General features: G+C 44.9%; 1 protein-coding gene and 1 long non-coding RNA gene across 6 annotated transcripts; one reads left to right on the plus strand and one right to left on the minus strand.

The window, feature by feature from the left end:
* Positions 1–1,588: 1,588 nt before the first annotated feature.
* On the minus strand, positions 1,589–117,554 carry MMP2 (matrix metallopeptidase 2). 5 transcript variants are annotated; one of them, XM_030796923.1, is made up of 14 exons: positions 117,219–117,554; positions 43,129–43,402; positions 24,968–25,194; positions 23,944–24,092; positions 22,681–22,809; positions 22,331–22,504; positions 19,418–19,591; positions 18,250–18,423; positions 15,848–16,003; positions 14,540–14,675; positions 10,772–10,908; positions 9,376–9,535; positions 4,968–5,077; positions 1,589–2,490 (listed from the first exon to the last, which is right to left on the minus strand). In XM_030796923.1, exons 2-14 carry the CDS (start codon positions 43,201–43,203, stop codon positions 2,387–2,389), a joined length of 1,905 nt encoding a protein of 634 aa, XP_030652783.1. In that variant the 5' UTR covers positions 43,204–43,402; positions 117,219–117,554; the 3' UTR covers positions 1,589–2,386. The 5 variants fall into 5 exon arrangements, with proteins under 5 accessions (XP_030652783.1, XP_003263105.2, XP_030652801.1 ...); XM_003263057.4 differs by lacking the exons at positions 43,129–43,402; positions 117,219–117,554 and adding an exon at positions 28,462–28,911; XM_030796941.1 differs by lacking the exons at positions 43,129–43,402; positions 117,219–117,554 and adding an exon at positions 28,042–28,099.
* LOC115830954 lies at positions 45,638–81,017 on the plus strand. Its single transcript, XR_004026502.1, has 7 exons — positions 45,638–45,760; positions 55,124–55,212; positions 60,627–60,711; positions 63,365–63,473; positions 78,365–78,484; positions 80,230–80,313; positions 80,844–81,017. It is a non-coding gene; the product is annotated as an uncharacterized LOC115830954 (long non-coding RNA).
* Positions 117,555–144,179: the final 26,625 nt, after the last annotated feature.

Here is a 144,179-nt window from a genome sequence, read left to right on the forward strand (position 1 = left end):
GAGCTATGATCGTGCCATTGCACTCTGGCCTGGGTGACAGGGCAAGACACTATCTCAAAAAAGAAAAAAAGAAAGAAGAAGAAGAAGAAGAAGAAGAAGAAGAAGAAGAAGAAGAAGAAGAAGAAGAAGAAGAAGAAGAAGAAGAGGAGGAGGAGGAGGAAGAGAAGGAGAAGGAGAAGGAGGAGGAGGAGAAGAAGGAGGAGAAGGAGAAGAAGAAGAAAGAAGAAGAAGAAGAAGAAGAAGAAGAAGAAGAAGAAGAAGAAGAAGAAGAAGAAGAAGAAGAAGAAGAAGAAGAAGAAGAAGAAGAAACAAAAAGAATCAGAGCCAAGGGGACAGGCCATGGGAGGATAGAAGATAGAAAAGATGGGGCTGGGAGTGGTGGCTCACACCATTAATTCTAGCACTTTGGGAGGCCACAGCGGGTGGATTGCCTGATCTCAGGAGTTCGGGACCAGCCTGGGCAACACGGTGATACCTGTCTCTACTAAAACACAAAAAAAAATTAACCGGGTGTGGTGGCGTGCACCTGTAACCCCAGCTACTTGGGAGGCTGAGGCAGGAGAATCACTTAAACCTGGGAGGCAGAGGTTACAGTGAGCCGAGATTGCACCACTGCATCCAGCCTGGGCGACAGTGAGACTCCGTCTCAAAAACAGAAAAAAGAGACAGAAACAATGACATCAGGCTCACTGAGGAGGTCACCTGTAGAGTTCATTCCTTACGCACCTTCCTCACCAGCCCCATCATAAGAGGCCAGAAGCAATATACTATCAATGAGACTATCGGAGCCAGAAAGGGCCTCAGAAAAACCCCAGGCCTTCAATTTCTGTACAGCAGTAGCTCCAAAATTTCTATGTAGGAGATTAGGGGTGGGTAGACTGGTAGCAAGGAGTAAGGAGCTTATCCATTAATACCAGCTGTGTTTAGAAGCAAGCACAGTGTTTCTCCCCTAGCTGTGTTTATCCAGCGTGGTTTTGGGGGTGGTGGAGGGTAGCAGGAGTGGTTTTGGGGGTGGTGGAGGGTGGTGAGATTCTGGTTTGAGGGCTAAAGCTCCTCTGCTAGGCTATCCTTTGGCCTTGTAGGTCCCTAATAGCTATGGGACCCTGGAAAAATCACTTCTCTTGAGCCATCAGTCTCTTCATCAATAAGATTCAACTGATAATAGCCTCTTTCTATTTATGTGGTTGGAAAGGTTAAATTAAGTGACACATGAAAAGCGCCTTGCACACAGAAAGCACTCTATTAATTGAGGGGAATATTATCGTTGCTGTTCATTGTTAGCAGTAGCATTAAAACTGATATGATTGCTAATGAAGAAACTGAGACTTAAAGAGGAAGCAAACCTTCAACAGATGCCACAATAAAGCAACAAAATTGCTGTTTCTTCAGGGCTCTTTCTACAGGGCAGAGGGACTAGAGCTTACTCTCCCTGAGGTTCTCTTGCTGTTTACTTTGGAAGCTCTGACCTTTCCAGCAGACACCAACACCTGTGCCCTGCAGGGAGCAGAGATTTGGACTTCTTAAGTTTCCGCTTCTGGCTGGGTCTGTGGCCCTTGTCTAGGCTCTGCTAAAACAGATGGCAAACACAGCCACTCAATAGGTGTCTTTATTCATACTTGTTGACATTTCCCATGGGGAACGGTTGAAGGGAGGGGCAGGGTGGGCTGAGCGGGAAGCCACGGCTTGGTTTTCCTCCATCCAGTGGAGAAGAGACTCGGTAGGGACATGCTAAATAGAGTGAACAAGGGAACCATCACTATGTGGGCTGAGATGCACTGTGCAGTGACTTCAGACAACCTGAGTCCTTCTGTCAGGAAATGCAATTTCTAAGTGGAAAAAAAAAAACAAGACCCAAAGAAAAAAACAAAGTGCATACAAGCAAACTGCTAATGTAAGAAAGGTTCTAAGGCAGCCAGCAGTGAAAAGCCAGGGGTTTGGAGTGGCCACCTGGCCATGCCCCTATCCCACTGCCCTATGCCAGGCTGTCGGGCCACCAGTGCCCTCTTGAGATAGTCTCCATTGGCTCCAAGGGTGCTGTGAGCCACAGAAGCTTGTGAAGGGAGAAGAGTCTGAAGTGTGGCAGCACCAGGGCAGCCCAAAGCAGGGCTGCATTGAAAATATCAAAGTATCTCTTTAGGGGTGGCTCTGAGGGTTGGTGGGATTGGAGGGGGAAGGGGCGCCTGGGAGGAGTACAGTCAGCATCTATTCTTGGGCACAGGGAGGAGCCACTCTCTGGAATCTTAAATTACCAGGTAGGAGTGAGAATGCTGATTAGCTGTAGAGCTGAAGGCATGGCTGCCAGGCCCTTCCGGGTCCTTCTCTAGTGCTCCAGGCCCGGTGTATGGAAGGCAGTGGAGAGGAAGGGCCTGTGGGAGCCAGGGCCAGCTCAGCAGCCTAGCCAGTCGGATTTGATGCTTCCGAACTTCACGCTCTTCAGACTTTGGTTCTCCAGCTTCAGGTAATAAGCACCCTTGAAGAAGTAGCTGTGACCTGGGATAGAGAAAGAAGAGACTGTGACCCCCTTATCCTGACATTCTGGCACACAGAAGGTTCCTGGGAACTTTGAATTTCTGCCTGGCATAGGGAAGAAGCTTTTAAACCAGAAGAGAGCTTTGAAAGGCTGAGGCAGGAGGATTGCTTGAGCCCAGGAGTTCGAGACCAGCTTGGGCAGCATAGAGAGACCCCCGTCTCTACAAAAAAAATTTAAAATTAGCTGGGTATAGTGGTGCATTCCTTTAGTCCAAGCTACTTAGGAGGCTGACATGGGAGGGTTGCTTAAGCCCAGGAGTTCGAGGCTGCAGTGAGCTATGATTGTGCCTCTAGCCTGCGTGATAGAGCAAGACTTTGTCCCCCACCCAAAAAAAAACTCAATTATGGCCGGGTGGGGTGGCTCACGCCTGTAATCTCAGCAGTTTGAGAGGCCGAGACGGGCGGATCATGAGGTCAGGAGATCGAGACCATCCTGGCTAACATGGGGAAACCTCCTCTCTACTAAAAATACAAAAAATTAGCCGGGCATGGTGGCAGGCGCCTGTAGTCCCAGCTACTCGGGAGGCTCAGGCAGGAGAACGGTGTGAACCCGGGAGGTGGAACTTGCAGTGAGCCAAGATCATGCCACTGCACTCCAGCCTGGGTGACAGAGGGAGACTCTGTCTCAAAAAAAAAAAAAAAAAAAAAAAAAAAAAAAAAAACAAAAAAAAAATTCAATTGTTTCAACCTGAGCTGACTGAAGAAAAGAAAACAAAAACAAAAACAAAACACAACAAAAGCCCAGAAGAGCCCCCTCTGGGAGTGGAAGAAGGGAAATGGCTGTGAAATAAGCTCTCTTATTCCCTGTTTGCTCATCTGTAAGATGAGCATAAAGATATCAACCTTCTAGGGCTTGCAGTGAGCAATAAGTCAGATAACACATCCTATTACTAAAAACAATAATCCCACTTAACACAAGCATCAAACTAAGCACATTGCAGGTACCAGAGGTGGCGAAACAGGATACATCCAGTCCTATCAGGCCCACAGATGGGTTTTATTTGACTCTCACAAGTTTGTTTTGTTTTGTCTTTAAATCTGAATAACTTGCCAACATGTAAACATCCAGAAAAGTCACACAGAAGTACAGATTTCTGGCTTCTTTTAAAAAAACTAGAATATCTAATATAGAATATCTAACAACACCAGGCCCCATTCTTTTCTTTGAGACCGGGTCTCACTCTGTCACTCAGCCTGGAATGCAGTGGCATGAACACAGCTCACTGCAGCCTCAAACTCCTGGGCTCAAGCGATCCTCTCTGCTCACCCTCCCCAGTAGTTGGGACTACAGGTATGTGCCGTCATGTGTAGCTAATGTTTTTTTAAATTTTTTTTTTAGAGATAGAGTCTCACTATGTTGCCCAGGCTGGTCTCAAACTCCTGGGCTCAAGCAGTCCTCCTGCCTTGGCCTCCCAGAGTGCTGGGATTACAGGTGTGAACCATGGCAGCTGGCCTAGGCCCCTAATCTTGCCTGCCAATAATTATCTGAAGGTGAGAAGGAAGCGTCTCCTGTAAATGAGGCACATGCTCTCTGATTCCGCGCAGACTCCACAATTCCCCACTGTCTGCCCCTGCCTGCTTTACTCATTTGTGCTACCTGCCTGACCCACGGAGCTGTTGGAGTTTGTGATTCCTGACATACATAATCTCATTTACTATTAATATGCTAGCATGTACTAGGTGCTCAATAGATGTTTATTCTTGAAGATAACCCCTAATCTAGCATCTGATTGTACACTGCTTTTTCTTGGACATGTAAGACCTTCAGCTACTGGAGGTGAGGGCCTGTGCTTGGCATACAGTAGGCGCTCAAAAAAAAAAAAATCTGTGGAATTTAGTTAAAATCTCCTCTAAAAAAGCCAAACTGGACCCATTTCCAGGACCCTAGAGAGCTCACAGATGCCTCCTCAAGAGTATGATTTTCAAACTCCAAATTCTATCCCTCACTGCTACTGGTTGTGTTTTAATCAGCAGGGGGCCAGGGGCAAACTGGTTGAGTGGAGGATCTTTGCCACATGAGCAACAGAGCATGACAAAGTTTGCCTTGTCTCAAATGGAGTCATCCTGCTGCTAATGGGAGGTGGTCACAGGCCTCCTGCAAAACCCAAAAGGCCTGGGATCAAACCCCAGAATGAATCCACAGCACAGAGCCCATGTTCCTTCTCCCCCAGCCCAGGCCTTCCACCCTCCCCTTCCCTGGCTCCAAGCCCTGCAGCTGTGAGAAGTCTTTCTGGGTCTTACTGCCTGGAGCCAGGCCAAGGAGCAGAGGTCAGGGATCTGGAAACCTTCCCAGCACTGGGATGAAGGAGTTGATTTGTTTTCCCGGGCGCTGCCTGCCTGCCTGCCCTGCACAATGAAGAAGTGTGTGTTTGCAAGGAGCTGGGCCCTGGCTAGGGGCGGGTAGTCCTAGAAAGCGGAGACAGTCCTAGGCGGCTCACCGCTGCCCTGCAGGTCCACGACGGCATCCAGGTTATCGGGGATGGCATTCCAGGCATCTGCGATGAGCTTGGGGAAGCCAGGATCCATTTTCTTCTTCACCTCATTGTATCTGTAAAGAAACAGACACAGTGAACCAGCAGGGCCTCTCTAAAGGACAGTTGCCCCCTGGCCTGGATGGGAGCACCCAGTTGATGGCTCCTGGGTAGGCCTCGGAAACTGGACCTAGCCCTTCAGGGAAGCAGCCAGCTGCAGTGGAAGGAAGGGCATGGAATCAGACCTGAGTCTGAGCCTCAGATCTACAACTTTTAATTATATGACTTTGGATAACCCCATAAAAACAATCTCATGATTACTGCTAACACTTACAAAGCACTTACCACATGCCAAACAGTGTGTTAACCACTTTCCACACAGCCTCTGTTTTACCAGCTGTAAAATGGGGTTGTGTCTAATTTAGTGTATTTAATTTAATGCATGCATTAAATAAAACAGCACATGCCAAGCCTCTATCTCCATGTCTCATAAATGTTTAGTAAGTACTTAAGAAATGTTAGCTCCCTTACAAACAAATCCCTGCTATAATCCGAGGAGTGCTAAACTAGAAGCCCAGAGATGGGAATCTGCCCCACCATTCTTTCACTTCATGGCTTGGAAAAATTGCTGCTTCTTCATCTGCCACAGGGAGATGACAGTCCCTGCCCTGGGAGATGATCATGGCTGGGGCAGTGAGGTTACAATGCAAGGTGGAAGGTACGTGTGAGTCCAAGGCCTGTTAGTCGCAGGGTGGGCCACATGCCACTTCAGTTCCAGCGGCAGCAATCCTGGGCCCCGCCTTTAATTCAGGTAAATACTTTGGGCATCAGTTGGTATGTTCTTCTCCCTGGCCAGCAACTCTTCTGTCTTTTAAGATTTTTGGAGAACTTTTTAAATGCTGCTGTCATGTTGATTCCTTTGCTTCTCCGCTTCATTATTCCGTAAATATTTACTGAGCTCCCACTGTGGGAGCTAGGTATATCCTAGTAAACAAGATCAAGTCTTGCCCAAGTGGAGCTGTTTCTAGATGAATCTGTGTTTGCATCCCATCCTGGTAGCAGCCACCCTTTGCTCCACAGTGCCTCCTAGTGGGCTGTCTTCCTCTCTGCAGCCAGCCTTGACCACCTCCACCCTGGACCCCAACAGCAGCTTTCCCTATATGCTCCCTTCTAGAGGGGACTTCTCCCTCAGCCATCACCCCGAAGAACTAAAGCCTTCCCTTAATCCAAGCTGCAGCATAAGACTCGTTCTTACAAAACCTGGCATGCTTCCTCATGCCCTGGGTCACCAAAACCAAGTTCCGTAGCTCAAAATCCCGACACTCCCATCCAAGGCACCTCCACTGAGCCCTCAAACTACATTCCCTAGCGTTAGGATGGTTTGGAGATGTGTGTCCCACACTTGAACTGGCCCTCATTTCTTTCTCATTCTACCCACAGAAGATGGGGATGGCAGAAGTCAAGCCCATTTTACAGATGAGGAAACTGAGGCTCAGATAAGAGAATTATTTTGCTTCCAAGTTATTTTCATCCAGAAAGAATACAAGCACTGTGGTGTCAGAAGATGTGGTACTTCTCTGCAGCTGTAGAAGTTGCCATGTATAGCAGATGTTAAGAACACAGATATTTGTGTCCCAGCTTTTTCTTGAGCCACTTTAGCCTCAGTTTCCACATGGGAAAAGGAGCTAACAGTATTTACCTCAACTGAGAAATATAGGTGACATGCATAGCCTCAGGCTGGGCTATGATAGAGGCCCCATACTGAGAGCCATCATTATCTGATTCAAATGTGTTTACATAATTTTCCCTCATTCTACTAGAAACTACAAGAGGGAAGGCTGTGATGATTTCTTGACCCCCGTCTCTCCAGCAGCTAGCTAAGTGCCTGGCACACAGCAGATGTGGAACATATATTTGTGGCTTACTGAAAGCTTCTACAAGCAGGGCCTGAGCTCTTCTGGCATGCTGAGGACAGCTGCTCAGCCTCTGTCACTCTGGGGTCTCTCTCCTTCTCCAGCAAAGATGCCTCTGGGGCCTCTGCAGACTCCACGGCAGGGCCAGTGTCACAAGCTCATTCACCACTTCTCTTGGAATAGAGATCCGTCTCCTTTGAAAGCCAGCCCAGAGCTTCTGATAGGCCCTTCAGCTCTGCCCCTTTTCAGGAAGTCTCAGGGTGGTTCCTCTGCAGAGTAGGCTGTCTGTCCTGGCTCTGGCTTTGGGAGGTGGGCTTGTGTGGAAAAGGACTGGGAGGCAAATAACTCTGCCTGGAAATCCAGCAAGGCACTGCCACAACCTCCATGCCTGTGTGTGTGTGTGTGTGTGTGTGCGTGTGTGTGCATGTGCGCACACGATCATGTTCCTACATGCTAGGAACAGGTCTGTTTTTACATGTTTACATAGATACAGTGCATGGGAAAGTGATTTAAAAAGTCCTTCCAACACCATAATTTGAAAACATCAGGGCTTTAGGATTCTAAGATTCACGTTTCTGTGGGTCTGTGCCGCTCACCAGCCACAATTCTAAGACTTGGAGATTCAGGGCTCCCACAATGCTGTGATGCCATTTGCAGTGTGTGTGTGTGTGCGTGTGTGTGTGTGCACACTGTCTGGGGCTAGTGTCTGGAGCCTGCGGGTGGAAAGCCTGCTCTGTGGTTTCCTGCCTGACTGTTTTCTTTCTTGAGGCTTGAGATATCAATCAGCTTAGGTTGCTAAGTGTCTTAGCAATATGTCTGGAATTCCACCCTGACATGGGCAGGCCTGGGATATAAAGTTTCTGAATGCAGGGCAGCTGGGGGGCAGAGTAGTGGGGAGGAGGGAAGGGGGAGAAGACAGAGGCTTTAGGAAGTAAGCAGGATTGTTTTGGGGATGGCAGACAAAGGCCTCAGGAAGTGCCCTCTAAAATTCTTGGGTAGGGCTCAGATGCAGTGGCAGCCATGGAAAGAATGTGGGGATACCAGGAGGGAGGGGATGGAAAGACACACCACAAGTCTTTGTGCCCCAACTACTCTTTCCTCACTAATCAAATGGACTGGCAGATATAGTAGAGGGGGTACTCGGTTAGAATACAAGATAAGTAGCTATAATCCTGGCTTTGGGCAGACACACATCTCTCAATAGCTTGGACAAGTTATTTAATTTGTTTGGACCTCTATTTCCTTTTCTAAAGAGTGTGAAGAATTACAGTCAAACTCTTGAGGTTTGGGCTACCTCTCATCAGCCACTCCTGGATATTAGGTTCCCTGGTCATGACTATAGCCCCTCAGAACTGGACCCTTTCCTGTAGATAACCTGGAGCACAGAACCACCTGCTTCCAAACTGTTCCCCTGCCAACCTGCACCCACAGCCATGGGCCTGCTGTGGGCATGACACAGGGCACCTGCTCCTTCCAAGGGGTCTGATTTGGATGCTGGCTTCTATGGATGACTGGTGCATCCATCTCTAAGTCTTCTTCATATTTTGTCCTCTGCCTTCATGTTCCCCCATCTCTTGGAACCCCCATTCCACCATCTCAGGTACAGAATAGTAGTGAAGAGTGAAGACTAACATGTTTTCCCAGGAGACAGAATGCCAGGGTTCAAATCCCAACCTGTCCCTACCTGGCTATGTGACTCCAAGCTGGTTACTTAACCTTTCTTTCTTTTTTTTTTTTTTTTTTGAGATGGAGTCTCGCTCTGTTGCCCAGGCTGGAGTGCAGTGGTGTGATCTCAGCTCACTGAAACTTCTGTCTTCTGGGTTTAAGTGATTCCCCTGCCTCAGCCTCCCTAGTAGCTGGGATTGCAGGCATGCACCACCATGCCCAGCTAATTTTTTTGCATTTTTAGTAGAGATGGGGTTTCACCATGTGGCCAGGCTGATCTGGAACTCCTGATCTCAAGTGATCCTCCCATCTTGGCCTCCCAAAGTGCTGGGATTACAGGCGTGAGCCACTGTGCCCAACCACGGTTACCTAACCTTCCTGAACCCAAATTTCCTCATCTGTAAAATGGGAGGAATAATAATTCCTATCCCGTAGAGCCCTTGGGACAGTCTCTGGCACATAGTGTCAGTAGGAGCAGTTATTATCTTTATTTTTATTACCCCCTTCTTCAGTGAGTCATTTCAAAATGTGGGGGTCCAGACCAGACATGGGCCAATCAAAAGAATTCTGCAAAGAGAAAGGATATTCCAACCAGAATTATATCAGCAATGTGTACAAGAATGGTTCACCTTTGGCAACATCTCAGAGGTGCTAGAGACCAGAGGTTAGAGACCAGAGAGAGGGCATCCAGAGCCCACCGACCTCTGAACTCAACCCAGGAGGCTTGGAGCCTCAGGGCAGCTTCTCTGTCTCTCGCAGCCAACTGTGCTGCTGTCCTACCCACCGCCCTCCCTTACCTCCAGAATTTGTCTCCAGCAAAGATGTATGTCTTCTTGTTTTTGCTCCAGTTAAAGGCAGCATCCACTCGCTGGACATCAGGGGGCAGTCCCAGGCTGGTCAGTGGCTTGGGGTACCCTCGCTCCAGGGTGCTGGCTGAGTAGATCCAGTATTCATTCCCTGGGGTGGAAGCAAAGGGTGTGTTGGCTGGTACTGACATGCCCTAGGCCAGCCTGTTCCTCCCATCATCTGTCTGTCCACGGGCCCCACTGCAGCCATTCCCAACAGAGTGCAACTTCCTGCTCACTCCTGGTTGCAGTGGCTAGAATCAGGGCTCACACAGAGGGCTTTAGAAGTCAATTACAGAAGGTGCCTGGTCAACGTGAGTTGGGGGATAAATCCAGCTCACACTCTGCTCACCAAGTCGTGCACTCTAAGGGCCTTGCTGCCGTGAAGAGGCACCTTCTGCTAATTTGCCAAAAGGTGCCCTAGGAGCCAGCAGTTGCCCTGGCCGGGACCCATGATTATGGTGGATTGGGGGAGATGGGAGCCAGGTGGTGGAGACAATAAGTACCCACAGTCTTGGCTGAGCCTTTATCTTCTCTAGGATCCCACCTCAGACCAGGGCAGTGAGGACCTCCTAAGTCCTTCTTTATCCCTCATAACAGCCCAGCTGTCTGTCTCCCTGAGTAGTTTGTGAGCAATGTGAGGGCAGAGCTTGTATCCCCAGGGTCTGGCAAAGCCCAGCACATGGAAATGCTCCAATAAATGCTAAATGAGCAAACCTGAGCCATACAGACCTCACCTTGATGATTTCTACCACTTCTAGGGGCTCCTTGTACTGTTATTTACTTAACATTCTGCTTTCAGTGAATTCATTTTGAAATCTTTAAAAACAGATTTATTAAAAAATGTTTTTTCGCTGTCAAAATATCAGTTACTGAATAATCCGTTTCTGTCCTGATTTGAAACTCCACCCTATTGTAACTAACTACCTCTGTTAAAACCAATTTATGTTTAAAAGTAAAAATGAAAACAAGTATTCTTTAAAACATTCAAACTAAAACTGTTACCTGCCAAAGACTGTATCACTACAAAGGCGTTAGGGACACACCAGCACTAAACTGAGACTTTTTTTCTTCTAGAAAAGAAATGAGATGGATTGAAAAGAATTAAGAAAATGAAATGTGTACACTGAGGGTTAATGCCGTCTGATGTTGGGTGTCGGAACCAGTCTCCCAGAGGAGTTGCGCACTTTGGGAAATAATGTTGAAAGAATGAATCCTTAAAGGAGAGGGAGCACCCATGGGTGCATAGGAACTGTGGTTTGGGAGGGAGAGTGAGCCTGGGACACCCAGGAGCCCTGGTGCAGAGCCCTGTGGAGCTGAGGGCCAAGGAAGGGTACTTCCCACACACCTGCAAAGAACACAGCCTTCTCCTCCTGTGGGGCCTCGTATACCGCATCAATCTTTTCCGGGAGCTCAGGCCAGAATGTGGCCACCAGCAGGGGCCCCATGGGCTTGTCACGTGGCGTCACGGTCCGCCAAATGAACCTGGCAGGAAGCAAGGAGGCACAGGAGACCACATCTTCAGTCACCCTGCAGCTCGAACAACATGCACCCCCCAAACCCGCCCAGAAACATCCCAGAGATGATTCCATGATGGGAGTGGGAGGCAAGATCAAAGGAAGGTTAGAGAAGGACTGGAGAACTGGCAGAGCTCCTGTCTGCAATCTGCTGAGCTGAGAAACATCCTCCTACCCTGTTATCTCCCTCTACCTCCTCCAGGAAGCCTTCCCTGACTACCTCTGTCCATATTGTGTTTTCCCTCTCTAAGCCTCTCAAAATCATCAACTCTGAGTGCCTGAAACAGTAGTGTCTGTTTGTCTTAACTCTTCTATTTGATTAGAGGCCAACTGGGGCAGCAGCTGATGACACTCAAGTATTTCCTGAATTAAAATGAAATGAATTTGTGTACTTTGTCAAGAGTAAGAGTTATCATTTATTGAGGTCCTACTAAATGCCATGCGCTTTATGTGCCTTGTAATTTAATCCTCACAATCTTTTAAGACAGCATGCACTCTGGATGGTCTACCTGGCATTAATTATCTATTTCCCCACCATCCTTTTTCACAAAACTCCACATTTATGATCCAGCCTTCACCTCCTCAGACCCTGTGTCCCCAGCCCCCATTCTAGGGGTAGATACTGATTGGTCTAAGCCACTGGTTCTCAAAGTGCAGTTTCCTGACCAGCAGCATCTGCGTCACCTGAGAACTCATTAGAAATGCAAATGATTGGGTCCCTCCAGAGATCTACAGATAAGAATCTCTGGGCTTGGGGCCCAGAATCTGTGTTTTAACAAGCCTTCCAGATGATTCTAATGCATGCCAAGGTTTGAGAACCACCAGTCTAAGCCAATCAGAGTTTAGCATTCCCCAGCACTGTTACTGATTCAGCAGTTGCCATATGACTTACAGTGGTTTAAAGACAGAACACACAGACTTGTATTTCACATCTGGGGGTCTGTGTGTGTGTATCTGTGCGTGTCTCTTTCTCTCTCGCTTCCTGGGAGAGGGCAGGGATTAGAGCCCCAATTGCCACTGGTAGCCTTCTTGTGACCATGAGGGAGAACCAGCCTTAGGATGAAGTCAGTGCAGAGGCTAGCAGTGGACAAAGACATCAAGCCACTGACCCTCTCTCTGCCCCTGTAGGCAGCTCTACCCCTGGACTTTGTACCATATGAAAGCAATTTCTCTCTACTGTTTAGGCTGGATTGAGTTTGCAGAGGGATGGTCTCTGTTATTTGCAGAAAAACATCCTAGCATAGGAAGGTGTCACAATTTTTATTTAGCAAATGAAGCTCAAAGAGGTTAAGATTCAAATTACTTAGTTATTACTACATCAATGACTAAGTAAATTAGTTATTACCAAGATTCAAATCCAGATCTGACTCCAAAGTCTGAGTTTAATCACCCTGCGATACTGTCCTTCATGACCCCCACCCTCACCAGTGCCTAGCAGCAATTTTTGCTCGTGGTTGAAGTTTAATATTTACTGGTTAACCAAATAAGTCCATTAAACACTCATCAAGTTCCTTTCGAAAGAAAACTGTGATGTGGTAGGCCAGGGATGGCTCCAGCCTGGGTCCGGGCTCTGCATCCTTTCCTAGGCCCCACACATCTGAGATCTGCATGTGTGGTCAGGGCTTTCTTAGTGGGAGGAGCTCCAGATGAAGGACATTGCCAGATCATTACAATGGGGACTGCAGAGCAGTGCTGACATCTGCTGTCATATATCCTGATTTGGGCATTTGAGGCCTGATGGGACCTGATTTCTCACTACATTCTAAGTCTTATCTCTCACTGCATTCTTGCCATTTCCCCACTGGCTAGCAGACCCTACGAAGGGCAAGGCATCTGCACCCCAGAATCTGGCCCAGTGCCTAGAGTAGAGGAAACTTCCTGAAAGTTTATGGAACATCTTCTAGCCTCACCAGATTCTCGCTGGCTAATCCAGAAACTTTCCCATCACTATGGCTTGGCTCTGCAGGTCCCTCTGTCTCAAAGAACCTCCTAACTTGTCACCCCCATCAGATTCTTGCTTCTCCTTTAAAGGCTCTGCTCAAATGCTGCTGCATCTGTGAAGCCTTCCTTGACTGGGACGTGCTCACAAAAGCACCTAATGCCTCTGCGATCACTTTTCTTTCATCCTGCCATGTCAGTTCTCTATGCCTATTTCTCAAACTGCACTTGTGATGCACAAACTTTAATGTGCATCAGAATCACTGGGAGAATTTGCTAAAATGCAGATTCCTGGGGCCTAGCCCCAGAGTTCCAGTCAGGAGGGTCTGAAGCTGGGGAAGAAAACCACCTTTTAATACTCACACTCTAGGTGGTTCTGTTATAGGAGGCCCATGCGCCTGTCTTTGAGAACACGGATCTAGCAGCCCCCCACCCCACTGTCCCGAGAACATCACTCTTTCGCCTCCAGCTACTAAAGCCTAGCAAAGTATTTGGCACAGTAGATGCCAAACAATTATTTGTCAGTAACAATAGCTAATATGAATACACTTACTCTGTGTCAGGCATTGTTTTTGTTCTCAGCACTAAGTTCATCTAATCCTTACAACAGCCCTAGGAGATAGGTTGGAATATTAGCCCATTTTATAAATGAGGAAACCAAGGTAAAAAGAAGATACTTAATTAACTTGCCTATGATTATATAACCAGTAAGTAGCAGTTACAGAATTCTAACCCAGAGAATCTGGCTTCAGAGTCCATTTTCTCAACTACTACACTCTATGAATGAATAAATGGATGAATAATGAATATTGGATGGCTGGATCATAAATAATGGATAATAGATGGCTGGCTGGCTGGATGGATGATGGATGGAAAGATATAGGTATGGATGGATGGAAGGATGGGTAGATGGATGGATGATAGAAGAATGGAAGGACAGACCCTTTAATGAGGTCCTAGATACTGCCTGCCATTCTCCAGGGAACTAGGGCATTAGAGTAAACCTCAGCCTTTAGTCAACTGAATGGTGATCTTTATCTATAGCATGAAGAATACCATCTCTTTCTACTCTGCAGCCACTCACCACCCATACACAGAGTAATTTGGCCGTTTGAAGGCAATGCCATTCTAGAAGAAGGCCTGTGGTAGACTGAATTATGGTTCCCAATTCTTCCCTCCATTTCGATTTTAGGATTATGCATTCATATGCATTTCCATGTGACTTTGCAGTACCACCCTCTAGGGTAGGTGTTGGGATTGGCCATGTGACTTATTTCAGGCAGTGGAATATTCTAAGACAAGATGTGAGTGGAGGCTTTAAATGAGCTTGTATAGTTCAGTTTGGCCTCTTGCACCCTGTCATCTGCCAAGAGTAGCTGCTAATCCCATGAGAACAATAGGCAGAGCATACCTGAACCCAAACTGTAGCTGAAAGCCGAGATAACTAGTAGACCCACAGACTATGAGAAAGCAAACAAAATGCTTGGGTGCAAATCTACTGAAACCTGGAGGTTGTTTGATACACAGCAGAAACTGCCTAATACAGATCATTCTGAGAAGCACTTGGTGGAGTCTTCAGCAAAGAGTGAGGAAAAAGAATAATGGCATTAAGAGCAGAAGACAGGAGACAAGGAGGACAAGAAGTAAGCTCCTGCACTCACCGGTCCTTGAAGAAGAAGATCTCACCACGGATCTGAGAGATGCCATCAAAGACAATGTCCTGTTTGCAGATCTCAGGAGTGACAGGGCCCAGTGTGGGGGTGGGGCCGGTGCCAAGGTCAATGTCAGGAGAGGCCCCTGGGGGAGAACACCTGACCTTAGACTCTCTGTAGCTCCAGAGGTTCTCCCCACCAGGCTGAGCCCCCCGGGGTGCCCACCCGACCAGCTAAGAGTCAGAACAAATTACCTTCTGGCCTTAGTGTAGGCTCCGTAAGATAACAAGAAGATGCCTGGACTTGGGGAGTCCCGAGGCCCTTTGTACTTTATATATGCTTTTTACTGACATCACCCAAATCAGTCCTCTCTATAGCCCTGGGAGTGGGGTATCATTATTGCACCATTTCACAGGTGAGGAAACTGAGGCCCAGAAAAGTTGAGTGACTTGCCGAAGGAGTCAAACCCAAAGCTCAGATTCTTATACCCACAAGAGTAAGGGCAGTCAGGGGGCCACTGGTGTGTCCAGCACTGAGAGTGTGGCACTTTTCACGATAAGCAATTATTTTAGAGATGAGGAAACTGAGTCCAAAGAGGTATAAAGACTTACACAATATCTTGCAGCTAGTGAGGGGCAGAGGCCACATTTGAGCCCAGCACCTCTCACGGCAGACCTTGGGCTTTTTCCTGAGTCTAGCAGTCCCCAAACTTCATCACTCAAACAGCATTTTCACTATTTTGGCCTGGCTCAGATATCACTAGGACCATTAAATATTTTTTTAAAATGAACTGACTTTTTAAACTCTAGCCTCACTGTAAGCACCAACAATAAATAAATAAATAATAATTGGCTTAAGGCACTGGTTGTTCTGTTTCTATTACATACTAAAATCAAAGCTTATTATGAAAACTAGAAACTTCCGCCCCCGTATTGTTAAGGTCATTCCACATTATGGAAAATTCTGTCCTGTACTTGGCTATTCTCCTGGATTCTAAACTCCACTGGGTTGCTCAAACCTGTGTCACCTTGCACCAGGTGACCTTACTCACCTAGAAAATGGGAGAAACCCAGAAATGGAGCATTAAGAGTGACATGGATATTAGCATTGTTCGGATAGGGAAGAGTTATCCAAGTATCCCCTTGGAGAGCTGCTCTGCCTTCCCAGGACCAGGTCAACACTCCCATTTCCTGCCCTCGTCTCCTGCACTCCTGGCTGGATGAGATCTTGCTGGTCCCACCCCCTGGGCCTCCATCCCAGGCTACATGACCTCCCCCCTCCCCACCCTCCACCCCCACCCCCCACCCGGAGGTTTACCATAGAGCTCCTGAATGCCCTTGATGTCATCCTGGGACAGACGGAAGTTCTTGGTGTAGGTGTAAATGGGCGCCATCAGGGCCCCAGGGTCCTGGGAGTGCTCCAGCCCCATGGCGTGGCCAAACTCGTGGGCTGCCACGAGGAACAGGCTGTACCCTGAGGGTTGCAGGGAGGAGAAAGGGTTGAAAGGCAGGAAGAGAGATGAGAGAGAAGTCAGGACCTGACCCAGTGAGGCAGACTTTTGAGGACAGCCCCACAGTAAGGCTGAGAACCCTGGAAGCGGCATATATTGATTTTTCTTTCTTTTCCTGAGAATTCTGGGATCAACACACAATTACGGCATTAGTGCCTATTGTTTCCTAGTGGGGTCAGCCAAAGTCCTCTTGTCTCTTTCCAAGTCAGTATCAGCACAGGTGTGCTATAAAGGAACAGGACAAGCAGTATCTGAGAATTTTCTATTTAAAACCCCATTCATTTTAAAATCCTGCTTCCTGGCTTTTTGTGTCTCTCTATAAAAGATGAGCTCTACAAACCCAGCTCCTCAGGCTCTCTGAAGAGGTCAGAGAGTGGGGATAGGCTGGCCCCATGTTGCCACCATTTCTGCCCAGGTGAAAGCAGTAAAAACCACTCCCACTTAGCGTGGTTGCACAGGCTGAGCCACAGCTAGCGAGCAAAACCCGTGTCACACCCTGTTGTGGTTAAATGCGTCCCTCCAAAAAAGATTTGCCCAAGTCTTAACCCTAGGGACCTATGAATGTGATCTTATTTGGAAATAGGATCTTTGCACATGTAATTAAGATGCAAGTTAAAATGAGGTCACATTGGACCAGAGTGGGCCCTTAATCCAATATGGCTTGTGACCTTATAAGAAGAGGAGAGAGGCCAGGCATGGTGGCTCACACCTGTAATCTCAGCACTTTGGGAGGCGGAGGCAAGTGGATCACCTGAGGTCAGGAGTTCGAGACCAGCCTGACCAACATGGAGAAAATACAAAATTAGCCAGGTGTGGTGGGGCATGCCTGTAATCCCAGGTACTCAGGAGGCTGAGGCAGGAGAATCACTTGAACCCAAGAGGCAGAGGTTGCAGTGAGCTGAGATCATGCCACTGCACTCCAGCTGGGCAAGAGCAAGACTCCATCTCAAAAAAAAAAAAAAAGAGGAGAGGCAGGCAGAGGGGGAAGAAGGCCATCCATGTCATGACAGAGGCATAGACTGGAGTGACACATACTTCAGAGGGAACATGGCCTTACTGACACTGTGATTTTAGACTTCCAGCCTCCAGAAGCATGAAAGAATACATGGGGTTTGTTTGAAGCCATCAGTTTGTGGCACTTTGTCATGGCAGCCCTAGGGGACTATGATATTCACCCTGGGTGAGCCACTGAGCTCTGGATCCTTGAACCACTCAGGAAGATGGAGAATCCTACCTTTAGGCTGGTAAAATCAGACTTTGTCCTAGCAAGGAATTTAGCAGGGGATAAGAAAACCTCCTTTGGCCACCCTGTATCCACTGACATCTGCCAAGTTCCATCTCATGACGATTAAAAAGAATGAAAGTAACATAAAGACAGGCTTGCCTAATTCTGACAGGCCCTGGACCTGCCCTCTGACCTGGCCCTTATGGGCCACCAGGGAGCTTTAAGCAACCCTGTAACCCTGGGCCCTGTAGCCTAGAGCGGGCACAGGGCCCCAAGCACCCTGCTCACTACACTGAGCACATAGTAAGGTCACAAGCTGTGTCCTGGTCACTCTCTCCCCTGAGCTTGTGAGTCCTGGGGGGCAGAGAGCTGTCCCAGCCAGCTCCATCCTCAGCACCCAGGACTGACGAGGACCCACCATTTATACCCTGGTAACAGATGGTGCTGACTGATGGGGGAGGGAGGGCTCTGGGGGCTCCCCTAGGGCTGCGTGGACCATGGGGTCAGATCAAGCATGAGGCTGTTCCTTTTTTCCTTTCTTTTGCTGCCTACGAGCTCCTTAAAGGCACCTCTTTGTGCAGTGGGAATGTCTCTTAGGAGAATTGTCTCTCTGGTAACCTGTGCTCAGAACTCAGCCAATTTTGGTAGTCACAAGCCCACCTGGAGGGTGGCTGAAGGGAAAGGCAAGAGCAGTGACCCCTCAGGAAGGCCAGTTCTTACCCAGGAGGCAGGTAGCTGCATCTGGTCTACCAGGGTCTGATTTTGGAGGCTGTGCCTCCACCTGGATGGGCAGGATCTAAGCAGGGATCTTGGCTCCACCAGAGATGGGCATTGTCTCAGCCCAGGTGGGCGGGTCTGGGTAGGTGGGTGTCTGGGGGGCAATGTCTATGCTTGAAGTGGGTGAGGTCTCAGGAAGGTTTTTGGAGCAAGTTTAGGGGCAAGGGCAGTGTCCAGGGTCTCTGTCCAATGACCAGGGCCTCGTACCTTGGTCAGGGCAGAAGCCCCACTTGCGGTCGTCATCGTAGTTGGCTGTGGTCGCACACCACATCTTTCCATCACTGCGGCCGGCGCTGGTGCAGCTCTCATATTTGTTGCCCAGGAAAGTGAAGGGGAAGACACAGGGGGCACCTTCTGAGTTCCCACCAACAGTGGACATGGCTGTGGGGTTAGGGATACGGGTCAAAGCGCAGCAAAGAGTCTGAGGCTACCACCAGGAGCAATGACATGACGCTGACCTTAACAAACCACACCTAAGTTAGACTCAGTCCCAGCCACTGTATCTTTAGACTCATCTCACCCACCCCTGACAACAGCCTTGTGCAGGAGGGACTGAATAGCACCACGTTTCATGGATGGGAAACAGATCAGAGAGATGATGAAATTTCCCTAAGCCAACACTGCTAGGAAGTATCAGAGCTGCAATTCAAACCCAGGAAGCCAGATTCCAGAGTTCTAATGAGCCTCCCATGGAAGGGGGCAGAGGGGCTAGGGGCAAAGGGAGTTGGATGAAGCTGATGGCACCAGCACAAGCCCCTCAACTGTGAGCCCCCTTGGGCAGGGCTTTGCAGAGACCAACCTCTGTGTCTGCTGCACAAAGCAGGCGCTCAGTAAATTCCTGTTGGAGGAAGGGAAGAAGGAAAGGAGGGAGGGACAGAGAGAAGGAGGGCAGGAGGGAGACAGGGAGGAAAGCAGGGAGCTCTTAATAAAAAACAGACTAAAAGGTGGAGATACAGACCAGGAAAGGCAGGGAAGAGAGACTGCAGGGTCGGAGAGGAGGAGAGAGAAGTATCTGTCAGAGAGCCTAAGAGAAAAGGGATGCAGGTCGGTCAGAGGATCCTGAGCAGACCTGACATTTAGGTGTCACCAATTCAACTGTTGATGCCCAATGTCTGTTCTGATTTCAGTGCCCAGGCCATACCAGGTGACAAGTATCCTGTCTGATTTCAGTGCCCAGGCCATACCAGGTGACAAGTATCCTGACTAGCTACACGGACATACATCTTGGGCGTGGATGTCATTTGCACGATGTCTTAGCACCCCTGTCTTGGGGAAAGGAGGTGGGCACAGGGAGTCCTATGGGTTTTTTGTTTTTTTTTTTTTTATCAGACAGCAGGTGCTGGGCCCTGAGGGAGGGAGAGGCAGTGGCACCCACCGGTTTCGGGGCAGAAGCCATACTTCTTGTCGCGGTCGTAGTCCTCAGTGGTGCCGCACCAGCGGTAGCCATCCGTGCGGCCCTCAGTGGTGCAGCTGTCATAGGATGTGCCCTGGAAGCGGAATGGGAACTTGCAGGGCTGTCCTTCAGCGTTGCCACCCATGGTGAACAGGGCTAGGGGTGGGGGAGAGAGGGAAGGATGTGAATGAGACATGCTTCCATGGGCATAGAGTTGGCTGGCTGCCCACCTGCCGGTTCACACCAGTGAAGTTGATGCATTGTTAAAATATTAAGAAAACATCTCTACTGGTTGGTAAGGAGCTGCTTCTCTGAGCTCCCAGAGAGAACCCCTGCTTCCCTGGTTATCCCAATCCCTCCCCTGAGACCTTGTGGACTACCCAACAACAAGATGGTTGACACCTGGCACACAGCAAGGGCTTCTAGAACCCTGCCTCAGCCACAAGGGCACTGTCCATTCTGCCTGGTCCACGCCTGTACCATGAAAATTTCTTGTAATAGTGATGTATGACATGAATATATCAGTCATGGCAGGCAGGACCGTGAGAATCTCTCTCCATTTGATAGGTGGAGAAATCAAGGCTAGGACAAAGCTGGTTCTCAAACTGCTCATGGTCACAGAAATGAAAGAAGTGAATGAAGGTTGTAACTAAAAACTACAAAACACACAAATCTCAATCTCTCTTGCTCAGTCTGTCACTCTCATACATGTATGTGTGTGTGTGCACACGCATACACAGAAAGCTTGCTTTACCTCCTGTCAACCCCAGGCCCCTTCCTGGATGGCATTGTTGCAGTCTCTGTAGGAAGGAGAGAAAGAGAGAAGAGGAGGAGGGAGGGAGAAGGAGGTGGTGCCTTCAGGTCCCTTTTACTAAACCCTCTGGGCTCCTACTTTGACATCTTCAAGACAGGGGCCATAAATGGAGAGCTGGAGGAGGGAGTGGGGTTCAGAGCCTGGCCTGTCTGTCTTGGATTCTCCCCGTCCTCCCCTCATCCACCCAAAGCTAAAAAATGGTGTGTCTCTGGAATTGCCAACCAGCAAAACCACAAGTCCATAACAAGGACCATCTGTGCACAACGGCGCCAGAGGTGACCTCACCAGCCCCCGTTAACTCCACCATAGCCGGAATGGAGCACAGTCCCTGGCCTCCCACCACAGAACTCGAGGCCCTGTATCCTCACCGCTCCCCTCTCTACCAAAAGACCTTGTCTTGCAATGCCAGAAACAATGGCACCTAGAGAAAAAGCAAGACTGAGTCCAGATACCTTAGTGGCCTCAGAGTTGAGAAAGGCAAAGTGTTAACTTCGACCGATGCCAGCCCCCTGCCTCTGACCTCCCATTTCTACCACCCAGGAAGCCCCTGTCTCCTCCCAAATTCCCCTGACAAGGATGGCAAGAATCAGACACTGACTCAGCGGTCAGCAGGGGCTGAGTAACAAGAATCTCTGCCTCGAGACCCAGACACGTGTGTGTTGTGCGTACTTGCATCTGGCTAAGCACAAAGTAAATGGCTAATGTCCAATGCAGGCAATAACCCTCCCCAAATTTATGAAGTACAACTGTTTCCACATCTATCTATCACCAAAGCATTCTGTTCCTATCAGAGGGGTGACATAGGGAAAGGTTAACGCCACATGTAATCCCTACCGGGAAACGCAAGATACAAAAAATATTTTTATTTCAAAATTTCTGACTTATTAATGGTGAATGGCTTAAACTGTTACTTAATATAAAGTTTAGCTCTGGTAATAAAAGTGTAAACAGGAAGGGAATTAACTAGCTATTTGTTTCTTTCGTTCTGTCAAGATGGTTGGTGCTTAGTCTTCAGTTACAATGGGGTTAGGGAGATTCACAGACATAAAATTACAGACAAAAAGACGGTCTTTAGTCTACGTAGATTAAAGGGTCTCTGTGAGATGGGAAAGAAGATAGTGTCAAAAATTTTTAGACTTTTTTCCATTTTCCCCAGGTTTTCTGGGCTTTCAATCTGCAGAATTATCAAATATGATGACTTCATAGAGTATGAAGTTACATACACTGTCTTTTTGTGATTTATGACTATTAAGTGTGTCAAGGATATTTTTAAAAAGGATTGAGTGTATATGTCAATATCTGTACCCCATTTTAAAAGATTTCCCCCATGTGGCTTCAAAATCTCTGAAATGTTGCGTCTCAGGCACTGACAAGCACACAAACACAAATACTGAGTCAAGCCTAAAGTCTTTATCAAGACACAGAGATGCAGACACAAGCTAGACAGGAGGCAGAAAAAGACAGCACCCAAGAGAGGCAGATAGTATAGCCCCCGTGCCCAGACACACACACACACACACACACACACACACACACGCATTAGCAGAGGCAGCATCAGGACCAAGGCAGGAGCAATAGCTGAAATTCCTCAGCTGGAGTCCACAAACCAGGTTGAGTCCAGCCCTGGTCTGAGTCCTGCATCCCTATCACACTGCTAGGTTTCCAGCTACCAGCAAGCCTTTCCTCATGCCCTTGAAGTATCAATCTTGACTGAAGTGTAAAGACTGGTTCTAGAGAGAACCACTGGGCATTGCAATAGTTCTAAGTTCACTCCAATATATGTGAGAAATAAATAATTAGCAAATCAAATCTGTGACTTCCTAAATGATTGCTAATGGTGAAACTTAAAAAAAATCGACTTGATTTAATTAAGGTACTAAGTTCATCATGGTACTGGTGGGAGAGAAACAGCAATGGCTCAGATCAGGATGGGGGGGATCTGAGTGAAGGATGTTGGAGGGATGCTCATTGACTGGCAGTGCCAGCCAGTCCTGGAGAGTGTGGAGGGCAGAGCACAGTGGGGACCCTGGGAAGCTGGAGGCTTGGGGTGGAAAGTCTTGAGGACTAGAGTGGATGCTTACCTTCGTGGGGACAGAAGCCGTACTTGCCATCCTTCTCAAAGTTGTAGGTGGTGGAGCACCAGAGGAAGCCATCGCTGCGGCCAGTGTCAGTGCAGCTGTTGTACTCCTTGCCATTGAACAAGAAGGGGAACTTGCAGTACTCCCCATCGGCGTTCCCGTACTTCACACGGACCACTAAAGGGTGACATGGAAGGGGGAGGATGGACTTCTCCAGGCCTTCTTTGGAGACCAAGATTCTGACTCACCCAGATGTGTGACTTTCCTCCCCTCCCACCTCTCTGGTCCAAGCAGATGGAGTGGAGAGAGGACAGGAGAGAAGGTCTGGGGCATGCAGAGGGCCCCTTTCTCACCTTGGCCTTCTCCCAAGGTCCATAGCTCATCATCATCAAAGTGGGAGTCTCCCCCAACACCAGTGCCTGGGGCGAAGGCATGAGCCAGGAGTCCGTCCTTACCATCAAAGGGGTATCCATCGCCATGCTCTGAAACACACACTGGGTCTTAGCTTCTAGCTGTGCCACCTAGACCCTGAAACCCCTCCACACTCCATCTACATGTGGAGCCTGTCAGCCCACCCAGCATCTGTCCCCTTCCCTTGTCCCAGTGGGGTTATCCAGGACTGTGAACAGGAGCTCAGTAGAGATCTGCTGACCTGGTTGTTACCATCCTATCGTCTACACTGCTCTCCCAGGTTTACATGACTCCCAGTATCCATACCCTCTACCTTCATTGTCTACTCTACCACCATGACACTATATCTACCACATACCCACATTGTCACACTAGTGTCCTCACCCCTATCTTCATCATCCCCAGTGTCTATGCCATCCTCCATCCTGTCCACACTGCCCTCTTAACCACAATCCTGCCTTCACGTCACACTATCACCAATATCCGCAACACGAATCCTCATGCCCACCTTGTCACCAAGGCCTGTACCACCCACCCACTTGTCTACATTGTTTCCATGCTCTTTACCTTCATCACTTACCACTCAGTGTCTATACCACCTACCTTTATGTCTGTGCTACTGGCAGTGTTCACACCATAAACTCACATGGCCCCCTGGCCCCAGGTTTTATGACCCTTCCTCTCATGTCTACACTGCTCCATTGTTTCCAAACCACTCTCATATATCTACAGTTCCTCAGTGTCTACCAGCATCATCCAAAAGAGCTTTCTGTGATAAGAGGAATATTCTGTGTCTGTGCTGTCCAAAATCAATAGTCACTAGCCTCCTGTGTCTTTTGAGCACTTGAAATGTGCCCAGTGTGATCAGGAAACTGATTTTAAATTTTTAACTAATTTAAATGTAAATAGCCATGTATATTCTACCTAATGGCTGCCATATTGGACAGCACAGTAGACCACTTGCTTCGGGTTTAGACGGCCTCCAGGTTACACCACAGCACACCATCTGCCCCCATGTCAACGTGGCTCTCCAGTGTCTACTCCATGTTGTGCTGCCCCCATCTAAACCACCCCCAGGGCCCACACCATCTACTGTCCTATCTAAGCCACCCTCAGGATCCCCACACCCCTCTAATGTCCATCTCATCCCCTCGTCTCAACATTGATCCCTGCTGGCCCCTCTTCTGCCCCCATCTTCTGCCTACCCCAGCGGCCAAAGTTGATCATGATGTCTGCCTCTCCATCATGGATTCGAGAAAACCGCAGTGGGGTCACATCACTCCAGACTTGGAAGGCACGAGCAAAGGCATCATCCACCGTCTCTGGGTCCAGATCAGGCGTGTAGCCAACGATCCTGGAGGTGGTAGAAATGCATGTCAGTGTGTACGCATGTGCATAAGTGTGTGTATATGCAATATGTGTGTGTGCACAGATATATGAAAAAGTTTGAGTGTGTGTGTGTATGTGAACACACAAGTATATGCACAAGCATGGGAAGGGTGCACAGGTATGCGTATGTATATGTGAGCATGTGCCTGCGTGTATGTGTGTGTAGGCTGGGCAGGGCTCACTGCCAAGGACAACCTTCCCAGAATGCCTTGAAGACCCAGGGAGTCCCAGGCCAGCCAACATTTTTAGGCCCCAGCTCAGGAGTTCCATCTGTCACTTCTGGCTGGTGGGGGAGGGCCATAAGTAGTGCATTATGGGGCATAGGGTAAAGATCTCACTATTTGAACCCAGCACCACCCATACAGAGCACAGCTCTTGGCCCAATTAGCAACCAATTATAACCCAATTGGGCTGCTAAACCCAATTAGCTACCAATCATCACGTTCCTTCTGCCCATCCCAATGACCTCATCTAAAAACAGTAACAGTGACTATCATTACTACACTCTTGCTCTGTGTCAAAAATCATAGAAGCCGTTTGTATTAGTTCAATCTAGCTTAGTTCCCCAACCAACCACATAAGGGCATTTTTTAAGCCCCATTTTGTAGATTGGAAAGCCAACATTCACAGCACTGAAAAGTAACCCAATGTCTCATGGCTAGCAAGTATGAAACTCAAGGCTGACTTCATTTTCTAAGAACTGTGTATTGAAACTCCCTAAGATGCCAAGCCTTCACAAAAGACACCTCATGGATCCCCTGAGTGGAGCGAATGCATGGGTCAAGGAGACTCGTGTCCCTCAGCCCAATGGCCCTGTCTCCCCAAGCCCTGCCCCGGCACCTGTATGTGATCTGGTTCTTGTCCCACTTGGGCTTGCGAGGGAAGAAGTTGTAGTTGGCCACATCTGGGTTGCCGCAGCGTGGCTTCCGCATGGTCTCGATGGTATTCTGGTCAAGATCACCTGTCTGAGGCAGTCCAAAGAACTTCTGCATCTTCTTTAGTGTGTCCTTCAGCACAAACAGGTTGCAGCTTTCCTTGGGGCAGCCATAAAAGGTGTTCAGGTATTGCTGAAAGAAATGCACAACCCCAAGGCAAGCAGCCACATTAGGATGGCACAGTATTGACCAAAGCAGACTGTAGCAATCAGCCCCCCAACCCAGTGCCATAGTCCAGACAAGATATAAGCCAGGGGTCCCAGAGCTCTGAGTGGAGTACTGGGTTCCCAAACCAGCACTGTCACCCATTAGTTGAGCAGCAGGACATACAGCTATAGAGAGCATGGCTACCACTAGTTGGTGCTGGGTGCTGACTATATGTCCAGGCACTAAAGTCAGAATATGTTAACTCATTTAATGCTCAAAACTCTATAATGTAGATATACTAACTCTATTATACAGAGGAGGAAACTGAAGCACAGAGAGGTTAAGAAACTTGCTTACGATCACACAGTTCACAAATGGTAGATGTGGATTTGGGACAAAGCAATCTGGCTCCAGAGGCTGTGATATGGAAACGTGATACTCCAGCATCTCTCCTTTACCTCTATCCACTCATTTATCTACCTTGCAGCTGGTGACTTGGGGACTTTTTTCCTCCTTTTTTCTTCTAAAGAGATTCAAGGACTATGTGCATGGGCTCTGGCAGCAGACAGACCTGGGTTCAAATCCTGAAGCAGCCATTTGCAAAAAGAAAGTAGTCCTGTCCTTCGGGAGCCATACAACTGGCCCTGCCCAAACTGAGGCCAAAACTGAGCAGGTCCCTGCAGAGGTTCAGGGAGCAACCGACTCATTTATTTATTCAACAAATACTTTTTAATACCTACCATGTACCAAGCAGTGCTACTGCTGAGGAAAAATTGGTGAACAAGATAGACAACTCTGTCTCTAAGGTTCAAATCCTAGCAGGGAGGCTGATAGATCACAAATAAAACAAAATGAAGTATGTGACAAGTACTGTGTTAGAATGGTGAAAGGAGCCAGGAGATCTTCTGACAATGGTCCTAGCCTTGTTGCATGTAGTTAGGAAAGGGGAAATGGAGGACATAACAATAATAATAATAGAATAGAATAATGGCTACTGCTTATTGAGTACTTACCATGTGCTAGGTAAGCGCCTAAGAGTACCTCTCTTTTAACCCTGAGATAGGAAATTTCCCAGTTTGCAGATGAAGAAACTGAGAAGTCACTTGCCCAAGATCATCACTAGGCCAGCTGGTTGGTTCATGCACTCTTTGATTTGAAGCCAAGCATCTAAGTCCAGAGCTATCTTCTTAAGCCCCCACTGCATTGCCTCTGGACAACCCAGACTTCCATTTGTCAGAGGTGTTCAAACCAGGCACCTCTATCTTGAGTAGGGGCTGGGTAAGATGAGGCTGAGACCTGCTGTGCTGCATTCCCAGGAGGGCAGGCATTCTTAGTCACAGAATGAGACAGGAGGTTGGTGGGACTGATTTCACAATATACAGGTCAGGTCACAAAGACCCCTATGATAAAACAGGATGCAGTAAAGAAGCTGGAGAAAGCCCACCCAAACCAAGACGGCAATGAGAGTGACCTCTAGTCGTCCTCACTGCTCATTATATGCTAATTATAATGTATTAGCGTGTTAAATACATTAGACACTCCCACCAGCACTGTGACAGTTTATAAATGCCATAGCAACATGGAGAAGTTACCCTATATGGTCTAAGAGGGAGAGGAACCCTCCGTTCCAGGAACTCCCCACCCTTTTTCTGGAAAACTCTTAAATAATCCACCACTTGTGTAGCATATAATCAAGAAATAACCATATGTGTACTCAGTCAAGCAGCCCATTCCCTGCTCTGCCTATGGAATAATCACCCTTCTATTCCTTTACCTTCTTAATAAATTTGTTTTCACTTTACTCTGTTGGCTTGCTCTTGAATTCCTTCCTGTGCAAGCCAAGAACCCATGTGGCCCCCAGGCTGAACCCCACTTTAGGGGTTCATCCTGCGACCCATTGGCTGGAAAAGGTGTAGGAACCCAAGTAGCTTTGTCATTGTCCCAAAGCTCCACTCTCACCCCCACCCAACAGCCGCATCTTTATGCCGGCCAGCTCCAGACCCTTGAAAAAAGTAGCCCTCTAAAAACGTATGGAGGTTTCCCAACCCATCTATCCAGAGGGGGCTGAGACCTAGCTGCTTGGAAAGGGTGAGAGTTGGGAGAGGGTAGGTGTCACCTCCTGAAGGAGTTCCTAGGGTGACCAGAGGGCATGGGCGTCTTCTCCCGGACAGGTTGAGGGGGAGGCTGGAGGGCAGGGTGGCTGAGGCAACAAGGGAGCAGATATCCCCTGGACTGGAAAGGACATCTTGATGGGTCCCTGGCCTGCCTCTCTCCTCAGGCCCTACTTACGCAACACTGCGGCCAGGCTCAGTGCCCCTCCAGCCAGGCGCGCGCACGCTCACAAGACAACATCTGAACAGCGGTTTGGGAGCCCAGCCAGGAAAGAGGGCTCTCTGGCCGCTCTCCGACCCGAGCAGAGCGCAGTCCGCCCCCGCCCCACGCGCCAGGCCCTCCAGCGCCTGCCCCACTCCTCCTCCCTCCTGCCGGGCCAGCTCTCTCCTTCTTTTCTCCGACCCTTTGGAGAAGTTCGAGGAAACTTTCCGAAGCCCAGCCCTTGACTAATTTGTCCATTAAGCCAGGAGAAAAAAGATGCGCTCTCTGCTTCCCTCCTGCCACAATCACTTCCCAAATGGCCCCCTCGAGCTGTTTATTTAAAGGTCCTTCTCCGGATCTGTGCCGAAGGTTCCTAGAAGTTTGCTAAGCCCGGCTTTGGCCAAGCTCCCTCCCATCCTTATGCACACATTGAGTTTACCCAAATTGTGTGCCAGAGCCCCGTTCCCAAAGTCCTACATTAGCAAAAACGACCCCTTTAGCTGTTTGCCAAAGGCCTACCTAGACGCTTGGCGAGAGCCCTTAGCAACTGCCCAGATGTGTCCAAAAGTTGTTTACAAAGACCGCCCCCTCCTTGCCAAATGTCCCAGATACTAGAGGAGGTCCCCGCTATTTACATAAGAGTCCCTTTCCAGTAGTTTGCCAGGTCATCCCTCTCCCAATCTCTGGCTTGTTTTTCGCCCCACTGCTGTATGCTGAAGGTTGCCAAATTGTTTAACAAAGGTTTTCTTTGCTTACAAAAGATCCCCCACCGTTTGCAAGAAATCACTCCAATAGCTTGCCAAAGACCCCCCAAGTTGTTTACCGAAGACCCTCCCCCACGCTGTGTGCCCACCGCCGAGGGCAGGGGGAGAGACACCCCATCCTTTGCCTCCGAAGTTTGTCTAAACGTGGTTCCTTGAGGCCAACGCAGCAACTCACCACTGCCAACTCTTTGTCCGTTTTGGGGGCTACATCGCCGGGGAACTTGATGATGGGCGACGGCGCGGCGGCGGCTTGGCTCAGCAGGCAGCCCAGGAGGCAGAGCGCCCTCAGGGCACCAGTGAGCGCGCCCCGGGCCATTAGCGCCTCCATCGTAGCGCTCCCGGGCCCCGCGCGTCGCCCGGGGGTCGCTGGCTCGGTGCGTGTGGCCGCGTCGCCGCCTGGTTGGAGCCTGCTCTGCGGCGCAAAGCTGCGCTCCGAGGGTCCGCTGGCTCGGTGGCCTGGGCTTTGCCTGGCTCAGCGGCTCATGGTCCGGCCCCCGCTCCCCAGCCCCCGCCGCCGCCGCCGCCGCCGCCGCAGGTCCTGGCAATCCCTTTGTATGTTTAAAGCCCCAGATGCGCGGCCTCCAGCCACCGCCTGAGGAAGTCTGGATGCAGCGGAAACAAGGGAGGGCAGCCGCCAGATGTAGCCGGCTGGGCTGGGAGGGAGCTGGCAGAGCGGGGCTGGGGGCGGGGGGCGCACTCGGGCCCGCCCCTCTCTGCCCCACCCCCTACTCGCCCTCCTCCACTTTTCTCCTCTTTTTTCCTTTCTCCACCTCTTTTCCCCGGCCGCCTGCTACTCCTGGCCTCTGCGTCCACCCTCAGTGCACGACCTCGTCACCCCACTTCCCTCTCTCGCGATCTGGGCCCACAGCCTCAGAACCCCCTGCTGGGAAACATCTGGCGCTGTCGCTCTAGGCCCTTGACGTCCTGAGGTTAGAGAGCGGTACTACTTGGAGGGACGCCGGCTGGGCCAGGACACCCTGCACTCCCTGGGGTCAGGAACGGGAAAGAATGGTCAGAAACAGATGATCAGCCACATTGATAGATGGTCAGAGACAGAAATTTCCGATATTTAGAGATAGGGACAGAGAGGAATGGGATGAACAGAGATGGAAAGAGAGAGATGGAAACAGAGACAGTGGAAGGTCTCAGGTTCCTTCCTTACCTCTTTCCTTCTGCAAATGTGTAAGCCTTAACTTGGCCTCGCATAGTGCGAGATGCTAGATACACCTTGGGAAATAGAGCAGTCACGGGCCCCGCGTTAGAAACGTTAGAACAAGAGCGACTCCATCTTGAACAGGGGGCTGGGTAAAATGAGGCTGAGACCCGCTGGGCTGCACTCCCAGGAGGGTCCACATTCTCAGTCACAGGATGACATAGAAATTGGGCAAGACTGGTTTAATAAGATAGAGGTCACAAAGACCCCACTGATAAAACAGTATGCAGTGAAGAAGCCAGTCAAAACCAAGATGGCAAAGAAAGCGACCTCTGGTCATCCTCACTGCTCATTTTACGCTAATTATAATGCATTAGCATGTTAAAGGAAGCACCCACAAGTGCCATGGCAGTTTATAAATGCCATGGCAATGTGGGGAGGTTTACCCTATATGGTCTAAAAAGGGGAGGAGCCCTCAGTTCCACGAATTCCCCACTCACTCTTGAATCCTTTCCTGCGCCAAGCCAAGAATCCATGCGGCCTCTCAGGTTCAATCCCAATTTTGAAGTTCTCCCCGTGACAACCGTCTCTGAGGAATGTCTTCTCCCTCTCTCAAGAAAGACAGTTGAGAGATAAGCTGTGATGGGAAACTCCAGCAGGCTGTTGGGAACGCCTGACTTCAGCCCCTAAACTAGTAAAGACAATCAAGGAAGGCTTCCTGGAAGAAGTGACTTCTGAGCTGAGACCTGAAGAGCTAAAGAGGTGGAGTGCTGGGTGGGGAATATGGGAAATGTTTTAGGGAACATTGACAATGGCCCAGAGATGGAAAACAGCAAGAGGCACTGGAGAAGGAAGTTTTTTCTATCTGAAAAAGGTGGGGCACAGGGTGAGGGGATGCAGCTGGAGGGGTCAGTAAGAACCAGCCTAGGAATGGGGCAGATAGGACTGGGGGTCAGCAGGGAACAGTTTGAGAAGTAAGGTCAGGGGCTGAAAGAATCAGGAGCAACATGCTTGTGGGGGGCATTGGAGGTCATGATTATGTCTTGATCATTACGGCTGGAAAAATCTCTGCGGCTTGGGTCTCAGTGGGCTTCAGACAAGTTCAGGCTTGTCTGGTGGGTGTGTGCTGCTGACTTTCCAGAGTCAGTTTTAAAGGAGCCTCTTGGGAGGGATCTTGCCCCGCAGGAGGGAGCCAGGCCCTTCAGCCTGACCCAGTGAGAAACCTTGGCTGTTTTGGAGAGGGCGAGACTGAGGTCAGTTGGGAAGGGGGATTGCCTCCTGGCCCAGCCCCACTGGGCTCATGTCCACGTCCTGTGGATAGCCAGAGAGCCAAGTTGGAGAGCTGAGAGTGAAAATGGAAAAAGTTGTCTCACTAAAGCAGGGGCTGCAAACCCATGGCCTGTGGGCTGAATCCAGCCTGAACAGCATTTTGAAATTTGGGAAACTTCATGTAAAAATCTGACTTTCTGGTTTTCTTTTTTAAAAAATTTCCCAAAGATCTGGCAGTACTAGATGCCAGTTTCCATATGGCAATAATTTGCTGAAGCTGAGTAGTGGCTGCTCCCTTTAGATGAGGCACATACTTTGGTTTGCCACAGTCCTCACCACTCTCTATTGTATTGCCTTGTATGTGACTCCCCTCACTAGGTGTTCCTCATTTACACTTGCCCAATTTGAGTTTTAACCTTTTCAGAAAATCTCTGGAGTCTGCATAACATGCTTTGGGGCTCCTCTGGCAGAGGGCAGCTTTGACTGTACCTCTTCACGGCCTCTGTGGTTTTGGCCTACCAAGGGCCAGTTTTCCAGTGTGGGGCTTGGTGCCCATTCAGAGATGGCAGTGGCTGCAGAAGCAGCACTCAGTGAGAGAGAGGCTTCTGGGCCCAGCAGTGACTATGTCAGAGGCACTGGAACCAGAGCACCTCCATCTTGAATAGGGGTTAGGCTAAGACCTGCAGGCCTGCACTGCCAGTAAGTTAAGGCATTCCTAATCATGAAATGAGATAGGAGGCTGGCACAAGATACAGGTCACAAAGACCCTGCTGATAAAACAGGTGGCAGTAAACAAGCTGGCCAAGACCCACCAAAACCAAGATGATGATGAGAAAAACCTCTGGTCAGCCTTACTGCCACACTCCCACCAGCGCCACGACAGTTTACATATGCCATGGCAACGTCAGGAAGTTATCCTATATGGCCTAAAAGGCAGAAGCATGAATAATTTGCCCCTTGTTTAGCGTATAATCAAGAAATGGCCATAAAAATGGGCAACCAGCAGCTCTTGGGGCTGATCTGCCGCTGAAATAGCCATTCTTTTATTCCCTTACTTTCTTAATAAACTCCCTTTCACTTTATGGACTCGCCTCAAATTCCTTCTTGTGTGAGATCCAAGAACCCTCACTTGGGGCCTAGAATGGCCCAGGGGACGAGGAGAGAACAGGCAGTATCTGATGATAATGGGCTTGTTGGTGAGCACATGCAATATGCTCCAGGGCCCCTGTGCACTCCTGTATATCTCTCTTCCCCTGCCATGGTAACCCTGGGAGCCCTCTGTTGATCTGGCAAAGTCATAAAATGAAAGCAACCAGACCCACTACAGACTTCGTAAGTGAAAAACAAACTCTTACGCAACGAACAATGGAGCTTTTGGTATATGTTTGTTACTGCAGCATCTTTTAGTCATTCTTAATATAGATGCAAAAATGCTGTTTAGTGGATATAATTTTGTTCCCAAAAAGATATGTTCAAGTCCTAATGCCTGTGACTGTGCCCTCACATAGAAATAGAGTCTTTGCAGATACAATCAAGTTAAGATGAGTGGGCTCTAATCCAAAGCCTGTTGTCATGATAAGAAGACAAAAATGTGGACACAGAGACACACAGCAAGAAGAACTCCATGTGACCATGGAGGCAGAAATTGGAGCAATGCCTGCAAGACAAGGGGTTGCCTACAACCCAGAAGCTAGAAGAGACAAGAAGGAATTCTTCCCCCAGAGGCTTCAGAGGGAGCATGGCCCTGCTGACATGTTGGTTTTGGACTTCTAGTCTCCAGAGCTCTGAAAGAACAAATTTCTGTCTTAAGCCACCCAGTCTGTAGTGTAGTGCTTTTTTACAGCAGCCCCAGAAAACTATGCAAGCTGTGATTAGAAGACATCGAGATACGACATGAATTCCGTCATTTATTCGGGAAGTTTTTGATGAACACTGTTTTTGGTGCTGGGGTACAGTGGCATTAAGGTAGTGTTTTATTGATGAAGAGCAGAAATTACAATGCGGGACACTAAGCAGGGGACAGAGCATTGAGGGAGGTAGTGGCCATCTGCCATGTAAGCCTTCTAAGCCTTCCCAAGACCCTGTCCTCCTACTTTTAGTAGCTGCCCCTTAGTTTCCCACTGGGAAGCCCCTTCTCCCCAACTCTAGCTCTGAGTTCAGCAGATGTGACCCACCTCCTGGCTCCACAGTGGCGATGTGACCCAAGCTGGGCTAAAAGGCAGATCCAGGCATCTTGGCGAGGTGATGATTCAGATACCGGCTTGTGAATCCATTGGAGCCAAGGAAAGTTAATTCTGGGACTTTAGCTGGAGGTACAGGTTACCTCATTTTATTCACACTTTGCCCTACTATGCTGTGCAGAGATAGCAATTTTGCAAATTGAAGGTTTGTGGCTACCCTGCGTCAAGCGAGTTTATCGATGTCATTTTTCCAATAGCATGTGCTCACTTCCTGTCTCCGTGTCACATTTTGGTAATTCTTGCCATGTTTCAAAATTTTTCATTATTATTATATCTGTTATAGTGATCTGTGATCAGTGATCTCTGATCTTACTATTTAATTGTTTTGAAGTGTCACAAATGTCAGGCCTCCGAGCCCAAGCTAAGATACCATATCCCCTGTGACCTGCACGTATACATCCAGATGGCCTGTTCCTGCCTTAACTGATGACATTCCACCACAAAAGAAGTGAAAATGGCCGGTCCCTGCCTTAACCGATGACATTACCTTGTGAAATTCCTTCTCCTGGCTCATCCTGGCTCAAAAGCTCCCCTGCTGAGCACCTTGTGACCCCCACCCCTGCCCCCAGAGAACAACTCCCCTTTGACTGTAATTTTCCTTTACCTACCCAAATCCGATAAAACGGCCCCACCTCTATCTCCCTTCACTGACTCTCTTTTTGGACTCAACCCGCCTGCACCCAGGTGAAATAAACAGCCTTGTTGCTCAGAGAAAGCCTGTTTGGTGGTCTCTTCAGATGGACGCGAGTGAAAACAAACTGTGTCCACATACAAGGGTGAATTAAATCACCCTTGTAAATGTGTGTGTTCTGACTGCTTTACCAACTGACTGGCCATTCCTCATTTCTCTCCCTTTCTGTGGGCCTCCTTAGACCCTGCAATCAACAATATCAAAATGAGGCCAGTTAATAACTCTACAATGGCCGCTAAGTGTTCAGGTGAAAGGGATGGTTGCACGTTTCTCATTTTACATCAAAAGCTAGAAATGTTTAAGCTTAGTGAGAAAGGCATGTCAACAGCCCAGAGAGACCAAAAACTAGGCCTTTTGCACCAGCTAGCCAAGTTGTGAATGCAAAGGAAAGCTCTTAAGGAAAATTCAAAGTGCTATCCCCCCACAGTCAACACACGAATTATAAGAAAGTGAAACAGCCTTATTGTTGATACTGACAAAGTTTGAGTGGTCTGGATAGAAGAACAAAACAACCATAACATTCCCTTAAGATAAAGCTTAGTCCAGAGCAAGGCTCTAACTCTCTTCAATTCTATGAAGGCTGAGAGAGGTGAGGAAGCTGCAGAAGAAAAGTTTAAAGCTAGCAGAGGTTGGTTCATGAGGTTTAAGAAAAGAAGCCATCTCCATAAAAGTGCAAGGTAAGCAGTAAGTGCTGATGGAGAAGCTGCGGCAAGTTATCCAGAAGGTCTAGCTAGGACCACTGATGAAGGTCACTACACTAAACAACAGATTTTCAATGTAGATGAAACAGCCTTCTATTGAAAGAAGATCCCATGAAACAGCCTTCTATTGAAAGAAGATCCCATCTAGGACTTTTATATCTAGAGATGAGAAGTCAATGCCTGCTTCAAAGGACAGGCTGACTCTCTTGTCAGGGGTTAATGCAGCTAGTGGCTTTAAGTTGAAGCCAATGCTTGCCTGCTAATTCAAAAATATTGGGCCTTTACGAAAATTTCTTTCAAACTACTACTGCTTATTGAGAAGGCACCTGGCCACCCAAGAGCTCTGGTTGAGATGTATGAGATTAATGTTTTCATGCCTGCTAACACAACATCGGTTTTGCAGCCCATGGATCAAAGAGTAATTCTGACTTTAAAGTCTTATTATTTAAGAAACGTATTTCATGAGGCTATAGCTGTCATACATAGTGATTCCTCTGATGGATCTGGGCAAAGTAAATTGAAAATCTTCTGAAAAGGATTCATCATTTCAGATGCCCTTAAAAACATTCATGATTTCGTGGGAGGAGGTCAAAATATCAACATTAGCAGGAGTTTGGAAGAAGTCAATTGCAACTCTCATGGATGACTTTCAGGGGTTCAAGACTTCAGTGGAGGAAGTAACTGCAGATGTGACAGAAAGAACAAGAGAATTAGCATTAGAAGTGGAGCCTAAAGATGTGACTGAATTGCTGTAATCTCATGATCAAACTTGAATGGATAAGGAGCTGCTTATGGATGAGCAAAGAAAGTGGTTTCTTGAGACAAAAACCTACTCTTGGTGAAGATGCTGTGAACATTGTTGAAATGACAACAAAGGATTTAGAATATTCCATAAACTTAGTTGATAAAGGAGTGGTGGCAGGGTTCGGGAGGATTTACTCAAATTTTAAAAGAAGTTCTAGTGTAGATAAATGCTATCAAGCAGCATTGCATGCTGCAGAGAAATCTTTTGTGAAAAGAAGGGTCAATCAATGCAGCAAACTTTATTGTTGTCTTATTTTAGGCAATTGCCACAGCCACCCCAGCCTTCAGCAACCACCACCCTGATCAGTCAGCAGCCATCAACAATGAGGCAACACTCTTTGCCAGTAAAAAGACTGTGACTCACTGAAGGCTCAGATGATTGTTCTCATTTTTTTTTTTTTTTTTTTTAGCAATCAAGTGTTTTTAAATTAGACTATGTACCTTTTTTTAAACATAATGCTATTACACACTTAATAGACTACAATATAATGTAAACATAACTTTTTTTTTTAAATCAGGGTCTTACTGTGTCACCCAGGCTGGAGTGCAGTGATACAATCATGGCTCACTGCAGCTTCTATCTCCTGGGCTCAAGTGATACTCCCACATCTGCCTTCTGAGTAGCTGGGACCACAGGTATGCACTACAATGCCCAGCTAATTTTTTTGATTTTTTTGTGGAGACAGAGTCTCATTATGTTGCCCAGGCTGGTCTCAAATTCCTGGGCTTAAGCAATGCTCCCCCCTCAGCTTTCCAAATTGCTGGGATTACAAGTATGAGCCACTATGCCTTGCCCATAACTTTTACATGTATTGGGAAACCAAAAACTGTGTGTGACTTGCTTTGTTGCAATATTTGCTTCGTGGTGGCTGCCTGGAACTGAACTTGCAACCTCTAGGAGTCATGCCTATATTTGGGATGCACCTACACTTTCACCTGTAAATGGAGTTGGTCTGACCTAAGGGTGGAGCCACCTTTAAGGTTAGATAGAGGCTTCCGGAGGTTGAAGCTTCACCAATGGGAACAGAGCCAAAAAATCAGTGGAAACCCTGGACCCAGCCCTGCCTGTAGCCAGAAGTATCCTTCACTTTTTAGTTTGTGAGCCAATAAATGTCCTCCTCTCAACTTTGAGTTTTGTTTTGTTTTTTTGCTTAAAGCTGCCTGTGTTGAGTTTCTGTCACTTGTAACCTGAAGGTCTTGAATGAAACAGTGAAAGACTTTAGCTGAGAAACCTCTTAGCTGAGAAACCTCCCATCTTAGAGATAAGAAACTGCAAAGCTTCTCATCTTTAAGGTCTCAGCTCCAGTGCTGCCTCCTCAGTGAAGCCTAGCTTGACTAATCATCCCCTAAAATGAGTCACCTCTGTGTTATTTCATTTCTGGAAGCTACTGCTGTCTTGAAACAATCTTGTTACTTTAATTTCTGACTTCTTTATTGACTTCTGAACTAGAATGTCAGTTGTGTTTCCAGTACTTAGAACAGGGTTTTGCACACAGTAGGTACTCAATAAATATCTGTTGAACAAATAAATGGTTGAAGAAATGAATGATTCTTCCATACATATGGGCAGATGGAAGGGCAGGCTCAGTAAACAGAGTTAGGGCTGGTGGGGTGGTCCCCAGGGTAGAAGGAAAGGCCAGAAAGAGCATGACGGCTACAGAGACCCTCTGCCTGAGGTCCCTGCCCTCCTTTGTTTTGTCACAGGTCCCAGGTACATCTGAGAAGTATTCAAGGGCCCAAAAGTGGGCTGGGACACAGAGCCCTTAAGGAGCAGAGGCAGGGCGTTCCCCAGGGCCAAGGCATCCCAGAAGATTTATGTTCTCTCTGGGCTCCTCAATCCCAGGCTCATGGATTCCAAGCTCCAGAGGCTCAGAAGTCTTGGTTACTGTTCTTAAAACCCTTTGCCAACTTTGACTCACTCTTAAAATAAAACCACAACTCCTTGCCACAGCCTGCAGAACCCTCCACACCCTACCATGACCTCTCTGCAGCAATTGGGATCCCAGGAGGGAGCAGATGGCCCTCCCGGATAAGGATAATTCGAGGAGAGCTTACTGACGACGGATTAATTCCGAAGCACAGAGGTAGGGTATAAGGGAAGCCAAGGGGTGGCACGCAGGGACCTGAGCCAGAAGTACCAGGCCCAGAGGGCTGACCAGAGGGAGCAGTTCCTGGAACCCAAAAGGAGGGAAAATTGCACACAGCAGAGGCCATGAATGAAGCAGCCAGCCCCAGGCGACCTCCCAGGAGGAATCCGGAAATAAACACACTGACTGTATTCTCCTCTCTGCTTCTGATCTTTTGCCATGCTCCCCATTGGGAGAACCCAGTCCAGCCCAGGGAGCACAGGAGCTGGGCAATGCAGTCCGAGGGTGGGAGGTGCAGAGCCACCTGGGGAGGCAAAGAGGAGGGCCCAGCTCTGGCTTCTATCTTCGCATTCTTTCCCTTGATCTTTCAGCCTGGGCCACGCTAGCCATCTCTCTATTACTGAAAGATAGCAACCCTGTGGTGAGGGCCGTAAAGGTGGCTGCTGGGGTCCTCTTTTAAGAAAGAACTTGCAGGCCGGGCTCAGTGGCTAACGCCTGTAATCCCAACGCTTTGGGAGGCCGAGGCAGGTGGATCGTTTGAGGTCAGGAGTTCGAGACCAGCCTGACCAACATAGTGAAACCCTATCTCCGTTAAAAATACAAAAATTAGCCAGGAGTGGTGGCGCCTGCCTGTAGTCCCAGCTATTCAGGAGGCTGAGGTGAGAGGATTGCTTGAACCCTGGAGGTGGAGGTTGCAGTGAGCCAAGATTGCGCCACTGAACTCCAGCCTGGGAGACAGAACAAGATCCTGTCTCAAAAAAAAAAAAAAAAAAAAAAAAGAAAAAGAAAAAGAAAGAACTTGCCAGTCAGCAGCAGAATGCAGTGAAATGACAGCCTCAGCCTTTAAGCCTAAGCCCTCCTCCTTTCAGTCAAGCCCCAGCTAATGGTTAAGCATGGCAGGGGGCTAGAGCCTGGTGTATCTGCTTAAATGTGGGACTCCTATCCTTTCTCCAGAGCTTCCCATTGGGTGGGTTGATACTTTTCAGAGCTGTCTGGAGGTCTGAGATTCTCTCTTTTCAAATATGCCTTATCCCCCTTTTTCTTTTCATAGTCCCCCAAACTTACAGCTTCATCTCAGACTCTGATTCCTGGAGGACCCAACTGACACATCTGTTCCCACTGGATTTTGCATTCAATGTTCCCTTGAACTGCAAAGCTTCTCATCTTTAAGGTCTCAGCTCCAGTGCCACCTCCTCAGCAAAGCCTTCCTTGACTAACCATCCCCTAAAACCAGTCACTCCTGTGTTATTTCATTTCTGGCAGCTACTGCTGTCTTGAAACAATCTTGTTATTTTAATTTCTGACTTTTTAAAATTGACTCCTGCACTTGAATGTCAGCTGCATCTCCAGTACTCAGAACAGGGTTTTGCACATGGTGGGTGCTCAATAAACATCTGTTGAATAAATAAATGTTTGAAGAAATGAATGATACTTCCCTAGATATGGGGAGATGGAAAGGCAGGCCCGGTAACTGGAGTTGGGGATGGTGGGGTGGTCCCCAGGGTAGAAAGAAAGGCTAAACAGAGCACTGGGGGCTCTGCCCTGGGCTGCTCAGGAGTCATTTGGCTGACTCAAAACTCTAGGGATTTTCTTGTCTTACAAAGGCACAGGTTCCATCCTAGAGCTTCCCTTTCTGCCATGTGGAGGTAAGGTAATGATAGACCACTTTAGACTTGGGAGTCTGAAGGTAGAATTGTTTATTTGTAACCAACAGCAGGAGAAATTTAGGGTAGGCTCTAGGTGGGACTTCCCAACAGCAAATAAAAAGAATGAGGATTTAAAGGGTTCATAAGGTAGGTCCACTTCCCTGAGGGACCTTAGCAAGACAGAGGACTGGTGAGACCCTCTTTGGCCTAGCCTGGACTCATGGGTGGACTCCAGGACCTTAAGACAGCTTAAAGATTCTGGCTGGGCTGGGAAGGACAAGCGGACAGTTGGCCTCCTTCCTTGCCACCCCCACCTTGCTCATTGCTTACCCCACCCAATTTTCTCTCCACCACCCCCACTTGGGGTCTCTGAGTCCCTGAGTCACTGTGTCCTCCAAGACTCTGCCCCGGCCTACTTCCCCATCTCTCCCTGCTGTGTTCTTAGCCACAGCCTCTGACTTCGGTTTTGTCCAAATGTGTGGCCTCTGGCTGGGATGGTCAGGACAGGTTAGGATGTGGCTCTGGGGCAGCTGTTGCTTGTGCCTGCTCACCCTCACTCTCTGTTCTTCTACTTACAGCACCCTAGGCTGTCCTTGAGAAAGCAGGTGTCCCTACCAGCCATGTGCCCCAGGCCAGTGGGAGAATTGATCCCTCAGGGACATGATGCTAACTTCAGGAATGGGCATAGGAGACTGTTGAACGTGTCTGTCTGGGGCAAGGGGCTCCTCAGAGAGGAGCAGGGGAGCAGAAAACATGGCCTTGTGATGCTGTTTGAGATCCTGGATACAGCTATACCTGAAACCAATCTAGTCTTGGATTTTTCAGTCTAGTGAGCCCTTTTTATACTTAGTCCAATTTCAGTAACGTTTCTATTATTTGTACCTAAAAGCTCCTGGGCAATAGAAGTGTTACCTTGGAAAGGCCACCACTAAGCTTCTCCCCAGCAGGACTCATCCCCCAGGGAAGGAGTCTTAAGCGGATAAGGCTAGTGAATTGCCATAGGTCCTGGTGTGAGTCTGTCTGTCTGCGGGTCACTAAGCCAGGCAGAGACCTTGCCATTTCCTGTGCTCCTAGGGGTTGGGTTTTCCCCTTTTGGCACCATGGGGTGGAAGAGATCAGAGTAGAGATCTGGCCCCCATGGAGCACCAGGACATCAGTGAGGAAGGGGCCACATTCCTGCTGCTGTTTGAGCAACCCCGGGAAGCCCAGGTTATGGGGAGCTAGTTGGAAACCAAGCAGTGAGCTCCCTGTGCTGTACGCGAATGTGCTCAGACCAGCTTGGGCTCCTCTACTGGGGGAGGCTGCAGAGAGGATTCTACCCACCCAGATCTGCCTCTGATTGGAGGACCTATGCCCAGCTGCTAGTATGAGGCTGCCCTGGCAGAAGAGACCAGCCTCCCTGAAGGTCACGTCTTTTCCTGGAGCAAGGCATACAAGGCTGGTTGGTGCCCAGTTACAAAGGCTCCACTCCCTCCTTTTCCCAATTTGGAACACTTCTTTTTTTTCTTTTTTCTTTTTTTTTTTTTTTTTAAGACAGAGTCTCACGCTGTCACCCAGGCTGGAGTGCAGTGGTGATCTCAGCTCACTACAACCTCTGCCTCCCAGGTATAAGTGATTCTCCTGTCTCAGGCTCCTGAGTAGCTGGGATTACAGGTGTTTGCTACCATGCCTGGCTAATTTTTGTATTTTTAGTAGAGACTGGGTTTCACCATGTTGGCCGGGGGGAGTCTCAAACTCCTGACCTCAAGCGATCCGCCCGCGTTGGTCTCTCAAAATGCTGAGATTACAGGTGTGAGCCACCGCTCCCAGCCCAATTTAGAACACTTCTGAAGTGCCGTTCAGTTCTAGAGCTTCCCTGTGAGGTGGGATGAGGCCTCTGTGGAGACTGCACAGCAGCCCACCTTCTTACCTGCCCCATTCCACTTTCTTCCTTCCCCTTCTGAGGGTGGTGACCCCGAGAGCACTCCCTGATAAATCTCCTGCTCACTCTTTGTCTCAAAGTCTGGGCCTCCTAGGCAGTCCGTCCTGTGAAAATCCCCCATAGCACCATGGGTTCCTCATGGACACTTGTTCTTTTGGGTTAAGGCACTGTCCCTCAGGTGGGGTGGGGTTGGGGACAATACTTTTCCAGAGGAGAGGGAACATGGTAGCCACACATTTGTTACTGGTAGGCTTTCCAGGCCTGCCTTCCTGTAGAATGGAAGACCACAAATGGTCGGAGAAAGGAGAGGCCCAGGTCGGGGCGTAGCCAGAAGTGGGGTCCTTGGGCAGTTAGGGGCTGCTAACCGAAGACCAGCATGTCAGATCTGCACAACTCCCAGAGATGATCCAATTCAATTTCCCTGTTTAATGACAGCCAATGCTGGGGAGGACAACCAGCAATCCCCTGGGCTCACTTTGAGCCAGGAACTATGCCAGCCATTTTCACACAGGTTGTTGTACTCAGTCCTCCCAGTAAATTCAGGGGTGACTAGGCTATGAATATGATGGGAAAAGTGAGCCCAGAGAAGTTAAGGAATTTGACCAAGGACACGCAGCAAGTAAGCACAGTGCTGGAACCCGAATTGTTGATTCTTTCCTCTGCAGCTGCTGCTACCTCTCCCACTGCTGGGTTCTCTATCTGCCCAGCTCCCCACTCTGCTGTCTGGTGCCCCTTTGTGGCATCCCTGCAGCCAACATCCCTCTGCCCCTCCACCACCCTCAGCTCACTGGTTCTCGGTTCTCCCTAGTTTAGGGATGTTCTCCAAATGCCCTCCCTTTGACCCATCCGCAACTCTACCCTACTTTGAAAGGCAGCTCAAAACTCCTTGCCTCCAGGAAGTCCTCCTTGATTCTGAGCCCTTCATCTGCAGCCATGTTTGGGTACTGAATATGGCTTCCAGATCGTGCGACCCCAGGTGACAACCTCATAGAGCCTCACTCCCTTTATTTGTCCAATAATTGTAGCAACCCTCTCTCAGGGCTGTGGCAAGGAATTGTTGGTGTTTACAGTGCCTGCAATGCATGCAGTAGATGTCTAATAATTGATCATTATCTTTATAATAATGTGTTCCCTACAGTGTTCACCAAGCAGGCCTATGTGTATGTGTATGTGTGTGTGTGTACAGGTGTGTGTGTGTGTGTGTGGATATATGTGTATATGTGTAGATATATGTATGTGTATATATATGTATATGTGTGTGTTGTATATATGTGTGTATGTATGTGTATATATGTGTGCGTGGATGTGTGTGTATGTGTATGTGTACACCTGTGTATATATGTGTGTATGTAGATATGTGTGTATATATGCACATGTGTGTTTGTGTGTATGTGTAGATATGTGTATGTGTATGCATGTGTGTATATGTGTGTATGTTTATGTGTGTGCATGTGTGTATGTGTGTGTGGATATGTATGTGTGTATGTGTATAGTGTGTGTATGTATGTTTATATATGCGTGTGTGTGTGTGTGTGTGTGTGTGTATCTGTCCAAATCAAAAGATCAAAAGTCTTTGGTGAGTACCTACTGAGTGCAAGGTTTTTATGCTGGGAGGAGGCACCCAGACCATTGGCCGATGAGGCTCTGATGAGGATGGGGTTGGATGCTCATTACCCTAAAATAGAACTGGGCCTCCCTGGCCGCCGAGCTCCTCCTTGGGCTTAGAACTACCTGGGCAGGGAAGGATCTGTGCATCTCTCAGACCACAGGTTCGCTAAGGCGGGATGACTCCAGCCCCGATCCCACATTTCTAAGGCGCGCTTCCTTCTGCAGATAGGCTGCGCCATCTGGTGGCCACTTTTGGAGACGCAGCCACAGGGTTCAGAGCTTCCTGGATCAGCCCATTCTCTGGGCTCATGGCACCATCTACTGGCTTTAATGCACAATCACGGTCCATTAGCTTCAGCCTCAGCATCACCTGAGGATGAGGTTCTTTAAAAAATTCTGGGACTCCATCTTAGAGCTACATAATCAGAATTTGGGGGAATGCATGCATAGAATTTATATTTTAAACAAAACAAGATTCCCATGCGATTCTTAACTCTGGAAAATTTTGAGAATCATGACCTTGCAAATACTTCTGCTGAAGTATTTGCACCTGCTCCTCACCTGTTTGGTAATAAAATCAGCATCCACTTTACGTCTCAGAAAGCTCATTTACTATTTGTTGGCACTACTTATCCTCTTAAGAGGGAGACCGGGCAGACTGAGGTTCTTGTTTGCAATTTAAAGATGAGGAAATGGGGACCCAGAGAGTCACATGTACTCACCCAAGACCACACAGTGAGCCAACAGATACCTTCCCTCCTCGCTCTTGGCACGTAGGGGGCAGAAAGAAGGAGCATTTGCCATCAGGAGGCCTGGGTTCCCCTAGCTGCACTTTGCGAGCAAGAGCTCTGCAAAAGTAAGATGGTGCCACTGGGGTGAGACTTGCTGGCCCCTGGGTCATATGATGCTCCTGTTTGTCTGTCTGTCGATTACTGTAGCTATCTGGCTTGCCCGTTCTTCATCCTGGTTGGGTTGAGGATGGGGTTGGGCACTGACCTGTCAATCAGAAATAACGACATGGAAGGCTTCCAATCATAATAGCTTGCACTTGTCGACAATGTTACAATATTGTTAGGCCCTGTTCTAAGTACTTTACATATATTAGTTCATGTGATCCTTATCACAGCCCCTGAGAATGCATTATTATTATGGTCATCTCTTTATGCATGAGGATACTAAGGCATAGAGAAGTTAAGAAACTCACTCAAGGTTACACAGAGAGTGAGTGTTGACCCAGGCAATCTGCTCTGGTGCCCACACTCTTAGGCTGGTGCCATCCAGTGCCCCTGGAGCAGGCAACATTTGGCTTCTGCACCCTCAGTGACATCAGTATTTTCTCTGGTCATCCTTGGCCAAAGCACCCTCCCTCTGGGGCTCTCTGTCTGTATATGTTTATTTGCCTGGTAAATGTTTATTAAGCCCTGTGCTAAGTGCTGGATATATAGCAGCAATTAACCACAGTCATTGCTCTTGTGGTGTTTGCATTCCAGTGGGGAGACAGGAAATACAGAGCAAACAGACTCATAAACAAGGTAATTTTAGATGGCTGGGAGACCTGGGAGAGATGAGGTCAAGATTATCTGATGGGGGCAACTTGAGAATGGGTGGTCAGGGAAGGCCTCTTGGAGGCCCTTGTTAGGTCTGAGTCCTGAAGGAGGAAAATGAAGCAGCCACATGCAGAACAAGGGGAAGAGTGTTCCAGGTAGAGCAGATGGCAAGTGCAAAGGCCCTGGGGTGGGAACAAGCTTATTGTATTTGAGGAACAGAAAGAAGGCCACCGTGGCTGGAGCAGAATGACAGGCACAATGAGCTTTTGTGGGTTTGGTTGGAGAACATGTCTCCCCACCTCCTTGGGAGTTGTCCCTCCTCCCCACTGAGGACAGTGTTGCTGGGAAGGTGGATTGGGTTACTGTCCTGCCCTCTTCAGAAGCCAAGACAGTTCTAAGCCTTCCTCCTACTACCCTGCCAGGGTGGGGCTGTGATCTAGGCTGAGCCAATGGGATACTCATATGTTTTTTTTTGAGACAGAGTTTCACTCTTGTCGCCTAGGCTGGAGTGCAATGGCATGACCTCGACTCACTGCAACCTCTGCCTCCTGGGTTCAAGCAATTCTCCTGCCTCAGCTTCCCGAGTAGCTGGGATTACAGATGCCCACCACCAGGCTTGGTTAATTTTCATATTTTTGGTAGAGACGGGGTTTCACCATGTTGGCCAGGCTGGTCTCGAACTCCTGACCTCAGGTGATCCACCCCAAAGTGCTGGGATGACAGGCGTGAGCCACCGTGCCTGGCCCACTCATATGACCTTGCGTGACATAGATATAGATGGAACAATGGCAGCCCAGGCACAGCAGCTGTGGGACCCTGAGGCCTGGTGTCCCCACCTTGATGTCTGCTCCAGTTGTCTGGCTCCCTTATCCTATTCTAACAAATCCCCCTTTGCTTATGTTGGCCAGAGTTTACTTCTGTGGCCTATACCCAAATGACCCTACTGATGCAGTGGAGGAATGAAGGGAGATGAAGTTGGGTCCAGATGCGCTAGGCCTGATTGGCTAAGCCAAGGAATTGGGTTGTGTTCCAAGGAAAATGAGGTCCCTGGGGATTTTTCTGGCACTGCCCTTCTGAGATGCTGTGATTCTGTGTGGGTGGCTTCCCAACTATGGGCATGACCTTAATCCACCAGCCCCTGTCCGGAAGCTCTCCCCTGCCTACCCAGGCCCAGGTCCCCACCACACTCTACCACTAGTGCACAATTGCCCTCCATAGGCACCCAGGCAAGGTGAGCTTGGGATTACTTGTCTATTTCCCATGCACCACTCATAGGGTCTCTCTATGGCTCAGATAAACATCTCTAAGATTTTATCCCTACCACACACTCCACCAAATGAAGAGTAAAATAAGAAGGGAGGAGAAATAGACAATCAGAACATCTTATATGTTGTGGGGCCCAGAAAGGGGGCTGAGGAGGGGTCAGGGAGCCAAGATTCAGCCAGTGCCCCAAATGCCTCCTGCCCTTGAATTCCAAAGCATCAGGAATCAGTCACGGTAACAACAGCCAGCTGGTGACCCCAATCCCTCTGCACAGCAACAAGCCCTGGCTCTTGTTTTTCTAAGAATCCAGTCAATCCTCTTTCCTGTAAGTTGCAACCCAGTCCTCCCCCCAGGCTGGGCTGAGGACAGAGCTTGTCTTCCCGATGGTGTCACCTGGAACTCGGGTTCCCCTGCTCCCTTTCTCTTCAAATAGGAAAATTGGCACAGCTTGACTTTCTTCCACTGCCCTCCCAGCCACAGCTCAGACACCTACAAACTCCCACCGCAGGCTGGAGTGCCCTGGAGCCCTAACTGTGATACCCAAGTCAGTTTCCAAATCCGGACCTTTCTGCATCTCCTGTTCCCACTCTCAGGGAACTCAGCTGGTTCCTACCCTTCCTCCCCAGTGACCAGCCCTGAGGAATTGACAGCTAGGCCACAGCCTCCTCCTCCTCCAGCTTGACCCTAATTGGAATAAGTACCTCCATCATGGAATCCCAGAGGGACTTACAGTGGGGTTGTAGGCAGTGAGCCATGATTGCACTACTGCACTCCAGCCTGGGCAACAGAGTGAGACCTTCCAAGAGAGAAAGAGAGAAAGAGAGAAAGAGGGAAAGAGAGAGACAGAACAGAAACAGAGGAAAGAGAAAGAAAGAAAGAGAGAGAAAAGAAAAGAAAGAAAGCCAGTCATTTAAAGTTTACATTGAACAAGGGCTTACAATATGCCCAATATGCTAAGTGTTTTACAAGTATTGATTAATTGATTCAAAAGACATTTATTGAGGGGTGTAAAATGACTATCTCTATTTTATAGATGAAGAAACTGAGGCACACAGAGGTGAAATAGCTTGCACAAATGTTGCTTAGTTGGTAAGTGGATTACTCATGGCAAAGCTAAGCTAGGCAGCCTGCCTTCTTTTTTTTTTTTTTTTCCATGATGGAGTCTTGCTTTGTTGTCCAGTCTGGAGTGCAGTGGCGTGATCTTGGCTCACTGCAACCTCCGCCTCCCAGGTTCAAGCGATTCTCCTGCCTCAGCTTCCCAAGTAACTGGGATTACAGGCATACGCTTTTTTTTTTTTTTTTTTTTTTTGTATTTTTAGCAGAGACAGGGTTTTGCCATGTTGGCCAAACTGGTCTCAAACTCCTGACCTTGTGATCTGCCCACCTCAGCCTCCCAAAGTGCTGGGATTACAGGTGTGAGCCACCATGCCCGGCCCTCATAGTCTTAATAACTGAAAGACAACAGCTTCTAGAAGGATTTTGTAGCTGTCAGCATTGCCTGCCATGTCTGTACGGGGCAAGGCCTTCCCTGGGCAATTTCCTTTCCCATGACAGAAAAAGGGTGGGGCCCCTTTATCCTGGTGTTGTGTGATCAGCTATCTGGCTGTGGGTGCAAAAAGGATGCACTGAGACCAGGTTTTGAAGGCATTCACAGACACATGGAGCTCTTGGAAGGCTCCTCAGCCTCGCCTGTCCTCTGGGGCGGTTCTCAGAGGTGGATGATGCCGCAGAAGCAGCAATGCTGCAGGTTCTCACCTGGAATCTTCCATTCCAGGCCAGGCCTGGAGGAGCAGCCATCCCAGGAGGAGCAGCCATCCCAGGCAGGAATTGCTGGAAAGGCTGCAATCCTTAGAGAGATCTGGAAATGAAGCTATCTTAGTGAGGCAGCAGTTGGGAGCAAGAAACAGAAGCCCCCTAAGACTAACTAAGGAGAAGGGAATCGGAGTATGATTACAAGAACACTGGGAGGCCAGCTGGGGGTCTTGAAAATCACGGGCTCAGGCTGCTCTCAGCTCTTTCTCGCTGTGGTCTCTCTCTGTTTCCCAAGCTCCCCTCTCTGCAGTCACCCTGGGCAGCTCACTCTCCCTGTCCCCTGACCCCTCACGGTGGCCCCACGTGGTCTCTCGGTCCACTCAGCTGTCCTTCCAGGTCCCTGTGGAGAATCCCTGAGATAGGAATATAGAAGGTGTGGGGGCCAGAGGGGGTGCAGAAGGTGAGGCACCATTTCATCCGTAACAGCCATGACCAGAAATGCTAGTAAATGCTTTTTGAGGCTTGTTTCATCGTGAGATTCTGCTTCAGAGGCCAGTTGGCCATTTTTCAGCCCTGGCCTCTTTGGCTGCCGGAAATAAGACCCCACTCTAGCAAAGAGAGGTTCTTTTTTCTTCTTTTACAATTCCACATCGTTCCAAGGGTGATATTCAGTAAGCCCACCTCAGATGGTGTCTGAGAGTGTTAGATTCTGCTCATCTGATGCTGAGAATTGTGTCTGAAACAGTCAGTGCTGAGTAGCTGTTGTGAGCAGGAGCGGATGGCTTCCTGCGTATCCCAGTGAAATCAGCCTGGGGGCTGCAGGGTGCTTTTCGGAAGGGCCACTCCCCAGGGGAGTGAGGATTGTGGGGATCCTGGTCAGTCCTGCCTCCCTGAATTCAGCCAGCTGCTGTTCCGAGCTCCCAAACAAGGCCATTTTTTCAGCATCTATTACGTTGGTGCAAAAGTAAATGTGGTTTTGCATTACTCTCAATGGCAAAACCGCAATTACCTTTGCACCAACCTAATAGGGTTCCAAGACCTTGGGTGTCACAGGCCCAGACAAATGAAGCTGAGGGCCAGGGGTGAGAGGAGATGGCTGGATTGGAGACTGGTGCATGAACTGGGCATAGGCACTGCAGGAGGGAAGCTGGGTGGGGCCTGGGCGAGCTGTTTTCGGGGATTCTGAGGCTGCAAGGGAGTCCGTGGTTGGAAAACCCCCAAGGAAAGGACAGACTGGTATCAGGGTGTGAAATGTCCTTAGACCTCTCCTCTGCCCCACCCCAGTGACCTAGAACTCAGCTAGTTTTGATGCTTGTTGAACCAGAAATGCTGTTGACTAAGTTTCTGAACCCTCTATTTGTTTGTAGGGGGAGGGAGGGAGTCACATAGAGCTGCTTTTTTTTTTTTTTTTTTTTTTGAGACAGAGTCTCACTGTATTGCCAGGCTGGAGTGCAGTGGCGTGATCTTGGCTCACTGCAACCTCTGCTTCCCGGGTTCAAGCGATTCTCCTGCCTCAGCCTCTTGAGTAGCTGGGATTGCAGGTGTGTGCCACCACACCCAGCTAATTTTTGTTGTTTTAGTAGAGACAGGGGTTCACCATGTTGGCCAGACTGGTCTCAAACTCTTGGCCTCAAGTGATCCATCTGCCTTGACCTCCCAAAGTGCTGGGATTGCAGGTGTGAGCCACGGTGCCTGGCCTGAGCTGCTTTTTAAAACATGAATTAGTTGCTATATCAGTTAGCTGTTGCTGCCTAACAAACCATTCCAAAGCATAATGGTTTCATACAACATTTTTTAAAAATTAGTCAACAGGCTGGCTGGGTGGTTCTGCTGATCCAGGCTTAGCTGATCTGGGCTGGGCTCTCTTTCATCTGCAGAGCTGATGGGTCAGCTGAGCTGGGCGGGTCTAGGCAGCCCATGGGATGGTGTGGCTCTGCTCCATGTGGGCTCTGGTCCCCAGCAGTGCAGCCTGGGCTTGTCTTCACGGTGGAGGTGGCTTCCAAGGCAGAGGATGGAAATGTGCAAGGCCACTTGAAGCCTAGGCTCAGAACAGACACAACTTTGTTTCTGACACACTCAGTGAGTCAAAGCAGATTCAATGGGTGGGGAAATAGACTCTAACTTGCAATGGGAGAGGGTACAAAGTCACTTATAAAAAGTTTAAAGAGGCGGAAGATTGGGGCTATTTTTGCAATGAATTTACCAAGTCACTAATATTTCTAGCCTTCCTTAGCAAATTCCCAGTATCCACAGTAAACTGGAACAAAATAGGAACCGCCCTTTTAGGATGGTTGCTGTTAGGATGTGCTGTTTCTGTTTCTTTTTTTTTTGAGATGGAGTTTCACTTTTTTTGCCTAGGCTGGAGTATAATGTCGCGATCTTGGCTTACCACAACTTCCGCCTCCGGGGTTCAAGCGATTCTCCTGCCTCAGCCTCCTGAGTAGCTGAGATCATACGCATGTGCCACCACGACTGGCTAATTTTATATTTTTAGTAGAGGCGGGGTTTCTCCATGTTGGTCAGGCTGCTCTCGAACTCCCGACCTCAGGTGATCTGCCCGCCTTGGCCTCCCAAATTACTGGGATTACAGGCCTGAACCCAATCTCACTAGGTCTGTCATTCATATCTCTTACCTACTTGGCCCTGTAGGCAAGTGAGTTGACCATCTCGCCCTCCAATACAACCAACTCATGCTCATGAACTGGCTCCCCATTGTCTACAGGAGAAAACTAAGCTTCTTAGCTTGGCAGTAAAGGCTTTTTGCCATGGACTATTCCAGGCTTACCTCCTGCCTTTGCCTTTTGTCCCTCTCCTCAGCTCTCTCTTACACCCTAAGTCCTTGTCACACCTTTGCAAACACAAGGCCCCTTTTCTTTATGTTCTTCTGAACCTGTCTACTTTGCAACCTGTTCCTTCTGCCAGGAATACTCTTTCTGTGCCTGGAGAAACTTTCTTCTCCTTCAGGCTGTGGCTCGATGTTGTGCCTACAAAGTCTCATTTTATCCTTTTGGGCTTCCCTTGATGCCATCCTCCACATCTTGACCCAGCACAATTGACTCCTCCTTCCCCAGCTCTGTCTTTGAGAGTGTTATAAACACAGCCCTCTCACTCCACTTGATGTGGCTGTAGATGTGCCAGACTGCCCCAAAGTGTGTGTTTTCACCAACACACCTGCATTCACGTCTTGCCTCCACCACTCATAAACTCAGTTACCCTGGCAGGTTAGTTGATGATTTCTTCTAGCCTCAGTTTCCCCATCTGTGAAATAAGTTTACAATATATCTACCTTTGGGTGTTGTTCTGAGAGGCTCAATTGAGGTAGCAGATAGAATATACTTAGTATGGTGCCTAGAACATAGCAGACATTCAATAAATATTCGTTGTATGAATAAATAGCCCAGGGCCAAGTCCTTTGCAGCCTCAGCACCTCCCAGCCTTCATGAGACCCTCTCTGTTTTTTTTTTGGGCAATAGTATTTCTATTCTTCAATCCATGTCAACTTCTTAATCGCTTTGTGGGGACCGGAGTAGGGGGCGCAAAACATGCCCACAAAGTACTTGAAATTATTGCTCTTCAGGAATCAAAAGACAAAGATTAGTTGCCTGTCTCTGTCTCACAAACAAATTAATGGAGTGGCAGCTTTTGGTGCAAAATATGGTTCTTGCCGAAAGGATTATATGTATTAAATCCCGCTAGAATATGCTGAGATTGTATGTGTGCGTGTGTGTGTAAAGCAAAGCTGCAATAATCATACATTTACAACTAATAAATTGGGTCCTTTAATTCCTCTGCAATAAGCCTTTGAAATATAATCTGTCATTTCAGACTTACAGAACATGACTTTTCATAATTATAATTCTCCAGCACACATTACTACTTATAATTAAATTCACTTTTAGGAAATATGGAGCTTTTTTGTGGATTATCTGTTCATACGATGTCATGATGGTAAAATTAATGTATAATCTGTTGAATACATTTGGTTGGTTTTTGGATAAAAACACACACACTCTGCTATTGATCAAAAGCTGGAAAGACAGATGAGCTGAACAAAATATATACTACTTCTCAGCAACTGGCTGAAACAAAGCCAAAGCAAACCCAGGCATATCTTTCCCATCCCTGCCTCCCAAATAGGGCATCTAGGGCAATGGGAAAAAAAGCGTTTGAGTTATTTGAAAGGACACAAATGTGAAATTATGGCCAAATTGTCTGCTGGAGATGACACAGTGTCATAAATTTTGAACAGCAGTTGAGTAAAGGTCTCTTGCTGGATGGATGATCAGAAAACAGACCCCAAAAGGCTCCAAACCAGCGACCGTGTGCAGGAGACATATACGGATTCATGAGCTAAGACACAAAGGAAAAGATAAGCAGATAAGGAAAATGAAAACCCTGAGAAATAGGCACACAGAAAGTGGGCATTAGTGGTCTAACAGCACCATCTTAAGCTTTTTTTTTTTTTTTTTTTTTTTTTTGAGGCAGAGTCTAGTACTGGGAGTGCGTGCAATGGTGCAATCTTGGCTCACTGCAACCTCTGCCTCCTGGGTTCAAGTGATTCTCCTGACTCAGCCTCCCAAGTCACTGGATTACAGGCCGGCGCCACCATGCCTGGCTAATTTTTGTATTTTTGGTAGAGACAGAGTTTCACAACGTTGTCCAGGCTGGTTTGAACTCCTGACCTCAGGTGATCCACCCGCCTCAGCCTTCCCAAGTGCTGGGATAACAGGCGTGAGCCACCATGCCTGGCCCATCTTAAGCTTTTTATCAAAAAAGCTACATTGCATTTTTACAACTCTGGACAAAAATGTTTTATCCAGCCAAAGCCATGAATTGGTATGTTCCCTACTCATATCTCAAGAGAAGTAAATGCTTCCTGAAGACTGGATTTGAAGAATGATGAGGAAATCTCTCCCTACCAGTGGAAATGTCCTTCCAGGTTGATTCTTTTTCCTAAGGCCCAGGAAGAAGACTTCTGTTTCAAGGATAAGGTTTTCCTGAGAGTGGCAACTTGAATGAGAAGTCAAATATTTAGCATGAACCTGACAACGTGTGTGACTTTGACAGAGGTGTAAGACAGAGGGCACCTCTGCACTTGGGACAATGAATTTGAGCAAGAGGACTAGGTGAATTGCTGTTGATACAGGAGTGGCTTCCAGGAGCAAAAGGCAGGGAAAAGGTTAGAGAAGGGTCTATATCGGTATGTGTGTGTGACAGCATGTGTCTATGTGTGTCTTTATGTGCCCGTGTATACACATGTTTGTGTGCATGTGTTTATGTATACATGTATCTATGTGTATGTGGTCTGTACATATGTGTGTCTGAGTGTGTAAGCATGTATCTCTAGGGGTGTGTCTATGTGTCTGTCTGTGTATGTCTGTCTGTGTATGCGTGCCTGTGTCTTAGTCCATTTGGGCTGCCATAACAACATGTCATATACTGGGTTACTTAAAATAACAGAATTTATTGCTCACAGTTCTGGAGGCTGGGAAGTCCAAGATCACGGCACCAGCAGATTCAGTGTCTGGCAGGGGATCCCTTTCTGGTTAACAGACAGTGACTTCCAGCTATGTCCTTATGTAGTTGAAGAGGCAAGAGGTCTCTCTCTGGCCTCTTTTATGAGGGCACTGATTCCATTCACAAGAGCTCCTACCTCATGACCCAGTCACTGCCCAAAGGCCTTGCCTCCTAACACCATCACCTTGGGAGTTAAGATTTCAACATGGGAATTTGGGGGAATACAGACATTTAGACTATAGCAGTCCGTGCATATGTGTATGTTTCCGTTCTGAGTGTGTGAGTGTGTGAGTGTCCCTGTGTGAGTGTATGAGTCTGGTATCTGAGTGTTTATGTGTGAATGTGAGTGTCTGAGTGTGAATGTGTGTTTCTGTCTGGTATCTGAGTGTTTATGTGTAAGTGTGAGTGTCTGCATGTGAGTGTGTCTGTCTGGGAACTGAGTACCTCTGTGTGAGTGTCTATGTGTGACTGTGTGTGCCTGTCTGGTATCTGGATGTGTGTGTGTATGTGTGTGTGTGTGTGTGTGTGCGTGCATGGTGTGTATGAAGACAGTGAGAGGGAGAAGAGAGGAACAGGCCTTAGGCAAGTTTCTTCTCCTTTCTTGTTCCTGAGTTCTCCATCAGTGAAACGATTCTTTCCCCAGTGAGTCCGTTAATCTACCAACGTTGCCCTGCTATGTGCCATCTCTGCAAGGTACCGGGGATGCAGAAGTGGGAGTCAAGGGGCGCTGCCCTCACAAGCTATCTATGACATCAGGTGGTGGATGATTGTGGCTGGCATCTTCCCAGGGACCTCACATCAACAGCAAGAAGGGCCACCACCTGTGAGGCAGGGCGTACCTTCCCCACGTTATTAAAAGTACATGCCCCCCCCCCATAATCCCAGCACTTTGGGAGGCCAAGGTGGGTGGATCACAAGGTCAGGAGATCGAGACCATCCTCGCTAACATGGCGAAACTCCGTCTCCACTAAAAAAATACAAAAAATTAGCCAGGCTTGGTGGCGGGTGCCTGTAGTCCCAGCTACTCAGGAGGCTGAGGCAGGAGAATGGCGTGAACCCGGGAGGCGGAGTTTGCTGTGAGCCAAGATCGTGCCACTGCACTCCAGCCTGGACGACAGAGCAAGACTATGTCTCAAAAAAAAAAATAAATAAAATAAAATACGTATGTGCCCCCACCATGCATAAGGACAGGGTTAGGACTGCCAGGGGACAGAGGAGGAAGTCCCTCACTCGGCAATAGCTCTCTGGCTGTAGCCCAGGCAGTCACTACTCTCTGAGGTGGTGATAGATGCCACTTTCCTAGGCTCTCCATTGTTAAAGACTCGAAATGCTGCAATGTCAGCAATTATGGAGGCATTTCTTGTGGCTATGGTCCAGGCAGGGCACAGGGAGGAAGTCATGGGCAGATTCAAGCAGGAGAGCCTATTAAGACAAGCTCTCTAAACAGAGGTGATGTCAGCACAAAGATCAGCATTGGCCTTGGGCCTGAGATGAGATCAAGGACTGAGCAGAAATCACCACTGTGCCAACTTAGAGTCTCATAAATGTTTCTCTGGTTTGTGCTATGGAAAAGGAGAAGCCTAAAGGTGGAAAGGGTTTCGCTCAAGGTCACACACAACTGAGAGGCCAAGACAGGTCTAAGGACATTGACTTTTAAAATTTTTAGTTTTCTATTATTTTTAGAGACATCTCATTTGTCACCTAGGCTGGAGTGCAGTGGCGCCATCATAGCTCACTGCAGCCTTTACCTCCTGGGTTCAAGCAATCCTCCCTCCTCAGCCTCCCATGTAGCTGGGGCTACAGACATGCACCACCATACACAGCTGACTTTTTTATTTTTATTTTTATTTTTATTTTTGTTGAGACAAGGTCTTGCTGTGTTGCTCAGATTGGTCTCAAACTCCTGGCCTCAAGCAATCTTCCCACCTCAGCCTCCCAAAGTGCTGGGATTACAGGCATGAGCCATGGGGCCCAGCCAGCATTGACTTTTAATCCCTGGCCTGTAAAAGTATGCACACAATATTATTTAAAACCTATACCTGCCTGTCTCCCTTTCCAAAGTCAAGAATAGGACCAGGATAAGGCTGGAGATGAGATTGAATTTGGGGTTGGACTCATTCTCATTTCTATCTCATTATCTTACACCTGAAGGCACTAATAAATATTCAGTAGATAAACAGATGCAGAGATGGACATATAAATAGATGAATAGGTGAATGAACAAATGAATAGATGGGTGGATGAATGCATGGATGGATGAATGAATGGACGGATGGATAGATGAGTGAATGGATGGATGGATAGATGAGTGAATGGATGGATGGGTAAATGAATGGATGGATGGATGAATGGATGGATGAATAAATAAATGGATGGATACATGAATGTATATATGGATGGGTAAAGGGATGGATGGAGGGATGGATGAATGGATATTAAAATTAAGAAAAGCGACAAAGCTGAGGCCTAACAGCCCCCTCCCAGGATTGAAGGCCAGAGTTTGTCCACATACATTTTGTGTGTGTATAATAGAGTTGACCCTCACAAGAGTTCCAAATAATTAGTAGCCAGTACAAAATCAGGAGATTTCACACTTAAAAATGCAGATTTATGGCTTTTATTCTTTTTTTTTTTTAAGAGACAGTGTTATGCTACATTGCTTAGACTGACCTCAACCTCCTGGGCTCAATCTTCCTGCCTCAACTTCCCAAGTAGGTAGAATTACAGGTGAGTGCTACCACAGCTGGCTCTGACTTTTCTTGAAAAAAAAAAAATCAAAAGACATAGTAACACCAGGTTTGCACTCCACATGAAAACAATCTTGAAGCTGAATAGCAGCTGCTCCTTTTGAAGGGAGAATGATTTCTGGTTCACCACAGTCCCTACCATTTCCTACTATCCCCACACCTCCCCAGTATCCTCAGCTACATCACTTGGTCAGCCCCATAGGTATCTGCATTATCAATTCTTAACTTAAAGAAAATCTTTTGTCACTCTTGTTCCCCTCAGTTTGCTGACACTGCACCAGCCAGTCTGAGGCTGGTATTTTCTTACTTTGCCCTAATCTTCCCCTTCATCCGGCATTCTGCAGTTCTGGGTTGTGCACCCAGGGGATGTTAACCAATGCCTTAACTTAAGATGCAGAGAAGACTCTGCAGCCCACCTCACTCCAGTCTCCCATGGGAATGGTAAAAGTTCTAGGCAGCTGGGTGTGGTGGCTCACGCCTATAATCCCAGCACTTTGGGAGGCCAAGATGGGAGGATCACCTGAGGTCAGGAGTTTGAGACCAGCCTGGCCAACATGGCGAAACCCCATCTCTACTGAATATACAAAATAAATAAATAAATAATAAAAAAATTAGCCAGGCGTGGTGGCAGGTGCCTGTAATCCCAGCTTCTCGGGAGGCTGAGGCAAGAGAATCGCTTGAACCTGGGAGTTGGAGGTTGCAGTGAGCCAAGACTACACCACTGCACTCCAGCCTGAGTGACAGAGTGGGACTCTGTCTCAAAAACAACAACAACGACAAAAACACAACAACAAAAAAACCACAAAGTCTAGGTAAGGGCTCCCTCATGGCAGAAAAGAAAGGTAGTTTGGGTACTTGTGTTGAGTGGGCATGCAGGCAGACTTGAGGAAAAGGATGAGCCGGCCATCCAGAAGCTAAAAAGGAATGATTTCAGAAAGTGTCCCTTATGCACTTTTGTATTTCATTGACATTTTAATTAAGACTGGAGCACTCTTTGGGGAGCTCTGCTCTGAAGTTGAAATCACTTTAATATGCTGCCCTAGCATAAAGTTAGAGATGAATGGAAGCCTGGGGTTCTCATATGTTTCATGGTACTTAGCAATTCTTTTTCACAATGCATTATGATGTTAAGATGGTTTATGAGTTTCTGTTGGTTAAGTGCAGCGATATCAAATTATAATTTTGCTCAGTGGATTTTGCTCTAAGAAGATTAAAGAGCACTTAGGCCTCCCCTGGTGGGAGGCAGGTCCCAAGATCACCTCAAGCTCCAGGCAGGCCCCAGTAGTTAAAACTGTTGCTGTAGAGCAATGAGGTGAGCTCTGGTTGAGGGATGGTTGAGTGTCATGGCTGCAGGGTCACAACCTCAAGTTTAGCAGCACGTTCTGGAAGCTGTCCTAGCTGGGGATGAGTCGATGTGTACTAGGAATTGCATTTCACATAAGACCCTCCTCAACTTTCATGTGACAAATTTTTGCTTACAGAGCAATGCACTTTCATATCCCGTTGCGGTATTTAAATTTTTTTTCTCTTGGTGGCTGAAACCTAAACACAATCAGAGGTGCATAATGTGAAGTATTCCCACCATGTTTTTTATTTTTAACATCAGTTGGATGTAGCTCTTTGGTTGGTGTGTACTTACTGCCCTTGTTCTTCATCAAAGTAGTTTTATCTATATCATCTAAACTTTGTGCAAAATGGCTCCCACAAGCATTGTGAATGGTATTATCAGTTTGAAATCATTATATAACCTTCCAGCAATGAAATAAGTAAAGAACACTGAAATAACAGCTGCTTTTAAGGTTTGGGAACTTCAAAAACTAGGGTAAAGAAGGCTCATTTAATACATCTTTTAATAAATATTTGGAATAAGTGGGTACTCATCTGGAAAAAATATAAAGTTGGATCCCTACCTCACAACTTATACAAAAATAAATTCCAGATGAATCAATGTTTTCATACATACAATAAAACATAAAAGAATTGAAGAAAATACAGAGAAAATTTAAAATAATCTCAGAATTGGTAAGATTTTTCAGAATATGACTGAGTCATCAGAAACCATAAAAGAAAACATTGATCAATTTGCCTACAAGAAAATCTTTATAAGGCTGCATAACAAAAAAGCAAACATTAAAGTAAAGCAAAATACATGTGGAAAAATACTTGCAGCTCCCATTTTACAATAACAAATTTTCTGAATGCATAAAGAATTTCTATAAATCAATAAGAAAAAGTCAAATGACTGAACAGAAAAATGTGCTGAGAATATGAGCAAGCCACTCAAGGAAAATGAAATTCAGTTGACCATTGAACAACACAGATTTGAACTGCACAGGTCCACTTACACGATGAATTTTTTTGAAAAATTTACATAAAGGCCAGGCGCGGGTGGCTCATGCCTGTAATCCCAGCACTTTCAGAGGCCGATGTGGGCAGATCACCTGAGGTTAGGAGTTCGAGACCAGCCTGGCCAACATGATGAAACCCCTTATCTACTAAAAATACAAAAATTGTCCGGGCATGATGGCGGGTGCCTGTAATCCCAGCTACTTGGGAGGCTGAGGCAAGAGAATCGCTTGAACCCTGGAGGCAGAAGTTGCAGTGAACTGAGATCACACCACTGCACTTCAGCCTGGGTGACAGAGCAAGACTCCATCTCAAATTAAAAAAAAAAAAGTTACATGAAGTGTGCCTGCCTTTTAAGACACTTCCACTTAATGAATAGTAAATATATTTTATTTTCTTAATGATTTTCTTTTCTCTAGCTTACATTATAGTAAGATTGTACTATATGATACATATAACGTACAAAATATGTGTCAGCTGTTAATGTTATTGGTAAGGTCCACAGTAGGCTATTTGTAGTTAAGTTTTGGGGGAGACCAAAGTTACACACAGATTTTTGACTGTGATAGGAGTTGGCAATCCAACTCCTATGTTGTTCATGGGTCAATTGTACTGTTTTTCATTGGCCACATTGGCAAATATCACAAAGTTTGACAGTATATTCTTTTGAAAAGGTTCTGGAGAAATAAGCAGACTCAATAGTACATGCTTCACTTTCTCTAGATAGACTCGCGAGAAACAAGTCTTTGTCTCTAAGGGGTGAAACTGGGTGGCTGGTATGTGAAAGAGACTTTGTAACTTAAAATTTTCCACCACATGTATGTATTACCTTCTAAAATAGAATATTATGCATAAATATATAGAGAGATATAGATGTAGATGAGATACGTATACAATATTGCTGGCTTGATTCTTGAACTTATTTTTCCGTTGGTGTTTGCCAATATAGGCTTTAGCCCAAGAACAAACATTTATGGAATCAATTATACTTTAATTAAAAAGGACTGTTCTCTCTCCTTTCTCTTCTACCCTGCAAACCCTTCAAAACCTCAAGGCTAAGAGAACTAACACATAGTAGGAACTCAGGAACTCAGTAAATGTTGTGAAGTGAATGAATGCACCTGACTTGACCTCTAGTGGGGGCCAGGAAAAACCACCTTCTTCCCACTTTTTTCATGGTTAGGACCTGAACACCCATGCTTCCTGACTTCAAAAAGAGAGAAATTGGGTAGAATCAAATGACAGGTCACCTAGGCCAGAGGATAACAGGAGGAAATGGTTAGGTCTAGCTGTACAACTTTAGACATGTTACTTAAACTCTTTCTGAATCTCTGTTTCCTGGTCAGTAAAATGGAGATACTAATTACTTTCTAGGGGATCTTTCTTTCTTTCTTTCTTTCTTTCTTTCTTTCTTTCTTTCTTTCTTTCTTTCTCTCTTTCTTTCTTTCTTTCTCTCTTTCTTTCTTTCTTTCTCTCTTTCTTTCTTCTTTCTTTCTTTCTTTCTTTCTTTCTTTCTTTCTTTCTTTCTTTTTCCTTTCTTTCTTTTTCTTTCTTTCTTTTCCTTTTTCTTTTCCCTTCTTTTCTGTTCTTTCTTTTTTTTTTTTTGAGACATGGATGCCCTGTTGCCCAAGTTGGGGTGCAATGGTGCAATCATGGCTCATTGCAGTTTCCAGCTCCTGGGCTCAAGTGATCCTCCCACCTTAGCCTCCCAAGTAGCTGGGACTATAGATGTGCGCCACCACGCCCGGCTAATTATTTTTATTTTTAGTAGAGACAAGGTCTTGCTATGCTTCCGAGGTTGGTTTTGAACTCCTAGCCTCAAGTGATCCTCCTACCTTGGCCTCCCGAAGTGCTGAGATTACAGGCATGAGTCACCACTCCAGGCCTGTATTTCTAATAGTATGAGTGTGTGTGGATGCTTATGTGCATGCATGCATACACATGTACATTTAGTAAAACGTTTCTAAACTAGGACTCCAGTTCTATCCCAGATCTCCCAGGAAAGCCTGGGAAACCTTAGCTAAATGTGTTTTGGGGAGTGCTCGGCTTTCTTTTCTGTGGTTGGAGATGATTCCCTTCTAATCTCACTACAGTGTTATTTTTTTGCTTTTGTTTTTTGTTTTTTAAAAATCAAATGAGGTGAATGAGAAACCAGTCTGCAAACTGGAAAGAGCTATGCACATTAATAATTATGAGAGTTTTATGCCTTTTGCTGAATTCAGGCTCTGGCTCTTATTAAAAATGCCGACTTCGTTGGTCCTTCTGCTTGGCCATTCATATTCACTCTGCTTAATCATTTGCACCTCAAGGTAAATTAACAGATTAGGCCAAGGAGAGTGTGGAAGAGAGTAATTCGTAGTATGAGAAATAATAATCACAACAATAATAATGTCAACATTTATTGGGTGCTAACTCTGCGCTGGACTCAGTAGAGACCTCTCCAGAGATGAGGGATGTATAAGAGAAGAAAAGATAAATTGTGGTTAGTCTGGCAAAAGCTTGCTAATAGAGTGCTGTGATCTTTTTGCTCATGAGGGTTATGTGCGTGTGTGTGTGTGCACGCATGCGCGTGTGTGCACGCTCATGGGGGCGTGTGCTTGTTAGCATATTGGTTTTCCTCATCTCTTCCCCCTCAGGGGGTGAGGAGACATAGGAAATGGGGGAAGGCCTCCGAGCAGGCTCCACTTATTACATGTGGTACAATGCAAGGATTTCCAAACTGTGAGAGATCGGGGTCACAACCTTGGCTTTGCCAGTGACCATGCTGTGTGACTTTGGCCAAATTTCACCTCCTCTTTTAGTTTCATTGTCTGCTCTGCTGAAATGAAAGGGTTTCCTGAGTCACGCTGGTAATAGACACCTACAGTTTTGCCCCCACCCAGGCCTCCATTTGGTTTCTCTGGCTCTGAACTCTGCGTAGAATGGGCCAGAAGGAACCTATCCTTAGTTCCAGGCAGGCAGGGAACCTTGACCGCTGTGGTGATTGGCTCCAGGATGGGCAAGGGACCCCTTCAGAGCCCTAGAGATAACCTATGGCTTTTGCTCTAGGGACAGAACAGATGCTGTTTCCCAGGGGACCAATCCCAGAAATACGTGGAGCTGGAGCTTCTGGCAGCCTTTTTGCCACCACGAGGTAAATATCTGTGTGAGTAAGGAACCAACACAGCCAAACGTGGAGCAGAGAGATAGAAACTGAGTCCAGGGGCCATTGTTGGAGCACCTGGATCCAGGTGATCCTGAACAGACACCTCTGTACTTTTCTCTCCTAAAACCTAATAAACTTGATTCCTATTCCTGTTCTTCGTTTAAGCCTATGTGGCTTGGGATTCTGTCACTCGCAGCTGTGTGGTGACCTTATGCAGTGTTTATGGGGTTTACACAATGGTTGTCATGGTCTTTTCAGTTCAGGAATCCCAAAGCTTTATGGCTCCTATGATTCTCCCAGGAGTGAGTGGGGCTGGCTGCAGGAAACTGGGTCACAAGGCCTCAGCCACAATTGCCTTGACTCTGCTAATGTGGTGGGGGATTGGCCTGGTCCCCACAAGGAGAGAAAGTGTTGAGTCCCATGTCTCACCACTCTTTGTGAGTATAATTATTTTGATGCCAAAGTATTAATGGGCTTGGCTGTGACATGTTTTCCCAGACCCCTCTTTTAGATGTCATGTTATAAATGGTTATCTCATTGTATAATATTTTTAAATTTGAAAATTTAAATACTGAAATACCACTGGCCCCAATGGTTTCAAGTAATGGCTTGCAGACTTGTAGTGATCTCTACTCAAAACTTAGAAGCTTTCACATGAAATTCCACATTCCTGGTTTCCCTGAAGAGGGAGAAGGCCTGGCATTGCTACATAGCACCACTGGGATACACACCAGGGGTGATAAGCGCCTGACACTGAGCTGCCCCCACTCCCTTGGATGGGGCCCGCCTTCTGCATCCTGACCTGGGTCTCCACTGCTGTGCATGCACAGCCCCCGTATCAATCAAGAGTAAGGAAGACTTAGGCAATCCTCCTTCAACACCAGCGCCCAGGGAGTTTCCAAAAGTGCAGTCACCCCGGGATACCTCTCTCCTGCACATTGCTTGTGATCCCTAGCTGTGAATACTAACAGGAGTTTTATGCTTCTATGCTCTGTACCAAATGCAGTGTGCACCAGCTCATACCATTCTCATGACAGTCCTGGTTGAGGGTCATTCCATCCCTTTCCACATAAAAAGTCCGAGGGTCAAACACACGTGTATCTTTTTTTTTTCTTCTTTTTTTGAAATAGGCTCTTGCTTTGTCACCTAGACTAGAGTGCAGTGGCACGATCACAGCTCACTGCAACCTCGGCATGATCACAGCTCACTGCAACCTCGACCTCCTGGGCTCAAGCGATTCTCCCAGATCAGTCTCCCAGGTAGCTGGGACTACAGCTATGTGCCACTATGCCTGCCTTCTTTTTGTTTGTGGAGACAGAGTCTCACTATGTTGCCCAGGCTGGTCTCAAACTCCATGCAATCCTCCCACCTTGGCCTCTCAAAGTGCTGGGATTACAGTCACGAGCCACCATGCCCGGTGCCCACACCATGCATCTTGAGACACCACGCTTGGCACCCACAGCATGCATCTTACCCAAGGCCACATCCCTAGGGAGAGCTGGGACCAGAGAAGACCCCCTGCCCTGCGAGCTCGTTTTGACCTTTGTGTCTGGGGCAATCAGCAGAGGTGACCGTACCATGGCACCCCACACCCAGTCCAGTTTTGAGAGGAAGGAGGTGGAGAGGAGTAGGTAGACATAGTAAAATAAATGTCATGGAAGCCAAATTTAGAGGACATGGAGAATGTCGAAGTGAGAAGCTGGCAGGTCATTTGGTCCAATGCTCTTGTTTTCTCCATGGGGCAAAGGGGGGAAGGTGACAGTTTCAAGGACACACAGTGGCACTGGAAACAGAGAAGGGTCATTACACTAGACCAGATTCTGAGACCTAACATGAACCCTGGGCTTCCCCATTTAGCACCGCTTTCCCCTGAAAGCTTCATTCACTTGCTTACCCAGGGCAAGGGGAACTCCTGGCCATGTGCCTGGGGGCCTTTGTTCTCTCTTCCTGCTCCTCCAGAATAACTTCCCCTTGGGTAATTTTCCCATTACACTGTTCCTCTTTGGACTTTCAGAAATAAAAACCCAGCCCCCCTGGTGTGCAGTCACACTTGCGCCCTGAGGAGTGTTAAAATTCAGCTTGAGAGGCACTTAGTGTCACAGAAGCCTAGATAAAGAAACAAGACTTCAGGCAGGAAGAAATAATAAAAAAGAGGCAGGACTTCAAGTGTCCTGTGAAACACAGCATTCGGCCTCCGGCACACACATCCGCGGGAGGTGGCTCAACTTCTTTAGAAAGTGGTGAGTTTTGTGTGAGCACAGATGCATTTTGTTTTCCTATGAGGAATCAATGATTAAATCATCAGAAAGCTAAAAACCAGGCTGCCTGAATATTCCCCCATGTGTTCCCTGTGTCTCCCCTGCACCTCCTGCTCAGGAGGTACAGGCTTTATCTCCAAAGCTTTAGTTTAAATGTCCAACACATCTTATTAATGAAAGTAATAAGCTGTTGTTTATTATATGTCATGATGGGGAATATGACTATTTAATATAAACCTGACATTTAAATTCCACTTAGTTCTGAGACGTGGACGATATCAAGGCGTAACTCTTTACCCTGGAGTAAAAACTCCCTAGGTCTGCATTTTAAAGCATTGAAGTTTTCAAAGTAATCAGGTTCCTTTTTCTTTTTTTTTTTCCAGAGGAACCAAATTGTGAAGACATCTGTTCTGTTATTAATTTCACATACATCTTAAGCTCCTCAAGGCCAGAAATGAGGCTTCATTCACGTCGAATTAATGAAACATGATTGTAAGTCCCTTGCTTGGAAATGCTGTCACACAGTTCTGAGCTGCTTATAAGCACTGAGTAATCTCCGAAACTGCCAGGGGAAGGCCACTTGAAATCTGCCCTCCCCTCCCCCTGCCACCCGAAAACAATATCTGAATATATCACAACACTAACCATATCCTGAAAGATTAATAGCAGATAAAAATTTCTGGGAAATGAATCAGACTTTCTCAGTAAAGGATACAGAGATCTCAGGCAAAAGCAGATTGCATAGTGGAAGAGCTCTTTGGGATACAGTTTAATAACTGTGCCCCAGGCTGCCCCAGAATACACCCAAAAGGACGATGGTGGGCCGGGAAGGGGGTGGGGAGTCTTGGAATTTCTTGCAGAGATCTCTTTTGAGGGTGTGTATGAAAATGTACTAGAGGTGACACCAGATGTGAAACTGGAACCTTGATCTGCAAAAGCATGATGTATGTGTCAGGTGTGTGGGAGAATGTGTGTGCATATGGAATCCGTGTGTGAATGCATGCAGGAATGTGTATGAGTCTACTAACATGTGGGTGAGTATGTGTATATCAGTGTGTGAGTTCGTGCACATATGAGTGTGAAAATGTTGTGTTGTGAGTTTGTGTTGGTGACTGTGTATGAGGGTATGTGTGTATGAATATGGGTGAGTTTGCATGTGTGAAAATGTCTGTGTTGCGAGTTTTAATTGGTGAGTGTGTATGAGGGTATGTGTGTATAAATATGGGTGAGTTTGCATGTGTGAAAATGTGTGTTGTGAGTTTGTGTTGGTGAGTGTATATGAAGGTATGTGTGTATGAACATGGATGAGTTTGCATGTGTGAAAATATGTGTGTTTTGAGTTTTCATTGGTGAGTGGGCATGAGGGTATGTGTGTATGAATATGGGTGAGTTTGTGTGTGAAAATAATTTTGTGTGTCTGTGGATGCATATGAAGGTGTGTGTGTGTGTGTGTGTGTGTGTGTGGTGAGTGTATGCATTGACATGCACAGACCTCTCAGGACAGACAGGAATCAGTCAGTCCGGGATGGATCTTAAATAGCAGCTCAGCACAATACCATGCCCATCTGAGCTAGTCTTGAAAGGAGCTTGCTCTTGAAGTTTTGGGTTTGGGGGGCTTGATTTTTTTTGTCAAATAACTGAAAATGCCAGCAGAAAGATTGTCTGGAGGGAGGCATGAGATGGGGAGCCTGAGATTTCTTAATCAAACTTTCAAGTGTTATTTTTGGTCTTCTGCTGAGCTGGGACCAAAAAAGAATCTGCATATGATATTTACATCTCAAATCTTCAGAGCCTCGTTAGCTTTGATAGTTATTTATTTATTTATTTATTTGCAAAAAGGAATTTAAATCAAACAGAGAGGCACAAAAGCAAAACCTTTGAATGTAGTGCAAAATTAATTAAAACAGGCAGCCGAAGGGTAGAGTGAAATACAATGGAATCCAGAAAAAAAAAAAAAGACAATGAAACTAATTAGACTCTGATGGGAAGATCCTTCCTCGTTTGGTGACCATCCATTGGTAATTAATAAGTCACAAATATTGATGTTTGAAGAAAAGTGCCAGAATTTTAACCCCTGTTTTTCCAGAAGTTTTAAAAAAATTTCTTTAGATTCTGATCTTCTAAACAATCAGTCAAATTATTGGATGTTGTATTTTACAGTCATGTGTTGGTGACAGATGGGGATGTGTTCTAAGAGATGCATCATGAGGCTATTTCATCATTGTGCCAGCCTCATAGAGTGTACTTACAGCACCTAGATGGTATAAGCTATATGGAATAGCCTTTTGCTCCTAGGCTACAAATCTGTGTAGCATGTACCACACTGAATACTGTAGGCAATTGTAACACCATGGTAAGCATTTGCATATGTAAATATAGAAAAGGTACAGTAAAATTATGGTATAAAAAGTAGAAAATGGTACACCTGTATAGGGCACTTACTGTGAATGGAGCTTGCAGCACTGGAATTTGTTCTGGGTAAGTCAGTGGGTGAGTGGTGAGTGAACGTGAAGGCCTAGGACATTACTGTATACTACTAGAAACTTTATAAACACTGTACACTTAGGCCATGCTAAATTTATAAAAAATAAAGTAATTGCACTACAATGTTACAATGGCACTACAATGTTACAATGGCTACCGTGTCACTAGGTGATATGAATTTTTCATCTCCGTTATAATCTTATGAGACCACTGTCATATATGCAGCCTGTCATTGACTGAAACATCATTACACAGAGCATGACAGTATTGTGTTCTGGGGGAAACAGACTAGCATATACCAGCAACTGGTTAGCTCTCGACACCTGTCCTCAAAATAATGTACAGGTGGATCGAATTCAACTGTCAGCGGATAAAGATATATCTAATACAGGGGATGTTGGACTCCAGCAGTTAGCATTAACCCAGTGGTGGAACCAATTTGTATATATGAATAGATACAATCCCAGCTACATTTTTGCCCCTGTATATTTTGAGGCTTTGTTGTATGATCCATGCTTTGTAGATCTGTGAAAAACATTTCCAGGCATCCAGTTGAAAAACCCTTGACCAACAGTATGAAAACGACTTTTAGCTTTGCCTAAGCATAAGGCAGAATCAAAGGGGTCTGGCTTCCTTGTTGGAAGTTCTTTTGAATGAAGTGATCAGTTGGTATTTATGCTTTTTGTCCTTCTGTATTATGCAACAGCACAAATGCACAACTGCCCCAGTGGGACAATCTAATGCATAGCCAGCCTGTCACACAGTTTTAAAGTTGGATGCATGTGTCTTTGGCATGTCCCAGGTCTCCTTTCAACTTCTTTCAGAATCTCTTTTTTACCACCCTCCAGCCCAGCGCTTGAGGTTCTCAGGATGACCCTGGGTCATTTCTAGCTTAAAGAGAGTGGGCTTTGAGAAATACCTTGAAAAGTGTGAGTTCAATTTTTAAAGATGGCTAAAATGCTAGTGGTGAAATTTCAGGCTTTGTGGCAGTTGGATGAAAGGAATGTTTTTGAGCAAAAGATCTTTCCAACGATCCCTCAAACCTACAATGCATAAAAGTGGACTCATTTAGATAAGTCAGTAAATTTTGCCTGATCTCAGTTTTCCTCCATGTAAAGAGGAAGAAATGGAACTAGAAGTAGAATGATCTTTAAGATTTATTAAAGAGAGAGAGAAAGAGAGTATGGTTTGCCATGTGCAAAAAAAGGCAAGGCTCTTCCTTATAAGTAGCACAGGGATTCATTCATTCATTCATTCATTCATTCTGTGTGTGTGTGTGAGAGAGATCTCTGGGCCAAACCCTATATCACAGTTCTTTCACATCATTTCACCTACCCCTTACAGCAACCTTTGAGGTGGGTATTCCTAACAGGAGTGGTTGTCAATTTATTTAACTATCAATAAGCCACAGATACTTGCCAATCAGAAAGAACACTGAGTTAAACACTAGAACAGGGTCCTGGAGACCCCTGACTGTGCCAGGTATTTGTTGCTAGATGAGGCAAGAGGTGGGGAGGAGCCAGGGTACCTGGCACAGTGAAGGGGAGATTGTGAAGCTATTTGCCAACTGGCCTGGGAAATGCTCTAATTTTTAAACTGCTGGTATGGATTTTGTACTGTTGGATATAGCTGAACATCAGCCCTGATTTTCAATCTCCCCATTCTGCAAAGGACAAAGCTGAGGCCCTGGGAGGTCATGAAAGCTTCTCAAGATAAACCCATCAAAAAGTGACAGGCTTGAGTTGAAGGCTACTTTAAGTCTTTGAGACTCCAAAGTTGGTGTTCTTAACCATTATGCTGACTGTACACACGTCTCTAAGTTGACCTCAGTCTGTGCCAGGCTGGCCTGGCATTTCTCTACAAAGAACTGGAGGAAAGTGGATCTGGAGGAAAGAACTGGTTTGAGTGGGAGTAGAGTTGGCCAATTTAGTAAGTAAAAATACAGGACACACAGTTAAGTTTGAATTTCAGATAAACAGCAAATAATGCTTTTGTATATTTTTAGCTTATTGCATGGGATATACGTACACTAAAAATTATTCATTATTAATCTGATGTTCAAATTTAACTGGACATCTTGCATTTTATCTGGCAACACTAAGCGTGGAGGGAGGGCCACAGGGATGCTAAGACATTTCAAATACCAAGACATTTCAATCTGAAGAAACATTTTCTTTACTAGGAACTCCCTTTTGCAAAGTCAATGATATCAGCTGTAGTAAGAACACTTCTAACCTTACCCTGAGTACCTCCTTGATTTTAAAGTCATAGAATGTCAAGGCAGAGGTCATGTAAGCCAATACCCTGCCTCACTGTCTTTCTGCCTCTTTCTGTCCTCTCTCTGCCCAAGAAGGCAGAACCCACAGCACCGGCACTGTGGCTTGGCTTTGAAGCCAAGGAGCATAGCCCACGAGGCATGTCCTCATCTCCAAAGCACCTGGAAACTATTCCTTCCCTGAAGGTCTTCATGGTTAGCCTGCTGCAAGTCTCATGGTTTTTCAGCTGCAGTTGTAATTTCTGTAGCGCCTCCATCCCAGCTCAGCTGGTATTTATTAGAACACATTCCATTTGAAAAGAAAACTCTGTCTTAATTAAAGGTTGGCAATCCATAACCTGTTTGCAGATGAGAAAAATTAAGCAACTACTATGAACAGGGCAGTGTGTCTCCTCTGTTGGTTAGAACATTGCTGTCTAGACATGTGGAGCGTCTCCTGTGTTTCAGGCAATCCCTGCATCTACATCTGAGTGCATTTTTTTTTTTTTTTGGTGTTGCACAACAAATACAAATGAACCATGAGACCAAATGGAAGAGCTTTTGGAGTGAAACAGGCTTGTCTTCTGTTTTAACCACTCCCTGTCACAGACTGCTTTTCAAACACAATACCTGGGCGGGGTGGGTGGGGGTTAATGAAAAATGTTTGGTGTGCAAAACCCAGCCTCACTGTCTATGCCAATGGGTTGGTTTCTGGGGCCAAGTAGAAGCTGAGAGGATCTGATCTTTGCCTCACCTCTGGACCAAGAATGAAATAGACTGATGAAGAATAAAAATATTCCTTTCATGGGGTGAAGATTCTTAACCTGGATTCCATGAAACAGAAGCCCTCTAAGAATTCCATGGAATTCTTAGCTTGGATGGGAAAAAAAATGTATTTTTTATTTTTGCTAACTTCTTTTTTTTTTTGAGACGGAGTCTCGCTCTGTCACCCGGGCTGGAGTGCAGTGGCGCGATCTCGGCTCACTGTAAGCTCCGCCTCCTGGGTTCACGCCATTCTCCTGCCTCAGCCTTTCCAAGTAGCTGGGACTACAGGCACCCGCCACCACGCCCGGCTAATTTTTTTGTGTATTTTTAGTAGAGACGGGGTTTCACCATGGTCTCGATCTCCTAACCTCGTGATCCGCCGGCCTCAGCCTCCCAAAGTGCTGGGATTACAAGCGTGAGCCACCGCGTCCGGCCTATTTTTGCTAACTTCTAACTGAAAGTTAGCATTTCCTTCAATTCTGAATGTAGGCAACAAGCCAAAATTGTATCAGCACTACATGGGACTTTTGTGACTTCGTCATTAATAGATATCACAGATATTTTCATATCACATTATAGTTGCTACAGAGTATCTTGAAACAGACTCACTACTCTCTGGAAATTATAGTGATGAGTAAACCCACCTCTGTATCTTATTATATCTTGGTTAATAAAAGCCCACATATTACTATATCAATTTAAATAATTAATTAGATAACTGTTATTTAATATAACTTTTCTTTGTAATGCTGTTTTGTAAATTTTATGCATGCAATGACATTATTTTGGAATGAACCTTGAAGACTATGCTAAGTGAAGTAAGCCTGACTAGGGATAAATAGGATAAATAAAAAAGGACAAATACTATATGATTCCACTCACATGGGGTATGTAGAACAGTCAAATTCATTCACAGGAAGTAGAGTGATGGTTGCCCCAAGATGGGAAAGGAGGAAATAGTGAGTGGTATTGTTAATGGGTGTAGACTTCCAGGTTGGGAAGATACAGTTCTGTAGACGGATATGGTGATGGCTATACAATAATGTGAATACTTAATGTCACTGACTTGTACACTTAAAAATAGTTAAAATAATACATTTTATGTCACGTATATTTTATCACAATTTAAAAATCCACAAGAACAATGCAAATATTTTCATCTCACATTTAAAACCCACCTTATTCCATAAGGAGTCCACAGACCTCCCCTGGAGGGTCTGTAGCACAAACCTGGCTTAAGGCCTCCTGATTTTAAGGGATTGCTTTTCCTGATGCCTGGTACATATTTCCAGTATGTTTTGCTTGGAGGAATCTTTCTGTCTCTTCAGGGGTCAGCTCAAATGCCACTGTCCTTTGGCTCCTGTTCTGTCCCCAGGGCTAATGTGGGGATGCAGTCTTCATATTCCTCTAAGCCTATCTCTAATATCCCAGTTGGATCTTATCACCTGCCAAGAGCCTAAGGCCTTGAGGCCTTTCCCTCTATTTAATTAAAGGGTTATTTGCCAGGTGTAAGAAAAGCATTTAGGCAATATTAGTACCAGACTGAGACTTTCTCATTGATGCAATAGGGAAACTTGCTGTATGAGTCAGTATTACTCAATGCCTTGTCTGGACATTGATACATATCTCGTGGTCACTTTTTCACATTTTGTGCTACATTACATAATCTTATGATATCTACAGAACCCGGAGGTTAGTGCTATCAGGCACAGCATTTTGCAGATGAAGAGCTGAGACTCAGAAAGAGTAAGTTGACTTGTCTTATCCCAGAGATATTTTGCCATCAAACATCTTCCAGAGTGGCAGGATTCCTTGGGAGTAGCCCAAGCTGCATTTGATGAAGATCAGTCATTGGAGAATCTGATTCTCATTGGAGAATCTGTCTTTGAACCTGACAGAGGAAAATGAGGTACTAAATAAGTAAGGACTTTGGATCCTCAGAGTTGGAAGGGCCCAAACTACCTAGTTTGTCCCACCTGTTTTAGACGTGGAAACTCTTGCGTCAACACCAGAATAGTAATAACCGCCACTGTGCTCTTGACGTGGATTATCTCAATGATTCTGAAAATTTCATCACTGTGGGCTTCTTTTATAATTTTGGGCATATTTGAATGTTATTGATACTATGATCTACTTAGTGCTGTTTCCCCCTTTAAATGGATCTGCTTTTAAAACCTAAATCCATTTACTCACAAAGAAAATTTTATACTACTTCTGTGAATAGAAAACCACTAACCATAAAAATTATTCCAATAAAAAAGAAAATATGTATTAAGTTCTACCTAGATATTGTTGCCTGCGGTGGGATTCTGAGCCTGAAGTCTTCACTCCCTTTGTTAAAACACAGAGAACAAAACAACAAAAATAATTAGTACTTGTTAAAATAGCATCAACTGGAGACTTTCTTGATGTAATTAGGAGAATTCAAAGAGAGCTAAAAAGGACCTAACACACTTACTCTTTGAGTCAGTGCTATTTAATGCCTTGTCTGTGCATTATTTCAAATCATTTTCAATACCACCCATGGTTTCTGCACCTCTGGAAACACCCCATTATCTTAGCTCATCCTCGCAATAATCCTATGAGATAAGTACTAGTACTAGGACTAGTTAGTACTGCCCCATTTGTTGGATGCACAGCCAGTCAGGCATCCCTGCGCTCTCTGTCTCCAGGGTGCCTGACCACAGTGATATTCTGTTCCGTGGTCGCAACTACCCATAAAAAGAGCCTTTGGCAGCATCTTGTGGGTCTCCATAAATCTCGCAGGTCCAGATGTCCATCCAGGAATAAACTCCACTGCATGGAGTCCCGTGGTGAGACGGACTGCAGGCTTGCAGCCCCACACCCATGCGCCGGCAACGTGCCCCTAGGAACACAGGACCAACTCCAAATTTAGGAATGAAGATAATGTTCAGGCAGGAAAGGAGGAGTGGACAGGAGAGGAAGGAAGTGAAAGCAAGTGGTGGAGAGGACAAGGGGAGCCTCAGGGTCCTCATTTGGAAAATGGGGCAAGAAGACCTGCTTCACAGGATGGTTGATTGTTGGGAGGATTTGAACACATAGCAGGTGCTTCACTCTCCCTCTCCCCTTCCTCCTCTCTCCTCCGGCCCATCTCTGTCCCCCTCCCCTCCTCTCCCCTCCTCTTATTTCCTCTCCTCACCTCCCCTCTCTTCTCCTCCCCTCCCTTCCCCTCTTCCCCTCTCTCATCCCCTCTTCTCCCATTCCCTCACCCCCATCATACAAACTCACAGACACACATAGGTACTCACATAGTTTTAAAAGTGAAAATAGGGAATTTGAAGCCAAGGTCTGCTCTGACATGACAATAAATAGGATGAGGGAGGCAAGAGAGTCCTGAGAGACAGAGTCCCCTTGAGCTTCAGGGAAAGCTTCCCAGGAGCTGGAGAAAGGCATCCCTCAAGAGCTATCATCTGACATTGACCAGGAGGTCCCTCACGGCCAAACAGGCTCTAATAGTCATTCCACCACTGGAACCTCACGCCTTTGAGGTAAGCATTGTTCTCTCTTCTGCAGTTTCTGTAAAGAAATGCAAGAGCTGGCACACAAAGCAGAAATGCACATTTCAAGCACTTTCTTTCAACAGAGGCCTTGGGAAAAGGGGGGGACCACAAGAAATGGAAGGAAGAGGGGAAAGGACAGGACTCAGCCAAGGTAGATGCTTCTCATTCGCACATGGGCTCCAGGGTTCTGAGGCTTCACATAAGCCTAAGAGTGGGAGAGGAGGTGGCCCAAGCCTGCAGAAGGACATGATTCCTGTGGCATGTGACTGTATATCAGTTTCCTCCACATCAGCCTCTTATCTCCTGTGGGTAGAAAGGCAAGGCTGATGGGAAGGCCAGATTACACCCCAGACTGGGCCTGCTTCTCATCGCTGGCAAACCACTTCCTTGGACTCCTTTGACCTTGGCACATCTGGCAACCTGGTGGGCTTTTTCTTGAGGACCAGGGAAAACACAAACCCAGACTTGTGTGGGTGTGTATGATCCGTAAATACTCCCAAGGTGCTGATGGAAGTTCCAACTTGTTCTGTGTCCCCAAACAAGCTCGTCCCCTCCCTGGGCCTCGGTTTCCTGAACTGCAAAATTGTGGCAGGGAGATAAGGCTAGCTGATGTCTAAGAACTCTTCTTGTCTTGAAATTAAAACATTAATAATAATAGGGGAACTGCTTTCACCCCCAGGGGGGATAACCAGGGAATGCACAGAGAAATATTTGTGGATATTCTTGCATGCTGAAACCCAGTTTCTGCAGAGCCAAATACCTACGTACAGAAAAATCCAACTAAATGGCAGATTATCCATTATCAGCCTAAGAGATGGAGTCATGCAGATTTAAGGGCCATATTTATTTGCTCGGAGTTAATGAGCTTAATCTGACCCTATACATTGGCGTTCAGGCACTGGTGGCCTTGTTTCTTTTGCACTGTACCATGTTTTTAGAAACTGAGCAAACAGGCCAGACATGGTGGCTCATGCCTATAATCCCAGTGCTTTGGGAGGCCGAGGTAGGTAAATCACCTGAGGTCAGGAGTTTAAGACCATCCTGGTCAACATGGTGAAACCCCATCTCTACTAAAAATACAAAAATTAGCTGGGCATGGTTGTGGACGCCTGTAATCCCAGCTACTTGGGAGGCTGAGGCAGGAGAATCACTTGAACCTGGGAGGGAGAGGTTGCAGTGAGCTGAGCTGCAGTGAGTGCAGTGAGCCACTGCACTCCAGCCTGGGCGGCAGGGGCAGGGGTGGAATGAGAAAATATTCTAGTAACAGAAGACTTCCTGTGAAAGTTTCAATATCCAACATTTCTAGAAAAGCCTGCGGATCTGATGGCAGTCAGCTGGAGCCAAGGAGAGGGTGTGCCTGTTTGTCATAGGCACAGTCTTCTCCTCCCAGTCCCACTAGATGACATTATTTTCTCTTGTCACCTGCCTGGCCCAGGTGTTTGAGTTTGAGACTACGCATTAACAGAAAATGCTCAAGGCAGAAAAGAAGATGCCCCTGTTGGAAATGTTGCCCTCCCAGATGAATGATGCAGAAACACCCACGCGCCTGCTCTGCCTTTGAACAGTCAACCTTCCTGCTCTTGTTGGCCGTGAACAAGGCCTGATGCGTGGATGCCTGAGCCTTTTGGAGAACTGGCTGCCCTGGTCCTCAGAAAGGAGTGTCAGCCAGTGAGGGCTGGGGCCCATATGCTTCCCAGAAATGTCCCAATCTCCCATTTGTTTGGGCTTTCCTGCTGGATCTCTGTAGCACCTACTGCCAACTGGTGGCTTTTCCTTTTCCTCTGCCACAGGCCTTTTACCAAAGTGTGAAATTGCTTTCTCTTTCTTTCTGCAGGTGGATCTCCACGTTTGGTGAAAGGGTTCTGCTGAGTTGGGGTGGAGGCTTTTGCAAAAGTGATTTTTTCAAAAGGCTTTTCCCTCTCTGACTTTCAAGACCCTACCTACCTGCCTCATTTTCCTTCTCCTCTCCTATCTCTAGCCTGCTGTGTGTCAGCATGGGGGAGGCGGGGGACAGCAGGGGACAACAGAAAGGGAAGGTTTTCAGAGGAGGGAATACTTGACATGGCTGTGGTTCTATGGCTAAAAATGGCAGGAAAGTCATGCGAAAATGAGAAAAGAGCCTGTAGCAGGCCACAGAGCTAGGAAGGTGCCAGGGATGTTAAGGGAGCATGTGGTGAGTAGAAATATAGTGTGCCCGTGAGTGTAGGTTTCAGGGGAGTGTTGGCAAAAGGATGGTGATGGTGAGGAAGGATAGGCATGGCCCAGAGTCCGAATGCCATGCTACACTGCTGGCTTTGATCTGAGGTCAGTGGGAGCCATTGTAAATTTAAGCCAGAGAGCAATGTAGTCAGATCTGAGTTTTGGAAAGACCAATGGATTGACTGGAGGAGAGACAAGAGACAGGAGGAGCAGAGAGAAAACAACAGCAAGAGTCCATGCAGGAGACAAAAGTCTGCATTGGCAGAGGCATGGCTCAGGGGGGGCAGCAAGTCGGCACCGTGAGAGGGACCCTTCCCTGGGTCACATATGCAGGGAGAATAAAAGGGTAGAGCTAGAGACAGCACCAAAATGTGTAACCTGGGCTCCTGGACGACGGTGACTCCAGTAAGACAGAGGAGGAAAAACAGCTCTGGGGAAAGTCCAAAGTCCAATGAGTCTGGTTTTACACTTAGATCTAAGTACAGGTTGAGTATCCCTTATCTAAAATGCTTGAGACCAGAAGTGCTTTGAATTTCCGTCTTTTTTGGATTTTGGAATATTTGCATTAGGCTTACCAGTTGAGCATCCTAAATCCAAAAATTTGAATTCCGAAATACTCCAATGAGCATTTCCATTGAGCATCAGGTCAGTGCTCAAAATCTTCTGATTTTGGATGTTTGGATTTGGGATGCTCACCCTGTAATTAATATGTGAGACAAAGATGGTTCAGGGGTTGTAGGATCAGTTTGCTCACTCTTCAATTTATGGGACTATATGCATGTTTTTCAAACTCATAAAAGATTCGTGTTGTATTGGTCTACAGAGCACTTTGGAATCAAGGAAAAGTCATTTTCTTTCTTCCTTTGCTGCCTTGGAGAGTCACATTCAGCCTCCAAGCCCTGGTTGAAATGTCATCTCTTCCAGGCAGAACTACCGGCCTTCCCCGTGTACTCCCTGTTCTTATTTCACAGCTGTGGACCTAGAGTTCACAGTCCAGCATCTCCCTCACTCAGTGATAAGCATATTGATTTAATCTTTAACCCCCCCATCTGGCACAGTGTTTAATATATAGAAGGTGTTGCTAAAAGTTGAAGAATGAATAAATAATATTTTTCATATCCTTCTTACAGCTTTAGATTCATGGCACAGAGAAACCCAAGAGCTTGTCCTAGATCACACAATGATCTTAGAGCAGACTCCTAGGGCTTCTTCTCCATCTTGGCCATTTCCAGAAGACTTCACACTCAGGTTTTCCAAAACATGTATTTGCCCCATGCAGTTATTTATAAATTAGAGCTCCCTTGGAAATTCGAGGATTTCACAACTAAATCTAAATTTCTTTTCTTTTTCTTTTTTTTTTTTTGAGATGGAGTCTTGCTCTGTCACCCAGGCTGGAGTGCAGTGGTGCGATCTCGGCTCACTGCAAGCTCTGCCTCCCAGGTTCATGCCATTCTCCTACCTCAGCCTCCTGAGTAGCTGGGACTACAGGTGCCTGCCACCACGCCTGGCTAACTTTTTGTATTTTTAGTAGAGATTGGTTTTCATCGTGTTAGCCAGGATGGTCTTGATCTCCTGACCTCGTGATCTGCCCGCCTCGGCCTCCCAAAGTCCTGGGATTGCAGATGTGAGCCACCGCGCCCGGCCCAACTAAATCTAAATTTCTTATTTCTTTTGATAAGTCAGGAAATCTGGAGACATTGGACAGGCTCCTCTTCCCAATTCACCACACTCCCCACCATGCCCCGAGACTTCCTCAATACCAGGGGATGTGTTGTTATGTAATACCATGTTTGCACTGTTGCTTTTTTCTTATATAGAGGACCACAGTTGTATGGCTGTGGCTTTAACAGACATGGAAGCAAAATGAACCTAGAATGAGACTCATGTTTGGAGAAGAATGAGAAGGAACACATTTTTTGGTGGAAGTGAAAATTATTCCTATGTGCTATCTTTAAGGTGCAAAGGACTCCTTACTTCACTCATTTTCACATGCACTCTCTTTGCTGTGACTCCTGTGACCAAGTCCCCAGGCATTGAGACTCATCCCATAGAGAGGCAGTAGGGCACAGGGGTTAGGAGCATGGCCCTCCTGGGTTTTCTTTGGCTAAGTTAGCTTGGGTAAAGTTAGCAAGTTTTGTTGGGCTGGGGTTAAGCTCCTTAACCTCTCTTTCCTTCAGTGTCCTCATCTTCAAAAGAGGGTGATGATAATAATAATACCTATCTTGTAGGTGATTGTGAAGATGGAATGAAACAAGAAATGTAAAGAGTGAATGAGGCCGGGCACAGTGGCTCATGCCTATAATCCCAGCATTTTGGGAGGCTGAGGCAGGTGGATCACTTGAGGTCAGGAGTTTGAGATCAGCCTGGCCAACATGGTGAAACCCCATCTCTATTAAAAATACAAAAATTAGCCAGGCATGGTGGTGTGCACCTGTAATCCCAGCTATTGGAAGGATGAGACATGAGAATCACTTGAACCTGGGAGGAGGAGGTTGCAGTGAGCCAAGATCGGGCCACTGCTCTCCAGCCTGGGAGACAGAACGAGACTTCATTAAAAAAAAAAAAAAAAGTGAATGATAGCACCTGACACCTGGTGAGGAGGCAGAGGACAGGAGTATTTTTGTCATTATGGTGAGTGATAACATACCGACTCACTCATTAGATTTATTTGGTAAATGATGATCGACTTAGTGACAAAGAAGGTTGATGCCTTTGAGATGTGCCAAATCAAACAATTTGAAGGTTTCTTGGTCCATGTCAGTGGTTCTCAATCCTGGAAGTGGATGGGAATAATCTGTGTTGATCTCCCCAGATACTAGCCTGGGGACCCACCAAAGAGCAATTACACCAGACCCTCCAGGGGCAGGATTTGTGGCCCCCAGAATGATGACAACTATGCCAGGTTTTGGTCAGGATGGGAAACTCTCCTCAAGTCAGGTCAAGGTCATCCACAGTCCTGAAACCAAGTGCCTCCTTACGTTACACACCCTCAGTGCCTCATTTACCTGCCCTGGTCCCTGTCCTGCCTCAAACCACTAAAACAGAAACTCCATGAGGGCAGAGACTTTTTTCCCTATTTTTCTTTCACTACTACCCCAGTGCCTGGACCAGCAGTGTGCATATAATATGCTCTTGGTAAATACTTATTGAAAGAATGAATAAACGGATACATGAATAGGCCCATCTTCCAAAGTTTCAGATTGCAGTCACCTCTTTGCTAGAGACTGCTGGATTTTCTCTACACAAACCAGAAGAGTGGAGTCCTAGACTTCGGATGCTCAGTGTTTCCAGAAGAGACCTTCAAGGTCAGCTGGGACAATTTCTTTTTTTTTTTTTCCAAACCATGTCTCATCATCATGATATTTTCCTTGCCTGCATCCCACTTGAGCTGTTATTTCCTTAATGGTGGCTTTACATCAATTCATGCTTACTTAGAAACATCTGTCTGACAAAGAAACCCTAAAAAGATCAGTTCTGCCAAGGAAAAACTATCACTTGCCATAAATAGAAAGGCAACTGTGAAATTAAGTACAAAGGAAAGAAATCAAGTTATGAAATGGAGTTGGATGCTGATGCCTGCTGAGGATGTGAGCCTGGGCCTTCCCCTCTTATCATTATGAAGAGAGGGTTGAAAACATTGCAGAGGTGTTAAAGAGATATTAGCATTGGATTGAGACTTTCTCTTAGAGGGAGTCAGAGGCTAGAAAGAGTTCAAAAGTGATACCTTTATCTCTCTGAGTTAGTACTGTTTAATACCATGTCTTTGCATGTCACCCAAACCCATCCGTGTGCTACGCAACCATCAGTGGTATTCATCCCACTAGAGAAATCCGTAGTTAGTCCCAGCTCCTTATTTTGTAATACTTAGGTCCAAAGAGGCCCAAGTTCATATTCATTTATTCATTCATGCATTTGTTTGACATCTATCAAACACCTCCTATATGCCTGGCACTGTGAACTAGACAGGCTAAGTCCCAGCTATTATGGGGCTACCAACCCAGGGTCAGAGGAGGGGCTATACCTCTGGTCCCCGACCCCTAGTGCAGTGCTCCTTCTCTGCCCCTTCTCAGAAGGTGTTTTTGTAATCCCCATCCACACCCTACCCTCATGGGTGACTTGGGCACTTAGTGTTGCATTAACATCATTTCCTTTTAATAAAGCAGCTACATTTTCACCCCATCCCGGGCTCCATGTTCCTGCAGCACACACATCAAGAATGCTGCTAATTTCAGCGTCTGGCTTCCAGACCCAGACGTCAAAACAACTACCTTTCATCTCAGGTTTGTAACACAGAAAACCTTCAATATTGGGAACAGATAACCTCGAAGGTGGGTTCATATCTCTCAGCACAATTGCTGTAACTTAACTCTGCTGCACCCGATCAAGGCTTTCTCTCTGCCTCGTAGGTATTTTAATACAAGTGTTCCTTTCATTTGGCTGATTGAAGGTCTCCAACCTGCAATAAATGAAACATCTGATCCCCTTGAATCCAAATAACTTTTTCTTTGATTTTCTTTTACTTGTATTTCTTCTTCCTTTGTTCTACAGCCCGAGTCAAATTTCCCTTTAGAAATTGAAAGAATGTTTGTGGGTTTTTCCTGCTTTTTTTTTTTTTTGAACCAAGCTCTAGTGCAACCACTGGTTCATGGACTAGAATATTAAGATCCAATTCAATGGCAGACTGTCTCCATCCATTTTTTTTTTTTTTTTTTTTGCCGTCATCCCCCCAACCCACTTGTGGGCAATGGTTGTACAAATTAGCCTCTGTGTACTAGTCACCGAAGCTGGCTTCCAATTAACCCTAGGCTTGAGAGAAAATAAGATTAAAGATTCTTCCCCTCCTGAAAGGACTAAGTTATCCATGCACAAAGGCCTACATGTTGGCACCTGGCTATGGAGTTGGGCATTTAATTGCCTTTGTAATGACTCAGGCCATCTGCATGGTATTGGGTCCCCAGTTTCAGGTAATGGGCCAGAGGGGTCTTGTTAGTCTCTGGAATGACCAGGCCATTTGCATTCGTCACTTCGAAAGGCAAGCAGGGTCTGTGAGAAGCTGGTGAAGCTCTTTGTGTGTTCACATCTCTGATTGTGCCCTGTGTCCACACTTAGCCAGGACATCTATCCAATTAGTGGTCTTGGCTTTGTGTCTGGGGTGGCTTGAGCTGTGGGTAACAGTGCTGATTATTACATGCTAGTAAGATTGTCTCCCTCTTTGAAGTGGTAGAAAGGTTTGTCCCTTCGGGGTGATTAGGTGAATATCAGAAAGCAACCACAGGAACATTTTGTGGTACTTTGCTAAGGTCTAAATGTTTTTCTCCTCCCACCAAAAATTAGTGGTTGAAACCTCATCCCCAGTGTGATGAAATGAGGAGGTGAGGCCTTTGGGAGGTGACCAGGTCTTGAAGGCAGAGCCTTTATGGATGGGATTAGTACCCGTGTAAAAGAGACCTCAGGGAGCTTGTACACCCCTTCTGCCATGTTGAGTACTCAGCAAGAAGATGCCATCTATGAGGAATGGACCCTCACCAGATACCCAATCTGCCAGTACCTTGATCTTGGACTTCCCAGCCTCCAGAACTGTGAGGAATCAGTTTCTGCTATTTATGAGTTACCCAGTCTATGGCATTTTGCTATGGCAGCCCAAATAGACTGAGACATACTCCTTAACCTTTGACCCACTTCTGTTTAGGCCCGGCCAGCCTTCCTGAGCCTGTGCATAGTCTTCCTGGCTCAAGGAACTCTCTCTACCAAGGTGCAATCTCCTAACTCCTGGCACTCATTTACCTACCCATGGTTGGTAGTCAGCCTCCAAGATGCCTGCAGTCATCCCTGCCTCCTGGGATTCATATCCTCTTCCACATTGTACCAGGATTGGGCTCTGTGACCAGAAAGAAAACAGCAGATGAGAGGATGTGTCTCTTCTGAGAATGGGTTAGAAAAGACTGTGGCTTCCATTTTGGATGACTTTCTCTCTCTCTCTCTCTCCTCTTTTCCTTCTTCTCTTCCTTGGATCTCTGGCTCTGAGGAAAGCAAACTACTATGTTGTGAGCAGCCCAGTGGAGAGGCCCACAAGACAACAAACTGAAGCCTCCAGCAACAACCCTGTGAAGTCAGTTTGGAAGTGGATTTTCTAGCCCCAGTTGAGCTTAGGATGACTTCAGCTTCAGCAGACAGCTTGACTGCAGCCTTGCTAGAGAGCAAGCACCACCCAGCTCTGCTGCTTCTAGACTCCTGACCTCAGAAATTGCACGAGGTAACATATTTGCTGTTTCAGGCTGCCAAATTTAGGGGTAAGCTGTTATGTAGCAATAAATACCAGCACACCATGTGAGCTCGTCTCTCAAGGGACTCTCTGAGGCTCCTGATGTTCCTGGTTGGCTTCCTCAATCTATGTGCTTGTTGTCCCTTAATATGTATTTTCAGTTCTTCCTTCATAAGAAACACCCTTAGCTTTTAAGTGGATCCTTGGCTGCCTGGAATAAACACCACATTGCCCCAGGTTCTCTGGCAGCTAAATGTGATCATGTGACTTAACCGTATTCTGGTCAATAGGCATATGTGGAAGTGGTGTGTGCAACTTCTGGAGAGCACCCTTACTAGGGGGATGCACCTTTCTTTCCACTTTCCTCCTTCCTGCAGGCTGGAACTGCCCATAAAGGCTGGCACCCCAGCAGCCACCTTGAGAAATGCAGCGATGATGCTGAGTGGCAAGGCAGAAGGCACAGGGTCCCCGCACCTGAGGATTGCTGCTCTGAACCTGGACCACCAGCCTGAACATCCCGCCAGGGAGGAGTAAAGCTCTGTTTTGCTGAAGCCACTGCTATTTTGGGGGTCCCATCTCTTCCAGCTGATTCTAACCTGAAATTGAACCTTAATTCAATCTGGCTGATCCATGAACAAGCATCATGCCTCGTGCTCTGTGTCAGATAGGTTTCTTAAGGGAGAATGTCACTTACTGGCAGTGATTTGTCAACACCAAAGAGGAAAAAATATCAGAGAAAGGTAAGAGAGAGAACAATAGAGAGTGAAAGAGAGACAGAGACAGGGGGAGAAAAAGAGAGAGAGAGAGAGAGAAAGCAGACTTGGTTTAATTTCCTCTTTGCCCTTATTACTTTCTGACATTTTCTGACCTTAATACCTTTGAAACTTAGCACTTCCCCCAGAAGCCTCCACTGTCAACAAAGCCCCAAGATTTCCCTAGAACTTTCCCCTCCCCATTGGCCCCATCACTCCCCATGGGCTTCTGCTTACCAGGATGCCCAACTATTCCTCCACAAACATAACCCTGCTCAGTGGGCCCTAACACTCACTAGTAGCATTGCCTTTCCCCCTCTGTTCTGCCCTCCTCCAGAGGCTCCCTATTCTCTGGATCTAATGTTGTCCCAGAAGTTTACCCCTCCCTGTCTCACCCAGGGGACCTCAAATTCTCCTGGTGGCTTCCAATGACCCAGTTGTGCCCAGATGCTTCTCCCTGCCAGCTTAGGCTGTCACAGCCTTCCAGCGGCCTCCCCCATCTTAGTAGGGTCTATTGTTCCTGTTCCTTAAGCCCTAGTAGTCCCTCCACCCGGTAGGCCCTGAAACTGCAATGTAGTCACCTCAGGCTGAGGACCTGCTCTGTGCAAAGGCCTGAGAGGGAGGTGGAGAGAAGCCAGGCAGGGGCCAGACATGTTAGCAGTTTTCCTAGAACAGTTGCTAAAATAGAGCAGACAGGGGTTATGGGATTTGATCAATAAATATTCATTGAGCATCTACTTTGTGCTGCGAATGATTTCAGTCATGAGGCACATAGCAGACCATAAAACAGAACAGGGGAAGCCTTCTTTAGAAGTGGTCCTGGTATATTTCTGTCAAGTGATGTATATTCACAAATTCACGCATCCACTCAATACGCATTTATTGAGCTCCTTCTGTATACGAGGCACTGTTCTTGTTGCTGAAAATACAAAACTGAACAAAACAGAAAAGCTCCTGCCCTTGGGAGCTTATATTATAGTAAGGAAATGAAATAAACAAACAACAAACAGCGAGTGCCTTCGGTCTTATGTTCCCAGAAGAAAATGCTGAGACAAGGGTTGAAGTGCAGGTAATTTATTAAGGAAGAGCTCCCAGGAGACATCCGTAAGGGCATAGGGAAACAGGGCAAGAGAGGGGGAAGAAGCCCAGCAAAGGTGCAGCTTCACACAAAGTCCCAACCTCTGCCTGATCCTGTGGGGAGCTCTGGGGTATAGATTACATCTCAGGGTCTGCCTGTCTTTGAAGCAGGAGTGTCGGGCTTTTATACTCCCACATCCATTGGCTACAGGCTGGATGGGTGAGGGGGAGTAAATTTTGGGTACTTTTCCTCCTCTCTGCATGCCATGGGGACAAAGCAGCTGCAGAGGTTCATGGGCCAGCACAGGAAGGAAGTTCCAGGTGTGAAACTTTTAGAAGTAAAATGCATAGGGCCAGGTGTGGTGGCTCACACCTGTAATCCCAGCATTTTGGGAGGCCGAGGGTGGTGGATCACCTGAGGTCAGGAATTCAAGACCAGCCTGGCCAACACAGTGAAACTCCATCTCCACTAAAAATACAAAAATTAGCCAGGTGTGGTGGTACACACTTATAATCCCAGCTACTTGGGAGGCTGAGGCAGGAGAATAACTTGAACCCAGAAAGTGGAGGTTGTAGGGAGCTGAGATCATGCCACTGCACTCTGGCCTGGGCAAGAAGAGAGAAACTCTGTCTCAAAAAAGGAGAAGAAGAAGAAGGAGAAGGAGAAGAAGAAGGAGAAGCAGATGGAGAAAGAGAAGGGGAAAATGTGCGTAGAGGCTGGGGGTGAGCACACAGAATCAGTAAAAGGGACCTGAGGGATGCATCCATGCAATAGATTCATTATAATATGATGACAGGTTTAAGAAACATTGAGGATTTCACCACTCCTGATCCCTCCCTCCATGCACAGGGGCATCCCGAGGATCTCCATGTCTCTGTTTCCCTTACCTTACTCTGTCCCAAGGGAGGTGACTTGGCTGATTGATAAGGATTCTACGAGGAATAAACCAGATGCAAGCAGCTCTGTTCTGACTTCTGAGTACAGAATGATAATAGGGGAAAACGGAGGAAGGCAGGGAGACCAGTTAGGGTGCTCCAGCAATAGTCCAGTTGAGAACTGATGGGCACTTACACCAGACTCTTCTGCAATTATGGATGATAAATGGTCAGATATGGAATCTATTTTGCAAGCAGAGCCCACAGATTTTGCCAGTGGAGTGGCTGTGTGGTAGGGGAGGGGGTGGTGGCGATTAGGGATTCTATAGCAGCCACTGTCATGCCACATCCATGGGTCCTCTCTTCACCATGTTAGAGGCCCCACTTCTAATGGCTAGCCTGTACATTTTGTTGCCTGAGGGCTTCCTCTGACCACTGGAGCCCACTCTGCCCATGTGTCCAAAGTAGGCCAGAGGATCCCTCAGGGGCGTCCTAAACCGATGACTGACAGGAGATGGTGTATATGCAACCCAGTTCTGTCACCCCACAGGGGAGGGACGTCACTCTGAGGCTTGTGCTCTGCCCTGGCTCCTAAAGTCCCCAGCAGGATGAAGCTCCAGTAGTTCATATTGATAACTTGCTTGACAACACACCCTTCATGGGGTGCATTTCTTTTCCATCTCGCTTTCCCACTTCCTCTCACTACTTCCTGAGAGCACTTTCCAAACAGACTATTCACACTCAAAGCCTTGCCCAGGGTCTGCTTCTGGAAGAACTCAACCTCAAAGAGCTACTGCTAGAGCTTTTGGCTGGATCAGCTAGAAGGGGGGCAGTGCCATTTATTGGAAGAAGGAAGAAGTGTCAAGACTGCAGATTGGCCACATTGGGTCAGAGATGTCTATTGGCCATTCAAGCCAAGCTGTTGAGTGGGCATGTGGAAATACAGGTCTGGAGAGTTGAGAGTAATGGTCAGCCTGGGAGAATAAACCTGAACACAGAGCATGCTCGTATTTTTCTGTGTCTACAGTAGAGCCCTGCACCTTCTGACTTTCTGTCACTACTGGCAGAGAAGACAACACCGACAAGTATAAGTCCAGGCAGGCACCAAGTCCAAGTTACTCTGATATTTTCAAGGAATGGCCAGGCTCAACAGGACCCTGCTTACCCAAATGCACACACTGCTGGTGAGGGGGCCAGGTGGCTATTTGAAGGTGGACACCAGTGGGTATTATCTGGAAGAGCTCAGCCTTTAAAATCAGTCAGCCCTGGGCTGGATGTTTGGCTCTGTCACTTCATAACACATCGTCCTTGGACAAATCCACTAACTTCTTTGAGTCTTAGTTCCTCCATCTGTAAAATAATGCTGATAGAGTTATTGGGATGGTAAGATTTTTAAAAATCATGTCATACAGGATTCAACTAAAAGAAGCACCTAATGCATCTTACTTAATTCCCCTCTCATGAAGGAAAAAAAGCTATTTTTTTCTATTTCTTGTCTGCATATATTTCTTTGATGGTTTTTAAATATTTTTTGATGGCTAATATAGTGAGTGAAGGCAGAAGGACATTGCGAAGACACCAAAGACAGAAGAGCTTTGATCTTAGTTGTTACCTTTGAATGTTCCAGAACTACTGCTACAACAGAATAAGCCCAAGGTGATTTAGACAGAAATCTCAGGATGCTACATATTAGCCCCCTAGTTCACTGCAATAAAACGTTTAGGTGGAGGCCAGACATGGTGGCACACACCTGTAATCCCAACACTTTGGGAGACCGAGGCAGGTGGATCACTTGAGCTCAGGTGTTTGAGGCCAGCCTGAGCAACATGGTGAAACCCCATCTCTAAACAAAAACAAAAACAAAAACAAAATTTAACTGGGTCTGGTGGTGAGCACCTGTAGTCCCAGCTATTCGGGAGGCTGAAGTGAGCAGACAGCTTGAGCCCAGGAGGTCAAGGCTGCAGTGAGTTGTGAGTTGTGATCATGCCACTGCACTCCAGCCTGGGCAACAGAGTGAGACCCTGTTACAAAAAAAAAAAAAAATTGGGAGAATTGAGAGACAGATATATATAGAGAGACTGATCAACTAGTTCTTCCCTTAGGGCCTAAATGCCACCATAACTTCTTGCATGCCCATTACTGGGCTGTTGACACAGCATTGGCACATGCCACACATTGAACCACAAATATCTGAGTTGGGCAGGGGATATTTCCAGACCTCTTGCTCCTGCTGGTGAAAAAGCCTTTTGAGCTGGAATCTCCATTCTGCAGTGGCAGTATCCTGGCTCTGGCTTTCAGAAATCCAAGCTCAGATGCGGAGAGGAGGACTTTGCATCTGTGAAAAGCCTCAATGTCCCCTTCTTGAATAGGTCTAGCTTTAGCCACAGGGGTGTCCTGACTCAAGCTCAGAGTCTCCCGTTGTTACACCCTTTAGAAGCTCAGCCCAGGGCTGCATTGGGGGTGTTTGTAAGCTCTTTAACATGTCCTGTAGTTAGTTTTAAAGGGTCTCCTTGTCCTGAAAGCTCTCTAAACAACAATCATCTCTTTCTCTTCCTTCTTCATTTCTTTTCTTCGTTTTTCATCTCTGGATTTGTTTCAACCATGATTGGAAACCTGCTGTTGTGAGTTTGCATGGAGGAGGTGAAGCCTTCTCATGTCCTCCTGCTTGTTACTTGCAGGAAGGCAAACATCAAAAGGCACTGCGCCGGCTCCCCACGCGGCCCAGATCTTCCTGTATAATGTGGAGAGGAAATTGGTGCCTTTGTGCTTCCCTTGCTCAGATCATATCAATTCAGTTTTCCCCTTCACTTAATTTGTAGTTTGAGTCGTCCTCGCAGGCACAGCAGTGGTGGGTGCGGAGGAAGGTCAGTACAGGGAGAGGAAGCAGGCTGGATGCTGGGGCTCATAGAGACGCCGAAGGATTTTGGAAACGATGGGAGGAAAGGGCCAACCTAGCGGAGGGTAAACCCCAGGTCAAGGGATTGGAGAGGTGCTGTGGCATTAACCCCAGATGCCCCTGACTCAGCTACTTTCCTTTTCGAATCCATAAAATGAGGAGCTTGGGATAAAACCCTGTAAGTCCGTGATTGTACTCCCAGTTCTGTCTCTTAAAATATAGCCTGGGCCACATCACTTAATCTCTGGGCCTCTATGGTGGAGGTTGTAAGGTGACTTAATGAGTAACATCCATGAAGGTGCTTAGCTGCTCCTGAGAGTATGAGAGAAGCCCCCAAAATGGCATTTAAATATACATCTCTTTTTCTTTACCTCTTGTGTACACACAGGGGGTGGGTGCCCAGGAATTTCTTCATTTGATATATTTATTATAGTAAGCATTTTAGGCTTTGTGGGCCATATATAGTCCATGTTGCATATTGTTTTCCAACCATTTAAAAATGTAAAAACCATTCATAGTGTGCAGGCTATGCAAAAACATGTAGTGAGTTGGAGTTGGTCTGCAAGCCGGTTTGCCCGTTCCTGCTCTAGAGACAAAGTGGTTGTATTCAAAGGCTAGCTTAGCCACTTACTAGCTGTGTGACATTGGACAAGTCACTTAACCTCATTTAACAGATAATTTTTATCTGTTATCTGTTAACAGTCATTTAACAGATAATTTTCTTTATCTGTTAAATGGAGATTGTAACTTCCTTTCTCATAGTGACACTATAAGGATTATACATGTATATGACACTTAGCAGAATATTTGGCATATAGTTAACATTTAATAGTGGTTATTGTTGTTGTCTCTAATTTGTAGCTGGGAATTTGGGGGCTGCATAAATGAGGACTTGGTTGGAATAGAAGGATTTTTTTTTTTTTTTTTTTTTGCCACAAGGTCAAGAGGGAAGGGATCTCTGAGAACAAGGCCCAGGTCATTTCTAGGCTCAAGATTCATTTATTAATTCACCTGTCCACAGACATATATTGAGGGTTTATTATGCCAGGAACTGTAATAAGGATTGAGGATGCAGCAGAGTATAAAACAGGCAAAATTCTTGCATTTAAGGAGCTCATATTCTCATGGTGGTGGAGGAAGATAGATGATACACATACAAATAAGGTAATATGCCCAAGCTGATAAGGACTATCAGGAAAAATAAATCAGGTAGGGGTTTTGAAAATGATGGATTTACATAGGGAGATCAGAGAAGACCTCAATGGGAAGAATGATATGAACAGAGTCCTGAAGGAGGGGAGACAGTCAGTCATGTGGATGGACCAGAAGCAGCAAGTGCAAGGGCCCTGAGCCTGGAACATATTTGGCCTGCTGCAGAACAGGGAGAACACCAGTGAAGCCAGAGTCAAGTGTGCTAGAGAGAGAAGGTCGATCAGATGCCAGAGAAAGGGGGACTTGGGGAAGGGGTGTATACCATGTTGGGCCTTTCAGGTCATTGTAAAGTCTTCCTGTACAAGAAAGCTGGGAAGGTGGCCAGATTCTTCACTCATTTCCATTGCAGTCATTTGTTCTTTTATTCAACTTATATTCATAGCAGCAGCCACTCTGTGCCAGACAGCATTCTCATCCCTGTGCCATAGCCATGCACAGAGATGAGAATCACCTCTGCTCTAAAAGAGCTCTAAATCAAGTAGGATTAGTTAGCCATTAATCAAATAAACACATAAAAATGAGACCACTCCTTGGAAGGATGATGGGGGGATGACAGGGAGAACTGACATAGTCTGGCATTCTGGGAAGTTGCCCCGAGGAAGGGACGGTGGAGTGCAGGTCTGGGTGTTAGGCAGCTGGGAGCTCAGCCCCTTCAAGGAGCTCTGCAAAGGCCAGTGTGGTGAGAAGGTGGAGAGCAAGACCAAGCCTGGTGGGAGCATGAGGCCTGGAGTGGTGGGCAATGAATGGCTGGATCTCACAATGAATGGCTGGCTGGATCTTACGATGAATGCCTTGCGGGTTGGGCCAAGACCCTCTTCTCCTTCTCCTAAGAGCAAGGAAATCTCAGAAGTGAGTAGAGAATGGCATAATCACACTTGCCATTGGAAGAAGTCACTCTGGCTGCCCTCATGAAGGGGGAATCGGAGCGAATTTGAGGTCACCAGTGAAGAAGTTATTACAGTTACCAAGTTGAAGAATTACTTTGAATTACAAGTTGAAGAGTTACTTTGATAAGAGTTGAAACAGGGAGGCTGAGGAGAAGTAGATAGACCCTAGAAATATTTTGCAGGTAGGATTGGAGAACTTGGTAGCAGATTAGCCATGAGGATTAAGGAAGAAGGAGCACTAAAAAGCCTCTGAGGTTTGGGATTTGTGTCCCCAGAAGAAGAGTGATCAGGATGTTGGCAGGAGGGTTGAAGCCTTGACGGTTCCCATTGCTGTAATCTGCCAGAACAGGGCTCCGGGAAAGGTAAGGACCATGGCTAGTTCCCTGTCCTGCACCTCGCCCTGCAACTGGTTCACACAGCAGGCGCTAGATCCCTGCAGAGGTGAGGGTTCCTTCAAGCCAGTCCTCCTCCAGAAAGTCAGGAGAGAACCTGGAAAACAAGTGGAATGGGTCGAAGCAGCATGAGATAAAAATTCTATTTGGAAATGGTGAGCATGAGGCTTAAACATCTGTGGAGTTTCTACAATGAGCTTTGCAAAAGTGGCTCATGATTTTACTCATCAATTTCTCGAGGTGACTTTTGATTGCCACCGCCCTGGCCTGGTTCAACTCCTCCTTTCCCTGTGCCCTTCCCTTCCTCTCTCCTCCAGGATCATCCCTCCATTCCCTTTTAGAGGTCACCTTGAAAAGGACCCTGGGAGCTCCTTTCTACTTCAAGGCCAGTGCACATGCTGCCCCGTTGGCTATGGAACCTCTCCTCTCCAGCACACTGAACCTCTATAGCTCTTCTCTCAGTTAACTCCTTTTTGTCTTCGTCTGCCACTTGTCACCTGCTCAGGTAGCTTCCCTGATCCCTTTATTTGTGTCATTCATTCTCAGAGCATCCTGGCTTTTCCAGTGCGGCACTTTTCACAGCAGTCGTTAATTACTTATTCTTATTTTCTCCCCTCTCAGTAGTTTATGATCTCTGGTGCCTAGGACCATGCTGGCATATAGATGTGTGCAATGAATGTTTGCTTATGAATGGTTAGGGAATGAATGAATGGGCCTGGGTTGTGCAGTCTTGGGGTTGATGCAGCCACCAACCAACTTAAATCATCCAACGGTGTTTTAGAAAGAACAGCTTTTGCTTTACATCTCCTAAGCATATCTGCATTTTATGAGACAAAATAAACCTTAGGCTAAAGGAATGCACCTCTTGTAATGGAGAAAATATTTTAAAGATATTAAATGCTTGTGGTTTTCATTCAATGCCTCTATAAATCATGTTCCCTACAGTCATTCCACCATTATTGCTCCAATGAAGGGTGAATGCCACCTTGAGAAGGAATATGATATGGGGTGGGAGAAGCCCAAGCCAGATGAGAAGAGGAGGTGGGAAGCCACTTCCTGTCCTGGCAGCAGGGGAGAAGAAAATGAAGGACACAAATTTGGAGGGGAAGCAGGCAACGTGCCACAGGTGTTCTGACTGCCCACCTAGGGAACGCATGCCAAGGCCACAGTCTCCATGTGAGCAAGAGCATCACCTGGAATGTCCAGATGGGGTAAACCTTGGGAGCAAAGTGGAACAACCACTCTCCAGCAGGCTCCAGGGAGCACTTAGAGGGCACAGTGTGGATGAGAGGTCTCCTCTCTCACTGTCATAAACACAAGTACTGCAAAGGACAATTTTAACTGGGAGGAGACAGTTCCAACTGAAGAAACTGAGTCATCTTTAATGAACAAGCTTAAAATATCCACTTCTGAACCCATCACCCAACACACATTGCCACTGGCAAGAGGCATGTGTAGATGTTAAGATCACTTACAGAAAATAAAAGAGCCACCTTTCCTTTGTGCATCTAAGTAGTAGCATGACTGAAATTGCAAGTTTTCCCCCGACATCCTCTAATGGTGAAAGCCTAGGCCTGGATTACTTACATGACACCTCAGGACATTTGCCTGTTGTCCCTATCCCAGCCACCAGATAGTACCCAGCATGCCTTCTTTCCCTTCTCCATATTGTCCTTTTCCTCCTCATCTTCTTCCTCTTTTGTAGTAAATATGTCCAGCACCGAATGACTACAAAAGTTTTATAACAAACATAAAATGGGGGTAATGGGGCTGACTTGGATAGCTTGCTATCTTCCAGCCCAGCTTCCCAGCTCTAGACTCTTTTGTCTGAGATACTGGTGCATAGGAAACATCAGCAACCAAGGGTGTGTGTGTGTGTGTGTGCACGTGCACATGCATATCTGTGTGTGTTGGAGTGGGAGGCTGTCTGCCTTCATCCATGTCTCTTTGTTTCCACAGTGGGTTGTCTCAGCCTCACCTGTTCATACACAGACACGGGGGCCTCTGCACCTTTCAACCAGTCCCCCACAAAGGGTCTGTACTCTTGGGTTCTTTAAATAAGCATGCTAACTGCATTTTTCTCTTGTGGCCACCCTTGCCCACAAATCCTACTGCTAAGTGAACATCCTATCGTTCCGTCCTGGATCATCCTCCAGCTCACTCCAATTACTTTCTACTCCTTCTAGGAGTTAAATATTGCTGTCATGACTTGACCCTTTTGAAAATGTCTGATGCTTGTATCATAAAACAATGGCAAGGCACTTTAATTGAATCTTTTTTTAAGTGCATACTGACATCTGATACAGAATAATAATGCTTAGCACTTGCAGAGAACTTTTCATCTTCAAAGCACTTTGCTACCATTAAAGGCCACATTTACTGAAGATAGATTCACTTTACTTTGTGTCACACTGAATCACATCAGACTGAATTTGGAGGGGACAAGGAGCAAGGGGCTTGCTTGGAGTGCTGAGTTGTGCTTGAAAACAATCTAAAAATAAGCACTGGAGAGCTCTCAGAATAATTGTCATTTCCATTCTAATTCCCCCCAATTACGTTCATTTTATTTCTTGTTTGGGCAGGATCGGCTAGCTTACACTGCAGAAACAAACACTCCCACAATCTCAGGAACTAACGATGTGAGAAATTTATTTCTGACTCATGCTACATGTCCAGTGGGCCAGCTGGGACTCTGTTCCAGGTCTCCCCTGCACAGGGGACCCAGGCTGAGAAAGTAGCCACCATTTGGAACAATGACAAATGGCGTAAGAGAGAGAGATGTGAATCATTCACTGACTGACTCTTAAAGCTTCCGCCTGGAATTCTCACGTCACTTCTGCTCACACTTCATTGGCTGAAACAGGTCACATGGCCACACCTATCAGCAGCCTGGGACCCATCGCAGCCTTCCTAAATATCTCTAAACCACCACTACTTTTCTCTCCCTCCATTTTCACCCCCACCACCAGCAGCTTCTCTCCTTGACTAGACTTCTGCAGAAGCTCTCATCTGATTTCCCTAAACTCACTCTTGTTTCTTTCTCCCATCTGCCCTCCATCCTCCAAGAAGAGTGAATTTTTCAGTTTGCAAATCTTATTTCATTGCAAAATGAAACCTACTCACCTCAAATCAACCTCTTTCATTGACTTTCTGTTACTCTTAAAACTCAGACCCGGCCAGGCGTGGTGGTTCATGCCTGTAATCCCAGCACTTTGGGAGGCTGAGGAGGGTGGATCACCTGAGGCCAGGAGTTTGAGACCAGCCTGCCCAACATGGTGAAACCCTGTCTCTAGTAAAAATACAAAAAATTAGCTGGACATGGTGGCAGGCATCTGTAATCCCAGCTACTTGGGAGGCTGAGGCAGGAGAATTGCTTGAGCCAGGGAAGGCAGAGCCTGCAGTGAGCCGAGATTGTGCCACTGCACTCCAGCCTAGGCAACAAGAGCAAAACTCCATCTGAAGAAACAAAAAAACAAACTCAGACCCAAGTCTTTCCTGCAGTCTACAGTGTTCACCATGGCTGGACCCTGGTACCCCTCTGCCAGCCACATCTCAGGCCATGATTCCCATCAGTCTCCTCTAAGTCCTGAACCACAGGGTCTTTGTACTTGCCATCCTCTCTACCTGGAAAGCTCCCCACTCCCAACACCCTTCCTCTAGGTAAAATCTGATCATCCTTCAGCTTCTAGTCAGTCACACCTTCTTCAAGAAGTCTCTCTGATAGCCTTTGGCAAGCCCAACATGAGTCTCTCTTGCATAATTCTCACTGCAATGAAAACTGTATAGCATTTGTTTGTATTATTAATGGATGGTGGAGACCTTGTTTTTGTTCAGTGGTGTACTCCCACAGCCTAATCTCATAATGCTGGCACTCAGTAAATATTGATTGATCAAATGAATGAATGAATGAATGAATGAACAAATGAATGAATTTCTAGTCTTTCCTCCAGTTCTGTCTACCCAAATATTCAGCTAAACTTAGGCTAATTCAGGTCAAATTCAAAGTCCTTTGTGTGTAACTCTCTTGTGATGTTTTTCACATGCTTCCTTATTCCACAATCATTGCAAGTCTGTCTTTCCTTCTCTTGCAGTACCTAATACCTGAGGAGACTTGGTTGTCATACAACTTAAAACATGGTTGCCAAATTGACCTGCGGTGCCTGGACTTGATGCAGAATGACACTTGTAAGGCATCCCTGTTGTATCCTGCAGGATCTGGCTCTGCCCATCTCCCTGACTACATCTTCATCTCCACCTTATTTATCCCTCTCTACTCATGACAGCAGTCTTGCTCTTCCAACACAAGCTTATTCCAACCTCAGGCCATCTGCACTGGCTGTTTCCTCTGCCTGGAATGCTCTTCCTCCAGGTCTTGGCGTGATTTTCTCCCCCTCTTAATTCAGGTAACTGCTCAAATGTTACCTCTTCAGACAGGTCTTCTTTATTGAAGTAATACCCCTAGCCTTTCTCTCTATTTCCTCACCCTGCTTTAAAAGATTGTTTATTATGGTTTTTATAAAGGCATTCTATATATTTATTTGTTTATTTTCTAACCTTTCACTGGGAAGCATATTCCATAAGAGTAAGAGCTGTCTCTCTTGCTTATCACAATCTCCACAGCCTCTGGATGGATGCCTAACACAGAGAGGTTCAATGAACACCAGTTATTGTTTATGGTTTCAATGAATTGGCTAGTTTTGTCACTGAAGGAAATAATCAAGAGATTTAACTTGATTGGTGTTTTAGTCATATTGTAATAGATATTTTGTCATTCCCATAAAAATGGGAGGAACTGTCTTCCAAAACCCAATTTATTTGCTCTCTATTTCTCTCTCCCTCTGTCTCTTTCTTTCTCAACCAATTGAAGGCATATGCATACATACACATACAGCACATACTCACAACAACTTTATTAGATCATTAGTTGAAGGGATGGAAAGTTGGTAATCTTTGATTTTGTTCTTCATATGTTGTAGATTTCAAATAAATTAAGTTAGTTCCAAGAAAACAAAGTCCGAATTTTGCAATTTTCTGAGAATTATTGGAACCATGTCTTCAACACGAGATATGAGTCTATAAATATTTTCAGCGCTTGGTGTACTAATTACATTTTGGTGCTGATTCACACTTAAATGCTTTCATATTTTCACCACATGCCTGTTGAAGTGTACATATTTTTTTTCCCAGAAAAGCACATAAAATACAAATCTTTCTACTTCAAAGCAGCAGCAGAGGAGTTAGAGTTCTAAATATTCTCTGATTTGGAATGGTGTTCCACTAGCATGAAACCAACATTTCATCAAAGTGGTTTGCTTCAATCAGGATTGTACCTGTGAGATATAAATTATAAATCATATCTTCTGTTTTACATGGGAAATGGGAGCTCTGAGGTGGATCGTGCTTGAACAGATGGGCTTGAGGTAGTTTCATGTCTTCTGCTGCTTATGTTTTGCTTCTAATGTCATTTTCAAAGATTCCATCATTAACTTCAGAGACACTAGGCAAGGAGCCTGCAGCAACTAAATATGGGTTTTGACAAAGGTTCTAGCAGCCAGACAAGGCAGGGTGGCCTATGGTGACTGGAGAAGCACAAACAAGCAGCCTAGAGGGGAGGGCAGGAGACAAGGGAGCTGGGAGAAGAACTGGGACAGAGCAGGAACATATGCCCCCTCCCTCCTTCTCAGTTCCTTTCCCTCAGACAGGGAATAAAGGGAAAAGAATGTGGAACGGAGTAGCAGAAGTCCTGGATTTTAGATCTAACTCTATCTGCAACCCATGGTTAATTCTGAGGTTCTGTTTCTCACCTGGAATATAAAAAGATTGGACCAGGTCTGCACTGATATGCTGCAATTCTGCTGTGTGAGTTGTTAAATATGGAAATCCTGGTTGGTAAAAAGCCCTCCTATATCATTTTCCAGAGCTCCTATAACAACCACAGTCTAGGGGATTTAAAACAATAGAAATGTATTTGTATTTGTCGGTTCTCATGCTGCTATAAAAAATACCCAAGACTGGGTAATTTATAAAGGAAAGATATTTAATGGATTCACAGTTCCACATGGCTAGGGAGGCCTCACAATTATGGAGGAAGATGAAGGAAGAGCAAAGGGATGTCTCACATGGTGGCAGACAAGAGCGAATGAGATCGAAGTGAAAGGGGAAACCCTTTATAAAATCATCAGATCTCATGAGACTTATTTACTACCACAAGAACAGTAGAGGGAAACCAGCCCCATGATTCAATTATCTCCCACCAGGTCCCTCCCACAACGTGTGGGGATTATGGGAGCTACAATTCAAGATGAGATTTGGGTGGGGACACAGCCAAACCATATCAGTATTCTCTCGCTGCTCTGGAGGCTAGAAGTCCAAAATCAAGGTATCAGCAGTTGACACCTTGCTCCCTCTGCAGGCTTTGGGAGAAGAATTCTTCCTCATCTCTTCCGGCTTCTGGTGGCCCTCGTGTTCCTCGGCTTGCAACAGCATCACTCCAACCTCTGCTTCTGTCTCTCCACAGCCTTCTTGTCTGTGGTTCTCTCTATACCTTCTCTTTAGGCCCACCTGAAATCCAGGATGATTGCATCTTGAAGTTCTTAACTGCTTACATCTGCAAAGACTCTTTTTCTAAATATGGGCACCTTTCTGAGGTTGTAGATAGATATGAATGCTGTTGTGGGGTGGAGGGGACATACTATTCCACCCACCATGTCCCCTGAGTGCCTCTGCTGCCCTAGCTTTCTTATTACTTCCCTTGGGACTCCTTGAAACTCCTCTAGATCCAGCAACTGAAGTGTTAATGCTTGGCACTGCATGGTGCCCTGGGATGAAGCCCCAGGCCTCTGTGCAGGACTACAAGATCCAAGGGCCCTTTCTGCTTGGGCATTCTGACCTACACGAGGAGTGAGCATGGGTGAGCTCAGTGAGGACTACAGAGACTTCAGAGTTACGTAGAGGGAAGACAGTGATTGGGGAGCATATTCTAGAGAGACTGGGGCCCTGTGTGATAGTGGTGGTGGTGATGGTAGTGGGGTGTGTGTGTTATGTGTGTGCATGCATGAGTGCACATAGCTGTGATGGGGATGTGTGCCAAGAATAACCCCTGCTTGGCAAAACTAGATGTCCTGGTGATGTGGCTGGGAGAAGTGTGTTTCCTACACCTCAACCATTCCTCATGCTGTTCCTTTGTCTACAGTGCTCTTCTTCCTCCTCTTCTTGGGCTACGCTCCCATGCTTCAAGGTTTTCTGGAATTTTATTCAGACCTGTTGTGCTGAGGATCCACTTCCCATCCTTCCCCTGCAGGAGAGGGAGGAGGCTGCAGCCTACACACTACATTTCCCAGAGCTGGGTCAGCTGGCCTCCAGCTGCATTCAACCAAGGGGAAGCACTGCTGGGACCTGGAGGGTGAGAGGAAGAGAGAAGCCAGGGTGTTTCCCGCTTTCCGTCTGCCTCTGATGGAATTCGCAGCAGCAGCTGTTTTCTCTGTGGCTCCAGTTCCCACCGGATAGACCTGCCATTAGTCCTTTATTTTCTGCTGTCCCCTGCTCCCATATCTACCCCTCCTTTATCTCTGCAGCTCAGGGGTTCAGCTTATCTTGCTATTGTTACCATCTTGGCTGCCTCACAACCCCATGTTTGGCTTATGTCCTCTATCATTGGTAGCCAATTCCCTGTATTCAATTCCTTCTGTTTTAAATGCTAAGACTATTTGACTGATGCACCTTTGCTGTATCACCAGTCACTGTATTGGCATTCATCCATTTACTTCTCTGCTTCCCTAATGAAACTATGAACTTGCAGAGGGCAGGACCTCTGTCTTACCAATTTTTGATACCTCTCCCCCTGCCAGAGTCTTCCTCTCCCATCTATTCTGTCCAGGGCCTTGTACATAGGACACTTACATCAAATGTCTGTTGGTTGAATGAATAAATGATAGACAAAACTGGCTTTTCAGGAGCTTATAAATTGACAGGTAGAGATTTCCTTCTATTTCCTTGACATAACCTACAGGAACCTGTTCTTTCTTACATAGCACTTTTCACAGTGTGTAATTGTATAGCTATCTGCATGCTTATTTGATTAATGTATGCCTTTTCTCCCCAACTACAAGGAGCAAAGTGTGGAGCAGTTTCCTTAGGTCTGCATTATCCCAGCATGGTGCTTAGCACATAGAAAGTACTTGTGAGATCCATGTTAAATGGAGAACCCACGTAGACCTTTAGGAGCCAACAGGTGGAAGCAACCCAAGAGTTCATCAACAGGTGAACAGATAAACAACATGTGGTATAGACATACAATGGGATGCTTTTAGGCCTTAAAAGGAAGGAAATTCTAATACATGCTGCAACGTGAATGAATCTTGAGGACATTAGGAAAGCCTAAATCAAAATCGCAGTATCACCTCACACATATTAGGATGGCTACTATTAAAAAAAGATAGTATTGGGAAGGATGTGGAGAAGTTAGAACCCTTGTGCACTGCAGGTGGGAATGTGAAATCATGCAGCTGCTGTGGAAAACACTATGGCATTTTCTCAAAAATTTAAACATAGAATTACCATATGATCCAGCAATTCCACTTCTGGGCATATACCTCAAAGAACTGAAAGCAGAAACCCAAGCAGATATTTGTACAACAGTGTTCATAGCAGCATTATTCACCGTAACCAAAAGGTGGAAACAACCCAAATATCTGTTAATGAATGAATGGATAAACAAAGTGTGATATCTACATAGGAGGAAACTTTATTCAGCCTTAAAAAAGAATGAAGTTCTGTAACATGCTGCGACACAACTGAACCTTGAGGACATTATGCTAAGTGAAATAAACCAGATGTGAAAGAAGAAATAATGCACGATTCCACTTATACGAGCTTCGTAGAGTAGTCGAATTCAGGGAGACAAGAAGTTGCTGGGTGCGGTGACTCACGCCTCTGATTCCAGCACTTTGGGAGGCTGAGGCAGGCAGATCACTGGAGGTCAGGAGTTTGAAACCAGCCTGGTCAACATGGTGAAATCCTGTCTCTATTAAAAACACAAAAATTAGCCAGGCATGGTGGTGGGCTACTGTAGTTCTAGCTACTCGGGAAGTTGAGGCAGGATAATTGCTTGAACCCAGGAGGCAGAAGCTGCAGTGAGCTGAGATTGAGCCACCGCACTCCAGCCTGGGCAGCAGAGTGAAACTTCATCTTAAAGAAAAAAAAAAAAAGAAGAAGAAGTAGAATAGTGTTTGCTGGGTAACGTGGGGAGGGGAAAATAGTGAATTATTATTTAATAGGTACAGTTTCCATTTGAGAAGATTAAAAAAGTTGTGGAGATATATGGTGGTGATGGTTGTACAGCATTACGTATGTACTTAATGCCACTAGCTTTATGCTTAAAAATGGTTAAAATGATAACATTTATGTTATATATAATTTATCACAAAGGAAAAAAATGAAGACTAGAATACAATTCTCTAGATTTGCAAACTTCCAGAATGTATTTTTGAAGGCACATGGGCTTTTTTAAAAACCAGATTCTGATTGACTAGCTAAAAATCATCATGTTGATTGGTTTTGCTTCAAATCAAAACCAATTAAATTCGAGAGTCAGAAACACCAGGCAGACACTATTTCCTCAAGACCTCTCAAGACCCTCCTTATTCTGACGTGGATGGATGAAACAGCCCTGAGTTCTGGCCCGCATGCCGAGTCGACATCTTATAGCCCCGCATGCCACTGGGACACAATCAATATTGTCAGTGCTTGTGCGAGCAGCTCTTAATACCAGAAGCCGAGGAGGCAGGTGGATAATTTTGCAGTGAGGGAGGAGGAAAGCAGGCCGACCAGGTATCTGTTACTCAGAAAGAGATGAAAGAAGAATCAGCAGGCCTTTTTCTAAGCTGAAAACAGCCTGCATAAGCTGATCATGGGACGGCCAGCTGGGCAGCAGAAACTTCTTCCATTATGGTTGACCAGATAGGGAAATCTTCTCTGGGCTGCTTGTGTTAATAGATTGTTAATGACTGATGCAGGGAGTGCCTTTTATGCCACCAAAGGAAAGGCAGAAACAGGGCACTGACTTTGGCTCGGATGACTACACGAGCACTTGTTCCCTTGCAAAGACAGAATTTTAAAACATTTATGGTAGCTGAGCTTGAGCCAGGCTCCAAACAGCTCATGGAGGAATGAAACGATCTTGTCTGGTGTTTGCCTTCCTTTGTTCTTTCACTCAGACATTAAAAATACAGCAGCCTAAAAGGAGAAAATAAATTTCAAAGATCCTCCTAGATGTCAGGCGCAAAGAGGAGGTAAGATGTGGGGTGAGTTTGCTAAACAGGTAAAGCAACTGGATAGGAGATGCGCAGTAGATTCTTTGGAGACAAGGACTTAACTCTGTCTTGGCTCCTCAAAGTCTCCTTGGAGAATTTCTCACACATGGGCCTGGTGCACCTGCTGCCCTGTTCCCTGGGTTAGGGGCTTTTGCAGAACATTTCAGAGAGATGCTGAGTTTTTCTTAAAAAACAGCTTTTCTCTATATTCTTGGCCCAGCTAAGCTGATTATTTTAGAAAGTGACATGGCTTGAATACTTAAAAACAATAAGCATATTTATTAACGCATCCTATAAATACAGAAAAGCACATAAAGCATAAATGTGCACTTTTCTACATTATGTTCTTATATGTATATGTTCGCCAATTGAGTGCTCCACCTGCATCAATAAACCTAACACTGGGTTGAGCATGCTGTGTTCAAAGGACCAAAATTATTTCTTTGGAACTCTCTTTCCATTGCAGATCAGATTCTCACATACTTTGATAATGGCTAATAACTACAATGACTGTAGCCTTTATCTTTTAAATGACAGGATTTTAGAGTATCTATATAAACCCCTTTGAGATGTGAAATACCTTTGAGAGTGAAAATGTACAACAGCCATAAATTGGAATTGTCCCAGAAAGCTGGGATGTATGTTCACCCTACCAATAACAAATAACAGTAGACATTGATCAAGCATCGAATGTTCTTGATTCTCCGTTTGCCACTGTCTCAACCCATCCACTCTGCACCCCACTCTTCCTGCTCTGTGCTCTAGGAGGTGAACTCCTGCGGACTGCACCTCTGGCTCCCTTGCCCTTGGATTCAGCCAATGGGAGGCCTAGCACCTCTTTATCCACACCATCTCATGGAGTTCTTACAACAGTCCATGAAACAGTTACTATTGTTATCCCCATTTTGTAGATAAGGAAACTGAGGGACAGGGAGATTTAGTCATTCATTCTCTAAAATGCACAGCTAGACGGTAGTGGAATAAGATCTTATAGAAGTGACTGGAATCTGGGGACATTGAGGTGAGTCTTGCTTAAAACCATTCTCAACCTAATGACTTGGGAGCCTCTGACCACATCCCAGGGTAACCAGGTATCTCCAGCAGTTCTGTGCAAACCCTGAGGCTCAGAGAAGAAACTCATAAGCACAAGACTCAAGTGGGCTTTCTTCAGGCAAATAAGGCACAGACTGTCTATATGTTTCTCTTTTTTTGTGAGTTGTTGCCTTAATATTGTAGACCAATATGGTTCCCAGACCTGATGCATCAGCGTTGCCTGGGAACTTATTAAAAATGCAAAATCCTGGGCCCTACCCCAGACCTACTAAATCATATTCTCTGTGATGGGGCCCAGCAATATGTGTTTTAACAGGGATTAACCGAGCCCTCTAGGGGAAGCTGATGCTCTGGCTCCTGGGCTCTTGTGGCTTCTGTGCTGAAGCCTGGCACTATCTGGCTGGAGTTCTTTGGGATTTCCCAAAGTCTTCTTTGTCTGATGGGATTGAGAACAGAAGAGAAGATGACATGAAAACCCCAGCTCCCCTTCCTCCCTGACTCCCCTGTGGGCCTCCTCTCTATTTGTGCAGCTGTTATAATCATTGAAACAGTTGTTCATGAATATTTCAGGGCTGCTGACAAATCCTGAGCCTGATTAGCAAGGCACAGAGGCAGGAACCCCAGAACCGGCTGACGATACAGCCTCTTGCTAATCCTAATGGGGCCTCCAGATCAGGAAGAAGGAGGCCTTGGTAAACATGGAGCCCATATCTGATGGAGGGAAGAGTCTATGCCTGACTTTCTCCATGCTGAGAAGCTTCTACGGGAGGAGTTATGGAAACATTATTAACATTGTGCTATATGTGAGGTTCTGTTACTTTGTAATAGGCAGCTGAAACTACATTAAGAGAGAAACAAAAGAAGTTTATTAGAGGGTATATTAATTTGAGTTCAGTCAGATAAATAGAACCAGCAGAAGATATATGTTAACAGGTGTATGGCAAGGAATTGGCTTATGTAATGTGGAGCTAGCTGGGCAAGTCCTAAATCTGTAGGACAGGCTTTCTGGAAGGGCAGGTTGGAAGTCTTGGGCATGGGCTGAACTGCTGCCCACAGGTAGAATTTCTTCTTCTGGCCTTTCACCTGATTAAATCAGGCCCAGTCAGATTATTCAGGATGATCACCCTTACTTAAAGTCAACTGATTAGGAGCGTTAATCACATCTACGAAATACCTTCACAGTAACAACTAGATTAGTGCTTAATTAAATAACTAGGGACTACGGCCAAGCCAAGTTGACACATAAAATTGACCATCACAGAGGGGCATGGAGTGGTTCCAAACATATAGAAAAAGCCACATTGGGAGAATCAAGGACTATTCTGGAAGGTCAATTAGCAAAAGCACTTGGAATGCTCCTTCTGGGAGCCATATTTAGGGAGAATTATTGCAACCAATTTAGACCTCATGTCACTTCTGCTCAAAGTTACAGTTCCTGAGCTTATATGATACCTGCAATTCAATCACCAAAACCACAGTATCCTTCACTCTTCCCCATTTCATATACGTATTCCCCCCCTCACAGTGAGAATAAATATAAATTGATATATTTATTCATTTGCCCTATCCTACAATATATGCAAAATAAGTTTCAGAGTTACTACATCAATATTCCTATTAACAAAAAATACCCTCAGTAAAGTTCAGAATTTCTTTATATGCTTTTTGTTCTTCGACAGTATCCCACTGTAAGTGGACAGTCAGTATATTGTGTTCAAAAGATGCTAGAATTACTTGTTGTGTGGGTTTATGGTTATATTATAATTGTGGTTTACAGTTCAATTCATTCTTTTCTGTTTGTGTTTGGTGTTAGGATTGACTTTCTGTATTCTTTTAAATTTACTGTTATTCTTTTAAAATATTTACAAAATTCAAATATCTAAGCCCTATTTAAGAGGAAACAAGCAGTGAAGTTTCCTTCCAATCCCTTTCCACTTTTCCTTTTTCCTATGTACCCCTTATAGGAAACTATTTTCATTCATTTTTGTTTGATCTTTCCTGGGTTTCTTTTTATAAAAATAAGTAAATACTATATATACTCTTACTTGCCCTTCTTTCTTACACAAATGGTAGCATATTTTATACATGTTTAATTTTTTTTTGGTGGAGACAGGGTCTCATTATGTTGACCAGGCTGGTCTCCAACTCTTAGCCTCAAGCGATTCTCCCACCTCAGCCTCCCAAAGTGCCGGGATTACAGGCATGAGCCACCATACCCAGCCTTAAGACTTTTAATTGTGGTTAAAGAAAAGAAAGAATACATATTATAAAACAGCTTCATAACCAGTTTTAAGTATTTAATTTAGTAGTGTTAAGTATACTCACATTGTTGTGCAACAGATCTTTAGAACTTTTTCATCTTGCAAAACAAAAACTCTATACCCATTTAAAAAACAACTTTACATTTTCCCTCTTCTTCCAGCCCATGGAAACCAGCACACTACTTATTGTTTCTCTGACTTTGACCACTTTAGATAATGCCTCACATAAGTGGAATCATACAGTATTTCTCTTTTTATGACCAGCTTATTTCGCTTTGCATCATGTCCTTAAGGTCACATATACATTTGTTTGTACTTTACTTTGTTACTTAAAAATAGTTTCTGGAAGTCACTCCATATTGGTTAAGCAAGATCTCTCTCATTCGCTGATGTGGTTGTATAGTACTCTGCTGTATGGTTATATAATGATTTATTCAACCAGTCCTCTGTGGATAGGCATTTAGGTTGTTTTCAATGTTTTACTATAACAAAAATGTTATGGCGAAGAACCTCATGCATGTGTTATTTATATTTGTAAAGATATATTTCCTGGGTAGATTTCTAGAAATGGGATGGCTGTGTCCAAGGGTAGAGGTATAAGCAGTCTTGTTAAATATTGCCAAATCCCCTCCCTAGGAGGCATGCTGTCTTCCATTCCCTCCAGCAATCCGGGAGAGCCCCTGTAGCATCTCCAGTAAAGTATGTCCATAAGCTTTTGAATTTTTGCTTAAGTGATTGGTGAGCTATGCTGTCTAGGTCTAATTTGTGTGTATGTTACTATGAGTTCAACTGAACATCTTTTTATGTGTTTAAAGACTATTTGCATATCTTTTTGTTGTGAAGGATGAAATGGATTTCCCCATTTTGAGATTTTCGTCTTTGTCTCTCTTTCAGAGACCACACTCTTGACAACTATACTTGTTATAAATAGAAAATAACATAAAGAAGTTTGATGTTTTAAGTCATTGTTTATTTTTTTCTGTACAGTATCCAACACTTTCCTTCCTAAAAGCATCAGAATCTTTCCTCTGGGGAATGTCCCATTGTGTGGACAGTCCAAATCCACCTTTTCTTTCCCTACCTGGGCCATGGTAGTGCTGAATACAATTAGACCTAGGCAGTCAGGCACATCTCCCAGACTCTGAGTCTTGAGCATGAGGTTCTAGGACACAAGGAGATCAGTTGACACCATCACTACCTGAAGTGATGGTGTGAAGTTCTTCCTTCAGCTGTGCCAGAAAGCCCTGGGAGGGTTTTGCAGTGCAGCTGTCCTGGAACTGCTGGATACCTGCTGGTTCCCAGTCTGCTCTTTCTGGCTCTGGTTGAGGCTCTAAGCCCCAGCAACTTTCCAGGTAACTAATAGCTTCTGTTTACTCTCTGCAGAGTCAGTTTCTCTTGCTTACTCTTTGTGGTGATTAATTTCATGTGTCAACTTGATTGGGCTAAGGAATGCCCAGATAGCTGGTAAAATATAATTCTTGGGAGTGCCTGTGAGGGTGTTTCCAGAAGCGATCAGCATTTGAATTATAGACTGAGTAAAGTAGAGCTGTCCTCACCAATGTGCGTGGGAATCATTCAATCTGTTGAGGGCCCAAATAGAACAAAAAGGCAGAGGAAGGGTGGATTTGCTCTCTGCTTGAGGTGGAACATCCATCTTCTCCTGCTCCTGAACTTTGGCACTCCTGGTTCTCAGTCCTTCAGACTTGGACTGGGACTTACACTACTGGCTCTCCTGGGTCTCGAGACTTTGGGTTTGAGCTGGAACTACACCATTAGCTTTCATCTTTCAGAAAGTAGATAATGAGACTTCTCAGCTTTTGTAGTTGTGTTCACCAACCCCTCATAATAAATCTTTTTATATATCTATATATATCCATGTGGTTCTGCTTCTCTGGAGAATCCTAATACACTCTCAAACATCCAAATTCATTTTTTTCATTTGACAATAATTATTGAGCCCCTACTAAGGCACTGTTCTGGATGTGAGAAATATAGCTATGAAAAAACAGAAAAATCCCTGCCTTCCTGCAGCTTATGGTCTAGTAGGGAAGAGAGACAATACGGAAGAGAAGTAAGGAAGAGATACAGAACACTGAAAGTGGTAAGGGCTTTGGAGAAAAGTGAAGTAGAGAAAAGGGACAGGAAGTGGTGTGAGTGGGTAGCGATTTTAAAGAAGGTAGTTGGGGAAAGGCACACTGAGAAGTTGACTACTGAGTGAAGATTTGAAGGAGATGAGGACTCAAGTCATACAGATAACTGGGAGTAGAAGATTCAGGCTGGGCACAGTGGCTCACAACTGTAATCCCAGCACATAGGGAGGCCAAGAGGCCAAGGTGGGAGGATCGCTTGAGGTAAGACGTTCAAGACCAGCCTGGTGAACATACTGGGACCTCATCTCCACCAAAAAAAAAAAAAAAAAAAAAAATTAAAAAAAATAGCCAGGCACGATAGCACACCCCTGTAGTCCTAGCTACCCAAGAGGCTGAGGCTGGAGGATCACTTGAGCCCATGAGGTCAAGGCTGCAGTGAGTTATGAGCGTACTACTGCACTCCAGCCAGGGCAACAGAGGGAGACCCTGTCTCAAAAACAAAAAACAAGCAAATTAAAAAAAAAAAAGATTCAGGCAGAGGGATAGAAGGGGCACTGGCATTGTAATAAGGATGTGCCTGGTATGTTTGAAGCCATCCATGGGCTTAGAGGTGAGCAAACATGGGGAAGGTCAGAGATGAGGGCCAAGAAGTAAGGGTGGGGTAGGACCCAACTGTACAGGGTCCTACAGATCATTGTAAAGACTTGGGATTTTTCTCTGAGGGACATGGGAACCATGGAAGATTCCTGAGCAGAGGAGTGGCATGACAAGACTTATTTAACAGAACCCCTCTGGCTCCTGAGTCCAGAATACATTGTAGGATGCAAGGAAGGAAGGCCAATGAGGAAACAGAAGTGATGTAGTAATCACAGAAATTATGATGCTTTAGACCTTGGTGGTACTAGGGAGTAGCTGCGATGAAAAGATATTTTAAAAGTTTCTCCATGTCTCACCTATAATAGCATCATTTTTACTTACTGTGGTCTATGTGCTATACTTGCAGAACCCCTGTACTCTACAATAAAGATTTAAATTTCATGCCACAGACTAGAAATGCTACTGAGTTCGAAAGAGAGGTGATCGTTGAGGGTGGGTTGGCTCAGATTATCTTATTTGTCCTCACAGCAACAGGCAGAATGGAAATATCGTTTTAATGGTGCAGAGGAGCAAATGGAGATTTTGGCTCTAGTGGGGGAATCAGATAAAAAAAAAAGTAAATCAATGAGAAAATGGCCAGTTGTCATACAGGATATAAGGAAAAAGAAAATAAGACTGAGATAGGAATTGGAAGAATGGGAAAAATCTAAGAATGTCTCTATTCTAAAGGAAGAGAAAGAGCCAGCTATGTGAAGAATAAAACGGAGGAGGTGCATCAGGCAGTGGGAACAGCATGTACCAAGGCCCTGAGGCAGGATTATGGGGGCTATGCTGGAAGAACTGCTGGAAGGAGTTTGGATTTTACTCTAACCAGCTCCCTCTGTTCCTCGCCTATTTCACATGCATATGCATGTGCTGTGTTTAGCTCCAGTTCAGCTGTTTTGTTCTTTGGGGTAGAATGTGGAGCCATTTCTTAATTGCTCTATATTTAGCTTTGTTTAAAAATCTATAATTTAAAAACCACCAAGGGCTGCGTTGGTAATTCAGCTTCCATGGTCCATTTAATCTTTGGACTTCACTGCTGAGCCAGCCCACCAAGGTGACAGCGTGTGCCAGTCATGATGGAAGTGTTTGTTAGCAGAACATCTGCTCCCCCAAAGCTGGCCTGGGTCCAGTTACTGAACCCCAGAGCTAATCCCAGGGCCCCTTGGTTTAGTTTCCTACAAAGGGAGGCTGGAGAACTGAACAGCTGGGGCATGGTGGAAGGGAGGTGGCGAATGCCATCTTGAGTCCTGCGTCAACTCAAGTCTGTGCTGTGCTATTTACATGCCATATCACTTCCTCTCTCCGGACCTCAGTTTCCTCACTTGTCCAGTGGATTGGATCATGTCAGATCCTAGATCTAGGGGGACATTTTTATTCATTGTGAATAGAACTATCTATTAGCACAAGCACTTGTGGGGTCATTTGACAATATCTACCACAATTTAAATGACACTGATCCAGCAGTTCCACCTCTAAGAATTTTTCTTCCAGATGCATCCACACAATTGTACAGATAAGCAGGCACAAGGAATTCATATTAGCACTGTTTGTGATTGCAAAGTATTAGAAACAACCTAAATGTTCATCAGTAGAAAATTGGTTATATAAATTATGGTGCATCCACACAAAGGAATACTATGCAGCCTTTGGAAAGAATAAGACAGATCTCTATGTATGGATAAGATATGATGCCTAAAATATATTATGTCAAATGCAAAATATTGTGCGCATTTTTGTACTTTAAAAAGGTGATGCTATAATATGCATACATATGCATATTGTATGTCTAGAAAGAGACACAGGAAACAGAACAGTGATTGTCCTGGGAGACTGCAGGTCAGGGTGAGAGGGCACCTTCTTTTTCACTATTTATTTCTTTTATACTATTTGTAGTTCTTTCTGCACACATCAGTTTCATAGCCAAAAATTAAATAGATTTTCTTAAATGTTCTAAATGCCTATGGAATCAGATAGGTAACATAAGGGACTTTATATTTCGGGAATGCACTGAGTACAGAGCCACAGGGAGCCATGGGGACTTTGGTGAGTTGGAGTGCTCAAGTTCACTCAGTGGGACAGCTGTCACTCAACCCCACTTAACTGTGACCACGGAGCAAGTGGCCAAGGTGGCCAGAGCTGACTTCTCCAGAGAAAGAGAAATTCATATTTTAATACAACTCTTCTGATGCTTGAGTGTTGGTAACAACACTTATAAACAAAACACTCTGTGGGTCACAAAAATCTGGAGTCACTGTTTGCTCCTCGTACAGTTTGTAGCTGCTGAGTTTTTTCCTTTCAGCTGTAAGGATCCTTTGCCTGGGAAACATACAAATATTACAGGCACTTTAGCACAGGCACAAGGGGTCTTTTTCAGATTGGTATGGGTTGGAACAGATGACTCTGCCAATGGTGACTGTGGCCAGTGGGGCAAAGTGATGACTCCATACCTGCCGCCATGGTGAGTAGAAAAAGCTCTAGTCTTGCATAAGCATGTGATGCCTGGCCTGAGGCCTGTCTTGAGCACTTTGAAAATGGCAGAGCGAGGATACGCATTGCCATGGGGACACAAGACCTGAGCAGCCATCCTCGCCTCAGCCAGCCCTTGCAGGGTTTTCAGTCCCAAAGCGGCAGTTCAGTAAAGCCAATGACATGCACATTCAGATCTAAATTCTACCCCAACAAAGTCACCTCCCCTCAATGGGTAGACACCCAGGCCCGTTATCAAACACACATCCTGGAACATACTAGAAAGGAATGCTGTTTATTAAGAGCTGTGTTTGAGCCCAGGATGAGGTTATTTTCTACCACACTGAAATGACTTGACACAGACAAAAGAAAATGTTTGAAACAGAATAGTAAGGAAAATGTCTACAACAAAAGAAAAATTTCTTAGAGAATGCCTGTCTTTGCTACTAGTATCAATACACTTTTACTGTCTACACTTATACAACGGTGAGTAAATAGGAGCCTTCTAATGTGTTGAAGTTATGAGCCAGACAAGAAAGATGTTAGAATTGAACAGGCAATAAATAATGTATTAAAAAGCAATTATTTCCCTCCGTCTAATGGTTAGTAGTTGCCTGTTTCCCCTTGAATGAATCTGTTTCTTAAACTATAGATCACTCACAAAAATAAAAACAATAAAGCTGGCCTTTCTATGTCAAAAGCCTGATTACGGAGGAAGCATGGCCCGGTTGGCCAGGCTGCATGCTGCTGGTCAGCAGATCCCGGGAAGGCGATTATCTAGACACACAAGATGCTTCTGAACAATCTGGAAAGAGAGGCCTCAAAGACACAATTGAAAGGTGATTGGAGAGGTGGACGGCATCAGCCCTGTGAGGGAGATCATTGTAGCGTTTCCCCAGTTACAGGCCTGGCTGCAAGACAGAGTTCTTTGTATAAAACACTCACATGCAAATCAACACCGGAGCTTGAAAGTCCCTGTGGGGCTGATTGAGATGCTTCTGTACCTCAGCAAAACCTTGAGGGGGAGATGGCGCTCCATCTCACAGCGCTAATGAATTCACAATAGGGCATCTCTGAGCTTCTCCTCTCCTTTGCCTGCCTCTCCTATCTCCCTGTCCAGCCCGTCCTTGGTAGAATCAGAGCAGGAGCTGTTAATGGGTGAGGGCCAGACTCTATGTGCGAGGCTCTGGGCTAGGAGCTCTCAGACATTACCTCTTTCCAATCTCAAATCAACCAAACCAAGGAAGAAATAAAGATTCAGAAACAGAAAGAGGCCGCTTCAGGATTTGAACCCAGGACTCTCTACCTCCAATGCCCAAGTTCTTTCCACAAGCTCCCAACACCCTCTTTCCCCTCCTATCTCTGCCAGTATCTCTACTCCAACACAGACAGCACTCTCAAACCTCTTCTGGAATATTCCTTAAACCACTTTGCTCATGCCCTTTACCTGGGATCCTCCCCTCCGTCTCTCTCATCCCTTGCATGGCTTTCCATAGCTCTGGGATACTTGCTCTCTCATCTTTACTGGGGAGCAACCTGCCTGATTCTATGGTTCACTGCATGCGTATCTGTACCCCGGCCCAGTAACTTCCCAGAGCACATCTGCAGCAACAGCCCGCTTTCCACAGTTCTTGTTACACGATTACACTTGGCCCAGTGTAAAAATTGGTTGGTTCTGGCCTCAGTTCTAATACTTGTCAACTCTGTGATCTTTGGCTGGCGATCCAATGTTTCCTGGTCTTGCTTTCCTCATTTTGATGGAGTTAACAATCCCTGTCCTAACAGAGGTCTTTGATGAAAACGAGAATAATGAATTGAAAGCAATGTCTTAAACTTGTAAAATTAGTTTTGTCATTATAAATATTTACCTCTTACATTTTCCTCTAGCACATTTTGCCCTTTGAATGTCCTCCTGAAAAGGATACAGAAAAAAGTAGTTTCCCAATTTTGATAGACGGGAAAACAGGAAGCTATAAAAGCTAAGTGATTTACTTAAGGAAAAAGGAAAAACAAACAAAAAAAACAAATAGAACCCTGAGAGGGTCTGTAACTTTATAACTGCTTGCTTTTTCATTAGTTTACAGGGCTTCTTTAACAGCCTATTTTTATTCTCAGATAAATAATGATTTTAACTAATAAATTCAGCCATCTCTTGGTGAGCACCTACTTTGCATCAGAAAGAGATTCAAAGACCCAGATTGGCTTCTGGGTCTTTGGTTTACTAGTTCCAGCCCAAGCAATACAGCTACAGTTAAGGAGGAGGAAGGGTGGGCCAGCGCTTGTCTCTTCATCCCTGCCTTGACACTGGCCAGTGTGGCAACATGAGGACATTCGCTAACTGCCCCTTTTGTCTTGATTTCCACATCTGTTAGAGTCTTTTTCTCATTGGAACGCTCTGAGATCTCAATACTCATAAAGTTCTTAGAACCATGCCTAGCATAAGTAAAGGTTTCATATATATAACTGTTTACTCACCCTACAAATATCTAACAAGTGCCTACAGGCATTGTTTTAGGCATTGGGCATATGACAATGACCAGAACAAAGTCCCTGCCCCATGGGGCTTATGGTCCCTTAGAGGGGGCAGACAATAAACACATACACGAATACAAAAAAGTTAAGTAATTTGGTTAGTTTTTCTTAATAACTGTAATTTTATAGATTATTACATTTTCCATTTGATTTTATTGGCAAAGAATGTGAACACTTACTAGGTCATCGATTTTAGATTTCTATGTGACTTGTCTTCCAAAGATTCCCATTTCCTATCACTGGAAAGCAACTGCCCAAGAGACCACAGTTCTATGTTAGCCTAGAACTGAAATCATTTAGGTTTTAGATACTAAATGGTATAAACTTAGGATTTGCTTTAATTAGGACTTGAAAACTCAAATGCTTGCTGAGGTTAGGTGGGTATCAATGAGGGCAGTTGTCTGGAATGGGGATGGGGATATGGCTGCCCCATGAGGATGTGGCCCCAGTATGGACAGATTGTCCGGTATGTTTTGGGACAGGGCGATCCAGTATTTTTGTATGAGATTTTCTTATTTTTGTTCAGTGGCAACAAATTCACCTTTAAAAACGAAACTGTTGAACTGGGCCAAGTGTGGATTAAACAAAACCCTCCCGTAGGCCAAGCTTAGCCTGAGAACTACCCGTTGGCAAAGATCATTGCTTTCTATCATTGCATGTAATTTTCAACCTTGTCCTAAACTCCCCTGGCTTTTGAAGACGCTATGATTTTTCTTCCTTTTGTCTGTTTCTTTTTCCAGTATCATCAGTGGCAATAGTCCTTGTAGACAGATTTTCTGTGCTCAACCATTGCATCATGGGAGAGCCAAGAGAACTTGGGAGGCTGAATTCTTTCTATGGCAACCATCGACTGCTTTTGGGTGGACCTCAGAGTCCATTAGAAGGTGGGAAAAAATAATTGGTTCTTGCTCTCCCAACTTTAATAATCACTGACTCTTTGTACTTTCCATCTTTCTGGTGATGTTTGTTTTCTTTGCATATTAATATGTCCCTGAGCAGAATGCTTAAATCCGAAAGGGAGCAAGTGTGGGTAGTGGAAGGAACATATAGCCACATTCTTAGTCTGCCCAGCAATATACACACGAAACTGGAGCCCCGCAGGCCTCCTCTGCATACTCCAGACATCTGGATACTTTGGCTCTTTGTTTTCCAAAGAGTACAGGATTAGAGTAACTGGTCACCCCGTACCAGACTATAATCAACTGCACGGCCAAGCCCGGCTCAATTCTGCATCAATGGTGAGTGACCAGCAGAGAATTTGCTGCCAGGCCTGTATGTGAGTGTGAGTGAGTCTAGTCTGTTCTCAGAGCCAACCAAGGCAGCTTTGAATAGTAATAAGCATTTTAGAGCTTTGCACTCTGGCCTTCACTAAATGGAATTCAGAGGTGATGAGTTTGTATTTTTGGTGTCTATACTTGCCAATAGCCTTTCATGCAAATTCACAAAATACCACCACCTCTTAAGGCAGTGGTTCTGAAATTTGAGCATACATCAGAATCACCTGGAAGACTTTAAAATCCAGGTTTCCAGCCCTGCCTCCTGATTTTGATTAAAGAGGTCTAGGATAGGGCCCAGAATTTCTGTTTCTCGTGAGTTCCCAGATGATACTGATGTTGCTGGTCCAGGGACCACACTTTGAGAACCACTGTTCTAAGGAATTGGCAAAGAGGTGTCTACATCAGGAAATACTTGTTTTTACATTACATTTGTTCCTTGAACAATGCAGGAATTAGGGGCACTGACCACCCATGCAGTTGAAGATCAGTGTATAACTTTTGACTCCCCAAAAACTCAACTAGTGCTGACTGGAAGGCTTACAGATAACATCAACAGCCAATTAACACATATTTTGCATGTATATGTATTATATGCTGTATTTTTAAAATAAAGCAACGTACAGAAAAGAAAATGTTATTAAGAATCATAAGGAAGAGAAATATATTTATTATTCATTAAGTGAAAGTGGATCATCATAAAGATCTTCATTCTCATCTTCACATTGAGTAGGCTGAGGAGGAGGAAGAGGAGGAAGAGGAGGAAGAGGAGGGGTTGGTCTTGCTGTCTCGGGGGTGGCACAGGTAGAAGAAAATCCGCATAGTCATGCAGCTGCACAGTTCAAACCTGTGTTGTTCAATGGTCAAATGTACCTATTGCTCTTAATGGCATTCAGAGGCAGCAGATCCTAGTGGAAATGGAGTCGGGAAAATCTGGCTTCCAGCCCTGACAGTGCATCAATGGCTCTGTGGTCTTGGGAGAGCTCTGAGACACTGAACCATAGTTTTCCCACCTGGAAACTGAAAATTATAATTCCAGGCTTACTTTTCTCACAAGAGTGTAGGGAGACTCCAGTGATCTTGGGTGCACATGTGCTTTGCAAACCTAAGACCCTCCACACAGACCTGAGGGATCTTGGGAGTTTATTTTCTAGTCTCTTCTTCCTTTTTTTTTCTTTTTTTGAGATGGAGTCTCACTCTGTTTCCCAGGCTGGAGTGCAGTGGTGTTGTCTTGGCTTACTGCAATCTCCTCCTCCCAGTTCAATTGATTCTCCTGCCTCAGCCTCCCAAGTAGCTGGATTTACAGTCATGAGCTACAGCACCTGGCTAATTTTTGTACTTTTAGTAGAGACAGGGTTTCACCATGTTGGCCAGGCTGGTCTCGAACTCCTGACCTGAAAAGATCTGCATGCCTCAGCCTCCCAAAGTGCTGGGATTATAGGCATGAGTCGCTGCACCCGGCTTCTTCTTGCTTTTTACTCTGATGAATTCTCTGCTATAAGATTATTTTAAGGTGAAAGACCCTGAGGATGTAAGATCAAGAGACTCATTTTCATAAAGAGTTACTCTTTTTTGAAGGGACAATGTTATAACTACCCCAGTCTCTGATAACTCTTCCAGCCTGAGAAATGGATTTACCTACTGTAGTAGGCAAAGCCCTTAAAATAATATCAATTTATAGATGTTCTTAACAGACTGCTTTCCTGTTTGTGTTGGGGACTAGTTTTAAAAATTACATTTTTTTAAAAAAAGATTGTTGACTTGGAGAATAATTTAGCATCAAGGAAGAAATTAGGCCAAGGCAATAAGCAGATGCTAAAATCGTGGAGAGCCACGTGCAGCCTCTTTGAAATGGCTGGAACCTTATTTGCTGAGCACAATCAGGGCTTCCTTCCAGCACAGAGGATGGAAACTCTCCCATCATCGGCTCCTCGATTCCTTCCCTGATTATAAACAGAGATTTCTTTCCTCTGTTGGCCCAGCCCACATCCATGCTGGGCAAAACTAGAAGAATGTTTTCTCTTACATTGCCCAGTCTTCTCTGTAACATCAGCCACTGGGCTGAATTGGCAGAAGGGTGTCTGGAAATCTGACAAGCTGCTACAAATGCTAACAGTAGAAATTAAGATGGTTACCTGGAGCTATAACACATCTGAATGTCCCAAAATCTCAAGTTCTTTCAAGGAAAGACTAGAGAGGGTTTATGATGCAATTTTAAGTTTTATTCAGTTTGTGCCTTAACTGGACACTTGATTTCAAGCATAGTATGTGTCTTTGCATACCTCACATAGCTCAGGAAAATAAAGCATAATGTGGTCTAACATGAGCCATCTATTTAAAAAATCTATAGCCAGATTGATTATTACATAGGTTTAATATCATCCTTCAACTCTCTGCTGTGGAATAGGTCATTTAATTAAAGCTAGGGGAAAAAAATAAAATTTGATTGCTCTTCACATGACTCATGCCACCAAGAGTCCCACATCTACAGCGTTAGCCATTCCATAAATCAAAGATTAGTGATATGACATTTTGTGTTCGAGGAAGTGCAAGAATTCTCAACAGTCTGGAAAGAAGTTGACATGGAAAGAACTGAATTGGAATTGTAGAATCATGGTGTGTTTCAGCCAGAAGAACGTTGGGTTTTAGCAAAAGAATTATGAAACTAAACATCCAAGCTGGAAGGGGCCTTAAAGTCATCCAGTCAATCATAGAGTCCCTTCTACTGTAGAAGCACCTCCCAAACCCAAGGACTTGCTGCTTTCAGGGGTTTTCATTCTTTCTTCTAATTGCTGGGAGCATTAGATAATCACTCTGCTTTAAATATGTGTTCCCATTGTTTCCTAGTTTTATCCTTGGGCGGGGTGGGGGGTCACACAAATAATTCCCAATCCTTCCTCAAGTTGTCATTCCTGTAGATATTTGAAGCCATCTATGCTTTCTACACACCCCTTTTCTTCTCTCATACCTCCTGTGATTTGATGTCCATTTCTCTCACCATCTAATCACTCTGTTCAGATCCATCCATGTCCTTCTTAAACATATGTTGCCTCAAACTGGATGCAACCTTCCTGTGGTTTGATTAATACAATCATGTTCTTTGTTCCAAAGGCTTCCTGTCTATTAATTCATCCTAAGATCACACTGGTTGCTTTGAGAATAAATCATTTACGGTTCCTTTGGTTGTAAGTGATGAACACTCAATTCTAACCAGTTTAAGTAAAAGTGGAAATTTAATAGATCACATAACTGCAAAGTCAGAGATAGAACTTCAGGTATGGCTGGATCCAGGGGTATGAGCAACATCTGCATGAGGTAGGCATCTACATAGGTATTTGCTCAACTTTCTTATGTGTTGGCACCATTCGCAGGCAAGATAAATCTTAGCCATGTCAAGCTTAAATCATCAAGTTTCTAAGTACATGATAACAAGAGAGAATGGGCCTTTGTATTAGTTTGCTAGTGCTGTTGTAACAAGGTACCACACCCTGAGAGACCTACTCAACAGAAATGGATTGTCTTACAGTTCTGGAGGCTGGAGGTCTGAGATCAAGGTTATCAGCAGGGTTGATTTCTTTTGAGGGCTGTGAGGAGGGAGCTGTTTCAGTCTTCACTGGCTACTGGTAATTTATTGGAAGTCTGTGGTATTCCTGGAAGTCTCTGATATTCCTTAGCTTGTAGCAGTATCACCTCAATCTCTGCCTTCATCTTCATATGGCATTCTCTCTGTGTGCATGTCTGTTTTTGTCCAAATTTCCCCTTCTAATAAGGACACCAGTCATATTGGACTAGGGGTCCACCCTACCCCAGTGTGACTTCATCTTAACTAATCCCATGAGCAATGACCCTGTTTCTAAATAAAGTCACATTCTGAAGCAGTGGGGGTCAGGACTTCAACATGTGAATTTTGTGGGGACACAGTCTCAAACCACAACAGCCTCTTTTATGACAGTACTACCATGAACTCCCACGCCTGCATTTCAGGGCTCAAATACATCACATATCCATCCCTGATCTAATCACTGTTATACCAGTTTTTCTCTGGAACCATTAGTAAAGTCAACAAGCCCAAACCACAGGAACTGATGGTGGGGCTGGGGAAAGGAGGTGATGTTAGGAGAAGAAGCATGAATAGATGTCAGACATGCAAAACATGAACAAACCTACACAAGGAAAACTGAGCAATCCAGAACCCATGTCCTGAGCCCTGAGCAACAGCTAAGGCTCCAGAAACAGGAAACGTAAATAATGCACTTGACTCTGTCTCTTTAAAAAGAAATCGTTTGTTAGTTTGTTGTCATGAATCAAACTAGAAAGTTGAGCTGCCAAACTGTTTTTGGTTCTTACAAGGCTTCATGGAAGCCGCTTGGCCCCTGGTAGCTTTGTGTTTTGCATTTATTTCTTTTCATATTGGAAGATTAAAACAATAGCTTCTGGTTATCATCCCACATATTATTGATTAAAATCCTTGCCCGAAGACCTTCCATCTCACTTTTCAGCGTGGTGTGATTTACTTTTCTTTTTACTCCCTGTAACATATGATTAATGCTGATCTCAGGAGTCCCGGTGAGATGAAGCTGGGTGTCAGGTACGATTTGTCAGCTTGGAAGTATAGATTATTTTATGTTTCTCGAACTTTGTGGCCAAGGGAACACAGCTCTTGATTGTTAAATCCATCCACACTCTCCCTGGGCTATGAAATGCCAGAAACACTAAATAGCCCACTTAATACATAACCTCATTCTGTATGCTTGACTATTTTGTTTTTAATTTTTCTTCCCTTTCCCGGCTGCTCACATGAAATGGGATCAAAGAAAAAAATTATCCTCACTGGATTTTGTTAAAATATTAATAGGTTAGGGTTGACTGGCTAAATTGAATATCTTTGCCGATCTCACTTGCATGTTTAACTTGTGCTTAGGAAAATATGTTTCCTAGGTGATAACCTTTTATGTACTAGCCTGACTTCATTGAAATGCATAGAGATAAAAATATGTCACGCTCAGCGGCTATGCTATTCTTGTGTGGCACTGTGATTATTCAGATGGTAATTGGCCCCCACCTGTAGACAGCTCCGATTCTGTAGTCAATCATTTCATTTGATGTTAAAATATGTGAAAGTACAATTATATAATTTACATTACAAATCATGTTGAATGCCAGGGGTCTCTGAACCGCTGACAAATGCAAAGGAATCAAGGGTTGCAGGGAGAGAACTCGGGTCAATAAATGAAGTGAATTACACCGGGCGAGGGGTTCAACTTTTCTTATTTGTGTCCACAACAAGAGCTTTTGTGCATGTGTCATTGAGAGAGCGCCTATGGCCTTCTCTCGGCACCGCAAATGGCAGCTTTTTAGATGCCTTTCTAAGGATGTCTCCCCCTTTCCTTGCAAAGAATTGCTCCTTGTGGCCTCCCATTAGGTAAAGAAGTAAGGACTTGCCGAGGCCAGAAAGGGAAAGCTGATCTATTAAAGCGAAGATGGCATCAATTCTGGAAGGTTGAAGTAGCTGCTGCATGCAGAACCCAACACAGGCGGGGGTGGTAGCCTTGTAAATTAGGCTTGCAAGTTTCCAAACTCCAGATCTCGGCCATCAATCTTGAAACTTGTATGAATAGTGTCAGGAGTCATGGCTGTTATTTATCTAGCTTTTAATGCGTGCCCAGTACTGGGTTAAATATTTTCCATACATTATCCCTTTAACCCTCACAATATCCATGTGAGGTGGGTCTGCTGTCACCCCTTACATATGAAGAAAATAAGCACAAGGGGTTCATGGGGCTTGCCCAAGGCATTTAGTAGGAAGCTGGGAAAGTTGAAGCTGGTGACCGAATCTAGGAAAGTCCTTTTGGTGACCGAGTCTGGGCTTGTGGTCACTCTGTTCTGGATCAGGCATCAGATGCTTAGTGACTACACAGGACCAGGGAAGTGCACGTGACAGAATCTCTCCTTCTGTGGGGTTTACAGGAAAGCAGGTGGGTTGAGGTGGAAGTGGGGATCCTAGGTAAGGGCGACCCAGCTAGGAAACTCACCAGTCATCGGGTTCTCAATGGAGATGGAGTATCCACTGCTGTGATGTAGAGTCCAGCCCTAGGGCTTGCAGATGAGCAGGCTTTCAAGCGCTCCTGTAGGCCAGGAGGGGAAGCATGTTTTTTTCTCCCATGTTTGTATAATACTACCAGCATGGGAGTCATCCAGGCCCTCTCACCCTCTTTCTTTGCCACATTCCACAGCAGCTGGGCTGGGCAGTCCATGGGGCCTCTTGACTTCCAGAGTAAGTGAACTACTGGTCCAGGTACATGAAAGAAAAAGCTCTACTTCCCCTTAAAGTGATTTTGAATACCAAGGGCTGGGTTCATTTTGGATGTGGACACCTGATCCTTGAAATGTGCTAGGAATTCTGCCATGCTGGCTAAGAAGTGCTGCTTTGCTGCCAGTGCCCCTCGCATGGCTATGAGCTGGCTTCTGGGAAACCTCTCCCGGAAGTCCTCGTGAAGAGGACATGATGGACTACATCCCCACAGCAGGTGCCAACCTGAGTCAGTCGCCATCATGATTTCCGCCATGTCGCATCCTCCTCTCCTCCTAATCACTTAGCACAATCATTAAGAGCACAGAGTCTGAAAACAAATGCCTAGGTTCAAATCTCTGCTCTGCTGTCTGCTGGCTGTGAGATCTAGCACAAGTTCATCTCTGTGCCTCAGTTTCCTCATTTGTAAGCAAAATAAACAATAGTGCCTGTCATACAGCCTCATTATAATGATTAAGAGATAAAACACACAGCACTTAGAACAATGCCTGATACATAAGGTTACATGGCAGTGTGAAAAATTATTTTTTTCTTAAATGAGAATTATCTTTTTTACCAGTTATATAATATATGAAGTTAAATTTGTTTATAATAAACCTTAAAATGAACAATATAACTGCTAAATATTGCTTTGAATGCTGTTGATGGGTCCCAAGGGGAATGGATACTGCACTCTGGGAAGCCACGAAGAGTCAAGGTCAAAGCTCTTGCCCTGGCATCCCAAACCCCCCACACGTTGTTCTCCCACAAGCAACTGACCAGGTAATTTATGCTCTGTTGATTTGGATACTTCCAAAAAAAACCAAAAAAAAACCCAAAACCAGTTGTTTTGTTATTTTTTTCCAGAGGCAGCATGGCCTAGCGGTTATGCACACAGACCTAGAGTCAATGACATGGGTTTGAACCCCGGCTCCGTTCCACCTTAGCTGTGGAATATCAGTTACTCCTCCTCTCTGTGTGTCTCAGCTTTCTCAACTATAAAATGGGGATAATAATAGACTCCACCTCATCAGACGGATTGGGACAATTAAAGGAGTTAGTTCATGCTTGGCCAAAGTGAAAGTTCCTTAAATGTGAGCTAATTAGGCACTGGTATTACAGTCACATTTATATGTTAAATAGAAGTCATTAAGCCTGCCTATTAGACCAAAGAATGAAACAGTGGCTTTCACGCCCAGGCTCTGGGACTATTTTAGGAGCTCCAAGCCTCTTCCCCTCCCCCCCCCCCCGACTGGAGACTGCGCTGCAGAGAGCTGGGGATGTGGGGAAGCTGACCCAGGATCGAGCAGGCCATTTCTCCACTCAGTCAGAAAGTCCAGCAGCAGAAATCACCCACTTGGTGAATGAGCCAGACACCGTGGCCAGGGAAAATTTCCCAGACATTTTCCAGATACTCATTTTGAAAGTGAATTGAGACATTATCTTTAATTAAAGTGGCAATCTGCCCCCATGAGTTTCCCTGTCCCTAGATGCTTAAATAATGGCCTCTGTTTGGTTCCCTCTCTGCCTTCTCTTCCTCCTATTAATTTCAAGCCCATCAGAGGGCCAGTTTACTAAATTGGTTTTAATGGAAATTTAGCCAACATGAATAATAATGAAATGTAAAATTATTCCTTAGCTAATGAACAGCCAGCGGCTTTGGGGTTAATTGTTTGCTTCTGGTGTCAGCTTATTTATATTGAAATAGAATTGTAATAGGACTCTAAACTAAAACTGTTTCATCTCCTTGATCATCACTTACCTTAGGGTTTATTCTTTATCATTAGTCATTGTTTAGTAATCGCTCCCACTTTGGATTCACTTGTGAATTAATTAATTACTTAGTTAAACTTGAGCACTTTTTTTTTCTTTAAAAAATAGAAAACATCTTTTCTCACCTTGTTATCTGCAGATGGTACTGTGAAGGAAATATTAACACTAGGTAGTGACAGTGATATTTCCTGCTAGCATTGTGCTTTTATTCTAACAATAGCCACATGCACTGTTTTAGTCATTTCAAGGCTGCTATAACAAATTACTGTAGACTGGGTTGCTTGAAAAAAGCAAACATTTATTTCTCACATTTCTGGAGGCTAAGTCCAAGACTAGGATGCTAGAAGATCTGGTGTCTGGTGAGGGCCTGTGTCCTGATTTGCAGATGGCTGTCTTCTTGTATCCTCATATGGCAGGGAGAGAGAGAATGCGTGCTCTTCTGTCTCTTTGTCTCTTGTCAGGACACTCATCCCACTCATGAGGACTCTGTATGTACATACAATGGAATAGTATTTAGCCTTTAAAAGGAAGGAAATTCTAACACATGTTTCTACATGGTTGACCTTGAGAACATTATGCTAAGTGAAACAAGCCAGTTACAAGAGGACAGATATGGAATGTCTCCACTTGTATTAGGTACTACCCTGGGTCAAATCTGGCAAAACAGAGCAGGTGGACTTTCTTCCAAGAATCTAAGGAGAAATTTCAGTGGCTCTGATGAGATTGCCTGTCCATCTCTGAACCAGTCACAGAAGGCCAGGGAATGTGATGTTACGATTGGCTCCCATGCTTAGAGAATAGGCTGGAATTAACTCAGGTTCACTTCTAGATCCTACTGGAGGCAGAAGTCTCCTCTAGGATATTCGTGTTGAAACATAAGGCCCTCACTAGGGCATCAGTTGGGTCTGAGTTCTCTGGTGGTTGTTCAGCTATTTATGGACTGGACAAGCTGGAATTGAGTATGATTCATTCCACCTAGACCTCCAGGTATGTTTGTCTTAGGACAAATTTGCTGAAGGAATTCCAAGTGGCCTCTGTGAACTCTTCCAACTTCCAATTTCTTAGTCTATTCCTTATATTTGCCTTTCCTTTACAGACTGAAAAATCTACTGCCTGGTTCAGGATTCTGAGAAGGCCCTCCACTGGCCCAGGAGAGATTTAAGTCTGGTCCTGGATTTTCTGCTGACTTCTTGCATGGCTTAGAATGAGGCAATGTGCTCAGTTGCTTTTCTGTTCAATAAAGGTTTGAACGAGATGACTTCCAAAGTTCCCTTTCATCCCTAAGGTTTTATGATGTTATGAATAACCACTTGAGAATCAACTTTAGGACTGATGGCAAAAAGAGGCAGGGCACCCAGTCATTAAGAGAACATGCTTAGGATTGAATGTGCCTGAAGAATGGGGCAATAATCCCACTCATCCTAATAATCCTACCTGAAAGGATGATTGTGCATATTAAATGACAAAATGCATGAAAAACATTTAGAACAATGAAACACCAAATAAATTACTAATATATCAATTAGTTCACCTGACACACATTGAACACCTGCTGTGCTAGGTGCTCTGGGTTATATGAACCGTGTCCTATGAATGAATTTGGGAAAAAGGTTAAATGGTAGCACAAGATTAAAAAATTTAAAAAGTAGATTGTTTCTAGTGACAGGTATTTATATTAGGCTGTTTTAAATTTTTCTTTATTTGGAGAGACCAGGATATTTTTTTAAAATCCTGCTTTGTTTCTTAGTTTTTAAGACTGTGTCTAATTCCTAAAACCCCTGGAAGTGAACTTAGCATTGACCACCCTGTAGTTGGCCCACTCCAGTTATATCCATCCTGGAATTCACTAGAGGGCCAAAGAAAAGTGCTTTACCTAGGCTCTTACTCCCAAGCAGAATTAGGCTACATGGCCCAAAGCAGAAGTCAGGATGAGCCCTTGGCAAAGCTGCCAGGCCCTGTGAGCTGTAATATCACAGCCTGAAGGGGCCCTAGGCACCTACGTCAACCACTTTATCCTCTAGCTGGGGAAGCTGAGACCCAGAAAGGACACAGACCCCCAGCATCACTAGGGAATTAATGGTACAGTAAAGAGTGCAATTGTGATCTTCTGATTATCCATTCACTTGTCTTTGTGCTGTACTGTACTGAGCACTGATCCCTCCAAGGGAGTCTCTGTGCCACCTCCTAACCCCCTCTTGTCTTCAGTTGACTTTCCATGCAGATTTTTTTTTTTTAACTTACCATTCCTCGGTCCTGCTGTTTAAAACCCTTGCTCATTTATGAGTTACATTGAAAGGCAAATTGTCCTTTGTTGGGGACGTTTGCAGCACTGTGTCAGACTGGTTGGAAGAGATCTTTTAGGCTGGGGGCCTGTGAGTCCCTCAAGTGACCATCACTGCAGGCAGCACCTGCTATCTCCCACAATGCTCTGCTTCAAAGTATGGCTGGCCTTGCCTCTCTCTACAGTCATGGAATTGAAGGGTTCAAAGATTCCCTCAGTAAGTTTTTACCAAGTTTACCAGATACTCATAATCATTTTCCCAAAGGGCAGAATTCCTAAGCCCTTTCCTCAGAAACTCCAATTCAGTAAATCCCATATAGAAATGGGGAATCTGTGTGTTCCACAGCACTGAGGTGACTTTAGGATTTGTCTAGCTAAGGCACTATTTCTTCTTTCTCCTTCCTTTACTGCAGATGAGATCACTGAAACTCAAAGATAAGAAATACTATTTTCAAGTGTGTAAAAATAGTTCTAGAGCCCACCCAACCTTAAAAAAAAATTTATCCTGCTCTTTAAAAGCCTCAGGGCAGACTCTACAAGGATAACCCTTCCTTTGTCATTCACGACCTTGACAGCTGAACAGTTCTTTCTCTTGTCTCACCTTCAGATAAGCATTGTCATTTTCCTTTGGCAACAACTTCACAGTCACCCCACCCAAGAGTCCTCTATAAAAACACCCCCATGCCAGTTCACAGAGACGACTAACAATGCGCTTGGGAACAAAATCTCTCCTAAAATTATAAAACAAAAACATCAGCATCTAAATATATCAACCATGATGAGCCTTCTATTTTTGATCCATTGTTGTAGAGCTTGAGATTCAGAGTTCTTAGTGTGCTAAGCTGAAATTAGACCATAGATATTAAAAGCAATTAACGTTCCTCTCTTTATTGTTATTTATTTATTTAAGTTTCACAATGCAATTACTTAAGAGGCCTTCAGGAGAAATCCTGAGAATCATTTTCAATCAGCAGAATGAAAATGTCGCCTTTTGTGATTTGGCAAATAAATGATGTGTAGAAATAACTCCCCTATATGTCGCTGTGTACTATTCATTAAGGGCTAATTGCTGTGGTCTCTAAATGAAATACGGCAAACCGTTCCACCTCTGTGCCAGTTTGTTTAAAATCTGCAAAGCTTTGTTATTAACACTATTTAATTATGAGAATGTCAGCCATGGAGAATTCCAAACCCACACTTTCCCTTCATCATTAGTAACAGGGCAAAAATGAAACACTTTCGACAATGAAGGGTTCATATTTCAAGCTTATACAGTAGCTGCTAAAAGGCTATACTCAGAAAATCAATTTTATTAAAGTCCTTCGAGCACTAAAGGGACTTGCATGCAACTAAGCAATTTTAAAAACATGTCCATGAGCCGTGACTTTTTGATTCATGTTTTTAGTGGGGTTATTTTTGAGTATTTTCAATATTGTCTCCTTACAGTGGGGTCAGGAGTGATTTGAGGAGGGGGTGAGAAGGAAGAAGGGAACATGTCTTCATAATTATTCCCTGCCTCAATTTCCACCAGACATGGGGATCCAGGCAATCCAGGAAAGAGGTGAGTGACAATGTGAAGAATTTATGTGGGTGGGGATGGTGGAGGAAGTAGGAGAAGCCAGGAGGACACTATCTTTCCTCTATTATTTTATTTTAGTGGGAATTTTTTTTTCATTTAAACTCTGAAAAATAATAGCTAACTATGGCCATAAGCCACAGATTTGCCAGCTAAGGCTCTGGAGCTCGCATATATCTTCCCTAGCTTCCCAAATCCCACACACCCTTCCAGAATCATGGTTTGTTCAAATCCCTCCCTTGGCAATTTAGTCATCATTTTCTAGATGACTGTCTTTCTGCAGTCATCTATACCACTTACTTTTGCTTTTGAACTTATCTGTTGATGATTTGTGTGTCTTGTCTTCTCAAAAATGTCTTAAGTGTTTTGAGGGCAGAAACCATGGATCTACTTCCTGGAGCCATGAAGCCAACACCCTTCTTATCTGAACTATTATTTTAATCTTTAATTGCTAGTTAACTTATTGCCTAACTCTCTGTCTCCTCTTCCTGATCTTTTTGCAAACTCTCTGGTAGCATGTGGCTTATGTCACTAGATGTCTAGAATGGTGCTTGGCATACAGCAGGTACTAAACATACATTGGTTGAATCTATTGGTGCATTAATAAACTATGGATCCCTCTGCGGTTCTTATATAACCTGGCCCCATGTTTTCGTCCTTAGTAGGTATATAATGATTTATTTCTGTACTAGTATTTTAGTATTATTTTCTGGGGACTAACTGGATGGTAGCATAGGAACTAAAGCATAGGCCCCTAAGTCAGTCAGCCTGGGTCTAAATCCTGATGCCGTCTATTTTGAGTCATGTCATCCTCCCAGGATGGATGATTAACCACTTTAAGGAGCGGTCTGGGCCTTGAGCTTTTCAGTTCCGACCCTGGTTTACAGTAGTGGTGAGGAAGCTCAGCTTTGTCATACACGGGCCTCATTTGAATAGGGATTTCCTTCTGTCCCTTTTGTGACCTTGGGCTCCTTACCTACCCCTTCTAGGCCTTGGTTTCTTTATGGGTAAAATGGAGGCAATAAAGTCGATTCTGTGGAATTGCTCCAAGGATTTAGTGAGATGGCGCATGTACAGCATGTAGCACTGGACTGGGTACAGGATAAGCTCTATAAATGGACACCTTTGGAGACAAGAACAAGCACATCATGGCTAGTGTTTATTTGGGTGGGCGGGGGGCAAGGTTAAGGTTTCAGTGTAGTTTTAGGTTGGGGTGTAAAAGTGTACTGGAGAAGCCAGAATATTTGAGTCTAATTCCAACTCTCTGTGGCCCTAGGCAAGGCTCTTCACATCTCAGTTTTGTCCTCTTTGAAATGGGTACACAATCATACTTAGCCTGTTTACATCCCAATGTTATTGTATGGCTAACAGAAAATAATAGATCTAAAAGGAATGTCCCAAGTACTATACACAGTTACTCAGTTTCTATCTAAAATCAGTATTTATTGAGGGCTTGATGCTGGCCCAGCACCTATTGCTGTGATGAAGACATGTGTGAGCCAATCCCCATCCTACAGGGTAAGGTAAGTCTGATCTTAGTCTAGTAATAAACTTAATGTTTACAGAGAACTTACTACAGAGCTGGCACTTTTCCCAGCACTACAGGTTAACTCCTTTAGTCCTCAGAACAAGCTGACAGGACAGGCATCATTTCTCTCCTCATTTATAGATGAGGAAACTAAAGTTCAGAGAGGGGGAGTTATTTGCCCAAGGCCACACAGCTAGTAAGTGGCAGAGCTGGGAGTTAAACCCAGGCCGTCTAGCTGTTGGCTACTCTCCAGCTTTTTGTTCCTAGGTAATCTGCTTCCCTTTTCTGGATTTCTGGCTTCCCTTTCTCAAGATGAGCAGCACAGAGTTCTCCCTTGATCCTTCTTGGATGGAGGAAGGCCTTAGGGACACAGGGAAGGAGAGAAAAATGGATTTTACCAATGAGGGTGAAGGAAGGCCAAAGGGAACAAGACTGTATTTTAACAAAAACATGAGCCTATTTAAGTTGTCAAATCATTAATCTTTTCATATGCACCACCTTTCCCTGTGTGGATGTTTGCAAAGATCCTCTCCAGTTCAAGTTCAGATAAAAAGCTCCCTATCATCTGGTTTATTTCTTTTATTTTTTTTTAGTTTTACATTTATGTCTTTAATTGGACTGATATTTATTTGGACCTGGAAAGTGAGGTGATGCCTAACCTTGTATTTTCTAAATGGTTAATCAATTTCCGCCCTACAATTTCGTTAAATCATTATTAATTTCCTGACTTATTGGAAATAGCTCCTTTATCAAACAAATGAATATGCAAATTTGAGTTGGTTTCTGAACTTCCTCCTCCTTGTGGGTGTCTGCCCACTTGTGCTTCACAATGGCTGTTGCTGGTCGGTTAAAATAAATCAACACTCAATGCCTGCACATTAATACTATTCCAAACCGAGAACTCTGGATGTGAAGTCGAAGACAGCATGGACCTATTACCGTTAGGATGTTGCATGCCTGGCAGGCCTCCATCAGAATAGTGCAGTGGTCTATCAAGGCTCTGATTGAAAACACTGTTTGTCAATTAGTCATTTCACTTATTTTCCAAATCGTTAGTGGGAGGTCTTGACAACCATCACTGTAAAAGATAAGGACAAACAAGTTGGTCGGTGAAGTGCTAAGAAGGTGAGGCTCTATTTCCTTTTTTGAACCCTGCAGAGGCACTTAGAGATGGTTTTCCATGCTCACTCCCTGTCGACCTATGGTACAGATTTGGGGAAAGGCAGCCACCTTGTTGTGTGGAAGAAATCCATGTGGTTCAGGGGAAACATCCAACGAGAAAATCTTTGCCTCAGATTCCATGCCATGAGCATCCACACCATAGCAGGCATGCATTGGGAAGCCCAGGAATCCGCATGGTTTTGGGAGCCAGAAGAAGTAGTACTACATGAAGGGTCCCCATCCACTTTCTGAATAACTTTGGACAAGTCATGAATCTTTCTGAATATCTGTTTCTTCTTCTGTGAAATGGAAATAATAATTCCTGCCCATCTTGTATAGCTATGAAGATCAAATGGGATGATACATGTGAAAACAGTATACTTTGTAGCCTTGAAGCAATTTTAAAAATAATAGTAAAATGCATTACACCTGGACCATGAATCTTTTTTTTCCAGATGAATTGTTGGAAACCAGATCTTTTTCTTTCCTTATTGATCTGGAAAGAAGTCAGACTGTTCAACAGCCTTTACAAGTTTAAGCGAGAGTTACAGAATCCTCCAAACCCCAGGCATGAGGAGTGTGTTGGGCAGAGGCCATTCATTGCTACTGGGTGAATTTCATTTGTGTAATAGGAGTTTTTTTTTGAGACAGAGTCTCAGTGGCGTGATCTCGGCTCACTGCAACCTCCACCTCCCAGGTTCAAGCGATTCTCCTGCCTCAGCCTCCCGAGCAGCTGGGACTACAGACACATGCCACCATACCTAGCTAATTTTTGTATTTTTAGTAGAGACAGTGTTTCACCATGTTGACCAGATCTCTTGACCTTGTGATCCACCCGCCTCGGCCTCCCAAAGTGCTGGGATTACAGGCGTGAGCTACCATGCCAGGCCAATGCCCTTTAATTCTTTTAAAAATACTTATTATACATAGAAAATTCTCAGGTGTAGGCACATGGAGATGCAGTGCCTAATGAGCAGCTGGTTCGTGCCCTTCCATGGAAGTCCATGCAGGTATTAAGTGTCTTTTTGCCACATCATGATTTGAGGTTATGAACTTCAGAGTAAACTCCTTAAAATAATCATTTATTCTCAGTGTCTTCACTTCAGTTCCTTTCATTCTCTTTTGAACCCACTCCAATCAGGCTCCTCTCCACTGAGAAAGCTCTTGTTGAGGTCACCAATGACATTCATGTGGCTAAATCCCGTGGTCAAATCTTCATCTTAGTCAACTTCTTCCTCTTCACCGTGTTGGGCACTGTTGGGCATTATTGATCATTCTCTTCTTCAGAAAGCACTTTTTTGCTTGGCTTCTAGACTATCACATTGCCCTGGATGTCACCCCAACTCAATAGTAATTCTGTCTTAATGGGAGGTCTTCTATATCTCCTTAGTCTTTAAATGTTGAAGCATTTCTGGGCTCAGTTCTCAGGCCTCTTCTTTTCCCTCTTCTCTTTATCCTTCCTCTTCCCTCTCTTCTTCTCCCTTTTTCTGTTTTCTTTTCTTATTATATTCATGCCTTTGGTAATTTTCTTCTCTGGCTACTCATCCAGTCTCATGGCTTTAAATACCATTTAAAAATATATCCCTAGACAAGTAAGACTTCTCTCTTGAACTTCAGACTCATATACCCAATTACCTACTCAGCATCTCCACTTGAGTATATAAAAGGCATCCAAAATTAAATTCTGACCAACCTGGTCCAAGTCACCAATACCTCTTCTTTGGATGACAGCAATGGCCAGCTGATGGGTCTCTCCTTCCCTTCTTACCACGGTCTTTTTTAGAATGAAGAGTCTGAATACTCCTGCAAAAATCTGAATCTGGTCATGTCATTCCTCTGATCAAAACCCTCCAATGGTGTCTTCTCTTACTTGGAGGGAAAGTCAGATCTTTACAATGGTCTGCAAGACCATAAAATATCCCCTCCCCATGCTTCTTCAATCTCAGCTCCAGCCACTCTCTCCCTCACTTGTCCTGCTCTGGCCAGACTTGCTTTTCTGTCGCTCTTGTTTCAAGCCCTTTGCGCAGCTCTTCCCCTGCCTAGATTGTGAGTCCATCAGATCTCCACACGTGGTTCACACCCTTACTTCCTCCAAGTCTCTGCTCACATGTCACTCAAACATTAAGACCATCCCTGACCACCACTTATAAAACAGCAACTCCACCCCCTTGCCTTCACTATCCCCTCTGCCCCATTTTATTGTTCTTTCTTGAGCTTATTACCACCTGATGTATATTGGTTTGTGCTGGGCACATAGTAGGCGCTCATAAATATTTGTTGAATGAATAAACAAATGAGACCTGGCAAACACAAGTTCCCATGAAAGTTTCCATCGGTCTTCTCCTTTCTGTGGTGGAGAGACATCCCCTGGCCCCCAGTCCTCAGTGCCTCATCTTGGAGGGTTTTGCTGCATTCCCTGGAATCTCCAAATGGTGCAGTGGGCGAGCAGAGCTTCACCTAAGCCTTTGAGGTCTGAGTCCTGGTGATGGGCATGGCAGGATGGGATGGGCAGTGCCAGCAGTCAGCAGCTGCTGCTTTTCACCTGGGTCAGGGAGAGCAGAGGGGGAAGGGTTGAGGCTGTTGCTGGCGTGGCATGTGTTTGGACCTGGGTCCTAAAAAGGAGACAGAGCTACTTCACCAGGGAGACCACAAGCTACACACGGGCTTCCATCATAAACTGCCAAGTTTGCTGTCCTAGGTTTGTAGAGGATTTGTCTGGAACTGATGTCCTCTGGGTAAACAGTAATGTGTGTCAGCAATTATGCTTTCAAGTCGAAATGCTATCTTTATCACAGCGCACTCAGGTGCTCGCTCCAAAGGTTGTATGAAAGGGAGAGGGGCAATAACAGAGCCAAGAGGCTTCAGGAGGCCTCCTTGGGCCTGAGGCAGGGATAGGGATGGGAGTGGGTATGAGGATCCCCCTCCCAAGCAGTCTGGAGGGACCTTAGTGCAGGCAGCTCACTAGAGACACAAGAACGCCCCTGAGCTGGAGCTCAGGAAAGAGGGCCAAGCCACCCAAGGCCGGTTTTACGCTTTTAGTTTTGAGATAGCGATCTTGCAGGCAAATTCCCTGCATTTGTGGAATCATAAATTTTTTAAGGTCTCTTGGCTCCACTTTTAAATTTAGTGCCTGAATAAAATGTTGGCTCGAGCTCCATATTCGATTATTAAAAATCATACTCAGGCCTGGGAGACGAGTATTTACACATCTGCCTGCTCATCTGAAGACCCACATATCAAAATGTGGCTCCCATCACGGGGCCGCTTCATGGGAAGAGAGGCGTGTGGGAGCTCTTGAGTGCGGCGTTTGTTAAGTGAGGGAGTTGCACTAAGAAGTCTTTAAAACTCTTTCTTGTTTTATGAAAAACATTTGTAAGTACTGTAGACTATACTTTCACCAAATTCATTGTTTTTTCCCTTGATTTTTAAGAAATACATAAGTGCATATGGACAGATGTGTGTGTATGTGTGTAAATTAATAAAAGAAAGGTCTGGAAGGGTACAGATCAAATTGATAATAGTAGTTCTTTCTGGAGAGGGACCCAGTGTGGAAGGGAGCAGGGTCAAAGGAGACTTTAACCTCATGCTATAATATTTTTCTAGGAATGCATAGTCATGCATTTGTTCTTGAATTAAAATTATTTTTTAAACTAGTGCACAATCACTACAGATAATCCAAAGCCCAGAAAAGTGTAAAAAACAAAAATAGAAATTAATCATATTTCTCTCACCCTAGAGATGAGGCTGTTAATATGCTGGCATTTTATCTTAGGGAAAGTTTCCTAATTACCACATTCACTCACACAAGGTGTTCATGTCAGTGTTACCAGGACATTGCTTTTATAGGCAGGCAATAGCCTTTGTTTCATTGCCAAAAGTGATGATACATCTTTTTTTCCTAAATAAAAATCAACAATAAAATACCCTGGGGAATGAGATGTTGAAAGTGTCCATTTTGGCCCATTTAAAAAACATCTGCACGGTTTATTTTTGGTGGATTATGGATCATAAGAGTTCCAGGCATGAGAAATAGTTACCCAAATGAAGGGAGAGGGGGCAAATTACTAACAGAAAAGGGAGAGGTGGAAAATGTTGAGATAAGAGGAAAACTTATAATTTCTGTTTTTAAGGAAATTGAGTTAAAAAGACAGCTTCCTCCCAATGGCTCTATCAGGCCCACAAAAATGTCATAAAAACCCCTGTAGTTCAGGTATGGCTAGTGTGGCGCACTGGATATATCCCTTTAAAAAGGCTGTAAACAGCTAATCTGTATTTTAGAAACTGTTTTTCCATGAACTTGAACTGAATTTCAACCACAGCAGCGAAGCACATACACACATACACTTTAAAAGCAACAATCTAGAAAAAACAAACACCATTAACTAGAAAAATTATTTTTAGTATTGAATGATTCTCAAAATAATTCCCTAAATATGAACGCAATGGTGGTTTTTAACATTTCAAAAAAATATATAGCAATATCCTAAAAGAGACACAGCAAGAACATTTCTGTAAACAATATGGGCGACTCAGTGACTCAGTTTCCCTTTTAGAAATAAACAGGTGGCTCTGGGTTACAAGGAGGTGGACACAGAATAGCTGCAGAATGGAGGATTCCCTATTTAGTAGGAATGAACCAAGAGAAGAACCCTTAAGCAGAACCCCCAGCCGGGGCCCCTGACCCTCACACAGGCCAATCTTCAGCAATGTCCAGAGGTCAACTCTGCTCCCTGCCCTACCCAGACTGTGACTGGGTCTCTGGCAGCCAAGTTCCCTCTAGAGGAGGCCCTCAATGTGTATGTAAGTGGCAGGTAACAGGAGACGTGGTTATGGTTTCAGGTGGGGGTTCAGGGTCCACATTTGAAAAGCAATTTCTCTGTTGCTTTGCTTTAAACATTGCCTCTATCATTTTCAGTCATCTCCATAGCAACTTGACCCTCATAAACATGATTTCCCCACCGGAGAAGCTGGGTCACAAATAAGGAAGACTTGATTCAAACAGTAACATCTTCATCCTGAAAACAGACTCTTTGTAAATTCAGGGATGGCAGGGATGTACAGGGCATCTGGTCCCAGCTGCACCCGATGCTTCAATACTTTGAATGACCTAACCCTTTAGGTACTTTCCACTTAAATGCTTCCACAAGCAGGGAGCTCATTACCTTGTCACATCTGAGAGTCAGTAGCTTTTCCTTACACTGAATTATAAAATCTAGCTCTAAAAGGTCTTCATCCAATAGTCTATGCTGCCAGGTCCGTGTGACAACAGGCTGTCACTTCTTCCTGAGGTCACCCCCTGTGTTTCATCAACTGTTCCATGCACGCGTGTTTCCAGGTCTCTGTCTTAAGAGCTCACTGCAGTGCCAATGACCCCCTTAGCTGTGAAGCCTGGAACCCTGGCTGGATTTGGATATCCACAATTCATCTGTTCAAGGCAGAGCTCTAACATTTGGAATAGATTGTGTTAATCCTGACTCCTTCCACGATAACAGCAGAAAATGACTCAAAAGGGCTTTTGCCAAAATAGGGAGTTGATTGACCCACATCACTAAAAAGTCCCACCATGGGCCTCAGGCATGGCTTGATCTGGGGCCCAATAATGTCCTCAGGACTCAGTCCCATTGTCTCCACTTTGCTTCTGTCTGTTGGATCCTAGGGTGGCAAGATAATCAGACTTCCAGACCTCCATGCTCCAGACCTCCACATTCACCATACTGGCCTAGTGGAAGGGAGGGCTCTTGTCCCTGATAGTTTGGGTCAAAGATAGTTTAGGCCAAAAGATTCTTGACTCTTATTGGCCTGAATTGCATCATTTGCCCATCCCTGCAACGACAGCTGAGTCCACAAGCTCTGATTGGCCAGGCGTGCGTCAAATCCCCACCTGAGAATCAACGTCTCCCAAAACACACGTGAACCGAGAATGGGAAATTGCCAGAGGGAACTGGCAGCCCCATTACTAGAAGGAGGAAGAACGGAAGCTGGGGAGCACGGGGTCAGGCACAATGAGCCAGAGTCCGTGACATGGCTGAAGGCACGTGGCTCCTGTTCAGGGACTGCAGATGGGACAATGAAGATCTGGAAGAATGTAAGGCATAGCATGGTGGGTGATCTATCCAGTTCAGGAATGTCCTCTGCAAGCACAGAGCCAGCTTCCCCACTGGGCTTTTGATAAAAGCTTTTCCTCACATGTTGCCCAGCTTTAGCACCATCATTCACAGCTCTCAGGTTGTTGACACAATTGTTTAGAGAAAAGTTGATTTTTACACTTAAATTAGGTTGCTTTGAAAAAAAAACAAAACCTAGTTGCTCTTTCTTTTCTCTCCCCTTTTCCCTATGCCCCCACTTTATTCAAAGACAATATTCCTGGTCTGTGACCCACCAGAGATTTTGGGTACTGAATGTAGATGTTGCGCTTAGGAAATGGAGAGTCCAAGCTGCCACAGGGACAGGCCCCGAAGAACTTTGTTATTAAACAGTGGTTGGCACTGGGGCCCCGAGAAGTACTCTGGTGTGATGTGAGAAGAGTCCTCATGGTCAGGAAACTGGAGCCCTACTTGGAGTGGCTTTTGCCCTGCATGGAAAAACAGTCTTAAGAACAGGAATGAACATGAATGAGATTGTTTAGTCATCAACGACAGAATGTCAGGACCAGAGGGACATCAGGCCTAGATCATACTCTTCCAAGATTTTGATTAAGATACTAAAAGATAGCAAAAGGACAACATGGGAAAAATGTTTCAGTAGATACAATGACAAAACATTAGCATTCCAATTATACAGCATCCTCTTATACATTTGTTCATCTGGGACATATTAGTTGAACTTAGACAAGCACCCCAGTAGAAAAATAGACTTAACCAGGCAGTTCATAAGGGAATAAATACAGATGAAGATTCAACCTTAATTGCAATCAAGGATGCAATATTAAACAACAAAATGCAATCTTTTGGGCCTATCTAAAAAGGCAAAGGCATTTAAAGTGATGATCCCCAGGGTTGGTGACAACGTGAGCACACACACCTTTATGCTACTTGGGAGGAAATGAAGTGGTTTAATATTTTGGAGAATAATTTGGAAATTTATATCAAAATCTTCAAAACTATGCATGTCCTTTGTCCCAGGAAATCCATAATGAGGAATTATCCTGAAGAAATTATCAGAATTATTTATAAAGCTTTATTGTAGAAATAACTACTAATGATTTATTGTAATAGCAAAAAGTCGACAAGTTGAAGTCTCCAGTGATGGGATTTGTTAAAAGAACCATGAAAAAATCATATTTTGGAAGATTTTTGTGACATAGAAATGGTTAACATATTCAAAGTATTAATTTGAGTATTATTAACAAATTACGAGATAATGTGAAATTATGAAAAATATGTGTACCATAAAATATATACACACATACATATGGATGTGCATATGTAAATATATGTGTGTATGTATGTGTTTATATATGTATATGTATATATTATATAGGCTAGGGGGAAGAAGGTCTGGAAGGATAATCTGTAGAATATTAATTTTCATTCTCTCTAGTTTCAGGGTAATGGGTGTTTTTTTGTGTATTTTTCTATATTTTCTATCATAAGCAATGTTAGTGATGGCTACTATTTATGGAGGGTTTATCATGTGCCAGACACTGTGATAACTCTTTATATTTATCAGGAGATAAGACAGATTATAAATTATATTTACCAGATTATAAATTATATAAAATTATGCCCACTTTACAGATGAGGAAACTAAGGGTTGTGTCCAAGCAAGGCCCTCACTCTTCTTGTAGACGATGCCCTGATACCCCAGAGCCCAGTGTGCCCCACTGAAAGGGCCTTGTTACTGTGGCCTGTAGCGCAGGACCAGGAAAGAGAGTGGGAGAGATGTCTGCCTGCCTTCCAGTCCTCCTTCAATATTTAAGGGGTTCAAAAGGTGTATGTTCTGGGACAATTTTTTCTTCCCTTCTTTATCCTAAAAGGAAGCAGCCGAGCACACTGGAAGGAGCACTGTGTAGAATTCCAGGCCTGGTTTGCCACTGTGACCTTGGGCCAGTCCCTTCCTCTCTCTGTGTGTCAGTTTCCTGCTGGGGTTGGACTCCATGATTCCACTCACTCCTGAAAGAGGATCTGTAATAACTCAGGGGCATTGCTGGGGCTGGAATAAGCTAGTGCTCTTTCTTCAGGTCCCAAATCGAGATATCTATGCCCACTTCGAAACCCCTGGAGCCCTCTGATGTACCAATGATGAAATCCATTCATTCCTTCACTCATTTTTGCAATGAACTCCTGTGTTCCACTTTTATCTAAATGTTCTTATTAAATCCCTACAAGGGATCTGTTGGGTGGGTATTAAATGACTTTTTGATTTCTGGAGAGAAATACATTTTTGTAGCTTCATCAGCCATGAAAGCAGAAAAATCAAAGAGAATGGAGATATTATTGGTGTCCCTCTTTTCGAACCCTCCCAACACATTTAATCTCAGAATTAGCCCTTACTTTATTGGTCGTCATCCACCAGCCTTTTAGGGAACCCGCTGAGCATTAAGTGAGGTCCGTTTAGCAGCACAGAGTAAGGTGACATTCACAGTCTACGGGTTCAACTCAGCCATGTCCCTGCACGTGGATGACGTGGCTGCTACAGGTGTCACTATGTGTAAGTGTTGGCGGGGAGGAGAGAGGCCTGGAAGGAAGGGCCCCTGTGAATTCACAGGACTCCATGCAAGTGAAAGATCCTGTGGGCCCCATGCTGAAAATCCTCCATCAGCCGGCTCTTGAATTTAAACTAAAATTCCAGCTCCTCCCCTGGGGCTCACAGATCTTACCTGAGGAAGCCCTGCCCACCTCTTTGATGGCAGCTCCTGTTCCACTCTCCAGCATTCTCAGCTCCAGCACCGTGGCCTTCTTTAGACAGTCCTAGGTGTCCCTTCTGCCTGGAAGGCTCTCCTCCCAGATCGTTACCTACCTGGCTCCTTCTGGGATCAACTCAAAGGCAGTGACCTGGTTTGTCTCACTCACTGCTGAGAATCCCCAGCACCTAAAACAATGTTTAGTATATAGTAGGCCCTTAGTGAATATTTGATACATGAATAATTTTTCCTAGGAGACATCCCTGAGGTCTGCCTGGAGGAAGGGGCATGTAAGCTAGGCCCTAGACACTAAGCAGCTCTCTGGGCCTCTCCTCCTCTGGCCTACTTCACGTTTTGTTTTGTTTTTTTCCATCTGGACACATACTCTTTCCCAGGATGACCTCATCCATGCAGATACTGGATTTCAGCTGCTATCTTGGTGCAGTCTGTCCCCACGATGCTGCCTCACAGTCCCCTGCCTTCCCCGCTCTTTGTCCCTTCTCAGCTGTCCTATTTCTGGTGCTTAATTACAGTCCTGCTATGCAGACAATGACGATGCCATCATTCTCAAAAGATGATTGTGTCTGCTCCGTCTTTTGTCCAGAGCAGAAAGACAGCAAGATGGTCTAGATCATAAAAATGTGTGCTGTGTTAGCTCAAAACCATTTCGGAAAGCACTGGAGTGATGTTGTCTGTCACCACACTCATGAGCTCACCCAAACAGCTCATATAGCTTCTGATCTGCTCTGGGTAGGATGTCTTATTAAATTAATTACAATTTTCAGACCTAAGCTCTTTTTTTAGAAGCGCTTTTAAAACAGCTTGTGTGTGTGTGTGTGTGTGCGCGTGTGTATGACGGGAACTGGAGTTTTTCCAGCCAGGAGCAAATTCAGCCACTAAACAGTTTGGGTGGAAAATGTGCTCCGGCATTTGGCCTGAGTTTAGGCCTTGGCAAATAGAGCTGTTGTCTTCATTGGACACAACAGGCAAAAGGCCAGAGACAAACTTTTCAAGGCCCTCTGAGCGTGTTTGAGACCAGGTGAGGATGAGTGGGGAGAAAATCATTGGCTCCAAGAGGAGAAGAAAAATACTATCAACTGCAAATGAATAATAATGTTATCAACAAAACTAGAAAATATTCTCATTTTAAGCTGAAAATATTATGCTTTATAAGGGGTATGAGTGTATTTTAGTATTCTGACATGGCACAGGACAGGACAACACAAAGCGGATATGCCCTGCCTGGGGAGATTTCCTGAAGGCCTCGTGGGTAAACGGGGCTGTCTTTCTCTCATCGACCTCACTAGAAACCACCTAGGTTGCTCCGAAAGAGAAAGCTTTTGTGGTGGGATGAGAGAGGCTTTTATTCCTCCATCATAAATCGGAGAGTTTAAACTTCACTGGCAAGAGGAAGATTTAAGAATTAAAATGATGAAAACTTATAAAATCTTTCCAACAGGATGGTAATTGCAGTAATAATCCCCTTTGTTATAGAAGCTACTGTATTATGGGTGACCTTGACTTCCATTATGTACTGTTACCTTTAGCTCGGAATCTATAACTCAGGGGACTATTAATTATCTTGCCATAAGTGCCGGCCAGAGTGGGGGGCTTTCTGAAAGAGTAAATGCCACATCGATATGAAGTGGAGTTTCTCTGCTGCTCGACGGCTGTTATCAGCGATTAGGGTTCAGCAGCCCGTGGTCAAAGCCAGAAGATTATTCCTGCTTAGGTTCCACACCAACTCAAACTTTTCTGATCACCATGACCTCTATCTGTGATTTATCGCAGCTTGTGAAACACAACAGTTTATATATACAATTTAAACACTCCTACTTCTTCATCAACCACATCCCTGGGGTGTGCTCTGCTGCTAAAAGGTGCATAAAAATAAAACATTCTCCTTTCAAATATTGTTTTCCTTGGGGTATTTTTTTGCAATTTAAAGTTTGTCCCATGGAATGATACATTCCCATCTTCCATCATGTATTGTTATTGGGATAGAGAACATTAATTATACTATATCCAGCTCAATAAATGTTGACTATCCTATGTTGGGGGGTGACACAAAGAATTTTTTTTAATGAGCTAGAAATCAGATTAAAGGAAGGCCTTTCATTTACCATCTTTTTCTTAAAAGGGCTAGCTCGAACCAACATTCTGACTACTCAGCATCCGTTGGAAATCGTATCCTTCGATTTCAATCTTCAGTTACAGCCAAGAAACTATTCTGAGAAGTTCTCAGCAGTCATGACTAACCCCAAAGCAAGATTTCCATTTTCCCCCCAATGCCCTAATTGAATTTAGGGGTCGGTTATGTTTTGCATAGGCATCTACCCCACATCAAGGGCAGACATTCAAAAAGAGTCTTATGGAGTGGATCAGATAAATATGGGCTGCAAATGTGCTGATTTACCCCAGCTTGTAAAACAAAACAATTTACGTATACAATTTAAACATTCTTTCTAGTTTTTCACAAACCACATCCCTTGGGTGTATAATTGAGATTTCCTTGCCACCCAGAAGATAGTGAGATAGTCCGCCGGGCTTTGTTCCCCTTCTGCGGGAGGGCGGCTGGCGCTGTGAGCTGCTGCTTAGAAACGAGAGGCCGGCAGCTTTGGATTCGCGGCTGTCAGATGCTGGACCGGGCCGGCAACGCTAGAGTGCAGGCTGACATAAGGATTACGGATGTGCTGCAGCCAGCCTGTCGGAAAAAGGCAGAAGCCTCTGCCAATAGAGGTGTTGTCTATTACCTTCTTTATTTAGGCTTCGGGAGAGAAACCGGAGCTGAAGTAGGTAGGGGGAAAGAGGACACGTTTGATGCTCAAAGGCCCCTGCCAGCTTGAGTCACATTGCCATGAGCCGGCTATCCGTATAAAATGCAAAAGCAGCAGCCGGAAAGGCATGCTTTTCTACCTTGGTTATCCCTCGGTAGAGCCCTGGAGGAGGGCATGTAGATCTTCCCGTAGGTAAGGCTGCGATCTGTCCAAGGATCTAAAATCTAATTCAATAATCAGGGACCTGGGCACCTTTCTCCTAATTGATGTCAGAATAACTATAGTAAGGTGATCCAACCTAACCATCCATCAGTAAGAGAATGAGAGAGAAATAAAAGAATAAAGGAAGTGACAGAATCACATAGCAGAATACTACATCACAGTTAAAAGGAATGAACTAGGTTGACAGTTGGAAAAAGCAAGTTGTAGAATTTCCCAAAGACACTAAGTGCTACTCCCCATGGCTTCTAGATTCCTCTAGATGTAGTGAAAGTACAGAAATGAAGGCAAGAAGGAAACAAACAACATTCAGTCCAGCCGCTGGAGAAGGAGGAAGGGAAAGAGAAGGCTAACACAGAGACGGGACAAAAGAAACTTCGGATTTATGTGCATTGTTTCATTTTTACTGAAGTAATCTGGAGCAAATACAGCTTTTAAAAGACATGTTTTTCTTCCTGTTTTGTGGGATCTTGTTCGTTTGCATTATTCTCAGTACTTTTTGTATTTACAGTGGTTCATTTTAAAGAAAAATAATTAGAAATATGAGTGTAAACCACAGACAGATGCTCACTTTCAACACAGCTCCGGTGTTGGGTCCATAAGCTCCCAAGTCAGAATACAGCTGAAAAGTTGTAGAAGTCAGTCACCTTTATAATTTTAAATGGCACCATTTGGGTGTAATTGAGTCTCTTTTCTCCCCCCCACCCCCTGCCCCTCTCCTTTTAGTCAAATTAAACTTATTGATTAGAGCCCATTAGTATGTAATGGATTGTTAATTTGACTCTTTTTACAAATCATATTTATCTGCACCAATAAAATATTTGGATTTAATATTCATATGTCACATTTATGGTGATGTTGATTGAGGGCCAGGCAATTTGAAGTGAAAGCAGACACTCCGTCCTTTATCACACAAGGGAAACGCACAATTAGCTCCATGCACTCCAGAGGTGAGAAACTTAAATATAAAGAAAATTAGAGAAAAGGAGAGAAACGTGCCACCCCCCCCACCCTTTTATGCAGACATGAAAGAAACTCCATATAGTGTTTACACACTATTCAGCAATGGACTAGAATTGGTGCATCCTCCTCGTGTGTTACTCAAGTTATTTATAATGTGGTTGCAAAATCCCAGCTAGGAACAAAAAGTCAGATTTTTGGTAAACATCGATTAAGCTGTGGCCTCTTGTACTCATTTCTCCTATGGAGGAAAATAGAGCCTCCAAGAAAGATCAAGTCCTTGCCTCCTTTTGCTGGTAGAGGGCACTTAACAGGCAGTTGCTTAAAGGGAAAACATGAATATATTTTCTGTGTATTTCAAATAGATATTAACTGAATGCTGCAGGTGATATGGCTGCTGGGAATGCAGGAGAAAAATACTGAAAACTGCTGCCATTTGTTGAGTGCCTATTCTCTGCCTGGCTCCTGGAATAATGATAACAATGTTTAACATGTAATACAGCATGAGCATCATCCAGTTGGAGTGGATGCCAGCCGAAAACACAACTGGTAAGCTTTAGTGGTGCACCAGCCAAGTTTCAGTCCTGCTTGCTTCTGGAACAGGAAATGCTATGTTTAAGTTTGTTTAATGCTCAATTAAAGGAGCTGCATTCGCCCAGGCTGCTAATGCATTTGATTATTTCTTTTCTCTTTTTTTGTATTCTTAACGTTTTTTAAGTCTTAAAACATCTTGGCTTTTTTTGTTTGTTTGTTTGTTTGGTTGGTTTTTGCAAGCCACTTCAAACGTTTTGAGAAGCAGTCAGGCTATCCATTTTAAATAAATACATGATTTTCCTGATCCTGGCCAAATCTCATTACAAAGAAAACCAAGGCACCATCAGATTCCTTTGTTGCCCAGGGGGTTGTCCTATCAATATTGTATAAAGCAGGCAGGTCATTGGCTAGGCTTCAGAATTCTTTTTTGTTATTTCAACCGTTTGGGGTAATACTTGTCATAATGAGAGCCAATCTTTAAAAATAAAATTTCTTTTCACAAGGTTGGTACAAAAAGAGTCTTGCACAGTTGATGACTGACTGTGACAATATTTGGTCCATGGTCTTTGCAGACAAAGAGCTTGGCTGGTCATCATTAACGATGGTGCATGATTGCTACAACTTTTTTTGACAGTCTGCTTTCCGACAGGAACTATATGCAGCCTATTGTCAAGTCGTTTTACTGAGCTCAGGAAATTTCCATTTGTCACTTAACAGCCATGTGTCAGAAGCAAGATGCTTTGAACACGAATTGTGATTTCTTTCAGTTATCTTATGAGAATGCACGTTCTTTCCACCAGCATGAAATGACCTAATTTTTGAAGTGGTAACCTTTATTAAAAAAAATGATTAACATTCAAGTTTTCATATTTAATACCATCATAAGTTTTTTTCCTCTAAGAAACCCAACCCCCTTCAAGGCAATCATTATGCTAGATAAGTATGTGGTGAGCCAGGATATAGAGAGGAAGTGGGAAGTTTCCCTGGACTCAGCAGAAATTTGGTGTCAGAAGCAGAAATAGCCCCTTGTAAGCACATGGCTAATGGTTACATAGCTCTTCCTTTTCTGCATGGGTTCAAGGGGATAGAATTTTACACGAATATGTCATGGCTCCGGACTGAACTGTAAAATTCTAGAGGACAGGGAATAGAACCCATTTGTTTATTTCTCTCTCTAGGACCTAACGAAATAAGTATTTGTTGATTACATGGTAAATTTGGGGATTAGAAATGTCCTTAAAATCTTGATCAAGCTACTTCGAACTCTGGCAACACTTTTATCATATCTGGACTGAGTATAATAATATTTTAAAGATTAATGAAATGTTGGGCAGCTCTTGTGCTATTTGGCTGCTGCAGGAACCGAGTCATAAGGCAAAAACATTTATAAAATACAAAATAATGATTTATACAGTAAGTTATACTTCCTCAGGCAAAGATGTTATATAAACTACAAGGTATTTGGCCACTGCAACACATGTAAGATGTCTTAAATACCGTGAGATTTATAAATATTTTTAATAGTTAAATTTAACTTCGAAAGTTACCTAATATTCAATGAGGTTTGAGGTTGGAACTTGTTTTTCTTTTTTACATTTGAATGTGCTTCATTTAGGTTGATGCAAGCAAGTTAGTGTGGGTGCTTAATAGCATATCATAAAGGATTTAACTTAATTCCACCATAATGAATTAATTCTCTCAGTGACACTGTTTTCATTATAGATTTAATGACATCACCTTGGCCAAGATTCAGGAATTCAGTACTCTAAGTTACCCTGAACTATCTAAAAACGATAATTCTGCTTCATGTCTGGTGTACTCCAACTGCGGATAAGGGTACATAGAGAATGTCTATTATTTTGAGTAGTTGAGTTAAAAATAAAACTCCTAACACCAGTGAGGAAATTGGATTCCACATTCTCTTAAACTGTCCCTAGGGACATTCATCTTACAAAACATGAAACCAAGAAGAAGAAGAAAGCCCTAGTGTTTCTTTTCATTGGCTTATGTCATGATTATCTGTTGTAAACATAAAAGGATAAATATGCAATCTTAAATCATAATTCAGGGACAAGTTTTCGCCAGCGAAGGAAAGGGGGAATGAGTGTAAAAATATTTATGCTGCATTTTCAAGGACTGTGTTTAATTTCCTTTTGGATTTGTTTATTTTGTGGAATTAGAGGGATGTTGCATCCTATTTTTATAGGCTTGTATTGTTATAGGAATGTTTTGGCAGATGCAAAATTAGAAACAAATTTTGTATGTTCTCTAGTGCCCTTCAGGGCCTTAAAGGACAGGAACAAAGTATGGTGGTTTGTCATCAGAGCTCCAGGAAGCCACGAGGAAACTGAGCTTAGGAACCAAATTGCTCAAAATGGGAAAGAAATGAAGAAATGTACAGCAGATGCTCTCAGCCTGGAAGTGTAACCTTCGGGAAGAAGGAACCACCAGTCATGCTAATTGGTCTTGAACAATGGTTGTTTGCGCTGAGAGATGAGAGAGAGCACCCCGTTTCTTCCTGATTCTGTTCTGTAGACATCTTTCTGAGATTTGCAATTGATAATTATAGACACAGAGATACACTTGGCCTAATTTTCCAGCCTATTTGGAGTCATGGGTGTCACCCTGTATGTCTGGTATATGTGCAGATGGTTTCTGGCGGCTTCAATAAAATCAGAAAACTCAAAATCTCTAATTTGTTTTTCCAGACAATTGAAAGGGGCTGGTTGTCAGTGCCCTGGGTGTTGAAATGAAAAATATTATGCTGATTTTTTAGAAGTGTTCCTTATGCTTATAGACCCATAACATCACTACACTCAGTTATCTAGGCTAAGTTCAGGGGTGAGGAAGTAGAGTCAATCAATACTGGTATCGGTTTGGAATTAGTGAATGCTTTAGCGCAGTACATATAATTTCTGATTTCCATTTGTAAACAGAACTCCTGCTTTAATCAGTTCAGTACTTATTAACTCAGCATTTTCCCAACATCACTCACTTGAGTACCACCTTTATGATATTTTTGGCCATGTCTAAGTACTATTTGTACCACCATTTACCTATTTTTTTAAGCAGACTTACTTTTAAAAAACAAAATAAATTTATTTTAAAAAGGAAGTTTATATCAATTTTATAAAAGGAAAGAAACAGTCAAGAAACAAGTACCACCAATGCGAAGTAACCATCGAAATAGTGGTTGCTTATCTAAGGCTCCCTGAACCTTAGGTATTTTCATTCTTCATGAAAAGGAAGGTTATTCTGTATCAGAAAGGTGTTAAAGCTGTGGTAGTACCAGTGGAGAATATCTTTGATAATCAGAGGATGAAAAGAACAGTGAAAAAAGACTAAAGGGTTTGACTTTACTCAAAGTTTTCACAGTGGCTGCTTCCTCAGCTGGAACCAAACAAAAATCAACCTTACCCTCAAAGTGCTTATGTCTATCGGGTGAGAAAGTACTTGCCCATCAGATTTGAGAATATATTTCTATGTTGTTTTTCAGATATGTGCTAAATTTTGGAGTATGCACTCTGAGTTCCGTAAGAATTTAGAAAATGGTAGGCTAATAGCTCCCGTTTATCAAGTGCTTATGTGAAGGCACTGTTACACATTTCTCATGTGGGCTCCTATTTAATCCTCACAGTAAATCTAATTACACAGGTATCCCACTTTACAGATGTGGAAACTGAGGCTAAGAGAAGTTGACTGAGCCAAAGTCACACAGATGACAACCCAGTGCAGGCTAACTACAGTGTAGGAAGTCTTTTTTTTTTTTTTTTTTTTTTTTTTTTTTTTTTTTTTTTTTTTTGAGACAGCATTTTACTCTGTCGCCGAGGCTGGAATGCAGTGGGGTGATCATAGCTCATAGCAGCCTCAAACTCCCGGGCTTAAGAAATCCTCCTGCCTCAGCCTTCCGAGTAATTGGGACTGCAAGCTTATACCACCAAACCTGGTTAATTTTTTAATGTTTTTGTAGAGATGGGGCCTCACTACATTGCCCAGGCTGGTCTTGAACTTCTGGTCTTAAGCAATCCTCTCATCTTGGCCTCCCAAATTTCTGGGATTATAGGTGTGAGCCACCATGCCCAGCCAGGAAGTCTTAATATCTCTATCGTACCACAAATAAAGCTCATTTATGTTTGATATTTTGTTTCTAGGAAAATATATGCTTCCTTTTAGAAAAGAGCTTGCCCTCTGTATTGGTTAGCTATCACCACAACAGTGCTGCATAACACACCATGCCAAAACTCAGTGGCTTAAAACAGCAATGATTTCTTATTGCTCACAGATCTCTAAGCCAACTGGAGAGATTTAGTGAAAGGCTCAGCAGCTGAGCCGGCGCTGCACCGCATGCCTGTCATGCTCCTCCTGGGACCAGCAGGCTAGCCAGGGTGAGACCTTCCTAGGGTGATATCGGAGAAGCAAAAGAAGATGCCTAACTTTACAACCACAACCATGCAAGCACATTGCAAGCTGCTGGTGGCATCATGGCTGTGAACATCCCATTGGCCAAAGCAACTCACAGGGCTGAGCCCAAAATCAAAGACAAGACAATATGCTTCACCTTTAGCAGAAGAGACAACAAATGCATGACAAAGGGCATAGACGCAGGGAGAGGTGATGCATCAGGGCCAGTGAGGCAGTCTCCTTCTTTTTAATTCTCCCTGTCACTTTATTGGCAACTTGTTTATCTTAGATGCAAGGAATATCGCAACCCAACCCCAGTTCAATAGCTAGAATATTGCACTACAGAAAGCTAGAATACTGTACTACTGAATGCTATACAGTAGTCCCCGTTATTCATGGGGATACATTCCAAGACCTTCAGTGGATGCCTGAATATATATAGTACAAAACTCCATATATACTGTGTTTTTGCCTAAACATACCTACTTATGATAAAGTTTCATTTATAAATTAGGCACAGTAAGACATTAACAAAAATAACTGATAATAAGATAGATCAACTATAACAATATACTGTCATGAAAGTTATGTGAATATGGCCTCTCTCTCCCTCAAAATATCTTATTGTATTGTACCCAAGGTAACTGAAACC

Source organism: Nomascus leucogenys, chromosome 2, assembly GCF_006542625.1.
Source record: "Nomascus leucogenys isolate Asia chromosome 2, Asia_NLE_v1, whole genome shotgun sequence".
Lineage (NCBI taxonomy): Eukaryota > Metazoa > Chordata > Mammalia > Primates > Hylobatidae > Nomascus > Nomascus leucogenys.

What these genes read in the sequence shown, in the direction of transcription:
- MMP2 (XM_003263057.4), bottom strand. Translation starts at nt 28,614, where the DNA reads ATGGAGGCGCTAATGGCCCGGGGCGCGCTCACTGGTGCCCTGAGGGCG. An exon ending in TGGCTTCTGCCCCGAAACCG is followed by an intron (nt 18,424 to 19,417) that starts GTGGGTGCCACT and finishes CTAACCCCACAG; the next exon opens with CCATGTCCACTGTTGGTGGG. An exon ending in GCTGGAGACAAATTCTGGAG is followed by an intron (nt 5,078 to 9,375) that starts GTAAGGGAGGGC and finishes GTTTCTTTACAG; the next exon opens with ATACAATGAGGTGAAGAAGA.